The 139,036-nt window shown below is 41.6% G+C and overlaps 1 protein-coding gene across 5 annotated transcripts; it reads left to right on the forward strand.

The window, feature by feature from the left end:
* Window positions 1-36,919: 36,919 nt before the first annotated feature.
* On the forward strand, window positions 36,920-121,685 carry mfhas1 (multifunctional ROCO family signaling regulator 1). 5 transcript variants are annotated; one of them, XR_007266221.1, is made up of 4 exons: window positions 36,922-40,057; window positions 101,955-102,178; window positions 115,741-116,185; window positions 120,693-121,685. XR_007266221.1 is itself a non-coding variant. In XM_048621007.1 (3 exons), the coding sequence occupies exons 1-3, from the start codon at window positions 37,129-37,131 to the stop codon at window positions 115,743-115,745; spliced, it is 3,057 nt and encodes a 1,018-aa protein (XP_048476964.1). In that variant the 5' UTR covers window positions 36,922-37,128; the 3' UTR covers window positions 115,746-121,685. The 5 variants fall into 5 exon arrangements, 2 of the variants coding, with proteins under 2 accessions (XP_048476972.1, XP_048476964.1); XR_007266223.1 differs by lacking the exons at window positions 115,741-116,185; window positions 120,693-121,685 and adding an exon at window positions 41,757-41,899 and having other exon boundaries at window positions 36,920-40,057; window positions 101,955-102,060; XR_007266220.1 differs by having other exon boundaries at window positions 115,741-121,685.
* The last annotated feature ends 17,351 nt before the right edge of the window (window positions 121,686-139,036 follow it).

Consider the following 139,036-nt stretch of genomic DNA (forward strand, 5'->3'; position numbering starts at 1 on the left):
TTCCTCAGACGGAACCGAAACATTAACTCCGTTTTTTCCTTCACGGATGCTGCCAGACCTGCTAGGCTTTTCCAGCAATTTTGTTTTAGTTATAAACCCATTTATCTAGAAAAGAGAATAAAATGGGTATTGCACTGATAATTGGAATGCTGGTGTAATGATAGAGGTGTTATTGTTAATGCCTGTTCGTAATGGTATAAAGATGGGACTGCAGAGTCTTTGAGTGACACTTAATGGTTACTTGCTGCAGTTATGATAGTTCATGATTGTCAATTGCCAGCTCTTTTTCAGTTACATACAAGTGACACAATCAACAGTCTTGCCAGGGTGTTGGTGGGCTTTAGTAACTGCGAACCAATACCCATCTTCTCCAGTGGGGTTCACCTAATTGAGATGAATTCTGGTGGGGGAGGTGATGGCCTGGTGGTACTAGACCTAGATTCAGTGAGTGTTCTGGAGAACTGGTTTCAAATGCTGCCACAGCATTGAATTAAATAAAAATCTGATGAACATTAAACCATCGTCGGTTTCTGAGGAAAATCCATCGTGTTCACCAATGTCCTTTACGGTAGGAAAATTGCTGTTCCACCTGTCTGGCCTACATGTGACTTCTGACCCACAGCAGTGCGATTGAATCTTAACTGCCCTCTGGGTAATTAGGGATGGGCAATAAATGCTGCCTAGCCAGCGACGCCCTCATCCCATGAATGAATAAAAATAAAAAAGCTGCCCTCTGGGCAATTAGAGATGGACAATATAAATTGACTGAGGCAGCAACAGGCACACCTTGTGAATGAACTTAAAAAACATGAATGATTAATCTGGGTGGTTGGATTGTAGTCTACCTTGGCAGCAGGAAACATGGCCTTCCACAGGTCGACTGGGAAAAAATAACTTTCTTGCTGCATGCCCCTGGAGATACAGCTTATTTGCTGTCACTCTGGCTGTAAAATCTTTGTGGCCGAAGCAGCTACATCAACAAGAATACAATGTAATGAAGACTGAAGCAAGAACTGGCCTTTCTCTGCAATCTTTGTCATTCTTAACATAAGGTGGTGTTACCAACTTCTAGCTTAAAAAATGCATAAACGAAAACAGAAATTGTTAAAATAGCTTTGCCTGACTGCATCTGAAGGTCACCTATTCTGTCGACTTTCACATAGGCTCACAGATGGATGGTAGTGGAGGTCTGCCCAATAATGGAGATGTAGTTGCTAAAAGAATCGAGAATCTAAGACAAGGGGAGTGTAAAAATTGGCAGGGTCGAAAACAAAAGCAGAAATCTTGCCTGAGGCGGCTATTTATTCAGAGTTTTTATAGCACCATTCCTTAACGTGCTACTTTATAAGCACATTGAACAAACATTAATTGTGTTAAAGTCACAACTGGTCATTTCTAGCCTTTTTTCCAAAAGTTGAAATCGCATATTTTTAAATAAGCACAAAGAATGAAAAAAATAGTCTGGTAATGGAAACAGAAAATACTGGAAACATTCATAAAGCCATTCTAATTCTCTGCTCCATATCACAGACCTTTTCTTTTTGTCTCTTTACACTGCTCCCTTTTCCTGGCCTTGTATTATTTCTTATATTTCTGATCTTTCCCAGCTCTGATGGCCATCACTATAAGCATTAGTACTGTCCTTCTGAGCGGCTGCCTGACATTATCTGTTTTTGTTTCAGATTCAAAGCATTTGCAGCGTTTTGCTTTTGTGCCAGAAACTGTGAATGTGATTCGGGTCCTATTCTCCTGCTGTTATTTTCCTTGCTGTTTCTTTTATTAAAAATCACCATGTACTGTCGGAACTCTTAAGGCCTGGCAATTCAAAGGCATGGTGTCTGTGTAACAGCTATAAGGTGAATCCTTAAGGGTTCAAAATCTCAGATGGTACATAGAATCCATACAGTATGGAAGCAGGCCATTCAGCCCATTGAGTTTGCACCAACCCTCCAAACAGCATCACACCCAGGCCCACCCCCCTACCCTATAACCCTGCATTTCCCATGGCTAATAGGCCCAGCCTGCACATCCCTGCGGGCATGGCCAATCCACCCAACCTGCATACTATCGGACTGTGCGACAAAACCGGTGCACCTGGAGGAAACCTATGTAAACACAGAGAGAATGTGCAAACTCCACACAGACAGTTGCTGGAGGGTGGAATCAAACTCATGTCTCTGGCGCCTTGAGGCAGCAGTGCTAGCCACTGAGCCACGTGCTGCCCATGAGAGAACCCGTCCTGGCAGACTATGATATCTGCCCATAGCACATGTGGAAAGTTGGGAGATTGGGCTGGCCCAATGATAAACCCACTAGCACTAACAAGAGTCCTGCAGGAGTGCTATTTAACATGCTTATCCATTACAGAGAGGTTTAGTTGCTGCTTTGCCTTCAGCTGCGATAACTTTTTCACTCACATTTTCCCAATGCACGGACTTCTGGAAGCTATGTTATACTGGTGTTGGACTGCCTTTGTCTTAAGGGAAATCATTTGTTGCAATCATAGGTGTTCAGAATTGGTCAATCAGTAAACGACAGAGAAATTGGATAAGGAGGACATTTTCACAATGGCAACCTCTAGCTAGTGGTGTGCTATAATTATTTACAATACATATTAATGAATTTAATGAGGAATGTGAATGTACAATAGCCAAGTTTGCAGATAACACAAAATTAAGTGTGAAGGCAAGTGGTAAAAATGACACAAAAAGTCTACATAGGAATATTGGCAAGTTAAGCACGTGGCAAAAGAAACTTGGCAGATGGAATATAATGTGGGAAAATATGAGGTTATGCACTTTGGCAGGAAGAACAGAGGAGCTGAATATTATTTAAAAGGAGAAAGAGTGCAGAAAGCTATAGCACAGAGGGATTTGGGAGTCAGAGATTCATACAACACAGGCACAGACACAGACCCTTTCGGGCCAACCAGTCCACGCTGAAAATAATCCCAAACTAAACTAGTCCCACCTGCCTGCTCCCAGCCCATATCCTAGGGAAAAGACAACTATTGATGGTGATTGACTTGGAGGGGATCTTTCGAGTGGTGGTTTTACCATGCAGCCACTGCCCTTGTCCTTCGAGATGGAAGTAGTCATGTGTTTGGAAGGTACTGTCTAATGAGTGAATCTCGGCAATGTCGATCAAACACACTGCTGCTACTAAGCATTGGTTATGGGGGCAATAAATGCATAAAGTTATGGTGCCAATCATGTGGGCTGCTTTGTCCTGGACAGTATCAAGCTCTTAAATGCTGTTTTGAACAAGTTTTGAACAAGTTTAGTGGCTTAATGTTTCCCTCATTCTCTCTGGTCCCCTCTGGCAATATCTGTGACACTTTAATATGAATGGGATTGTGGCAAAGCAGTTGGCAGCAGTATCAGACATGCTGAGAATATTCTTCCTATCCATCTGTCTAAATTACTCAGCATCTTGCACATGGATGTTATTTGTAGAAAGTTGATAATTTTTCTTTGAAAAAGGTTTGGAGATAAGTGACAATCAGGAAATGGATGCTTTACGTGAAGACAATAAAGAGGAAATTAACATTTGTCTAAAGGTTGCGTTGACTAATGCAACCTTTAAATGCATTGACTAATTTTTGAATTTAACAGCTGATCAATAGGGGTAGTGTTTATATATCACAGTTCATTAAAACCATGTAACTTCAGTCTATAAATTTATAAGAATTTCACTGGCTGTTTTAAAATGAATTTATTGCTGTTAAGATCGTGTTGCGTGAGTCATTGCATCAGTAACAGTGAACAAGTTATCAGAACACTACAAGCATCAAATCATGGAATACCTCATTTTTTAGTTCACAAATTTATAGAATTATAGGAAATATAAAATTATACTTCATCCCAAAGTTTACAGCCAGATTTGTAGTTTAGTCTTTAATTCTCCTTTTTCTGTTCCTACATCTGTCACTCTGACCTCAATAATTACAGGAAGGGTTCAGGGTTGCAGATTAATGCTTGGGAAATCTGGAGAAATGAATTTCCCTCATTTGGTGCAAAATTTAAGAAGAGTGCAGACAGATCGCTGCGTGGGGGTGGTAGGTGCAGGGGGCAACAAGCAAAGTGAGAGATATCGGGGAGGAGGGGTTATCAATGGTGGAGCCCAAAAAACTGGGGAGGAGAAAAAGACAAAGAGGCCGGAGAGATAAGGGGTTGAAGAATCTCATTGGGTCAAGAAGAAGAGATCAAAAGAGGTGGGGAGATTGATGGTGTGGATAAGTGAATCTGGATAGGAATACCATTGGGAGTTTCCAACAGCTATGAAAACTGAACACAAAGCAAGTGCAATTTCTGAAGAAGGGTCCTGACCCCCAAAACGTCAACTTTCCTGCTCCTCTTATGCTGTCGGACCTGCTGTGTTCCTCCAGTCCACACTGTAATGTCTCTGACTCCAGCATCTGCAGTTCTTGCTATCCCCAAGTGCAAACTGTTAATATTGATTGTCTGTAACAATGTATATCGGCATGGCAGAGCAGCAAATCATCGCTGCCTTCCTGAAGCATGTCCCAGTCTCATGTGATCTGACATCATTATACAGTTCATGTTTAGTAGCTATTGCCTGAATATTGGTGCAGTTTACCCTTTATCCTACAATTAGAAGGTTGAGCAGAAACAGAAGGGGTGAACTACCAAGGAGAGTGAAGAAGGCAGGAGACACAAATGGGGATCTCAAGGTTAGAGGAAGATTAATGGCAGCCGGGGGTCAGGTTGATCACAGAACTGGTTAGCATCTCCACCCATCAATCGTCATCTCCCATAGGCCTCAGCAGGCAGTAGAAACTCAGCCGGCTAGCATTAAGGCTGGACTAGAAAACAAATCCTAGGCACACTGCTACAGTAAAATCTCTCTCTCACTCCTTCTGTAATGTAGAACCTCCTGACCCTTCCCCTGACAAATACCCATTTCCTCTGCCACAAACATCATTATAAAGTCAGGGGCCAGTGTCTCCAGTCTTGTTCTATTGCACTCCACTACCATTAAACACCACATCTCCAGGGCTTTCTTAGTGAAGGGGAAAATGGACCCTCCACATGTAGTTGTTTGATTTCCAGTACCTACCAGTGTAAGATCCTCACCACTGCTCATCATTGTCGAATGCACTATCTGGTACATTTGCTTCCACCATAGGGACGTCATTTGGCAAAACCACTAATCTAATGAGTAGAGGCTCTTGTCTTAAATAGATGTAGTTTATTGTATGATAGCATCAATGTATGAGTTAGAATGATATGCTGGACTTTGTTACAGAGACTACGAGAGGGACCAAGATAGTTGGTCTTCCTCCTTCGAGATCCTAAGCTGTTCCCTCCCTAAATTTGTATGAAATCCATATTGTGGGTGGTGCCCAAGGCACTTTTCAGCATTAACCCATTCAGATCTTTAAACACTTACACAACAACTAGCACAAGAGGCAATCTGTTTCCTCCATCCGCTATCCTTACAGATTGAAATTTCAGACTCTGATAATTTTGCCACATGTCTGTCAGAAAAAAAGTTCTGCAAAGCTGGCATTTACATTTACGAGTTTGTGACAGACTCCTATTGTCTTTGGTTACATATTCACCTGGGCAGGTGAAAACTGATTAGTGGAAATAAAAATCGGGAGAGGGATTCCAACTTGTTAGAAGTATTTCATTTAACACACCATGGGCTGAATTTTGCCAGAAATTGGCTGCGTCGACTTTGGTGAATTTCATAGAGGATTTCTCTCCATGAGACCTAATACGTTTTCTCATATGATCTTCCCCATTACTTATGCACAGTGCCCCTCAAGTGCCCCATTTATCATATTCTTCCACTTCTCGCAGATGCCAATACTGGCCTCTGCCAGATACCCTCCCTGACTCTGATGCCATCTTTAAAGCCCAGCTGGGTACCCAGTTGAACTCTGGCTGCCCGGAGCTGCTCTGCACTGTTCCTAACTATTGCCCCAGACATGTCAGACGAGAGGGAAATTGGCACCTTGCTTTGCCAACAGGCTCCTGGATGTCCTAGTGGATGGGGGAGAAGGGTTGGGGGGTAGGGGGGTGCGGTGTAATGGCTGCATGCCATCATTGCCCAAGAGCATGCTCTAAAACACTGGTGCCTGGTGTTCAAATTGGAGACTAAGAAGCAGGCAGCTAGCAGAAGTTATTCAGTAAAACTGCTCTGCCTGTCATGTCAGCAATTGTCGCTGTCCAGTTACTATCCTGTTGGGTGACAGAATGGAACCTACAGACCAATAAATGAGATGGTCTAATCATGAGGATATTATGCACGCAAATATGCCTCTCATTGCTCACTAATGAGAATGTCACCTCCCCTGTTAAACAGTTGGTGGGAAAATGGGATTTTTCGCAGTATCAGAGTCAAAGAGAGTATGAGGAAGAATAGAAAATACGGTGAAACATGACCTTTTGCCTGCATTGCTAAGTATTTCCCTGACCATGGAGCTTGCACTGATCCAGATAGCAACCTTGGAGTGGGCTGGCAGGGTCTAGAGTCATGATCCCATCTGCCATTCCCTGGGGGAAGAGGAATCCCTCTTCTGTACCACCCATTCATCAGAACCTCCTGGCCAAATAAATCAAACTGTGCATTTGACCTGGCGCACAGCAGCCTTTTAAATATGATACCAGTGCCAGAAAACCCAGGATGTCCAGCAATGTTGTGCACTTCAGCCAATGGCAAGTGGGAGAATGGGATGAGCGCGTGCCACGGAGCATGGTACATAGTTAATTAAGTGAACTGCGGACAATAGCACAAAAGTATGTTTGTCAATGTTGGAAGTTCTTTATAAATGTGAGATTCTTCTTGTTCTTGTTGTTACCATTCACCCTCTGAGAATGTCTGAACTATCCTAAGAAGATTAACAAGAGCTCTGTGTTTGCCCCACCTAGTGGCCAGCTGTAAATAGGCATTTGCAAAGGCCTGGGATGGGATTGGTGCAGAAGACTTAAAAATGGAAGAAATAAAATTCTTTTTCAGAGAATGCAACTGCTGAAGGACAGTATTTGTTTCTTTTTAAGTGTTTGCTGCATATGAAATCAGCTATTTAATTGAAAGTGAGCAATTTTATGAATGACCTCCTAATGTTGAAATAGCGACCAGAACCTGATTCTTGTATTCTAATGAAGCCCTCACCTGCCTGAAGCAAGAATCTCACCTTTTAAAATGAGTGGAGGTGGGCAATGTTGGTGGAATGAAAGGTGTTATTTGAATGGGAACCAATATAGGTCAGTGCACACAGGGGTGAAGGGTTAATAAGACTTGGTGTAAAGTTAGGAGATGAGCAGTAGAGTTTGGATGATCTCAAGTTTACAGAGAGCAGAATGTGGAGGCCAGCAACAGGTCCAAAGGTAACTAAGAGTTTCAGCTGCAGATGAACTGGTGCAGAGTCTGACGATGTTACAGAGGTAGAAATAGGTGGTCTTATCAACTGTGTAAATATGTGGTTGGAAGCTTGTTATGTAATCAAGGGCCACACCAAGGTTGCAAACAGCCTTGTTAATTTGGCGGCAGTTGTTGATGACATAGATGATGTAACAAACTAGGATACAGAGATTGTAGCAAGGACTGAAGAAAATTCACTTCAGTCTTTCCAATACTTAATTGGTGAAAATTTCTGCTCACCTAGTATTGGACCTTGCGTATGCAATAACATAGGAACAGTGGAGGAATGGAGAGAGATGATACTGTGGAAGAGACGGGCATTGTCAGTGTAAATGATTGTAAGAATGCTGTTTTTTGGACAGTGAGAATAGAATAGAATAGAATATCCTTTATTGTCACGGGTACTCCAGTACAGGAGTACAGTGAAAAGTTTTTACAATGGCTGCCTTCTAATGGTGCCATCTTAGGTATAAGCACCTAGGTATAAATCTTGGATACAAAGAATGAAAGGAAAAGTTGTAGCATTACTTACAGTGTCTGGAAAAAAAACGTTAGAAATAAGATAGTTGTAACATAGTTAAAGGATTGTCATTATGGTCCGGTAAATAATTTCAAATCGCAGCTGCTCAGCACATGGTCTGACCACCCATGCCAGACCCCAGTCCAACAACTGAAGCAGGATGGAGCCAATGTTAGATCCTGGCAACACCAGAGGTAACAACATGGGCATGGAAGAGAATCCATTGCAAGTGATACCACGTCTAAATTTACATAGATAAGCAAGGAAGCAAATCCATCGAGCTGGTTTGACAGAGAGGTGGAAGAAAATGCTGTGGTCAACCATGTTAAAAACTGTAAATAAGTCAAGAAGGACAAAGGGAGTTACTTTACCTTGTCCCATGGGATGCATTTGGTGACCGCAACAGGATTGGAACCGAATTGGGAGAATTCAAACATGAAGTTCCAGAAAGATTGGCTCACAGATTTGGAAGGTGACCCACATACAAGGACTGCAAACGTCTGCCACCATCTCAAGTGTGCCCAGCTTCTCCTGAGATATGTTCAGACACAGGAAGGTGGTGTTGCTGTTGCTACGGTTGTGGCTGATCATCCAGGTCCATCTGGCATTTCATATAAGAAGCACCCTCGATGATCTGATACATCAGGTTTCCACACCTGCAAAATATAGATGATCTTCCCAAAGTAACCTCTCGGATACAAGGTCTGTGAGCAGGAAGGACAGAGGAGCTGAATATTATTTAAATGGAGAAAGATTGAAGAAAGGTACAGCACAGAGGGATTTGGGAGTCAGAGATTTATACAACACAGACACAGACCCTTCAGTCCAAACAGTCCATGCCAAAGAATCCCAAACTAAATAGTCCCAGCTACCTGCTCCTGACCCATATCCCTCCAAACCTTTCCTTTTCAGTTGCTTATCCAAGTGTCTTTTAAATGCTGTGATTGTATCCACGTCCACCACTTCCTCAGGAAGTTCGTTCCACATGTGAACCACCTTCTGTGTAAAAAATTTGCCTCTTACTTTTTAAAAAATCTCTCTCCATCACCTTAAAAATGTGCCGCCGAGTCTTGAAATCCCCCATTCTAGGGGAAAGACAACCACCATTAACTCTATCTATACTCCTCATTTTTTTATAAACTTCTATAAGGTCGCTTCCCAACCCCCAATGCTCCAGTGAGAAAAGTCCCAGCCTATCCAGCCTTTCTTTATAACTCAAACCTTCCATACCTGGCAACATCCTGGTAAGTCTCTTCTGAACCCTCTCCAGCTTAATGGTATCCTTCCTATAACTGGGTGACCAGAACTGGACACAGTATTCTAGAAGAGGCCTCACCAAAGTCCTGTACAACCTCAACTTGACTTCCCAACTCCTATACTCAAACCTTGTGCATGAATCACAAAAGAACTAGCTCTCAGCTATAAAAGAAAGACTCACTGGCTCTCACAGAATTCTCTAAGCTCTCAGTAAACCACCATCTTAATTAAAAGTCCAGCGGCAATCCGAGCTAATATTCCTGACACAAGAATTCGACTGAGAAAGGCATTCCTGACTGAGGATCAGCGGAGAGGGTGCGGAGCATTCTGGAAGACTTATCCTGGCTGTAATTTTGAGACACTAAGTTTTAATTTATTTTTCTTATTACTTATTTATATAAATGGGACACATATTTACTGGAGCAGCATACCATTAGAATTTTGTTTATTCGGCAATAGTTAGTAGTTAAGGGGGATTGTTTGATTCATTAGTAGTTCTGTTAATTTGTTTATGCTTAAAATTAAATAAATAAATTGTTACTTGTTGATTATGAAGTGAGTATCAGGGATTTCTTTCATTTAACCTCTGTCTTTGTAACAGATTGGGGGCTCAAGTCCAGGATCTGGCCAGTTCATGTATGGGATCTGAATAGATCTGAACAGATTTGAACAAATTTGGGGTATGAAAGGTCCCAGCAGATTGAAACAGACTTGGGGATTAGTGTCCCAGATCTTCAAAATTAAAACTTATGTAAGAAGTGGAAAATCTGTTTAATTTTGGTTATTTGTAATTGGTTAAATCAAAAGTGAGGGAAATGGCTCTTGACATTGTTGAAGAGGTTCTAGGGTTTGAGGATGCTTCCCAAATTTGTGAAGAAAGTTTGGAAAGACAGAGGAAGGAAATACTTTTAGACGTAGCAAACAGGCTAGATTTGGGTTTAACTACGGATAAGAGGATAGGTGAAATTGTAAAGAAGTTCGTCAAGCATTTGGTTATATCAGAGAAACAGACAAGTGCAGTGGAGTTAGAAAAAATTAAATTCAAAATTAGACAATTGCAGTTAGAAAGGGAAAAAGAGAGAGAAGAAAGGGAGCTGAAATGGTTTGAATTACGGTTACAAACAGAGGAGAGACAAAAAGAAAAAGAGAAGAAAGGGAGAAAGAGAGAGAGTTTGAAATTCAGAAGTTGCAAATTAAACAGGAAAGTTAATTTAAAAGGAAAGAAATGAAGGTCGAAGATAGCCTTTGTGAGGAGGACAATGATGATGAGCAAATCCATCACAGCTAACAGCCTGGTAGAGATATATACTAATCTGTCCAAGCATTACCAAAATTCAATGAAAAAGATGTAGAAACCTTTGTCATTCCTTTGAGAAATTGGCTAGGCAGATAAATTGGCCAGAGACTGTGTGGGTCATGTTAATTCAGACCAAGTTGGTATGCAGAGTGAGTGAGGTGTTTGCAGCGCTGTCAGATGAAGTGTCAAGAGATTATGAAGATGTTAAACAGACTATTTTGAGTGCCTACGAATTGCTACCAGAAGCATATAGACCAAGGTTCAGAAATATAAGGAAGTAACCAGGTCAGGCTTCTGTTGAGTTTGAAAGAATTAAACATAGCAACTTCAATAGATGGGTGAGAGCATTAAAGATAGAAAAGACATACGAGGATCTTAGAGAGATTATTCTGCTGGAGGAGTTTAAAAACTCACTTCCAGAAGTGGTAAGAACTCATATTAAGGAACAGAAAGTTAAAACAGCAAGAACAGCTACAGAGATGGTGAATGAATACGCAATAGTGCGTAAACCAAAATCTAACTTCCGACACCAATTTCATTCCATGAGCGTTAGAAATTGGGGAAAAGGGAGATCCTTCAATGAAAAGCAAAAAGTAGATCACACTGGAAACAGTTTACCACATGTGAAAAAAGAAATCCAAGAGGGTGAAAAGGGGTGAAAGGCCTCAGGTTTTTCCACCATAACAGAAGGGGACACACAAAGTCACAGTGCTGGTGGTCTAAGAGAGGCAGTGGGGAAAAGGAGGTGGTAAAACAGGCTAAACCAGTGGGATTAGTTGAGTTAGAGGGAGGTGAAGGCTTAGTGGTATTATCGCTGGCCTTTTAATTCAGAGACCCAGATAATGTTCTGGGGACCTGGTTTCGAATCCCACCACAGCAGATGGTGGAATACGAATTCAATAAATATCTGAAATTAAGAATCTAATGATGACCGTGAATCCATTGTCAATTGTTGGAAAAACCCATCTGCTTCTCTAATGTCCTTTAGGGCAGGAAACTGCCATCCTTACCTGGTCTGGCGTACATGTGACTCCAGACCCACAGCAATGTGGTTGACTCTGAATTGCCCTCAGGGCAATTAGGGATGGGCAATAAATGCTGCCTGATCAGTGACGCCCTCATCCCAGGAATGAATAAAGAAACAAAAAGAATCAAGAAGGTAGTGAAGGAAATCCCAAGAGAAGTCAAGGAGCTGCAGGAAAGTGCACAGCCTAGTCATGAGCTGGATAGTGAGATGGTGCCCAATCTCTTCAAAGGCTTCACCTCTGTGGGTAAGGTTTATTCAGAAAGAACAGGGGGAGAAGGTAAATAAGTTAAAATATTGATAGATACGGGAGCTGGTCAGTCTCTAATAGTAAGAGATTAAAGTATTTGCACTCATGAAATGTTACTTGAAAGAGTGACAATCTGTTGAATAAATGATGAAAGATTTAGCGTTCCCCTGTGTAAGATAAGGCTGGAAAGTCCGATCAAGACTGGGGAAGTGACAGTGGGAGTGATTGAAAGACTGTCTATTCCAGGGTTACAGTTTGTTCTTGGAAACGATCTAGTCGATCAAAGGTGTGAGTGATGCCCCTTGTAGTGGAGAAGCTGAAAAAAAACCAGGGAACTGAAGAGTTAAAAGAAAAATACGCTGGAATTTTTCTGGACTGTGTGGTGATAAGATCCCACAGTCATAAGCTAAAGCAAGAAGGGATAACCAAAGAGAGAGACGAAGGAGTTGAGGTTCAGTTAGCTGACACCACGCTTAATGAAATGGTAAAGGAAGAACCTGAGCAGGTAGGGGATCAGGCAGAGGTGCCTGGTTCTGAAAGATTAATGGAGTTGTAACAAAAAGATGCGACAATAAAAGATTTATATTATAAAGCCTACTTGGAGAAGGAATCAATGTATTCTAGAATGTTATTACGTTAAGAATAACATCCTAAGGTGGAAATGGAGACCTTGGCAGGTTAGCGCAGAGGAGAAATGGGTTAAAGTTCTCCAAACGATATTGTGGGTAGCGCATGAATTACCTGTAGGTGGTTATCTAGGAGTGAGGGAGACTCAGGCTAAGATATAGAAGCATTCCTATTGGCCTGGATTACATGAAGATGTGGGTGAATTTTGCTGTAGCTGTCATACGTGTTAAATGGTAGGACAGCCATTAATAAAACCTATACCTTTGATGCCAATTCCCAAATTTGAAGAACCTTTCATGCAGGTTATGATTGATTGTATAAGTCCCCTCCCTAAAACCAAAAGCAGGAATCAGTATTTGCTAACCATAATGGACGTGTCTAGCAGATTTATGGAGTCAATTCCATTACGGAATGTCAAGGCAAAAAATGATTGTGGAGGAGTTGCTTGTTTTCTTTACCCATTATGGACTACCCCAGGGAGATTCAGTCAGACCAAGCGTCCAATTTTACAGCCAAATTGTTTAAGGACATCATGGATGGTTTAGGCATCCAACACTTTAAATCAAGTACGTACCATCCTGAATCCCTAAAGACCATGCTGAGAGCTTATTGCCAGCATTACCCAAATGATTTGGATAAAAGTATCCCATTTATATTATTTGCTATTCGAGATGCTCAGTTTACTCCATTTGAATTGATATTCGGACACAAAGTAAGAGGGCCTTTAAACTAAATTAAGGAAAAGTTGGTAGGTCCAAAGTCTAGAGATCTCACAGTTGGATTATGTATCTGAGGTAAGAGGAAGATTAAACAGAGTAGGTGAATTAGTTAGACAACATTTGAAGGTGGCACAACATCTAATGAAACAAGAAGCAGATAAGAAATCTAAAATTCACACGTTTGCCCATGGGGATAAAGTATTGGTGCTGCTACCAGTGATAGGAGACCCCTTCAAAGCAAGGTTTAGTGGCCCCTACCAGACTGAAAAGAAGTGAAGTCAGGTGAATTATCTGTTTGAGATATCAGATAGGAAAAAAATCGGGTATGTCATGTGAACATGCTGAAACCTTACTATGACAGGGAAAGGGAATTGGAGAAACAGGTATTAGCTACTGCCACTCAGAGTGAGGAAACAAGTCCAGATGATGTGGATTTTCATGTGCCTCAGAATAAATTGAATAATGAGGAAGGCCTGAAAGAATGGGACAAGGTAGTAAGCTCTCTGTCTCAGGAACAGAGAACTGAATTGAACGGTTTGTTGCAGCATTATGAGGACATACGTGGAAATAGAATGGGGAGGACTAATACTATAGTACATGAGGTGGATGTAGAGAATGCTGTTACGATAAAACAACCCCCCCCAACAGGCTTAATCCTCTCAAAGCAGTACAGGTACAGAAGGAAGTGGAAGCGATGCTCCAAGTAGATATCATCAAGCCGAGTCAAAGTGAATCGCGTTTGCTGGTCGTGTTGATTCCCAAATCTGATGGTATGCAATGATTCTGTGCAGATTATCAGAAGGTCAACGCTGTGACTAAATCAGACCCATATCCAATTCCAAGGATGTGTAAATTGGACAAGCCACTTACATCACAAAGTTAGACTTACTTCGTGCTTACTGGCAAGTACCTTTGTCAGAGAGAACGAAAGAAGTTTTTACGTTTGCTGCCCCAAATGGGCTTTATCAATTTACAGTAATGCCCTTTGGAATGAAAACGCACCAGCCACATTGAAAAGACTTTGGAACAGACTTGTGGTAGGATTGACTACTTGTGCCGACTATACGGGTGACTCAGTGATCTTTAGCCTCTGGTGGACAGATCACATGGCATATTTGGCAGAGCTATTTGAGACATGATGGAAGGCAAAGTTGGTCATAAATTTGGCAAAGGCAGAAGTCATGAAGGTAGAAGTGGCATTCGTAGGACACAACATCAGACATGGAAGGATAGCACCGAGGAACATGGAGGCCATTGAGAATTTCCAAGACCATCCTCGAAGAAGGAAGTGCTACAATGTTTGGGACTAAGCAGATTCTACAGGAAATTTGTACCAAACTTTAGTAGCGTGGTGGCACCACTGATGGATTTGTTAAAGAAGAACATGAAATTCTGGTGGACAGACCAACACTAGGAGGCATTTGAGAATTTAAAAGCAGCGTTAACCACCGCACCGGTTTTAACCATGCCAAATTTTTAGAAACCCTTTGAAGTTGTAAACAATGTAGTGGTTGGAGTTGTATTGTTACAGGAGGATGATTGTGGAATTGAAAGGTTAATTGGTTATTTTTTAAAGAAACCTGATATCTACCTGAGAAAATATTCAACCATTGAAATGGAATTATTGAGTTTAGTATTGGCCTTACAACATTTTAATATTTATGTTGCAAACAGTACATCAGAGATAGTTGTGTTCGCTGATCACAACCCTTTGACATTTTTGGAAAGATTTAAAGACAAGAACAGCCTATTTCGTTGGAATCTTATGTTACAAGCATTTAATTTACAGATTGTACATGTTCTGGGTCGTGAAAATGTTATTGCGGATGCATTACCGCAAGTTTAAAAGGAAAATGTGTATGGAAGATTGACACAGTAGTGTTCATTGTTTTATAGATACGTATATAGAACTAGAATGAAATGTGTAACTCGAGATTAATGACCTATGTATCTAGTAATAATGGTGTTAAGATTTAGAGTTAAAAATAAAGAAGCCATCTTTTCATAATGATGGTTTGAGAGTCGGTCTTCCTTTTGTCTGTCTGCTTGCTAGCTGACTTCTCACACTCTGATTGAGAAAGGTATTTTCATTTGCAACACCAAAGGTACAGCGGCACTCATAGCTAATATTCCTGACACAAGAATTTGACAGAGAAAGGCGTTCCTGACTGAGGATCAGCGGAGAGAGTGCAGAGCATTCTAGAAGACTTGTCCTGACTGTAATTTTCAGAGATTAAGTTTTAATTTATTTTTCTTATTATTTTGGTTTATATAAGTGGGACTTATATGTTGTTCCACTAAAAACCATTAGAATTTTGTTTATTTGGAAAGAGTTAGTAGTTAAAGGGGGATTGTTTGGTTTGTCAGTAGTTCTGTTAATTTGTTTACTGTTAGAGTTAGATAAATAAATTGCTACTTGTTGACTTTACAGTGAGTATCAGGGATTTCTTTCATTTAAGCTCTCATTTATAACAGGTTGGGGAGGTGATTGGTAGGTTATACCACTTTTAACACTTCCTTTAACAGATTATGAGGCAAGGCGAGCTTCTTTGGGTGTTTTGGTTTTAGTTATCAGAGGGGGGGTTGATATCTCCTTCTTAATAGTGGTGAGCTGCCTTCTTGAACTGCTGCAGTCCACCTGCCGTGGGTTGACCCACTAACCCTTTAAGGAGGGAATTCCAGGATTTTGACCCAGCAAAACTGAAGGAACAGCCATGTATTTCCAAGTCAGGATGGTGAATGGCTTGGAGGGGAACTTGCAGGTAGTGCAGTATTCCCATGTATTTGCTGCCTTTGTCCTTCCAGTTAGAATAAGTCAGGGGTTTGGAAGGTACTTTGTAAGACATTTTGGTCAATTTCTGCAGTGCATCTTGTAGACAGTACACACTGCTGCTACTGAGAATCAGTGGTGGAGGGAGTCGAAGCTTGTGAATGTGGTGCCAATCAAGCGGGCTGCTTTGTCTTGGATGGTGTCAATGTTCTTGAGTGTTGGTGGAGCTGGACTCATCAAGACAAGTAGAGAATATTCCATCTGACTTCTGACTTGTGCCTTGTAGATGGAAGACAGGCTTTAGGGAGTAAGTATCTGAGGTATCATGAACAGTGGTGAATGTTGTTCAATAATTGACAAACATCCCTATTTCTGACATTATGATGGAGGGAAGGTCATTGATGAAGCAGTTCAAGATGGTTGGGCCAAGGGCACTACCGTGAGGAATTATTGCTGAGATGTCCTGGAGCTGAGATGACTGACCTCCAACAACCACTATCATCTTCTTGGAAATGAGTCCTATCAGTGGAGAGTTTACCAGTTGAGCCCCATTGATTCCAGTTTTGCTTGGGCTCCTTGATGCCACACTCAGTAAAATAGGGCCTCACCTTGGGAATTCAGCTCTTTTTCCGTGTTTGAACCAAGGTTGTAATAAGGTTGGGAGCTGAGTGGTCCTAGTGGAACCCAAACTGGGTGTCACCGAGCAGGTTATTTCTGAGCAGGTGTTGATGACACCTTCCATCACTTTACTGATGATCGAGAATAGACTGATGGAGCGGTAACTGACTGGGTGGATTTGTCCTGCTCTTTGTGTATAGGACATACCTGGGCAATTTTCTACACTGTTGGGTAGATGCCATATTGTAACTATACTGGAAGTGCTTGGCTGGCGGAGTTGGGGGGTGGGGGCGGCATGTTCTGAAGTACAAATCTTCAGTACTGTTGCCGTGATGTTGTCAGGGCTCTGTGCCCTTTGTAAGATTCTTGAAATCACACACAATGAATCGAATTGTCTGAAAACTGGCATTTGTAATACTGGGGACCACTGGAGGAGGCGAGATGGATCATCCACTTGGCACTTCTGGCTGAAAATTGCCGTGAATGCTTCAGCCTTATCTTTTGCATTTATATGTTGGGCTCCTCCAACATTGAGGATGGGAATATTTGTGGTGCCTACTCCTCCAGTGAGCTATTTAATTGCCTACTACCCTTTGTGACTGGATGTGGCAGGACTGCAGAGCTTAGATCTGATCCATTGGTTTTGGGATCACTTAGCTCTGTCTGTCACTTCCTGCTAATGCATTTGGTGGTTTCACCAGGTTGACACCTCATTTTCAGGTATGCTTGGTGCTGCTCCTGGCATGCCCTCCTGCACTCTCCATTGAACCAGGGTTGATCCCCTGGCTTAATAAAAACTAAAAGAACTGCGGATGCTGTAAATCAGGAACAAAAACAGAATTTGCTGGAAAAGCTCAGCAGGTCTGGCAGCATCGATGAAGAGAAAATCAGAGTTAACGTTTCGGGTCCAGTGACCCTTCCTCCTTTCAGGTCACTGGAACCGAAACATTAACTCTGATTTTTTTTCTTCACGGATGCTGCTAGACCTGCTGAGCTTTTCCAGGAATTTCTGTTTTTGTTCTTGATCCCCTGGCTTGACGGTAATGGTTGAATGGAGGATATGCTGGGCCATGAGGTTGTAGATTATGCTGGAGTACAATTCTACTGCTGTTGATATCCCACAATGCTTCATGGATGCCCAGTCTTGAGTTGCTAGATCTGTTTGAAGTCTGTCCCATTTAGCACAGTGATAATGCCACACAACACAATGGAGGTTATTCTCAAAGTGAAGGCAGGACTTTGTCTCCACAAGGACTGTACAGTAGCCACTCTCAGCAATATGGCTATGGACAGATGCAACTGCAGCTAGCAGATTAGTAAGGATGAGGTCAAGTATGTTTTTCCCTCTTGTTGGTTCCCTCACCACCTGCCGCAGACCCAGACGAGCAGCTATGTCCTTTAGGACCCAACCAGCTCAATCAGTGTTGCTGCTACCGAGCCACTCTTGGTGATGGACATTGAAATCTCCCACCCAGAGTATATTTTGTGCCCTTGCCACTCTCAGTGCTTCCTCCAACGGTTGTTCAACATGGAGGAGAGTTATTCATCAGCTGAGGGAGGATGGTATGTGGTGACCAGTAGGTTTCCTTGCCCATGTTTGAACCTGAAGCCATGAGACTTCATGGGGTCCACAGTATATGTTGAGGACTCCCAGAGTTACTCCCTCCCAACTGTATACCACTGTGCCACCACCTCTGCTGGGTTAGTCTTGCTAGTGGGACAGGACACATCCAGGGATAACAATGGTGTTGTCTGGGAAATTGTCTGTCCAGTATGATTCCGTGCATATGACTATGTCAGGCTGTTGCTCTCCCAATTTTGGCACTAGCCCCCAGATGTTAGTAAAGCGGACTTTGCAGGGTTGACATGGCTGTTTCTGCCCTTTTCTTTTCTGATGCCTAGGTCGATGACACGTGATCTGTCCAGTTTTATTTCTTTGAAACTTGGAAGCTGTTGATACAACTGAGTGGCTTGCTAGGCCATTTCAGAGGGCAGTTGAGAGTCAACCACATTGCTGTGGGTCTGGAGTCACATGTCAGCCAGGCCAGGTGAGGACAGCAGATTTCCTTCTCTGAAGGAGAGTAGTGAGCCAAATTTTTATTCTTAATTCCAGGTTTTTTTAAAAGTTGAATTCAAATTCCATCATCTGCCATGGCAGAATTCAAACTCAGGTCTCCAGGACATTGCTGAGTTCCTGTATTAATAGTCTATAATAGTACCACCAGGCCATCCCATAACTCCCCTGTGTACTCGTTTTAACTGTGATTTCCAGGAAGACTGGGAAATTCAAATTTGAAATTATAAACCTATGTTAATATTGTCCAAACTGAGTAATTCAATACATGTTGAATGATAAGCCACTTCTCCTGAGCAGGTCACTTGTAGGTAGCCTCGTGTGATACAATGAAATGCAGGTCAGCAGGCTGTATCCAGTTTCTGAAGAGCAATCGGTTTCATCTGTTTAAAACCCCTCCTGCCAAACACCCTCTCCTAACCCCATGTGCTTTCCTGCACTTTAAAATTCAATTCATCCTGTCCGTGGACATCTTTCCTGTGACAGAAGTAATTTCTACATCGGCAGGTAGAAATATGTTGAGAGATAAGAAAAATTGGAAGGGTGTGTAAAACAGGCTGTCAATTTGTCGTTATGTATTTCTCAGCCCTGGTCTGTTAGCAAGTACGTACACCGCTACATCCTGCGTTCAGGCACTTCAGGACAATTATGGGAGAGGTGTTCAATATACAAACTAATGAATGGTATCATCAACAACTAGGATTTATGATTTTACATCAAAGGTTCTTTGTAAATGCAAGGTGTTGTTTTTGCCATTGATCATCCAATAATATCAGACAGAAGCTTATCCAGAACTCTGTGCCTGCCCCATCTCGTAACTGGTTCCAAGTCAGCATTTGGAAAGTTATGATGATGGATTGGAACCCTGGAACACTATGGGTGTTTTTAGCCCTTAGTTCGAAAATGTGTTTTTTTTTGCTACAAGAGACAAAGTAACTGCAGTTATAACAATTACGTGAGAGGAAAGCATGTAACATCTAAAGATGTCAAAGAAACCTCAAACAGACTGGACTGTGATCGCTTGTCACTACAAAGCTAATGAGCAGCTTCTCATGGTCAACAGCATCCAACCCCCTGCAGATTATGTCTCAAACTGCAAAGACAGGGATTAAAAAGCCAGTTTTAACTTTACTAGAGTGTGCTAGTTTAACTGAATGTTCACGTGTGTACAGCATGTATTTGAATATTAGCATGTTGCAAAGGTCACATTCAAAGAACTACTCTCTAATCACTCGTGTTGCAAGTGAAGACAGTCTCTCTCACTCTGAATCGAGAAGTCAGCTAACAAGCAGACAGACAAAAGGAAGACCCACTCTCAATCCAATTGCTGGAAACTTGTACATAAAAGAATCAGGAAAATGGAATTTCAATCAGTTTGCAAAATCAAGAATGATGAAAACAGTTCAACTATTAACATCAAAACAAATGACCAATCCCTACAACAGTCACAATGTTCAACTGTCTGCTCATTATAAACAATTCAGAAATGAATCCGTCCGTCTGATTGTTTAACTGTTATCTTTTGTATTCACCTCTTATTTCTAATTTACATGTGTCTTGTATTATTAATGATTTACAAATTTAGGAATTAATAAACTCACTGCTTTTGGTGATTAAGAAGGACTGGTTAAATTGTCTCCTTTTTAAACACTTAATTGAAAGTGAGCAAATATACCTATGTTGTTCCAGATTCCTCCCTCAATGGAACATTTCACTATCTATGATGTCTAAATTCCTCAATCTTCTAAATTTTTCTATTAAATTTCCTCAAACTTTCTCTTCAGTAAGAGAATTTCTCCAGTCTGTTCACAGAACTGAAGTGCCTTGTTCTTGTTCTTGGAATCGTTCTCATTAATCTTTTCTACACCCTCTGTAATGCTTTCACATCCTTCTTAAAGTGTGGTATTCAGGATTATATTATACCCAGTCCTACCCTTTTTGAGCTGGATCTCTTGTTCCCCTTCCCCCAGACCCATGCCTAAACTATATTTCTGTGCATCAGCAATTCAACAGCCTTTACATTCTGTGCTTTCACACATGCACACTGTAAACCTAATTCAGAACTTACTGCATTCCCTCATTTCTGAATCCACCTAATTCCAAACTATTTCTTATTCTCTAGCTTCTACCCAAAACAGATTAAAACAGGAATTGCCTACAGACAAGCTCTACACATAGACAGAGGCTCCAAAAGCTTGTGTTTTCAAATAAACCTGTTGGACTATAACCTGATGTCATGTTGTAATTTCTGACTTTATTCTTGCGCAGTTTGTCTCTCCCGGTACTTTGTACACCTGTTTTCCTTTCATTTCTAATGTTATATTTTAGTTCCTGTCTCCCAGCCAAGTTATTTTAAATCCCCTCCAACAGCTCTAGCAGACTACCCCGTGAAAACATTGATACGTCCCTAAGTAAAAACCAAAAGAACTGCGGATGATGGAAATTAGAAATAAAAACAGAAATTGCTGGAAAATCTCAGCAGATCTGGCAGCATCTGTGGAGACAAATGAAAGCTAACATTTCAGGCCCAGTGACCTTTCTTCAGAACTTGATATGTCCCTATTGAGTTGCAACCTGGTCAGATCCCATCTCCCCAAAATGGGTTAAATATTCCAGGAATCTAAAGTTCTCCCTCCTAAAGTGCGTCTCCAGTAATATATTCATCTATTCTCTCCTGACTTCTATACCCACTAGTGTTTGACACGAGGAGTTGTCTCCTGAGATTAGAATTTTTGAGCTCTGGCTTGCTTCCTTCTGAGCTCCCAAAAGCTAATTTCAGAGTCTCAATTCTCTCTTTAAGTTGGTACCAAAGCAAACTGCAATCTCCACAGTGATTCCAGCTACTCCTCAAGCTCTGAAACCCAGAGCTTGTGCTGTTAACAACATTTCCCCTATATATGGTTGTTCGAGATATGATGGGAAGTGTTGCATTATGGTGTACAATGTCCAGCACAACAGTCAGATGGATCAGAATGCCTTTTCCTGTTCATCATTTCTCTTGTGTTTGTAATGTAATAAAGGACAAATCAGCATTCTTTCAGGACACAGCTATCTTACCTCAAATGCCAGTCATAATGTTCATCATCGCTCAGTTGCACCTTGTCACATCTCCATTTCTCAGCTGTTAATTTTAATGTTTGGCAAAGGCAGGATATGGTTAATCTAAGCTGCTATTAATGTCCACACTAAACCTGGAATGAACTTTTACTTCTGGGGTGTGGATTCAGACCAGTGAGAAGAGAATCTTCCCTTACCTCCTGTTTTATGGTTCATCTATGAAACGTGTTTGACCCTCACTACAGTTACAATCACAGTTTCAGGCAGCAGAGAGTGTCTTTCCAAGGTTGAGGAGATGGCCCAATTTTTAAAGACAACTTGATTCATATGATAAATAATACCAGGCTTAGAGGATTCAATCATGACCTGATACATCGTCCCTTGAGTAGAGAAGATTGAGGTGTGATTTGAACAGTGTTGTAAGGTAGAGGAATGGAAACAATTTCCTCTGAAAGGGGAGCCAAGGATGAGGGAATTTAACACTCAAGCCAGATCATCTGGAGTGAAATCAGGAGGCACCTTTTCACACTAACAATAGTAGTATTCTGGAATTCTTTTCCCTTAATGGCTCTGGATGCTGGGACAATTAACGTTTCCAAATCCAAGATTGATAGCTTTCTTTGTTGGGTATATCAAGATATCTGGAGTAAAGGTAAATGAAGGTAAAATGAAGATCAAGCATAATCTATTGAATAGAGCAGGCTTGAGAACAAATGTTCCTATGTTCCTGTTTCTATGGTTCTGTAGTTACATTAATACCCTAGGTGGCAGTGTTTACTAACTCATGAAATGTACATTTACAGTATGAAAGACTTGCATGGTAAGAGAAAGGGAAGGACAATTTAAACTGTTTATGAAATACAATACTATTTAGATCACTGCTTGGTCCTGGGTGGTGTAAAATATCACAAGCACTGTTGATCTAAATGGAAGTTTATTCTGCACTGCGTGTTAAGAAAGACTTTCAGAAATAATTCTTAAATTACCTTTTACTAGTTTGTACCTCTTTTTTGATGATAAGGTAAGGCATCATAAATATATAATTATACTTTGTATTTAGAGCACAGAAACAGGACAATTGGCTGATGTGTAATTTTTCTTTCCACCCCTTCTTCACCTAAACTGTCATGATGTGCTTCTCTTTCTTTCACTTACAATGGATTATCTACAATTGTATTAAATGCACCTATACTATGATTGCACAAGGCTTTGGGGAGACCACACCTGGAATACTGTGTGCAGTTTTGGTTTCCATATTTAGGGAAGGATATGTTAGCATTGGAGGTAGAACTGCAAATGTCCAATAGATTTGCCCTTGGGATCTAAAGGTTATGCTATCATGAGACCATGAGTAATTTTTTGATTTATATTCTCTCAAATTTAGAAGTATAAAAGGTAATCTCATTGAAATACATAGGAATCTGAAGGGACTGGACAGGGTAGACACAGAGGATGTTTCCTGTACATGCTGAATCTAAGACACTCTTAGGATAAGGGTATGATCATTTAGAACTGAGATGAAGAGAAATCTCTTTGCTCAAATGTCAATCTTTGGAATTTTCACAGAATTCCTACAGTATGGGCCATTCGACCCAACAAGTCCACACTGACCCTCCAAAAAGCATCCCATCTAGACCCATCCCCGATCTTTTCTCTGTAACCCTGCATTCCAATGCTAACACGCCTAACTTACACATCCCTGAACACTATGGGCAATTTAGCATGGCCAATCCACCTAGTCTGCACATCTTTGGACTCTGGGAGGAAACCGGAGCACCCGGAGGAAACCTACGCAGACATGGGGAGGATGTGCAAACGCCACACAGATGTTTGCCTGAGAGTGGAATCGAACCCGGGTCCCTGGCGCTGGGAGACAGCAGTGCTAACCTCTGAGACTACCCTCGGCATTTGTGGATGCTCCATGTTTGGATATGTTTAAAGCTGAGGTAGATTTTTGGTCTCTCAGGGAATCAAGAGATATGGGAAGCAGGTGAGAAAGTGGAATTGAAGCCCTTGAACAGCCATGTTCATACTGAAATGCAGAGCAGCATCACTGGGCCAGACCATTTACTCCTGTCCCTATCTCTTGTGTATTCACTTCATCTATTCCTTGTGGTTGTGAGTTCCACCCTCTAACAACTCACTAGGATTCTCTTGAATTCTCTGCTGGATTGTTTAATCACAATCTTATGGTTATAGCCCTTAGTTTTCGTCTTGCCTGCAAATGGAAATGACTTCTCTATGTTTGCCTTATCAACCCCATTCATTATCTGGAGAAAAGAACAGTCATTTGTTGAATCCATCCTGGCATGAGTAACCTCTCAGACCTGGTGTCATCATATCCCCACAGTGCAGAAAGATGCCATTTGGTCCATCGAGTCTGTACCGGCCTTCGAAAGAGCAAATTCAGAATTTCGACTCTGCAAAGTGCTCCTTACTAACATCTGGAGTCGAGTGCCAAAATTGGGAGAGCTCCCACACAGATTAGTCAAGCTACATCATGACAAAATCAGATTCATGGGATCATACCTTTCACACAATGTCCAATACAACATCACCACCATGCCTAGGTAAATCCTGTCCCAATTTTTGGCTGGCCCAGCCAGTGATACCCACATCCCAAGACTGAATTTTTTAAAAAATCCATTACCCTCAAAGTTTAAATCCTTCTTCTTAATAGTTTGCAAATATCTCAACATATTTATAGTATAGATCTTATTTTGGATCTATCCACAAATAAAGAAATAGCACTATGAATAGCCCTTTCCAATTTTCCATATGTACTAAACTTCTACACATGATTAATCAGTGTTTGAAATCTAACGCTGAGCTGTCTGGGCTTGACTGCTCAGATGGCAAAGACAGGAGGTGCTATAGATTTCTTGCTCTCAAATTAACACCGTTAGGTACTGAGACAGAAGAATCATCAGATGAACAAAGAGCAAGGTCCATCCAGTTCATTTTTACCTATTCTCTTATTAACTTGTTCAGAGGTGTTATTACACACCTCTGGAGCAGGTGGAGCTTCAATCCATGCCTCCTGGTTCAGAGGTTGGGACACTACTACTACACCACAAGGACCCCTAGTTCACTTTTTATATCCAGAAATGTTATCACACACAATTGAACGATTTCCTTCTCTCACCATCACCAAATCACTGGGTTTTTTTTCCCATCTATTAACCACCACCCGCATTTCCAATTGGATAATTTACACACAAAGTCCGTTTAGGGCCCCTAGTTTGCTTTTTACTATTAGGATTGAAAATGTTTGTTGATTAATCATGATAAGTTATCTCTATCAAATAGACACAAATCAAGAAGACATGAGGTAAGCATGCTTCATTTATTGCATATCATATCTTGACTTACTGATATATTATATCCCAAAGAGGTTATTTTCTGAACGGAATCTCGTTTACTTTGAACATATCGGCCCATCCATTGCCTTCCTCAAGTGGCGATTCCATAGATTGATACTTGCTGTCAGGATAATGGCTGTTACTTTAAACTGAAAAGACAGGACAGGTCTAAAACCTGAATGGTAAAGGACTGGAATTTGCTAATTTTTTTTTCCCCCAACTAAGCCATAGCATTAACATTTCATTTCCAGATTCCTTGACCAGAGAGGATAGATCTATCATAGGAACAATTTCTAATTAAAAGCAATGGAGCTGGGGTCACAAAGGTTCAACCAGACATGAACCTGACACCACAGCAGCCACAGGGATGGAGAGGAAACCTGGGAGTCGTTCCTGGGTCTCACTTTTAACTGGAGACCCTGTTGTGCAAATCCAAAGTACTACAGTGAGGCGATATTTCCTAAGGATAGGAGGAAGCCACCAGCCCGTCCAAACATACCGGCATGGCTGGAAGTGGCCAAACAGAAGAAGGTCATCCCAACCAGGAGTCAGTGCACCAAGAGGATCCAGAACCTTAGGAGAGCAGGAAAAGTGCATGGCATAACAGTTTCAGATGTCAAACCTCGCATTCTGACCTCTTCAGCATTTCCTGCACAGAATTCCATACATCAACACACTTGAAGCTTCACTTAATTCCCTCTCTCCACTGAAAGCTGAGAAGGAATGCTCTGGGCACTAGTCACTCACCTATCCATGGCTGCAGCTCTTCAGTTTCTCTGGTCAAAGGTTTTTGAGCTTGTATTATGAGGAAACACATCCGCTGCACATTCACCTGGTTATCACAGATGAGTTGTGTCTATCTTGGGATTGAGGTCCACTGGAGGTTAAAGCAGGAATGCTGAGCTAAAGAGACATCTAATTGCCTATTTGCATAATCAATTTACCTTTCCAATACCTTCAATCCAGCTCTAGTGAACCCTGAAAGAAAGTGGGATGATGTCAGGACCCTGAGCCAAAATAACTTTTCAGGAATTTCACCCACATGTACTCTAACTTACCAAGCTTTATCTGTGATTCAGCTGAAATTGAACTCCCTTCCAGTGTAGGCCATGTTCTTTGGTTCTGCTGTTCTGGACAAGGTGAAACAGCTTTTCATTATCTGAGTGTTTTATATTCTTAAATACAGTAATCATATCATCTCTTACCTTTCTTTTTTCTAGTGAGAATATGATCAAATTTATTCCTTGCACTTCATAACGCAAACCCTCCATCCTGTTATTCATTCTGGTTATAGAATCATAAAGTCATACTGCTCAGAAACACACCCTTTAGTTCAACTCATTTGCACTAACCAGACATCCCAATCTGATCTAGTCCCATTTGCCAGCATTTGGTCATATCCCTCCAAACCCTTCCTAGTCATATACCCATCCAGATTTCTTTAAATGTTGTAATTGTACCCGCCTCCACCACTTCCTTTGGCAGCTCATTCCATACCACTCTCTGTGTGAAAAAGTTACCCCCTCAGGTCCTTTTTAAATGTTTCCCCTCTCACCTTAAACCTATAGCCTCTAGTTCTGAACTCCCCACACCCTAGGAAGAAGACCTTGGTTATTCACCCTATCCATACCCCTCATGATTTTATAAACCTCTATAAGGTCATCCCTCAGTCTTTGCTCCAGGAAAAAAATATCCCCAGTCTATTGAGCCTCTCCCTATAGCTCACACCCTCCAAGCCCAGCAATATCCTTGTAAATCTTTTCTGCACTCTCTCAAGTTTAACAACATCGTTCCGATAGAAGGCAACCAGAATTATATGCAGTATTCTGAAAGTGGCCTCACCAATGTCCTGTACAGCCGCAACATGACATCCCAACTCTTATACTCATTGTTCTGACAAAGGAAGGCAAGCATTCTTCATCCTGTCAACCTGTGACTCCACTTTCAAGGAACTATGAACCTACACTCCAAGGTCTCTTTGTTCGGCAACACTCCCTAGGACCTTACCGTTAAGTGTATAAGTCCTGCCCTGATTTGCTTTACCAAAATAAAACAGCTCACATTTATCTAAATTGAACTCCATCGGCCACTCCTCAGCCCATTGGCGCAGCTGGTCAAGGTCTTCTTGTACTCTAAGATAATCTTCTTCACTGATCATTATGGCACACCACTGGTCACAGGCCTCCAGTCTGAGAAACATCCATCCACCACCACCCTCTGTCTCCTATCTTCAAGCTAATTTTGTATCCTTTCAATATCTTTTGGTATTGCAATGACAGAATTTAAATGACATTATTTTAATGTCAGCACCAATGTTTTCTGAAGTGTGGAATAATATCACAATTTTGGCTCAATAGTGACTATCCTCTAAGTAGATCCATCTTTTGGCTTTCTTTCTTACAGCTGAAGTTAATTGTAATAGTTTACCACACAAGCTTCAGATTATGACTGAGTCAAACAAGACAAAAAGAGAAACAAGAACGGAAATTACTGGAAAAGCTCAGCAGCTCTGGCAGCATCTGTGGAGAGTAATCAGAGCTAATGTTTTGGGTCCAGTGACCCTTCTACAGAGGAGAGAAAGAGAACCACGTCTCACAATCACATGCTGCCCACAAAAGTTCTTGAAATGGTATTGTCCCAGGTAATTTATTCTGTCGATTTTGGAAATGCTAGGATGAGTGGCACTGTAATATGTGATGTGATTACTTGCTTATCCTATTTGTGGTTCCTAAATCTGAAACATTAATTGAAGACACAAGTTATTCCCATGTAACAACATGGTACAATATAGCCACTGAGGCTTGGCTCTGTGTACATATAATTTGTAGTTCAGGACCAGATCTGTAATCACAAAAGTTTAACTAATCATTTGCTTTTGGTTCAGGGAAATTTGGATTTAACAGCCAAAGACTCGGGATAGGCTTGCAGAATCAGGGGCTCAAAATATGACAAAAGAAAGAAGACGTCCGAGAATACAATTCTGTGAGGTTCTACACCTTTCACAAAAATGTATGACACTCGCCTCATTTTGGATCATTCCAAGATTAAAGTCTGTGTTAGAGAAAACAAAAAATGCTGGAAATACTGAACAGGTCAGGCAGTAACTATGAAGAGAGAAACAGAGTTAACAATTTGGGTTGAACAGGACTGGGAATAGTTAAGACATTTTACAAGTTTCAAGCAAGTGAAGAGGAAATGCGTGGAAGAGAAGAAAAGGGAAGGTCTCTGACAGGATAGAATATGAAGAAGTTTACATAACCAAAGAGTTGGTCGTACAGAGCCAAGGCACTTTTAAAGGGACAAGAAACAAAAGCTGTGACTAGAAGAGGTGTGAGTAGCAGAATGATGAACAGCTGCCATCCAAAAAGCAAAAACAAAAGAAAAACAGAAGAAAAAAAACAAAATAAAAACAAGAGTAAATGAATATATGTTGATAACCTACTCTCAAAATGGAGGCAGAATATTTGAGGAAGTGAAGAGACAGAGATGAACCAAGTGAAGGTTAAAGAAGGATGGGATTTGAAAGCAAAGTTGGTAAGTTGTCCAGTTAAGGGCAAGAGCAGGAAGTGGCACCAACATAGTCATTAAAGTATACTTTTAGACTTGCTGCTATATAAATGCTCTGAACATCACATGTTCCAGACTGCACTTATACCACTGTGCAACATTAAATTATACAGTACAGTTATCAATGGATGTAAAAGCAGAACCCACTTGGTTTCTGAACTAGCTATTAGGCTTTCTACTATTTCCTCAATTGTGCCTTTCCGCTTTTTCATAACACGGTGATAATAATATCAATAATTTTGAAATCTGATGTCAACCATTAAGCTGCTTTATTTCTCTGACTGCAGTGAACTTACAGTACAGTTACAATCAAACCCCACTTATTTCACTCAGCATTTACTTCCCTCGTTGGAACATGAAGAACAGAAATAAAGCACACACCCATTCCAAGTACATTTTCTGGGCTTGCTTTCATGTTTTTGGCATTCTACCCATATTTCACAACAACTAAATAATAAAACTAAACTTATCTTACCTTCCAACTCCAGGCTCAGGCACGCACCTCACAATCTTTTGTTTAAAATTTGACTAACTTTGTGTATTACTGATATAAATCTGATTTAGAAATTTGTTGATGCCAAGTTTAAAAGCTATGTCAGATATTCCATTTGGCAAAGTCAAATAGAAGTCTCATGAGCGAGACCTAAATCCACACCTTTTAACTCAGCAACAAATATGCAATCCACTGGCTATGTCTTAAAGCCTAATGATTCTTTCCTCTTCCATCCATGTAAGTACACACTGCTGTCATTGAGCCAATGGGAGAAGGACTGAATGTATATGTTGATGGATGGAATAGCGTTCTTTGTCCTGGGTGCTTCTTGTATACAGTGTTGTATTCAGGCAGCTGTAGAGTGTTCCATCATACTCCTACTTTATGGTTGGTGGAAGGCTTTAGAGAAGCAGGAGTTGAGTTATTTGTTTTAATGTGGGTTCATCTATTCAAGTAAGCCCAGACCAGGCCTCTTCCATCAAACAGATTTATTAACAATCCTTACTCGATGACTTTGCAGCAGGCATTTCTCCCATGAACAACTCAAATGCTGACTTTGTCTATCACATGATTACTGAAGTCACAGTTAGATCACTGAGGTTCATCTGTATGTTCATTAAACCCTGCCTCTACATCTGTACAGCCTTGGGTTCCATTATTAACTGGAAGTATTTTCCTAACATTATTGACTGGAAACATTTAACTTAAAGCATTTCTAACCCCACCATCTCCTAAAAAGTCAAGTTTACACATTTTCAATCATCTGTGGCGATCTCACAGTTCACCCAAATCCTGTCGTATAAAATGGATGGAAGGGTGACAGTCTGTGGGCTGACTTTGAATCCTCAGAATCTCTGGGCACTCTTACTAAAGTAGATCATCATTATTGTGTTTCAGAACTGCTGAAGGACTTTCCTACATGCTTGGAGTTCATTGCTTTCTGTGGTTTCACACAATCTGCAAGGTCTCATTAGGCTTGAGCTGCCTATTGACAACTGAAAAATCATTGTGATAGTTGAGTGTCCTGTCACTTTCATTGTGTCTTCAGTAACCTCATGACAGTGATTCTTCATCAGCACAGCTCTTCACACAAACTGACATCACTGTCAGGATGGCGGAAGAACACTATTCATCCTGCTGTTGAAGAAAATCAGAGGGACCTTGATGTATTGCAGCAAAGTTTGGAGAAATGGGTACCACAAAACTTTTTTTCTTGAAATGTGGACCCAGGCCTGACAGTGATATCTTCTCTATTTCACCCCCTGGGTGTGTATCATGGCTAGGGGTTTCAAGCAAAATAGGCTGACAGAATTCCTCACAGAATAGAATCTACTTATCAACTTGACATGGAGTGTCTTGTGCCAGCCTTAGAAATTGTCTATAAGCCTGCCAACTCAACAAATATCAATAAGATGCAAATAAGCTCATTAATAACTTTATTACTGTAGTTAATGAGTACAACCTTCAACTAGTAGGGTTCTGCCTCTAAGATCCTGGAAGCTGATTCCTGATAGATGAACTTGCCAAACTGGCCATTTATCAACCTGAAAGTTGGCTGGGCATTGCTGCATATGGACACAAGTCACCTCAGTACTTGGGGAATTGTGGATTGTGCTGAACACTGTGCAGTCATTGGCGAACATTCCCACTTCTCACTTTATGGTGGAGGGTAGGTCACTGATGAAACAGCTGAAGATGGTTGGGCCTAGGATGCTATCCTGAGGAACCCCTGCAGTAATGGCCTGGGACAGAAATGATTGCCCTACACAAACCATAACCATCTTCTTTTGTGCCAGTTATGACTCTAACCAGCAGAGAGACTTTCCCGAATTCCCATTAATTTCAGTTTTGCTAGTACTCATTGATACTACACTTGGTCAAATATTGTCTTCATATCAAGGGCGGTCACTCTCAGCTCATCTGTTTAGTTCAGCTCTTTTGTCCATGTTTGAATCAAGGCTGTAATCAGATCAGAAAATAAATGGCCCTATTGGAAGCCAAACTGAGCATAAGTGAGCAGATTATTTCTTCACAAGTGCTGCTTGAGAGTCAACAGCAACTTCCATCCTTTCACTAATGTTTATGAGTAGACTGATGGGGCGATTATTGGTCAGGATAGAGTTGCCCGGCTTTTTGTGCACAGGGTATATACACACGGGTAATTTTCCACATTTCCAGATAGATACCAGCAGTATAGCTGTACAGAACAGCATGGAAAATTATGTGGTCAGGTCTGAAAACAAGTCTTCAGTACTATTCCAGAGTATTGTCAGTACCCATAGCCTTTGCAGTACCCAGTGTCGTCAGCCATTTCTTGATATCACACAGAGTCAATTTTTACAACTGCATTGTAACATGTTATCAGACAGCCCCTCCCAAACCCACAACTTCTACCACTGACAAAAGCAGCAAACACGTGGGACCACCACCAACTGCAACTTCCTTATTAGCCACACATAAACCTGATTAGAACCGTCGCCATTCCTTCACTGTCACTGATTCAAGATGGCGGAGGCAGAGTTTGGGCTCCTCAGCCCAGGGCTCATCCATTCATCCGCTTTTTTCTTTTTTGTCCTTCATCTTCCTCTCTCTTTTTTCTAAGATTTTAAAGAGTCTCTTTTTGATAAGAAAACTTATTTTGGAGCAGCTGAGAGCCAGACTGGAGCAGGCCGGAGGCTGGAGTGGTGTGGAGCTTTTCTGTATCTAAGATTTGTACCTAGGTACAACCAAGATGATGCAATGAGGGGCGACATTGTAAACTTTTCACTGTACTCCTGTACCTGACTACATGTGACAATAAAACCTAGTTCTAATTCACTGGGTCAAAATCCTTCTCTAACACTGTGAATGCATCTACACCACAAAGACTGCAGCACTTCAGGAACACAGTTCACCACAATCTTCTTAAGGGCAATCACGAATGAGCAATAATTGCTGACATTGCTAGAGATGCCAACATCAGTGAACAAATTAACTAGAAACATCTGTCACATTTGAAAGTGAAATTTCTATTTCTGCTATTAAATCTTTACAATCCAAAGTTATTTTTGGCATTAAGCTGTCATTAGAGGGTAAATTACAACAACGTAAAGCGGAAAATGGTAATAACAAATAGGTAATATATCAAAGGAGTAAAATTGTAACATGGCAAAGGAGTATAAAAACAACACCAATTCATATTTATATAGCACCTTTAATGTAATAAAATGTGCCAAAGTACTTTACATGGATATGATAGAATAAAAGATACTATAATAAGGAGAAATCAGGGCACATGACTAAAGGTCTACCAGGTGGGTTTTAACACCTATCTTACTGGAGGTATGGGACATGTATATTGAAGTGTGGGAATTGCTGTAATATATATAAAGCTTGAAGATGTTCTGTAACCCACTAGAGTGAATTTTAACCTTCAGTGTTGAGACTTACTTCCCATATGTGAGTTTGAAATAAGTGGTTGTGTCCTGTTTTCCTGAAGTCTTCTTATCAATTTATTGATTTGTCCCCAAAACAAGGTCGACAGGATTTTGGTGCGAGTTAAGACATGAGCTCCAGAGTTTTGAATAATCTCAAGTTCATGGAGGGTTGAACATGAAGACTGACCGATGGTGCATTTGAATAGTCAAGCGGAGAGAGACCAAAAACATAGATGAGGGATTCAGCAAAAAGTGAACTGAAACAGTGGTTAATGTGAACAATTTTATGGAAATGAGAATAGAGAGACTTACTGATGCAATGGATACGTGATTAGAAGATTGTCTCAAGGTCCAATACAAAATAGTTTCAGTCTTACCAATATTTAATTGAAGAAAATATTTCTGCTCATTCAATCCTGGATATCGGATGAGCAGAATGAAAGTTTAGAGACTGTTAGTGGGTTGAAAGAGGTGATGGTGAGGCAGAGCTTGGTGTTATTAGTGTGCATGTAGAAACTGACATAAGAATATAAGAAATAGAAGCTGGAGTAGGACATCTGGCCCATCGAGCCTGCTCTGCCATTCACTAAGATTATGGCTGATCTTTTTGTGGACTCAGCTCCACTTACTTGGCTGCTCATCATAATCCTTAATGTTTTAGAATATCACTGTGGGGCAATATATAAACAAGAAATTGGAGGAGTCTAAGGAGAAATCCTTGAGAGCCACCAGAGGAAATATTATGGGAGAGGGAAGAAAAGACAATGTGGGTGATTCTCTCACTGTAATTCAACAGATGAGAATGGAACTAGGTGAGAGCTGTTCCAGCTAGTTGGACATCAGTGGAGAGATGTTGCAGGAAGTTGGTGTAATGTAGCAAAAGCTGCAGACAGGCCGAGATGGAAGATGAAGGATAGTTTGATTTTGTCACAGTCACATTGGATGTCATTTGTGATTTTGATAAGAGCTTCTTCATGATAATGGCAGGATGGAAACTTGATTGGAAAGGTTCAAACATGGAGTCTCAGGTAAGATGTGCATAAAATATTGGGAGGCAACAACACTTTCAATAAATTGGAGGAAGAGTAGGGAAATTGGTGATGGATCAGTAGTTTGCAAAGATGGTAGGATCAAGGGTTTTTTTGAGGGGAGGGTTAATGATGACAATTTTGAACGGAAGAGAGACAAAACCTAAAGCTATAGAACCATTAACAATGTTAGCAAACCACCATTTCCAGGGCTACTAGGAATGAGAAATAAATGTTGACACACAGCCAGTGACCCCAACTTCTACTTAAATAATTAAAAAAACTAACATGGGAGTCAGGAAAGAAAGTTGGGTTATCAGTTGATTAATTTGAATAGGATTGAGGAAGCAGGATGTGCGACTCATCAACAAGATCAGCACAAAGAGGGCATGGGGAGAGACAGGAGAGAAACTAGAGAAAGATATAAAAGTTCAGCCTTGGGCAGCAAGGAGACCAATAGGATATTTGGCCAGTAGGTTCAGGAAAGGGAGGGATGTGTCACAGGTAGGTCATCATATTGTCTCAGTCCTGGTGATTCTTCACCGGTTGGTGCTGGAGATGAGGGAAAGAAGTCAGAGTATATTTTTCCATTCCAACAACATATATTTTTGTAAAAGCCTTTGATATTAAAAGAATTCCAAGATAGTTTACAGGAGCATGATAAAACATAACACCAACAACAATTTATATTTATGTAGTCCCTTCAATGCAGTAAAACATCTGAAGGAGATTCACAGGAGCATCGTAAAATAAACTATGACTCTAAGCCACATAGGAAAATATTAGATGAAATTCTTGGTTAAAGAGGTGTTTTTAAGTAATGTCTTAAATGAGGAAAATGAGGTAGACAGAGGGAGAGATAGAGACAGGGAACTCCAGAGCTTGGGTCTAAGTAGCTGATGGCATGTGATTTAAATCAGAGGGCTCAAGTGGGTAGTGTTGGGTTTGTTCGCTAGAGGAGTTTACAGAGATAGGAAGCAGCAAACCATGGAGGGAGTTCAAAATAAGAATTAGTATTTTAAAATGAAGATGTTGCTTGAATGGGAGCCAATGTAAATCAGCAAGTACAGGGGTGGTAAGGAATGGGACTTGCTGCAAATGATGAGGCAGGTTGCAGAGTCTTAGATGACCTCAAGTTTATGGAGCATAGAATTTGGGAGATTCATCAGGAATCCAATAGAATAATAATGATGGTTTTAGGAGCAGATGAAATGCAACAGAACAAAGTTGAGTGATGCTAAGGTCGTGGTTTCTGTGATGGCATAAATATGCCTACTGGATGTTGCTGGAATAGAGAGGAGTAATATCAGGTGAGGCAGGAGCCTGATAGTCCTAGTACAGACTGTAGCACTATATAGTTCAAAGTAGACCAGTCAGATGTGGTGTTGCATATCTGTTCAAGTCTGCTTAAGGGAGTGGCACGGTAAAGGTTAAGTTTGGAATTGTTTAAATGGGGGAAGATAAAAATGCGTTGGAACAGCAAAGGGATCACATTTTAATATGAAGAAATTGACAGTGAATGATCAGATTTGAATAAAGAGGAATTTGCCACAATGTGATCCTTTCACTCTCCATTCATTGATCTTAAGACAAGGTCTTAAAAGAAAGAAGATAGAATCCCGAAACAGGCCATTCAGCCCAACACATCCATGCCGACTCTTTGAAGAGCATTCCACCCAGACCTACCCTTTCCCATGGCTAGTCCACCTAATTTACACCACCCTGGACACTATGGGCAATTTAGCATGGCCAATCCACTTAACATGCACGTCTTTGGACTTGGCCAACATTGCCTATCTCATACGCTGCAGGTAGGGATGCCCCGAGACATGGTACATTGGCAAAACAATGCAGACGCTACGACAACAGATGAATGGACACTGTGCAACAATCGCCAGAAAGGAATGTTCCCTCCCCGTGAGGGAACACTTCAGTGGTCAAGGCCATTCGGCCTTGTATCTTCGGATAAACATCCTCCAAGGTGGACTTCGGGATACACAACAACGCAGAGTCGCCGAGCAGAGGCTGACGGCCAAGTTCAGTGACCATGAGGATGGCCTCAACCAGGATCTTGGGTTCATGTCACGATACAGGTGACCCCACAGCACTATACACGCTCATGCATGCATACATACATGCACACTCACCCACTCTAACACGCTCACACACATGCACGCACACTATCCCTCTCCAACCCTACCCACCACCCCCCCCCCACACACACACACTCTCTCTCTTCCCCACCTCACTCACACACACACTGTCCTTCCCCCCTCACACACACACTCTCTCTCCCTCCTCACGTGTGAATCTATGGGGTGAATCTGTATTTGCAGATACATTTTATTTTGTTCAAAAAGCACACAATTTATAGACAGTCAGTCAATATGTCGTTTTATAAATTCCTTTCTTTAGAAATAAAACCAGTCTGACTCCAAACTAAAACACAAACACATTCTAAACAAAGTCTCACACCTAACATGCATTGTCTGAACACGGATAATACCTTTAGTTCTCTCACGACTGGGATTTGAAAGGAATTCGGGGATTTACATATGCATGTTAATCAATTAAAACCTTCTATCTGATTAAAGATTTAACAGCATCTTTCGTTTGTTTAGTACATCCTCATCAATGATGTGAACCTTTGATCTTTTACTTATAAATTCTGTGTCTGATATAACCTCTTTCTCACTAATACCGGAAGGAGGAGTGAGGCTCCGAAAGGTTGTGTTTTCAACTAAACCTGTTGGACTGTAACTTGGTGTCGTGTGATTTCTGACCTGGTCCACCAGAGTCCAATCCCGGCACCTCCACATCACATCTTTGGGCTGTGGGAGGAGACCTGAGCACCCGGAGGAAACCCACGCAGACACGGGGAGAATGTGCAAACTCCACACAGGGGGTGGAATCGAACCCAAGTGCCTAGCGCAGTGAGGCAGTCAATGCTAACCACTGAGCCACCGTGCCACCCTAGATGTCAGAAACAGTCTCATAATTTAACAAGAAAGGAGTAGTCAGGAGAGATGGTGGTGAAGTGTCACCAGTGTAAATTTTAAAACTTTCAGATGCTGTCATTAAGGGGCAGAATCGAACCGGGTCCCTGGTGCTGTGATGCAGCAGTGCTGACCACTGAGCCAAAAGGGTGAAAGAGAGGGAACTCAATTTAATAAATCCATGATTCGAAGAAACCCGACAATGATCTGCTAAGCTCACGCTGTTTGACTCTAAGCGGCCTTACATGCTCCAGTTGTAAAAGTGATACTGTAGGGAGTAGCAGGAGAGGAGAGGAGGTAGGGGCGAGAAAGGAAGGAAGGGTCGGAAGGGAGGTGGGCAGAGGGGAGGGGAGAGGAGGGAAGGGAAGGGAGGGGGGGGGGAGGGGGGGGAGGGGGGGGGAGGGGGGGATGGGGTGGGGAGAGAAGAGCGGGGAGGGCGGCGGCAGCAGCTCCTCCTCCCAGGGCAGGCGTGGCGTGCTGCCTCCTGAGAGGCTCAGATTGAGCCTGGAGGTGGAGTAAGAGCGACGGCCTTTCTGTGCCGAGGGGTGTAGGCGGTGGGGCTGCTTGTCCTCTCCCACACCGTCTTCCCCCCCCCCTCACCCGCCGCCGTCAATGAGAGCCGGGGTAAGATGCGGCTGCCGCCAGGGACTGGGAGGCCGCGATGGAGAGGGGGAGGGAGGAAGCGGCTGAAGATGTAGGGGCAGGAGGAGGAGGAGGAGGAGGAGGAGGAGGAGGGAGGCAGCCCGAGTCTCTCAGGATGTCGGAGAGCGGCGGGGGCCTGAAGACGGTGCGGGTCTGGAGGGAGGCGGCTCGCCGCTGCCGCAAACTCCACGGGAACTGGCGCCAGCTGAGCCAGAGCGGCCCGCGGCTCAGCCTGCCTTCGGACATCGGCCGCGTCCAAGTGCTCAACCTGGCCAACAACTCGCTGCTCGAGCTGCCCGACGGCCTCGACTCCTCTCTGTCCGAGCTGCGGGCGCTGATCCTGCGGAGGAACCGCCTGAGGCGCCTGCCGTCCCGGCTCTGCGGTCTGCCGCTGCTCGACGAGCTCGACCTGGCTCACAACTTGCTGTCGGGGCTGCCGGCCGAGCTGGGGGGCCTGGGCCGCCTCCGCCGCCTGTGCCTGAGCCACAACAAGCTGCAGCAGCTGCCGGCCGAGCTCGGCGGCCTGTCCGCCCTCGAGGAGCTCGACGTCAGCTTCAACGAGCTGCGCCAGCTGCCGGCCAGCCTGGGCCTACTGGCCAGGCTCCGCGCCCTGGACGTCGACCACAACCGCCTGAGCCACTTCCCGCTTCAGATCCTGCAGCTGGCCGAGCTGGAGGAGCTGGATTTCTCCGGGAACCAGATCCGGGCCTTGCCCCGGGACATCCCGAGGCTGCGCTCCGTCAAGATCCTGTGGCTGAGCAGCCTCCGCCTGTCGTGCCTGCCCGACACCTTCTGCGGCCTGGCCGCCCTCGAGAGCCTCATGCTGGACAACAACAGCCTGCGGGCGCTGCCCGAGCGCTTCGGCGAGCTCGGCCGCCTCAAGATGATCAACCTGTCGTCGAACCGCTTCGAGGAGTTCCCCGCCGCCCTGCTGCAACTCACCGGCCTGGAGGAGCTCTACCTCAGCCGCAACGAGCTGTCCGTCATCCCGGCCGGCATCGCCGCCATCAGCAACCTGGCCGCCCTGTGGCTCGACAACAACAAGGTGCGCTACCTGCCCGACTCCATCGTGGAGCTCGCCCACCTCGAGGAGCTGGTGCTGCAGGGCAACCAGATCGCCATCCTGCCCGACTCCTTCGGCAGGCTCTCCAAAGTCAGCCTCTGGAAGGTCAAGGACAACCCCTTGATCCAGCCGCCCTACGAGGTCTGCATGAAAGGCATCCCCTACATCGCGGCCTACCAGAAGGAGCTGGCGCTCTCGCAGCCCGCCGTCAAACCCAGGCTCAAGTTGGTGCTGATGGGCTCCAAAGGCGCCGGCAAGACCTCCCTCAGGCAGTGCTTGGTTGGAAACGCACCGGGTACCCCTGCACCTCACGCCAAGGGCATCGAGGTGACCCAGTGGGTGGCGGATGCTGAGAAAAACCTCACCTTTATTGTCTACGATTTGGCTGGGGACCAGAACTACGACCTTATCCAGCCCTTCTTTCTCTCCCCGGGCGCTCTCTACGTGCTGGTGGTCAGCCTGAAAGCCTATGCCCCCCATCGGTTCTACGAACTGGTCGGGTACTTCTTGCACTTGCTCGGTGCCAGGGTCCCTCACGGGGTCGTATGTGTGGTGGGAGCACATGTGGACCAGTGCAATGACAAAGAGGTGGAGGAAAAATGCCTGGACATCCATCATCAGATCGCACTCCAGGAAAAGCGAGATGTTGAGTCCATGCAGGCTGTGGCAGAGAAGGTGGATGGGGCACTGGGGCAAGGGCTTGAGCTGCGAGCTACAAGTCCACATGCACCCTTTTATGGAGTCTCTGATAAAAATTTGAGGAGGAAGAAGGCCCAAGTGCAGTACCTATTGAACAACCGTCTTCAGATCCTGTCCCCAGTTATCACAGTCAGCTGTCAGGGGGACCATGTTGGAATAAATCGCTTGAAGGAGAAACTGCTTTCTGTGGCTGAACATCGAGAGATTTTTCCGAATCTGCACAGAGTCTTACCTAAATCCTGGCAAAGGTTGGAGGAACTGCATTATAAACCTCAAGAACTCTGGCTTTCCTGGTGGGACTCTGCCAGGCTGGGATTACAAGCTGGTCTTACTGAGGACCGACTCCAAAGCGCCCTGTCCTACCTGCACGAAAGTGGCAAGCTGCTGTATTTTGAGGATAGTCTGACTCTCAAAGAGTGTGTCTTTCATAACTTGACCAAGCTGATCGACATCTTGAATGTCTTCTTCCAGCGCGATGCCTCAGTTCTGCTCCAGAAACTCCTGGCAGATGCCAATATTGATGAGCTGAGGGCAACACAACTCCACCATTATGTGGAGGGATTCCTGCTTCATGGACTGCTTCCTCTGCACATTATTCGACTGCTTCTCAAGCCACACATCAAAACTCAACAGGATCTTCATTTGATTCTGGAACTACTGGAGAAGATGGGACTCTGTTACTGCCTCAACAAACCTAAAATTACCCCTATAAATGGTGTACCCATTTGGTTTAAATTCCCCTGTTATGTGAAAAATGAAGTTCCTCATGCAGAAGCCTGGATTAATGGGTCCAACCTTTCTGGACAACAGTTAGCAATTGAACAGCTCCAGGTGGAATACAGTTTCCCTTTTTTGTTCCCACCAGGCCTATTTGCCAGATATAGTGTACAGATCAACACTCACATTGTACACCGGTCAGATGGCAAGTACCAGATCTTTGCTTACAGGGGCAAGGTTCCAGTGGTGATCAGTTACAGACCAACCCAAAGTAGTCTGCAAGCAGACACCTTATCTATTGCTAGTCATGCTTCTTTGCCAAATATTTGGACTGCGTGGCAAGCCATAATTCCTCTGATGGAAGAACTGAATGTACTCCTCCAGGAGTGGCCGGGGTTATACTTCACTGTGCATGTCCTGTGCTCTAAGTGCCTTAAAAGAGGGTCCTCAAATCCTCACACCTTTCCGGGTAAGATATTTTGATAATTAGGAGCAACTGTCTTAACACCTCTTGTACGTGTGATTCATTAAGCTTTCAATGATGTATTTATTTGTGCTGTAGCTTCATTAGATCTTTTCAAGGCTTGGATTTGATAGAACCTTTCAGTTGGTAAGGATTTTGCCTCCCTTGATTGCTCAATGAGTTCATCCACTGAATTGCTGAATTCTGTTGAACAGAGATTTCTGATTCAGTCCTGGCCTGTGATTTCCCTTGACAAGAAGAGTGCTAGAACTAACATTATCCCCTGTAGGGTAAGGTGATTCATCTGAGGTTCCCATTCCTGAAGACTTTTTAAGTTGCTGCACCATTGTTAAAAATGCAAGCTGGGACTCTATAGTTAGCTGTCCTGATTATAATCCTGAATTCTCATTCCTGCATCCAGCAACCTGCTGGTACAGGTGAGGGATTGAGGTAAAATCAACCCCCACTGCCTTTGGGGAAGATGACCGTGAACCCATTTACCATTGTTTCCAGGGTCACCGATAAAGCAAGGATCCATATATGTCAGGGGAGGCAATTCAATGACAGACTTCTGGAGTGGAGATCTTGGAGGGTAGTTAATCTGTGGAATTCTCTTCCCCCGAAAGCAGGGCTGGCAGGGTCATTATCCATGGGCCTCCTGCAGTGCCACAACGATGCCACCCGAAGGTTGCAGGAACAGCCACTCATTCCGCTTGGGAATCCTGCAGCCCAATGGTATCAATGTGGATTTCACAAGCTTCAAAATCTCCCCTCCCCCTATCGCATCCCAAAACCAGCCCAGCTCGTCCCCGCCTCCCTAACCTGTTCCTCCTCCCACCTCAAGCCGCACCCCCATCTCCTACCTACTAACCTCATCCTGCCCCCTTGACCTGTTCGTCCTCCCTGGACTGACCTACCTCCTCCCTACCTCTCCACCTACACTCACCTTTACTGGCTCCATCCCCGCCTCTTTGACCTGTCTGTTTCCTCTCCACCTATCTTCTCTATCCATCTTCTATCTGCCTCCCCCTCTCCCCCTATTTATTTCAGAACCCCCTTCCCCTCCCCCATTTCTGAAGAAGGGTCTAGGCCCGAAACGTCAGCCTTCCTGCTCCTATGATGCTGCTTGGCCTGCTGTGTTCATCCACCTCTACACCTTGTTATTGCTATACTTGAGTATATGTAGCCTTTTCATAGACAAGGGATTCTAGGGGTGTATTGGGCCCAGTCGGAACATGGGGTTAAGACCACGTTCAGATTAACTATATTATTATTTAATGGCAGAGCAGTCACGAAGGCCTGAATGGCCCACCCGTGTTCCTCAGTCCTGCATTCCAATGTTGGAAAATTTGGGGCAAGTTGGGGAGGGAATTCAGGACATTTTGAAATTAATGATTTGAAGAAATATTTCTGGGCTCCTGTTTTGAAGCTTCCTTTATTTTCATCTCTGCTGAATCAGCCTCCTCTGGCTGGTAGAGGAAGGGGACTTTCCAAGTTCGTCACTCCCAATGTGTCTATTCCACGAATTGAGACAACAGCTGAAATGATTAATCTGTTCTGTGATATTTTGTCTATGGAAATACCAGTGTTCTACTTGGGGCTTTCCTTTCCAGCTGAACCTCATTTCGCAACTAACTAATTTGAAGTGCAGCCATACATTAAAATTTTCTTGTGGTGAGTTGAATGACCAGGGAATGTGTTTCAGGTGCTGTTGCTATGGGGAGGAATATTGGCCCAGAGAAACAACAATCTGCAAATACTGCTGGTAGCATCTCTTGAACCCAGCTGAATGTGTGGATGGGACCTTGCTTCAGTGTTGAGCTCAAGACAATACTTACTGCCTGTGTGGTATGTTCGTTCTCAATGCCTCACTGAAGTGTCAGCCTTTGATTGTGTGGAATGGGGCTTGGCAACAATAGTCTTCTGACCAAGGTTAATATGTGACTGAAGCAGGAATGCTGTTGGCCAAGATCTGGAAACTGCAGGGTGCAGATGCATGGCCACAGTGCCTTTTGTATATGAGTTTACATATTCCCTGCTCATTCTATGGGAGATGAACAAAGATAAAAGCTGCGTAGAGGAGAGAAGTGGGGAATCAGATGGAGGATGAATTGAAGGGAGTTTTACTGAATGTGGAGGGAGATGAAATTCATTGAAGTTTCAGGGTGACTTCGTCTGAGTTACAGTCTTCCAAGCCCTGGTAAATGATGCTGCGAACAGCTTTTTGAAGCTGTAGCACATTTGGCGATGGAATGTGAGTGAGGTACAGCACCAGTCCCTACAAACGTTGAAATCCTATGCCACTCAGTACTACCTTACCTAAAAAACTGCCCATTAGTCCTGTACATTTGTTTTCCTCATCCTAGGATCCCTCTCCAAGTCATTCCAGGTCACATTGATCTATTGCTCCTGTTAATCCAAACTCTCAAGTTAACAATAATGTGTGTGTGCACCTTAACCACCTACAAGTTTAGATTGTGTTTGACCTGGTGTGTGATTATTGCACACTTGTGAGAACAGAGTTTGATTAGTTCAGTGTCCCACTGGGGTCAGGTAGAGAGAATGGGCTTGTTCTGGTTACTTTGCCCATAACCTCTGTTTAATGGTTAACTGATCCAGAAAGAATGCATCCTGCAATGGTCGATAGTTTCCCTTTTAAGTCCTACACATTGTTCAGCAGTAGTGAGTTTTGCGGTTACTCAACCAAAATTAAGTCTTGGACCACCAAGTTTTTTTTTCCTTTTTAATGTTTAACCTCCTGTCGTGAATGGGAATGCGCCCGGTGATTTTCTTTTCGCTAGGGGTTTGCCAGTAATGCTCATATGTAACCTGGGTTGTGATTGGCATGCAGCAGTATTTAGCAAGTAGCCTTGTTACAACATTCTGTCTGTGACAAACTTTATTCTGTTATTCCTTTACACTGCCTTGATGCAAGCATACTTTGTTCTTGAGCTGTATGGCCCAGTTTCTATTATTTTCCTCACCCCACTGCACTCTCCCAGCACAGTTTGCTATATTGATCTTTTTGGTGTCTGGCTTTGTTTTCTATTGAGGAATTTATTAGGGAGGTACTGGCCGAGCAGACATTCCTTTGGAAAAATGATCGGGGGCGATCGGCAGAGTTTTCCAACTAACTTAGCCTTGGTTGAAAGCTTTGATCGGAAATTCATTCTTTGTGGTCACTGAGTCAGAACCAGGTGCAGTGTCACAGGCTTTTAAACAGGCTGTAAATTACAATACAGCAACATTCCTGAAGGTCGCGGGCTCAAGCCTACTGTAGAGGCTTGAATGGGTGGCTCCAGGTTTAACTGTAAAGATAATTGCATCTGAAAGAAGCATTGCAAATTGCACAGCAAACTCTAGTAAGGAAGATTACGAATCACCAGAAACTGCTAGCAAATTTCCAAACATTGCCACTGCCTTCATAAGAACACTATTCTGTGCGTAACCTCTCAGTGATTCTCATGAATTTTCTGTTTCAGCTAACTCTGTTCAAAGTTTATTGGACAATTTAAGTTGTGTAATTAACAGGAGGTAACCTTTTAATATATGATTGATTATCAATCCATTTCTCTTGCCTAGAAAGTTAGTGGTTACTTTAAGTACGAAGTCTTATTTCCTTCGAGTTTTGAATTACTTAGGGAATTTTAAAAATGTAATATTTTCGGGGCGTTTCTTACCTTTGATCGTTTGAGCAGAATCTTAGAGTCACTGGGGGGCTAGGGGCTCCCATCATCCACTGGAGGTCTGGTTTACGTACCCAGCAGTTTCAACTAAGACCAATTTAGTTGGAAAACGCTACTGATCGTTAAGTTAAATTAAATTCAGTGAGCCCCCAGGTCATTTTTCTAAAGGAATATCTGCTCGGCCAGTATCTCCTTAATAAGTTCCTCAACAGAAAACAAAGCCAGACACCAAAAATGCCTAAAACATGAATGTGAATATATGAAGGATGCTCATGGTGCATTGCAATCTGCTCCAGCAGAATCAGAGCCAAAGTCTTGCCTGGCATTTTCATTCCATTCTTTCATGGAATCTGTGTGTCATTGGCAAGGCCAGCATTTATTGCTCATTCCTTGCCCTCAAATTAAGGTAGTGAGCCTTCTCCGACCACTGCAACTCATCTGGTGTAGTACATGAACTGTGACTATTCAGAAGTTGATTAGGACAACTGAATGGCTTACTAACTATTTTCAAAGAGTAGCTAAGAAATATTGTGTGGGTCTGGAGTAGCATGTAGACCAGTTTAGGTAAGTATGGAGTTGCCTCCTTAAAGAAAATTGTCGAATTATAGAATGGTTACACCACATCCAGGCCATTCAGCCCTATGATGAAGGAATTCACCTAGTGCTGCTCCCTGTCCTTTTATCTGGGGCCCTGCAGATGTTTTCTTCTCTGCTAGTGATCCAATTTCCTTTTGAAAGCATCATTTTGCAACAGTCGTATAGCTTTACGTTCACAGCGGGGTGTTAAGATGTGGGCAGCAGTGTTTTTGGATGAGTTCACAGTAGTCAAGCAAGCATTCCATTGCCATTAATTGCTCCAATCTACTACTAAACAACTTCGGTATTGTGCTTCAGTTTGCTGCAGAGATCAAAGGAATGAGATCCACATTTAAGTCAAATTTACTTTAGCAATGTAGAAATTGACTGCTCACTTTTTGTTCGTGGTTGAGTCAAGCCTTAAGGGTTTAAAGATGCTCTATGAATGGAACTTGTCATCCAAGACATAAATAGCAATGACAACTAAACTTGCAGTCCCATTCCACTTGTGGCAGCAATGAGAAATGATTTTGTTTTGTGCTGTCAGTACAGTTGTAGTGTATGGCTCTAACCAGCGCTTTAGCTGACACTCAACTGAGAGTCCTGCGTCAAGTGGAATGAGGTTCTAACAGGCTTTATACTGTATAAGGTTAGCATTAGTGGAGACTCCACCTGTTTAAGGAGAGCAGTGTAACTGTTGAGGTATCATTTATACCTTCCACATAGACAGTGTAGTGTTCTGCATTGCATTCTGTGTAAAACTACACACAATGGTGCATTACCTGTTGACACTGCAGTGGAGTGCTTGCGTGCATTTTCAGTACATTGGATGCTAGGCAGCTACTAGCTTCCAGATGTCCTTCCCTCTTGTGCAGCTGTTAACCAGCTGTGGTTTGACAGGTGCAAACAATCAGAACCATGCCTTGGATCAGCATGTGTGTGAATGACCTACCCCGTTGGAACAAGGAGGGTAAGTGGTACTGTCCTTAGTTGTTACTGATGTACAGTTGTGATTGGGAGTGAGGATGCGCAACTGGCCTTTCTGTGATATGGCTGCAGTGGAACATCTGGCCTACACCGATCAATTCAATCCATTGTATAATGTACAGACATTTGGACCTGCTAACAGAAGGATGTTAGCAGATTCTGCCCTTTCAATGAATCCAAAGGCACTGAGGCCAGATGTAGCCTGGTAGAGATTGTGTGACGAGTGTGACTGTATCCTGATTCAGGTGATTTTGAGTGTAATTCTGTTGCACAATACTATTGCCCATCTTTAGGATAAAAGCCATCTCTCTTTTCAGAGAGACATTGTACAGATGAATTTCTATATAGGCTGAGCCCTTTTTTGCATTGGTCCAAATGATTGTGGGCAGCACACCAAGCCTTTTTAGCCAGAACAGGAATTGCTGGGCCAGGAAAAGATCATGTTCCATTTAGTTTTCTTTCTGCCATTCTGGTTGTAACACGATATGATGATTGAGTTGTTGACTAATTATGACAATCCATCTCTTGTCAACTCACTGACAGAAGACCCAGACGTGAGATAAGGAAAATCGGTTTTTGAGACAGCTTTGGGATCCGTCGGTCCAAAGTTGCCTTCAGTGAGCCATATGTCATGTCCCAAATTACTCCTATATTGCATCCCAAAATATAAACTCATCTGCACATGAATAAATCAATGCCAACAGCTTTCAGCATTTCCCTCGGGTGTCTGTCTGTAGTTTGACCACCCATCATTGGAACTAATATTTCTGTATATTTGCTTAGAATTTCCCCTGCTACAAGCACAAAGTTCTATTGTTCAAAACAAACTTACCGGCAATATCTTTGCCCTTTAGTGTCTAGAATCCTAAAACATCAACCATAATCATTCTTCTGCACTCTCCTTTCCAGTAAGAGTATGTTAAATTTACATTGTTCCTCCACAACCTCAATCATTTCTGGTTGCAAACATTAATATCTCTTTAAAGAGGGACGGTATCCTTTGTGTATCATGGTTGTTCGAAGTCATTTACTACACTTATCCTCAGGGTGGAATTCTTTTTGGATATATCCTATTTCAGTTGGTTGGAAATGGCCCTCTTGTGTGTTTAGCATTCATTTAATATTTTCTATTATGAAATTATATGCATGGTTCTTGTAAGTGCAGGGCCTGATCTGCATTTGGAGTAGAAGTACAAAGTTCTGCTTTGGTTTGACGCTGCATGAAATATAAATTCATTTTGATGTTCAACCTGATGTATAAAATTCTCAAACTTGTGGAGGGAATTTACTCCACTTGATTTCCATGTAAAATGTGGGATTTCTCCTAGTAGCTAAATATTTGCACTTCTATGCCATACAGTAACATTAGCTGCCTGAGTATTTTGGCAAAGTAGGTGCGTGTGTGTGTGTGTGTGTGTGTGTGTGTAGGACTAAGGGGTTGTTGGTTGGAAGAGCCCCTTTGCACTCTCTGGGCCCATTGGAACCTGCCAGGAGTCCTACCCCCAGTCTCTGTTCCTGACCTTTCAAATCTGGCCGAAGCTCCCCCTCACTGAGACTCTCAATCCTGGATATAGCTTGGCTCCTCCGTGTGGTGAGATTACCGGTTGTCTTAGCAGTGCCTGGTGCTGCTAGAACTGCTGACTATCCACTTTGCCAGTGGGTTTTCCTCCAGCCGTCAGGATCATGGTGGGGTCCCCATCGGCTTTCTAGCTGGGAGGATGGGGACCAAAGCACCTTTTGAAAATCCAACCTCAATTCTTTTCAAAGCTGAGGTTTATGAAGTTGAATTACATCTGTGAAAATGAAGCCAATATGTGGAAGAACATTGTCGGTCTTGTGGCGCAGTGGTAGACTCCCCACGTCTGAGCCAGAAAGTCTGTGTTCAAGTGCCAGCTGCCCTGGAGGTGTGTCCTTAACATGTCCAAACAGCTTGCTTTAAAATAACTAGGACACGACATTGAATTGAATCAGTGACCGAATCAACAATCAATAAAGAGGGTCCTTGCCCCCAGCAGCCATGCTAATCGTAACTCATGGGTTACTTAATTTCGTTATGGAATGGCTACACTTGCAACAACAACTTACATGCAAGGCACCATATAAATGTAATAACTTCCCAAGGCAATTCACTGGAAAATAATAAAACAAAATATGATGCTGACAAGCTGCGACATTAGGTGAGATGACCAAAGTGATACAGTTTCAGGGCTCTCTTAGAGGAGGAAAGTGGATGCAATTCCAGAACTTAGATCCTAGGTGACAGAAGACCTAGCCACAAATGGTGGTGTAGACAAAATCCGGGATATTCAAGAAACCAAAATTAAGTGTATGCTGATAGTTCAGAGAGTTGTGCGGTTGGAGGAAACGATAGAGACGGGGAATGGGCCATATTGTAGAGGGATTTGCAAGCTGAGTTGAGTATTTTACATGAGGTGATGTTTGACGGTGGACCGCCATAGGTTAGTAAGCACAGAATGACAGGGTGACAGAGGTTTGGGTGAACGACACAGGCAGCAAAGTTTTGGATAAACCCAACCTCATGAAGGGTAGAATGTTGGAGAATAGCCAAGAATACGTTTGAACAGTCAAGCCTGGAGGTAATAAGACCTGTAGCGAGTATTCAGCAGCAGATGAAATGAGATACCATAAAGTCATGTGATAGTGCTGAGATAGAAATAGGAAAATTTAATGATGGAACAAATATGTGGTTAGAAGCTCATCTAGGGGTTAAATATAACATCAAAGTTTCAGCAGATCTGTTCCCTGTGCTGTACTGGTGTGTGTTCTATTTGAATGATTGATGGATAGAGAGATGGTGTTGGTTTCTAAGTAACAGTGTTTAGATAGGGGCCATAAATGGTGCTATAATATTTAATGGAGGAAATTTATACTCAACAGTAGAATACAGTGTGGAAACAGGCCCTTCGGCCTAACAAGTCCACACCTACCCTCAGAGCATCCCACCATAACCCACCTGATTTACACATCCCTAAACACTGTGGTCAATTTAGCATGGCCAAACCACCGAGCCTGCACATCTTTGGACTGTGGGAGGAAACCCACACAGACATGGGGAGAATGTGCAAACTCCACACAGACAGTCGCCAGAGGGTGGGATTGAACCCAAGTCCATGGCGCTGTGAGGCAACAGTGCTAACCACTGAGCCACCGTGCCGTCCCATTACTAGATGTCAGAAACAGTCTCTTAATTTAACAAGAATCGAGTATTCGGGAGAGATGGTGGTGACATGTCACTCGTGTAAATTTTAAAACTTTCAGATGCTGTCATCAAGGGGCAGCTTCTAGATGAGAAATAGCAAGACAACAAAGATAGACTGTTGGTGCACCAGAGCTAATGCTGATTGCAAATGACACTGTGCTGCTAATTACAATGAAAAATGCAACAGGGTGAATGTGGTCCCTCGTTGCCAGGCACACAGTGGGTGTGGGGTTACTGCTGAGGTCAATTATCTCCAAAGCTGAGAAGGGTAAATAGGAATATTTCACTATTATTACAATTGCTTAGCTCAATTGTGATTTGGGTGCTGTAGCAGAGGAGTAAATCTGATTGGGGGGATTCAAACATTAAGTTTTGGGAATGGTGGGCATGAATTTTTGAAAGATGATGTTCCAGGGAATTTCTAGAGGAAAGGGAAATTGTTAGTTTGCAAGGTGTGAGTTCAAGCATTAGCTTTTTTGAGGAAGCTGTATGATGTATGAGGAACAGCACCTGGAAAGAGAGAACTATCGGCAACGTGGGGACCATTTCGGGAAGTTGAGTCATTAACAGGTTTGTGTAAATAGGGTTGAGAGCTGGAAGTGATTCTTATGGACACGATATGTCGGAGAAGGTTTGAGGGGAGATAGGAGAGAAGGTAGAGAAAGATACATATTTAGGACTAGGGCATAAGGGAACTCTTGAAGTTTTGGCCATGGGCTGATGACGGGGAAAGGGAAGTGGCAGAGGCAGCTGATTGGATTGTCCTAATCTTAGAGGCAATCGTCACACTCGCAATAAAATTCATAATTTCACTGGTACTCAGGCTTTCATTAATATTCACGCTTACATTTAAACAACGAATAATCTCCCATGTGTTAACACTTGGATTGATATCCAGACTCTCATGCTGATATACTCCCTTGTGCTCGTTGTGATACAATTGTACACTATCAAATATGTAGCCTCACAAAATGTTCTCACTAATACACACCTATATGTCCGCTGATACATAGTCATACATATTCTGAAGTACCAGAAAATATGCAACTTTGAAATGTGAATGTTAATATCTCCTTGAAGTTTGTATCCGTCAAAAAATAATCTTGGTGTCTGCTACTCGCTTTCCTGGAGACCGTGGTTCTATCCATCATGTTAATAATTCAGCGATGATAAAGCAGCTTTCACATAAACCTTATTTAGTTTATAAATAAGAGATGAACTCTTGCCCTTGCTATGTTACTGGTGGTGATGCTGATTATCAGTTGGCTCAAGTTGTGCGTGAAGCTCGTTAGTCTCCCGGAATACAGGAGCCAGCTGTACTCCTTGTCTTGAGCATGACTCCTTTCCTCGCTTGGAGAAAATCGGACCCTGCAATTACAGCTTCGGCCGCTTGGCCTATCATTGGAAGTGAATACAGACCACCAGAGAATGAATCTGTTTGAACGAGAATGCGCTGCCATTGGATGGTAGAAGCCTATCAAATAGTGTTTATCAAAATGAATTAGATAGATATGTGCAAACAAACACATTGAAAGGGGAAGTGGAGCTAATTAGCTGTTTAAACAGCTGACAGATACAATGGGCCCAAAGGACCTTCTGCATTCTCAGATTCTATCATTCTAGTCTGTATATTTGAAATGTTTGTCTTTTGCATTAATTATCCAAGTTTTTTCCACTGGGTACGTGTTGTAGGATCAGTGCACAGAGACAAGTAGTCATTTTTCTTGTGAAATTCGTTGCATGCATTCTGTTAAGCTGTAAATTTAAAAAAAATCTTTTAAATGTCTAAGGATCATACCACTATCTTCAAGAATGATAAATCCATGAATCTTCAAAGTAACATGTTACTTCATGATCTTTCTTGTTGAAAACATGCCAACTTTTTGTTCTGTTCAATGTTTCTTCCCACTGTTTGGCATTCCAAGGTTGAAGCATTTGCAGAATTGCTGCTTGTCACGCTGCCCTCTTGAAGATATTTAACTATTTTGTTCTCTCTGACAGTGATAATCCCGATCTTTATTAACCTTTAATGGGCAAGGAGTTGTTATTGTACCTGAGGTAAAAGGATGATTTCATGATTGACTTTTGAAGATGTACTTTGTTTCTATATATATTGCCTGATAATTTATTAAAATATGCAATGTTGCACACTGCTATTGCTTTGCCAATTACTACACTGTTTAAAAAAAATGAATAAAGACAAACATTGATGGTGCCTTTTATGACTTCAAAACATTGTACAACTCTTCATAGGTAATGAACTACATCGCAACCACTGTAGGGAACATAGTGGCCAATTTGTGCAAAGCAAGATCCACAAACAGCATTGAGGTAAATGACCAGACGGTCTGTGCTAGTGGTATGTGTTGCGTTATACATATTGGTCAGGGCACTTGGAGAATGGCCTTGCTCTTTGCAATCATACTGCAGGATATTTTACATCCACTTGGGAGGGTAGATAATACCTTTATTTAACACATCATGCAAAAGAATAGTACCTTTGAGTGCAACAGTAATGTTGAAGAATTAACCTGAATTATGTGCCCATATCTGGAGTGGAGCTTCAACCAACAACCTTTTGATTCTTAACCTTTTGTTACCTTTCCATCTGCAATATTTCACATTTGTGTTATCAAACCATGTTCCCTTATCTCCGGTGCCATTGTTCAGGCTGCACACACACTGCATTACTTGCTGTTGGACTCTCCTATAGGGCGTCATTTCTCTGAGTCAACTGATAGCTGAATACCATAATTGTAGTGAGTCTGTTCCAAAAATCAAGAGCACCGTCCAGTTTCACTGTGAACGTTAAATTTGCTGATTGTTTTTGACATCTTCAGAATTTCTCTTGTTCTGAAAGAAAAAAAAACCTGCTTTTTATGAAGAACCTTCATAATCTCAATGTTTCCAAAGCGCTTTACCACCATCAAGATTTTGTGAAGTGTAATCACTGTTGTAGTTTAGAAATTATCGACACTTAGGTTTTTAATTGCATTTGTGTGACTATTGCCTATTAATTTCTTGGGGAAGGGGTTTGGACGTTCCCTTTGTTTTGTAGCACAAGATTGAACTCTGCAACACCCTAGGTTTCAATTTACCTTTTATTTGAGTACTGACTTGAGAATTGCCTGCTAAAATCTGTAAAAAGTTGTAACAGTATTAATTTTTCCTCAAGTCTATGCATGTCCTGTTGAATCAGCAAGTGGAAGAAATTGAGACCAATGGCACAAAAGCTAATCTGAAGTTAAGGAAATCTTGTGCAAATTAAAACCAGATTTTTGGCATGTGTCCGAGGCAGTGGTGTGACAGTGATATTTTGGGGAAGCTATAAACCAAGACTTGCTCTTGCAGCTCTTTTCAGATGAATTTCCTGACTTGATTGTTTCTTTGGCTTCAAAAAAAGGAAAAACTTTCATCTATTTAGTGTTTATTTGGCAACCTCCGGATATCCTGCAGTGTTTAAAGCCATTGAAATACCTTTTGAAGTGTAGTCACTGTAATGTTTTTATTCTTTTGTTGGATGTGGGCATTGCTGGCTGGCCAAGATATATCGCCTGCCACTAGATGCTCTTGAGAAGATGGTGGCTCTGCAGTCCACTTGTTGTACGTACACCCTCAATATCTTTAAGGGGAGTGTTCCTGGATTTTCACCTAGCAACACTGGAGGAACAGCGACATATTTCCAAATCAGGATGGTGAGTGGCTTGTGGGGGAACTTGCAGACAATGGTGTTCTTCATGGTAGTGGTTGTGAGTTTGAAAGGTATTGACTTGAGGAGCCTTGATCAGTTTCTGCTATGCATCTTGTCGATGGTACACAGTACTGCTACTGAGCATCGGAAGTGGATATTTGATGTGCCAGTCAAGTGGCTGCCTTGTCACAGTGTCAAGCTTCTTGAGTGTTGTTGAAGCTGCACTCATCCAGGCAAATGAGTATTTCATCACTGTCCTGACTTGTTTCATGGTGGACATGCTTTGAGTCAGGAGGTGAGTTACTTACTGAAGGAATCCCAAGCCTCTGACCTGCTCATGTAGCCACAGTACTTAGATGAGTAGTCCAAGTCAATTTCTGCTCAATGGTAACCTCCCCCCTCTCCTGCTTCTCTTCTTCTCCCCCCCCCCCCACAACCCCCCCAACTCAATTACAACCATCTTCTTTGTGCTACATATGACTCCTACTAGTGGAGAGTTTTTCCTGTAATTCACATTGACTTTAATATTGCTAGATCTAGTTCTGCTGCATTACAACATTTTTAAAGTGCTTTAGACATCCTGAGGTGGCAGATTGCAGGTCTATCTCCTTTTTTAGACTTAAAAGAAATAACTAACCACTGTGTGGTGAATCTGACATTTTTCTATGGGTTGTGACCCCTGTTCTGTTTGCATGTGGTTGATTTCACTTGTGGGAGAGTGTAGGACTAGAGGGCATAATCTTAGAATTAAGGGTTGCACATTTAAAACAGAAATGAGAATTTCTTCCCTTTGGGTTGGGTTTCAGATCAGTAGAAATGAAAGGGTGTTGAATGCATTGGTCCTATAGGAACTAAAATCCAGTTACAAATTGTTGGTACACACTGATGCTAATTGTCAATCAAAATGGGTGGAACAGAAATCAATGCAGAAAACAGAATGCAATGTGATCATGAGATTAACTGGCAAAATGGATACAGAACTGGCTTAGTCATAGGAGACGGAGGGTAGTGGCAGAAGGATGCTTTTCGGAATGGAGGGTTGTGACCAGTGGTGTTCCACAGGGATCAGTGCTGGGAGCTCTGCTGTTCGTGATCTACATAAATGATTTGGAGGAAAATGTAGCTGGTCTAATTAGCAAGTTTGTGGACGATATAAAGATTGATGGCGTTGCAGATAGTGAGGAGGATTGTCAGAGGATACAGCAGGGTATAGATTAGTTGGTGGCATGGGCAGAAAAGTGGCAGATGGAGTTTAATTTGGACAGACAAATATGAGGTGATGCATTTTGGAAGGTCAAGTACAGGTGGAAATTATACAATGAATGGCAGAACCGTTAGGAGGATTGATGTGCAGATCCACAGCTCACTGAAGGTGGCAGTGCAGGTAGATAAGGTAGTAAAAAAAGGCTTGCCTTTATTGGAAGGCACATTGAGGATAGACAAGTTATGCTGCAGCTTTATAGAACTTTAGACCACACTTGGAATATTGCGTACATTTCTGGTTACCACACTACCAGAAGGATGTGGTTGCTTTGCTGAGGGTACAGAAAAAATCCCCCATACCAGGATGTTGCCTGGTATGGGGGATCTTAGCTATAAAGAAAGGTTGGATAGACTAGTTTTGCGTTCACCGGAACGCAGAAGGTTGAAGGGTGACCTAATGGAAGTTTATACGATTGTGAATGGGATGGATAGAGTGGAAAGTATAAGGCCTTTTTTGACGGTGGAGGGGTCAGTTACTAGGAGTCTAGGTCAATTGGTAGGGGTTCAAGGTGTGAGGTGGGGTGGGGGTTAGTTTAAAAGAGATATGCAAGGCACATTTTTCACACAAAGGGTGAGTGCCTAGAACGCGTCGTCAGAGGAGGCAGTGGAAGCAGACACATAGCGGCATTCAAGAAGCACTTGGACGAATACATGAATAGGAAAGGAATAGAGGGATATGGATCCTGTAAGTGAAGTCAGTTTTAGTAGGGAAGAGCAAAATGTGTCGGCACAGGCTTGGAGGGCTGAAGTGCCTGTTCCTGCACTGTCGTATTCATTGTTCTTTATTCTATTTACGTACAATTTGAGTGCACTAGCAAGAATTGATTAATGAGCTCAAATCTTGATACCGAAAGTTAGTAATCTTCTGATTCTGTGGTACTGCTGTCCTTCCAAGTGAGTGTGTGGGAGCATATCATCATATGCTCAGTTAAACATTGTTAAACATTGGAAGAGCATCAACTGGGGAAACATGAGTTTGAATCTGAATATTGTCTGTAATCAGGGCCTGTCTACTGCTAAGAGATGTGTTTATTCCGTTTAGTGGGGTCACGCTCCTCCCAGGTTTCATTTCTGCTACTAGTTTGTGCTTTTCCCAGCTTAAAGTCAAAATCTGATGAGTAGTAGAGTCGTAGAGTCATACAGCACTTCGGCCCAACCATTCCATGCCAACCGCAATCCCAAACTAAACTAGCCCCACCTACCTGCTCTTGGCCCATATCCCTCCAATCATTTCTTATTCATGTACTTACCTAAATGTCTTTTTAAACATTATAACTGCACCGACATGCACCACTTCCTCTGGAAGTTCATTCTACACACGAAGCACCCTCTGTAAACAAAAAAAAAGTTTCCTGTTTTTTTTTAAATCTTTCTCCTCTCACATTAAACATATGCCCCCTAGACTTTGAAACCTCTCTCCCTAAGGAAAAGACACCTGCCATTCACTTTATCTATACCCTTCATGATTTTATAAACCTCTTATAAGGCCACCCCTCAACCTCCTACACTCGAATGAAAAATGTCCAAGCCTATCTGGCATGGTGGCTTAGTGGTTAACACTGATGCCTCACAGAGCTAGGGACCTGGGTTCGATTCCAGTCTCGGGCGACTGTCTGTATGGTTTGTACGTTCTCCCTGTGTCTGGGTGGGTTTCCTCTGGGTGCTCCGGTTTTCTCCCACAGTCAAAAGATGTGTAGGTTAGGTGGATTGGCCATGCTAAGTTGCCCGTAGTGTCCAGGGAAGTGCAGACTAACTGGATTAGCTATGGTAAGTGCAGGATTACAGGGATAGGATCGAGAAGCGTCTGGGTGGGATGCTGTTCGGAGGGTCAGTATGGATTTGACAGACTGAATGGCCTGCATCCACACTAGGGATTCTCTGAAATTGCCTGCCTCCAGTTATAGATTCTCTGACCATTGAAAATATCCTGTCAGCATTTTGTCTGTCCAGCACCATTAGAAATTTGTGTTTGAATCAGGTCCCCTTTTCAGGGTTATAAATACTGGTAAATATAGACCAGTTGACCACTCTTGCCTCACGGGTACTCCTGCCATCCCAGAATCAGCCAAGTGAATGTTCACTGCACTGGAGACCTCCTTATCTCTGTTCTAAAGGGTCATTCGTTCACGTTGAAGCTGTGCCGTCGGGTCCTAGACTCTCCTACTAGTGGGAACATCCACTCTATCCAGGCCTGTCAGTATTCTGTAAGTTTCAATGAGATCCCACCCCCCAAATCTTTCTAAACTCCTTCGGGTACAGACCCAGAGTCCTCAAAAGCTCCTCATGTGACAAGCCCTTCCTTCCTAGGACCGTACTTGTAAGCCATTTGCCTTTCTAATTACTTGCTGTATCTGGCTGTCTACGTTGATTAACTGGTGTAGAAGGAAACCCTCATCCTTTGTACGTCCACAGTATCTAAATTTAAATATTATTCTTCCTTCTGTTTTCCATACCAAAGTGTATAACTTCATATTTAGCCACATTAAACAGTGTCTACCACATGTTTGCCCATGCACTTAATTTGTCAAAATTATTTTGAAGCCTTGTTGTGGATGGTGTTCTTAGAAATGAACAAATGGCAACACAGTGTAATTGGAACATTGGTATACTTGATTTGCTTTTTTCTCTCAAAAGTAGGAAAAAGGAATAGACCATTGAGACCCTCAAATCTGTTTCTCATTCAATTAGATCTTGATTGATGTTATACTTTTAATTGACAAAAATTTAATTTTAGTACAGTTGAGAAGTTGAAAATATCAGTACACTGTTTTGCAGGAGAAATCTTCAGATTTCCACACTCCTCTGAATGACCAAGTGCTTTCTAATTTCAGTTCCAAATAGCCTAGCTCAAATTTTAAGATTGCGTCCCTTTGTTTTAGATTCTTGCAGTAGGGCAGATGTTTTGTCTCTACGTATCTGATTGAAATCCTTTTTATCATTTGAAGACCTTGATTAGATTTCCTTCTTGTCTACAGATGCGAATTTTTGATTAACAGTAGTGTTTCACATCCTACTTTATTGACGATAAGGAGCTGTGTTTATCCTTCATTCCAAGTGAGAAATACTTGCACTTTCAATGTAATTCTTCAAGTCTTGCTTTGACAAGCGATCTAGGCTCTTGTATGGAGTCTTACTAAATTTGGTTGCGTTGCAGCCCATGTTTTCATCAGTGATAGTCGATGCCCGCATGTGGAAGTGAGAGTCTCATTTTGTTAATGCGGAGTGATAATGATAATATTGGCATGTTATGCTAGGAATTGTGTTCTAACCATTTTTGGTAGCTGTCTGGCATGTTCTGGCTGCTTTACAGGCACAGTCTGTACTGGAGTCCTGAGGTCTAGTTATTCATCTCTGAACATTTGCTCAGATAAGTTTCAGCTTGTAGCCAGTGATCAATAAATATATTGTCACTGCGGTAGTCTGTGCCCATTTTCTACTCCAAGCAAGTTAATTTAAGGCTTATTGCAACCATAAGTTATTGGAGCAGAATTAGGCTGTTCAGCCCAAAAAGTCTGATTACAGAAAATCGCTTCCATACACCTCTTTCAGTTTAAATATCCCGTGTAAACTGCTGGTTGAATATAGTATTGCAGTGCCATAGCCGCCTCATCCAGAGAACAGAGTGCAATCTCATTACACCAAGCTAGACGATAGAATTCTGTCAAACTCTTTCTCTATGGGCTGTCACCAGTGGAAAGTTATCATAAGAATTGTTGGATTGTCATTAAAAATCAAACCAATTCAACAGTGTTCTTTAGGGCAGTTAGCCCATGTGGCTGAGGACTCTTGTGTCCACTTGACCAACTGAACTGCAATAAGTACACCCTAAGAACAAAAGTTTTTATAAAATCTGCAGCAATAACAGCTGAACATGTTAATCCATTTGTGAAGAGAGAATGGAATAACCTGGGGTGGGGAGCTGTTTTTTTTTTCATTTATGTTCTTGAGCAATTCTAAGTGAGTTTAACCTCCAGATGAAAAGAGTTGCTTTGTTGAATTTGATCATGCCCAGCCACTGCCTGAACCATGGCTTACGACCCCTTGTCCAAGGAACTGATTCTTGGAGTCTCACCAATGGCATGTGCTTCATCTGGACAGTGTTTTACAAAGATTTATATGGTGGCTTGTGGGAAGTGCAAAAGGAGGAAAATATATAAACAGACCAGTTGAATATTTCCAAAAGTTTGTTAAGAGAAACAGTTAACAATTCAGATCTGATGAAAATGTATGAAGATTATGGAGGTGAATGTTAAACTGTTTCCCTCGCCACAGATTCTGCCTAATCTGCAGAGTTCTAACAATTTTTATTTTTATTTCGGGTGTTCAACATTTTGCCATAGTTTTGCTTTGCAGGACGGAGGGTGAATATTTTTTATAATCATCTTCATTGTTGAGACAAGTAAAAGTTTGTAAAAAGGAAGAATGAATAAGCTATTTGTATCTTAAGCAAATATTACAGAAATGCCATGGAAAATAAAGGAAGAGAAATATTGAATGCAAATTATTAAGAAATAGAGACTGAGTATTCTTCTTTGTCTCTCTGCCTTTGTGAAGCATCTTTTTTTTTTCTATATCAGAGATACAATGTCATTGCAGTTAGGCTCTTAAGCAACTTTTGCTGAGATGACAAGGCAATGCAGTGTAATTAGTAGCTACTCTGTGAGACTAGGTAGCTATATCAAGAAACTAATGGTAATAAGGGACCATTTTTGTAATTACCTTTAAACTTTGTTTGAGGATATAAGAAAGAGAGTGCTGCCAGCAGCAGGTCTTAGTAAATCTGCTGCTCCAGATGCTCCATTTCCAGCCGACTGCCATGATAATTATTTCATCCTTGACAGGGCAGACCTATAGCAGTTTTGAGAAAGCTGCAGTCATCGGATTGTAAGAAATGAGAGTGAGAGATTGGGAAGAACAGGTTACCGTCTTTACAGGGTGAACATTGATATTGAACATGGGAGTGAAACTTGAGAGAGAAAGGAATTATTCGAGACAAATGGGTTTGGGCATGAATTTGAACGAGAAAAATACTGCAGCATGGGTGTCTGAGGTCGTATTAATAACGTTTGAAAGCAACTGCTGCTAATTGCAATACGGGTGGCCAGAAAACAATTGAATGTTTTTCAATTGCTCTATGGTGCCTCTTTGAATTAGATGTGTTTCTGTCTTGGGGGCTTGGCATACTGTTGCAATGCAGTTATTGGCCACGTTTAACAGCTCTGTGATATGTTGCAGACTAAGTTATTTCTTCCTTTTATAGGAAGTTCCAGAGCTCTTTTCTATTAACCCCTGCAAACTGCTGAGTCTTGCTGCTTCTAAGCATTAGCAAAATTGGGATGCTAAAAATAATATCTAGGCTGGCTATCATTAGTGCAACAAGATCTTTTATTAAATGTGGTTTTGAATGGGTGCCGATGTTTCAAATCAGTATATATTATTTACAATACAATAGCCTAATTTTGTACATAGCACTGCGATATATGTTAAAAATCTGACACAAATTGCACTTCCTGCCAACAGTCCCCCTGTAAATTCCTGTCTCCATTAATTGTAAAAACTGCCTTTGTGATACCCTCCTACCAGGAGTTGTATTACAGTGTCACTAACTGACAGGAGTGTATTGTTACAGCATGACCAAATTAAGTAGACAGTTTGTGTTAGCAATGGAGAAATTATAAGACTTGTAAATGGAAATATAAGAAGGGCAGATATAAGACATTAAGATCGAGACTGTATTCAGTTTGAGCAATCTAGATCAATCACCCAAACACTCCCCACTTTTCCCTTTTGAATCCATTTCACCTATGGATTTGACTTGGGTGTGGACTCCTTATCTACATTACAAGAGACTTTGAGGGATATGATTTAATACCAAAACTGAATTCAAAACCGTTTAAAAGCATCACATCAGCCAACATTTGAAAGGTCAATATTTTGAGTGCCATGATGTTTGGAGTTCTCACTGTTGTCTCTTAAGTCAGAAATAAATTGTTCACAAGTTGCTTGTCCCCTGGAAATCTCATTATGATATTGTATAGTAAAAGGAGATGCACAGCAGTAGCACTCTTCTTGAAGAAGTTTGAGAGTTCATGTTTCATGCTTGGACTTGAGCACGTAATGACGCCAGCTCAGGGGAGATGCTAGGGTGGTCATGTTGACATGTAAGAGTATGCATTTATAAACAAGTTTGTTTTGTTAACTAACACGTGTCCAGAAAAGTTAAATATTAACTTATTTGTGAAAAGGATTCAGTGATCCAAGAAACATCTATGATGATGCAATCTATCCTGTCCTCCCCCTTAACCAGCATCCTGTGCTCAGATCCCAGGTTCTGCAGCCTCTGCCTTTCGCTGCAGGCTCTTGGTTTTGAAGAAAATCTCTCTTCTGTCAGGTCATAGAACATTACAGCGCAGTACAGGCCCTTCGGCCCTCAATGTTGCGCCGACCTGTGAAACCAATCTGCAGCCCATCTAACCTAAACTATTCCATTATCATCCATATGTTTATCCAAAGATCATTTAAATGCCCTTAAAGTTGGCGAGTCTACTACTGTTGCAGGCAGGGCATTCCACGTGATTATATCTAAAGAAGAGGAGAGGATTGTTGCTTGTCTAGAATTTTCTGGTGCAATAATGTAGTTTTTGTAAATATCTCTGGTCAATTAGGAATTAAATAGGCTGCCATTGAGACCTATAAATCATCTATTAATCCATGTTAAATTGTATTCAAGGAGAAAAGAACAACTGATAACCGTCCAATGTTTAATATAGAAATCATGAGGTGGTGAGGCAGACCTAACAGAGCACATAACCTGGCAAGTAAAACCCTCCATCGCGCTTTTCAAAGAGATGCAGGGGATTCCTTCCTATTATCAGCACAAGATTACGATTCTGCTAATGCGGCTAAAACAGACTAATTAGTCATTTATGCTGTTGCGCACACAGATTGGCTGTTCAGTTACCCTACGCTACAGTAGTAATTAGTGACCAAAAACACTCAACTGGCTGTGACTGTAAATTTATTCACTACACGTTGATCAATATTTATATTCTGTTGCCTTTACACAAAAAAACACTCAAACCCTGTTGTATCTTTTGCAGAACAAACCATTACCAGTAAATGGATATGATCTAATGCTGCTACCAATCTTCCTTTCTACCGTTTCAAATAACTTTAGTTATTTAATGCTTTAGTTAGCCCCCTTTTTTTTATTCACTCATGGGAGTGGACAGTGTTGGCTGGACCAGCATTTATTGCCTGTCCCTAGTTGGTGGTGTGAGCTGCCTTATTGAATGGCTGCAGTCTATGTGCTGGGGTTGACCCACAATGCTGTTAGGGAGGGAATTCCACGATTTTGACCCAGCGACAGTGAAGATTCGGCGATATATTTCCCAGTCAGGATGATGAATGGCTTGAAGGAGATCTTTCAGGTGGTGGTGTGCCCATGTATCTCATAGAATCATAGAATCCCTACAGTATGGAAACAGGCCATTCGGCCCAACAAGTCCACACTGCCCCTCCGAAGAGCATCCCACCCAGACTCATTCCCCTACCCCTGTATTTCCCATGTCTAACCCCCCTAACCTAAACATCCCTGGGCACTATGGGCAATTTAGCATAGCCAATCCATCTACCCTGCATATCTTTGGACTGTGGGAGGGAACCGGAGCACCCGGAGGAAACCCACACGGACACGGGGAGAATGTGCAAACTCCACATAGATAGTCACCCGAGGTTGGAATCGAACCCGGGTCCCTGGTGCTGTGAGGCAGCAGTGCTAACTACTGAGCCACCGTGCAATACCTGCTGCCCCTATTCTTCTAGATGGAAGTGGTTGTGGGTTTAAACGGTGTTGTCTGAGGATTTTTGGTGAATTTCTGCAGTGTGTCTTGTAGATAGTACACACTGCTGCTACTGAGTGTTGTTGGTGGACGGAATGGATGCTTGTGGATCCCTGATGGGGAATCTTCCTTACCGTGCTGGGGTCCAAGGGTCATTTGGATAACAATGGCAGAGGATGAACCATGAATAATTTTAAACAAGAGGCACTTGTCTTATTAATAACATTTGATATTAATAACATTTGAATTTGAATGATTTATTGTCCCTTCCATTTTACAATGAATAGTACAGCAAAATACAATCTGGTGCCATTTTGAATAGTTTAAGAATAAAAAGAGTAAAAAGATATCACTGAAAGAGAGCCTATCTTCATTTCGCTGCCTCCACCACGAGTCCTGAGTCAGCTCACCAGTGATACCTGTGCTGCCACCCCTCCTCCATGGCCTTGCTGCCACCTACACCAGACACACCATCGTAGGAGTCGCTACACTTTAGGCACTATCTCTTCGCCACTGGACCCACCTCGCCATCGCTGAGTCCCGTGCTGACCCCACACTTGCCCCACAACCAGGAGTGTTCGGCTCTGCTGCTGCCACTACCTCACTGGTTACCAGGAGTCCCGCTCCAAGCCTACCGAGACCGCAACTGGGAGTCCCTGCTCGTGGCAAACTATGTGTAGTTTATTGCATAATAACGAATAAGTATAAGTTACGTTGGCTAGTTAAACATAACAAATACTATCAGGAGCCATGGATAACAAATCTGATCCCATCAGTATCTTGAGCTGGAATCCTAATCCTCCACCCAAGACTGAGTGGCATAGTCCGAATGAGTGGTGATTAAATGCAGTTTTCAACATCAACCCTTTCAGAACCATTACCTTCATACACCACCTCCAACTCCTGCTGTCCAAAATGTTGACAGATTTTCAGGGCTCCATTACTCACATTTGAAATAAGGTACTTGGATCCTTGAGGGTGACTGATGAGGACTAACTGACTTTCATTAGAGGGAAAATACACAACAATTGCAATTAATCTGAACATTAACAATAGCCATTATTGACAGAGAATGTACTGTCTACCACATTAACCTTGACCTGTTATCAGTATGAAAGCTGGGTCATACAAGCTTTCAGAATGAGGTTATTCAGTTTCCTCGCGGGGGAGCATTGAGTTACTCACCAACATTTCTCCTAGTTATTTTCAGAGCCACTGAGTTGTACAGTAAGGAAACAACCCTTCAGTCCAGCTCGTCCATGCTGAACAGCTATTCTAAATGAATCTAGTCCCATTTTTTCAGCCATTTGACCTGTATCCCTCTTAAACCCTTCCTATTCTTGTACCCATCCAGATGCCTTTTAATTGTACCAGCATACATCACTTCTTCTGGCAGCTCGTTCCATACACCCTCTGCACCCCTCGGATCCCTTTTAAATTTTTTCCCTCTCACTTTAAATCTATGCTGTCTAGTTTTGGACTCCCTTACCCAGGTAAAAAGAGCTTGACTATTCACCCTATTCACGTTCCTCATGATTTTATAAACCTCGAAGGTCACCTCTGACGCTACAGGGAAAATAGCCCCAGTCTATTCAGCTTTAACCAGAAGTCAAATTGACATTAACTTTTTGTAACATCCATTTATTAATCAGAATTCTTTTAATATTAATAAAATGCCTTTGGCAGAATTTCCTCTTTTTAATTGTCAGTCAGTCCTTAACAGAACGTCTCTATTATCATTTTGTAGAACAGTGTGAGATTGCTGGGAGCGTTGGTGCCCCAGAGCTGCCTTCTCATTGGATGCCCTGAATAAACTTAATACACTGTCAACAAATCATAGCAACTCGACCATTTCAAGGCATTTTATTATAATGTCCTCGTCCTAAGGAAATCTGACACAGGAAATTGCTGTCCATTTGTCCTTGGTACTAGGAGCCAGCCTCTGATTGACAGAGTGTCCAATTTCTCATTTAAGCTAATGGGTTTCTTCCCCAAATGGCTTTTGGAACCCAGTATCAATGAAGGTCATTTTCTTGGGAGTTCCTCTGCTTGGGTATCACTCACCGAATCTAAAACCTCTTGCTCAGGGTTAATCCAACAGGCTGTATTTTCCTGTCGAACTTTGTTGACAGAGCAGTCTTTGTAATGAACGCAGTATAAGGAACATTTGAGAGCAATTTGTTTTTCATTGATTTCTTTGTAATTCTATGGATTCTTTTGATACAGTGCACTTCCGATGAGAAACTTCCATGTTCCAAGCAATGGAACAACGAGGATAATCCATTAATAGATAATGCAGTTTGGCTCCTGGAGAACTTGTTCTGAGAGGATCTTTTATATTATCTGGCACATTGTCAAATTTTGACATCTGCTCACAAAAGAATGCCTTCATATTGAATCTGGTTAGATATGTACCTGGATGCTTAATCATATGAGCTCCTACTTCCAACAGCCCCACCAGTTAAATTATTTTGTTTTAACTGCGGCCTGTCTGGTTTTTATAGCTAATAATTGGTGATAGTCAAAAAAAAAGTGACTGTATGCCAATGTTTTATCAGTGCATCAATGATTTTTCTCCAGGGCTCTTCACAGTAGGGTCCAAGAGATTAATTCTTAGAAATGGTGGGGGCTGTCCAGAGGGTTTGTTCATTTAATCATGTTTCCCCTCCTTTTAAAACAGTAAAAAGTTACTCTGGAAATTTAAGAAAAATTTATAACCAAGATTCTTGCTACTAATGGAGTTTTTTTTTTTCCCCTTTGATACCTTCCCTTGGAGAATAGAGTGGAAAAATTTATAGACTGATATGATGGATCACAACATGAATGCCCTTTCTATACCTGTATAACCTCTTAGTATCTGATAGGGGAAGAGAGTTGTCAGGAGGGCTGGCAAGAGGGGTAATGGGCCCATGTAGTCCACACAATGGCCATTCTTCACGTGCAAGCATCATGCAAAATATCAACCAAGAATTCAGACCTGGAACTCTGGTCTCCATTGCGAGGACTGTCTGGAGTGAGATTCAAATCCTGTGTCGTCTTAGTCAGGTATGAATACTATCACTAAATCAAAGGATTAACTACCTCAGTGGGCTAGTTGGATAAAACTAGAAGGAGCCTGTGGATAAATTAAATTCTTCTTTTCAAACATTCTGAGGGGAGCTCTTTTTTTTAATGATGCCGAAGACTGGATTTGAGTAAGAGTGATATATTTTGCAGTAAATCTGATTATTTTGTAATTTGCAAATTCTGAAATCATGCAGATCCCAGTTGTGAGGTTAATTTTGTGCCTTTTTATATATTTCTCGGATATGGGTGGCACTGGCTAGGTTATATTGTTACCTGTTGCTAGTTGTCCTGAGAGCATTAAGTCGAATGCGATGTCATAGAATTGTAAAGATCTACAGCACAGAAAAAAAACCCTTCAGCCCATTTAGTCTGCACTAGTCAATAACAACCACCTCATTATTCTAATCCCATTTTTCCTGTACTTGGCTCATTTTCACAGAGATGTGCAAAATGGAAACAACTTGTCCATGCTGACCAGATTTTCTAAATAAATCTAGCCTCATTTGCCAGCATTTGATCCATATCTCTTTAAACTCTTCATGTTCATATACTCATCCAGATGCCTTTTAAATGTTGTAATTGTGCTAGCCTCCACCACTTCCTCTGGCAGCTCATTCCATACACACACCACCCTCTGTGTGGAAGAAGTTGCCCCTTAGGTCCCCTTATAATCTTTCCACTTTCACCGTAAACTTCTGCCCTCTAGTTTTGTACTCACCCCAACCTGTGGAAAAGACCATATCCACCCCTTCATGATTTAATAAACTTCTATAAGGTCACCCCCTCAGCCTTTGACACTGCAGGGAAAATAGCCCCAGCCTATTTCGCCTCTTCTCTGTTGTCTTTATGCCTCGTCATCAAAAGTGTACAGTTAATTATTTCTTAAACATTGTGAGGGTTTCTGTCTCACCTTTGCAGGTGTTGAGTTCCAGATTACCACCTTCCTGAGTGAAATTGCTTTTCCTCACATCTTCTGTAAACCTTCTGCCCCTTAACTAGATTTATATATCCACTTGTCATTGATCCCTCCATCAAGGGGACATAGTTTTAAAGTGAGTGAAGGTAGATATAGGGGAGACGTCAGAGGTAGGTTCTTTACTCAGTGGTCGGGACGTGGAATGCATTGTCGGAGCAGGTGGTGGAGTCGGTCTCATTAGGGACATTTAAGCGGCTATTAGATAGGCATATGGATGATAGTATAAGGTAGGGGTGGAGGTTAGATAGACCTTAGGATTAGGGTAAAATTTTGGCACAACATTGTGGGCCAAAGGGCCTGTACTGTGCTGTACTATTCTATGTTCTAAGTCTATCTGTCTATGTACTTCATAATTTTATACATCTCAATCGCGTCTCCTCTTGATCTCCCCTGTTCTAAGGAAAACAACCCCAGTCTATCAAATCTCTCTTCATAGTGAAAACTCTCCAACATCTGGGCAACATCCTGCTTAATCTCCTCTGCATCCTCTCTAGTGCTGTCACGTCCCTCCTATAATATGGATTTAAACTTTGTGCCTCCACTAATAAATGCAAGTATACCAAGTGCCTTCTTTACCACGTTATCTACCTGTCCCAATACCTTGTGGGACCAGTGGACGTGCACACCGAATCTTTCTGATCCTTGCTGCTTCCTGGGGTCCTACCATTCGTTGTATTCCCTTGATGTATTTGTGCTGCCCAAGTGCGTAATCTCACATTTATCCAGATTGAATTTCATTTGCCTCTGATCGGCCCATCAGACCAGATCGCTAATATCCTCCGATAATCCAAGGCTACCTTCCTTACTGTTTACCAACCCTGCAATTTTTGATGTGTAGGGATGGGCAGATGCGAAGCTCAAGGCTGGAAGTGGGTGTCGTTTCCCTTTTATGAAAGATAAAAATTAAGCAATTGATTTTTAAACAATGGTCTGGTCAATTTTATGGGAAAGAAGTTGAGAGAAAGGAGTGCGAGACGGAAAGAAAGAGACTGTTTCAACTTTTAAGTTACTATTATGAAAATCACAATTCACAGTATTGTCATTATTATATTATATTATTCATGTCCAGTGGATGCACACACAGGCTGCTGTCTGATTGTATTTCCTGAAGAATGATAATGATCCAACAACGTTTTGGTAACAATCCAATATTTTTACTACAATTTTTACTCTGGTGACAGCCAGAAATTACTTGGTTAGCTTCATTGCTTGCCCAAAGTGGGATTTGAGCTCAAGCCTTCTGGTTACTAGAGTGATACCATAACTACAACATCCTATTTTAAATGCGATTATCATTTCTAAATAAAGATCCTTTATTGCTGTTCACTGTATTTATTTGCCTTTAAAAGGACACAAGAAACTTCTTTACTCAAACATTAACTTATCTAACAGCCTATGACACTGAGCATCTGTCATAGTCTCTTGGCTCATTTCATACATATTCTCTCTTGAGGGAACATCAGCAATGAAAATTTCTGCAATTCTTTGTCCAATTAAATCAAAACTTGGCAACAGGGCCAATTTCCTTAATGCATTCGCTGGCTCCTTGCAAGTCATATGAAATTGATGCGACTTTTTACCTACACTCTCGGTTAATGGGGCACTATTTACACTATTAGTTGTCTGTTTGGAATTTCTAGATGCTGATGTCATGGCATTCTGGATGAGATTTAAACTTAACCGTGTTGTTTCCTACAGTTACTAAAATGGCATGTTTATGTGTATTTGAAGTTTTGTCTTCATATTCTGATGTAATTTGCATTTATATAGTGCCTTTCGTGACTGCAGGATGTCCTCAAGTGCATTTATGATTTTTTATCACAATTTTAATGTTGGAAACACAGCAGCCAATTTAGGAGTAGCAGTCTTTACATATGAAGTAAAGATTAATAATTTCCAGGATCCTCCAGACAGGAGCCTGAAAGGAAAGCTTAGCACTTTCGTTTTCTTTAAAAGCTTTTCGTCATACCCTTAAATATTGAAGGTGATGTTGGGGGTGGGAATTGACCTCTACTATTTGAACAAAAACGGAGAGTCATCCAATCTGGCCTCTTCCCATTCCCATTGTATCATCCATATGGGAAGGTTGGGTTTTCTTATTCCTTCATGGGAAGTACATTGTCACTGGCTGGGCCAGGATTTACTGTCCATCTTTAAACACCCTGGAGAAGGTGGTGATGAGCTGCCTTTGTGAACTACTGCCCTCACTTTTGTGTAGGTAGACTCTCAATACCGTCAGGAAGGGTATTCCAGGATTTTCAGTCAACAATATTGCTTTTCCTTCAATATAGTTCCAAGTCAGGATAGTGGGTAGCTTGGAGGGGAGTTTGCAGGTAGTGGTGTTCCCATATCTGCTGCCCTTGTCGTTCTAGATGTTAGTAGAGGTTCCAGGTTTGGAAGGTGCTGATGAAGGAACCTTGGTGAGTTGCCACATTGGTATCTTGCAGATAGTACACACTGCTACACTGTGTCGGTAGTGAATATTGAGAGTGGTGGATGTGCCAGTCAATTGGGCTACTTCTGCCTGAATGATCTTAAGCTTCTTGACTGTTGGAGCTGCAGTTGTTATGGACCAGACCAGACCAGACCCCCCCCCCCGCCCTCAAAATATTTTAAGAAGATAGTCCAGACCCTAAACTCTTTCTTATTTTAAAGGTAGATGTGAAGTGTGTGTCCAGATGCGATGCAACTGGTCAAACTACTTGACGTTAAGCAAAACACAGTTTATTTAAGCACAATAGTTAAAATACAAACAAAAGAAAGAGGAATTTAGAGTAACTTAACTATTGGAAAACTTAACCGAATAATAGATATAGTATCTATTACTAATTAACTATTCCAATAAAGTAACATCCCATAAACCCACCCCTTGGCAAAAAGACGAATTCAGACACATTCTCACATGCAGTTCTCCAGTCCAGGAGGAAACAATATCAAGAGAAATTTCAGAGAAAGTATCTACTAGGAATCAGTTACTGAAGCTTCCAACTCTTCTGAGACCCAAACAGCTCTTGACTGCTAAAGCTAAATAAGAAACTAGAAAGCTTGGTCTGAGAGCTGCCCACTCCCATTCAAACTGCATCCATTGTTCCAACTTTTTAAAAAAGAACCTAAAGGCTTCCCAGGTTGTTTACTTAAGCTGCCTTCAGTAGCTAGTCTGTTTCCTCTACCATTGCAACCTCTTTTCAAAAAAAAAAACCACGACAAAATGATCTTTTTAAAGTGACAATATCGTCCACACACACTCAACTAAGCAAGTATTCCATCATGATATTGACTTGGGCCTTGGAGATGGTGGACAGGCTTTGGAGACATGAGGTGATTTATTCGCCACAGAATGTCCTAGCCTCTGATATGCTGTTGTGATTACTGTATTTACACAGGGTGCTGCAAGGACACCAAGGATGTATCAAGTGCCAAATTGTGAGAATGTGGAGCAGAGATATTAGAGATAGGGAGGTCACATGATGAAACCTTCAGAGATAGTCTAAGCGCAGTTCACATTCCTACTGTCAAACAATAGAAACCCCGGTATTGTTCCCCAAATCTGTTTCTGTCGAGACCAATAGGCCTATTGTTGCCGTGTCTCCTCCTCATTCTCTTTTGTGCATGTACTTTTTAAATTTGTTGTCTGTGTTCAATCCCTTGTTTTGTGATCATAGCAGTGAAGTGTCTTTGTGACTCTTCTCAGACTGTGAACCATTTTGGATTTATTTTCTAGACAGTTTACAAGATTTCCTCCCAAGTTACATTTTGCCCTAAATCAGTAATTGCCAGAAAATTTGCTGATAGGTGCTATTTCTGCCAATTGTCAATTAAACATGACCTTTGCCCTCAAAGGAACATGCTTTCGAAATTCTGGACTGATCAGTTCAGAAGGAAGGTAAAGATAGTTGCTGCTGAGCACTTTGGCAGCTATTTGAGCTATTTTCAGACTTCGTTAATATCGCAGGACTAGTAATCCAGAATCTTAGACTAATGTTTTGAGGACATGGATTCAAATCTAATCATAGGACACAATGAAATTTGAATGCATTCAAAAACTGAAATTAAATGTTGGTCTAATAGTGACCATATAACCACTGTTGATTATCATAAGAAAAGCCTATCTGGTTCACTTTAAGGAAGGAAATATACCACTTTTACATGGTCTGGCCTACATGTAACTTCAGACGCATAGCAATGTGGTTGATGGTTAACTCTGGGCAGTTTGGGATGGGCAATAAATGTTGGCCTAGTCAGCTATACCAAAATCCAATGAGCAACTAAAAAGGTTATCATATACCATTGTTATCTACCTACAAAAATGTACTAAATCACATTTATGGTTGTTGAGCTTCATTTCCCAATTATTTGCAAGTTTATTTATGTCCTCCTGTAACTAGTTGCAGTCCTCCTCAATGTTGACTGTTTTCCTCCGCAAACAGTGTTAATCACTGTCCTGTTGCATTAGTGTCATTTTCAATATTGCCAGTTATAGCATATTAAGTGAGATAACAAGGTGTAGAGCTGGATGAACACGGCAGGCCGAGCAGGAAAGCTGACGTTTCGGGTCTGGACCCTTCTTCAGACCCTTTTTTCCTGAAGAAGGGTCCAGACCCGAAACATCAGCTTTCCTGCTCCTCTGATGCTGCTTGGCCTGCTGTGTTCATCCAGCTCTACACCTTGTTATCTCAGATTCTCCAGTATCAGCAATTCCCACTATCTCTGATAGCATATTAAGTGTTCCATTTAGTTTTGATTTACTCGTTATTTTACAACTTGTCAAGGTGCACTGAATGTTTAAAAAAGATCATGTAATTGGCATTGTCAAAACTAAAGCAATACCTCAAGATCTTGAATGTACACTGAACTTCCTGGAACAGTGGAGGAGACCAGAGCTCAGAGTGGATTTAAAATAGAGAAGTAAAATGACAGGCAACTGAAAGCTCAGAGTCATGCTTGGGGACTGAATGGAGGAACTCCCTGGAAAGCGATTGCTAAATCCATGCTTGGTCTCTCCGGTGTAGAGGAGGCTGTATCATATGCAGTGATTATCATATAGTAAATTGAAATAAGAACAAGTAAACTTCTGTTTTGTTTGGAGCCTTGAACAGTGAGAAGGAAGAAGACAAAAGGGCAGGTGTTGCGTCCTCTGTACTTGAATGGGGAACTGCCACATAAAGGCAAGGGGACCTTGGGAGTGATTGAGGAGTAAATCAGGATGTTGTGCAGGGAATGGCCACTTTGGAATCCTGAGAGGGGGAGGAGGGGCGGAGAAGATGTGTTTGATGTTGGCATCTTTGTCAGTTTTCCAGTATCAGCAATATTTGGCTAATTAGGGAGGTGATGGCCTAGTGATATTATTGCTGGATTATTAATCTAGGGACCTAGGTTTGAAACCCAGCATGACAGATAGTAGAATTTGAATTCAATAAGCAAGTCTGGAATTAAGAGCTAATGGTGACCATGAATCCTTTGTCAATTGTCAAAAAACCCATCTGGTTCACTAATATCCTTCAGGAAAGGCTATCTGCCATCCTCTCCTAGTCTGGCCCACATGTGACTCCAGACCCACAGCAATGTGTTGACTCTTAACTGCCCTCTGGGCAATTAGAGATGGGCAGTAAATGCTGGCCTAGCTAGCAATATCCTCATCCCATGAACAAATGGGGGGAAAAAAGTTGCTGATCCAGGCAATAATTTGGACAGTAGACTGGTAGTAGCCAGTGTCACCAAATTTGATCAAATTAGAACATGAGCGTTAGTTAATTAATATTCTGTCTACTCCTATGGTCAGTATTAAAGCAATGGTGCTATGTAAATAGGGAAAATAATTGGCATGACTGTTCAGAAAATGTATGAATTACAGAGCCTCCAAAGTCCAACTATGCAAGATCAAAAATTAATATGGTGTAAGATTGAGATGTGTCACATGACTGCACAGTAATGAAACTGAAGTTCAATTCAATTTTACTTTTTAGTCAGACCAATCCTCCTACAGAAAACTTTTGTATTATTTTGATTTTTCCCAATGCGATTGGACAATATTTAATGTGGCATTTTAATGCCTGCCATAAAGTCTGCAAACATTGTACCAGCCGTCATGGTTAACAGGCAAATCGCATTTACACTAACATACCCTTTGTAAGAGGCAGAGGCAGTATACACAGGTAATATTTTGTACACCAGGTAAATGTAGTGTAATCCATGCATGTCATATGTTGTGCATGTGACTCCTTGTATGCAGCATAACCTTAAGGGTTTTGTAAGTATGCTCCCATTTTGGTAAAGTGTGTGCAACTTTCCAAATGCAGAGTTTGGACATTTTTTAAAATTTGTTCATGGGATATGGGCATTGCTGACTAGGCCAGCATTCATTGCCCATCCTTAATTGCCCAGAATTCAGAGGCAACCACACTCCTTTAGGTCTGGAATCACTTGGAGGCCAGATATGGGAAGGATAGCAGATTTCCTTTCCTTAAGAACATTAAGTGAAAAACCAGATGGATTTTTATGGCAATTGACACCAGTGACCATGGTCAGCATTATAGCAGCATTTTTTTTAAATTCTATACTTTTATTGAATTCAAATGTCGCAATCTATCACAATGAGATTTCAACCCATGTCCCCAGATCATTAGCTTGGCGTTCGGGATTACTAGTCCTGTGACAACACTACCACCTCGCCATTTTTATACAACCATTGCAAGCAGGAATATGTTATGTATTCGTGTATATGTGGACAACTGTTGCATTACATAGGGGTCCCCTAGGTCAGGGGTTCAGATAGTTGTGCAGTCTTTCAAACCTCCTTGTTGTTTGAATTTTGTTAAACATAACCCAGCATATGATGACTTACATACCTGTTGGAAATGAAAACACATGCAACAACTAACAGTCTAGCAATAAATATTTCTTTATAAAAAGATTTTATTGGAGCAAACCCAATGTTATACATTGGTTTTATACTAATGGTATATATTTACAGGAGGCTACAGTGACCGTTTGTGTGACAATTTAACATGGTTCCGATGGCAATGAACTGTGATCATTGCTACTCCTTAAGGGAATTAATTTTGGTCAAGATACATTTTTGTAGAGCAGAGAACTCCTCCTCTGTCATCTCAATCTATCATTGATCTCCCAAAGGAGGGTCATATTGGATTTGAACATCAACTAGTTCTCTAGCGATGGAGGCAGACCTGCTGAGATTTTCTAACAGCATCTTCTCTTTTTTTTTTTGTTAAACATCTTGGTTCTTTTGTAACAAGGTGGTTTGTGAAAGCCTGTGTGTTTGCACATGTGCTAAGCGCTGATGTCTTCCAGGATATTCGCCATTGCTATAAGACATTTCCTCTGTAGTGATGCTTATGCTGCATCTCGCTTTAGGGCTTTGTGTTCTTCTACTGCATGATGGTAGGTCAGAATGCAGAGCAGAGCACTGCATTTGTCAGATTGACAGGTTAATTAGGAATTGGCAGAGGCTGTGGAATAGATCTGTGGGAGAGGGAACTGACGAAGCACAGGGAATTTGAATATTATTTTACAACTATAGAGAGCCCAGTTACAGTAGGTACAAAAGTGTAAGTTATCCGAAGTGTATGAATCAGTGTTAACAGTTTTAAACTTTGCTACATTTACAGTTAGCTTGAAGTTGTATCAGTATGTTTGTCTATTTTAACTTGGTCTCTAGTTTGTAATTTTGGGGAAAATATATCTTATTGCACAGAGATAAATTGTAAGAACCTTGTCTTTTTATTTTTGTGTCTTTAAAAACTGCAGACTGCAATGAGAAATAATTCTGTTTAAAAGCAGGTATGCACAAAATTTCACAGTAAGGAATTTGATATTTATTTGTGAATTTTGTTTTTTTGAGTCTGAGTTCCTGCAGACAATCGAGTGAATTAGCCGGTTACAAGTAAAGCTAATGGAGCAGGCTGGAACTGGAAACAAGTCAGAGACCCAGACAGAAAGAAAAGGCAGAAGGGCGTGTTGTTGTTTTCCTGAGATACCTGGTCTTTGCACTGAAAAAAAACTCAATTTCACCTCAGTTATCTTACCTGCAACAGATGTGTGTGAGATGTGACTTTAGAATTGACCTGTCAATTCTAAAGTGAATCACTTTACTCTGTACTATTTACAAACAAGAAGACTCTTACAGAGAAAGATATCTGATCACCAAGGACCTGATTAGCCAAAGTAGGATCATCTCCACATTAGAATCGGGCAGCAAAGATGACTGAACTGACTTTTCTATTTTTCTCTACTTCCACTAATAATCTGTTTTTCCCTGTCTGTTTTTGTGTGTATGTGTGGGTGTGTAAATATAAGGGGATTAGAATTTTATTTAGTAGCCCTGTAACCAAGTGCTTTGTATTTATTTACTTGGAGTTCAGAAGAATGAGGGGGCATCTGATTGAGGTGTATAAAATGCTAAAAGAGATTGATATGGTGAACATTGAATAGATGTTCCCCCATGTGGGACAGTCTCAAACAAGAGGTAATAGATACAGAGTGAGAGGAGGTAGGTTCAAAACTGAGATGAGGAGAAACTACTTCTCTCAGGGTTGTCCATCTGTGGAACTTGCTGTCCCAAAGTGAAGTGGAGTGGAATTAATCAATAGAAAGAAATACATACTTTTCTGATGAAAAGTGAGATTAAGGGATATGGGGTGCAGGCAGGAAAGTAGTGTTGAGATTAGGATAAGATCAGCCATGATCATGTTAAATGACGGAGTGGGCTTGAAAGGCTGAATTGTGTATTCCTGCTCCTAATTCCTATGTTCCGATTTGGTACAACTCTGGGAATAGCAGTGGTCAATTTAGACTGCACAACCCTGGTGGATCAAAGCAAAGTTGAAGAGATATGGAAAGATTGCAGTCATCATAGTAAATCAGCAAGGACTATAAGTGACTCAGATTTGTCAATTTTCTGTGGTAAATTTGTAGTAAATTCTGTGGCCAATTTTCACACGAACAAACGGTGCCAAACATAGAGCAAGGTGAATGAGAGGGGCTTATTGGACCAGGTGTGAGATGGTGCTTGCAGTCCATTTTAAAGCTGCCCCAACTTATATCAAATATTTTTAATTATCACTCTGAGGATTACCTTGTGACAATTTAAGAAGCAGAGAAGTGGTAGTTGGTTGGAGCTGTGGTGTATCTCTATGAGCTTTGTGATGCTAATGTGAGAGGTGGAGTGAGTGGAACTGTTGATAACTGTCAGTGCTAGTGTGCTTTTTTTTACTTGTTTTACTTGTTGCTGAGCTAGCAATTCAGAGAGGTCTGGACTAATAATCCAGTGAGCAAGACATGCAGTCCTACTACAGCAGTTTAAAGACAAGAATTCAGTTATTAAAAATCAGGAAACAAAAAGTTAGCAAATTGGTATGTGACACTGATAGCTTGTTTGCAAGCCGTATCACTTTAAAGGAGGAAATCAGTTCCTTGTATCCCATCAGGTATGTGAATTTCGTTCCACTTAAACATGGTTTACTGTAAACTGCCCTATCAAGTAACCTGGTAAACCATTGTGTTCTATCAAATTTCAAAAGAAAGCGGCCCAACTTCGCATTTTTGAGAAGGATTAACGATAGGTGGTAAATGCTAACCTTGTCAAGACACCCACATAACAAACTTACCCAGCAATTCTCTGTTATTTCTAACTGTGACTCAAAATTAGGTGTTGCATAGCTAAGCAAGATTTACTACTTTTAATAAACACATCAACCTAAAGTTGTTCACCCTTTTCACTTTTATTTGTATCCATTTAATGGCTATGAAAGGGTTTATCCCACTCCAACTGATCAAATGAGCCAAGTTCTGGTAACCTGGTTGTGTACATTTACAGTAAAAGCTCAAAGACCTTCCAGAAGATTATTGCATATTCTGAATTTTCTGGCTGAGTTTCCAGGCAGAGCAGGATGTCGGAGTAGCTCATGGTTACAAAAGTGGAATCCAGCACAGTCTTGAATCTGGCATCTGGAATGGAGCATTCCAGTCAGCTGTAAGAACAAGTTCACTGTAATTCAAGCAATATGTGCTTCTTTCCTTTCCTTTCCAAGTTTTGGATCACCACTCCTAACTGTTCCCTCTTGCTCCCTCTGCCTGTGGATTTGGATTAAGGAAGAATCTTCTGGAAGTTCTCAGACCTTTTTGTGTATTTGAATTTGACAGTTTGCCATGAATTTTGGGACATGTGATTTGTGGTTCGTCTCACTAAAACTCCCTTGAATTGTAGCTTTTCCCTCCAAGGCATCTGAAAAAGTTTTTGTGTGAAGTCATTATATAAAGGTGAACTGTTACGACTGCATTGTTAGTTTTAGCAGCAGATGGATATTAAATGAGGTAATGAGTTCACTTTGCCCCAGCTCAGTTTTCTGGCCCTTGTGGCCATCTCTGTTCTTTGATAAGAACATAAGAAAGTTGAGCAGAGGTCAGCCATACGGCTGCTCAGGCTGCCTTTGGCATTCAGTAAGATTCTTTCTGATCTTGGACCTCAATTCTGCTTTCTTGCCCATTGATCATTGCATTCCCCTAGAGCATTGCTTCCCGTTTGTTCCCATTACAGATTGAAAATTGATGTGATTCCTGAGAGCAAGGAGAACTATGAGTGGGGATGGTGAACTGTTCAAACTGCAAGGTTTTAAAGAACATAGGTGCATCTTTGCTGGGTATTTCGGAATGGGAATCAGGTGTCAAAAGCTGCACCTCCTATTTAAAAACTCTGTCCCACCCAGCTTTGTTTTGTCAGCAAAATTAGACACTTTACCCCAGGTCTCTTCATCAAAATCTCTAATATAAATAGTAAATCACTGAGGCACCATCACTGCTGCTGTGGCACCCCACCAACTATCACTGACCAACTTGAAAATGCCCATATGTTCCTACTCTCTGCTTTCTGTCCATTTGCCAATCCCTTATGCCTTATGAGTTCTGTTCAGTCTGTGAATCTTGTATATGGCACCTTGTTCAATAGCTATTGGCAATCTACTGCATCCTCTTTATTTAAACTATTAATTGCATTCCCAAAAAAGTGTAAAAAATTTGTCAAACACTTTTTTTTGATAAACCATGTTAACTTTGCCTAAATATGTTAAGGTTTTCTTGTTGGTAATAGTGACTGGTCAACCTGTCCATCCTGAAATTCACTGCTTTGTCCCTCCCTGCTTTATTAAATGGTTATGTGACATTAGCTACTTTCTGATCGACTGAGAACACCCAACCCCACTCCCAATCAAAAGCTTATGTTGCTTCATCGCCCAGTGACCAAGTCTGCTCTGACACGGACGCAGTCTTTTCTGGCATTCCTGAGACCCAAAACCTGGAGATTGATGACAAAGAGCAATTCTGTATCCAGAGCAGAGATCTGAACCACTGAAGCCACAGGAGTTGTGAAACTACCAGGAAAAAGAGCAGAGATTTGTATACCACAGCAGCGTCAATCTTGTAATCAAGTTTCTGAAGTGAGCTTTGAACCACAACTTTTTCATTGTATATGGGTCGGTTGCGCACTGTGAGAATGTGAAGTTTCTGTCTAACTTATTGTACTACATGTTATTTATTTATGCTACTTACCTGATTTGCCATCTTTTGGCTGCTGCTTAGCCTGAGGCATTTTCATTTTGGATGAATATCTGGATGAACATGAAGACTAAGCAATGGAGCTAGGTGTTTGGAATTCAAGAAGACTGCTAGACAGTCAGCTCCTTTTGTGAGCTCTTCACTGTGCACATCTCCCCTTCACCATTCGCTGCCTCCTTTGACCTTTCTCATCCAGTCTCCTCTCCCACTGTTTATCTTCCCCTGACTCAATAGTGGGTGCATCTTAGCCAAAATCAAAGTTACATGTTGCTTTAAATAGTCTCTGCCTGCTAGTTTCAAAACCTGTTCTCTGACCATGCCTGTTAATTGCACATTAATTGTGTTTAATTACATCCAAGTGGCGGGCACTAACTGGGGTTTCATTTTAGTACATAAAAGAAACAATCATAGAAGCAGTGGTGTGATAGAGTTTAGAGGAGTCTGCTTGTAGGCTTTCACTTCGTCAATGTAAGAACTTTGCAATAAAATGGGCATCCCAAACTTAAGTGTGTGCTGCTGCTGCTAAAGCATCAGCTGCAACATGTTCAGAAGAAAATGAAGATTACTGTGTGCCTTGTTCCTTCTGATTGCCCAGCATAGCAATCCGAGCTGTTCTGGAGACGCTGGTTCTTGTGTCCTGAAGAGCGTCTAGATCTCTCCACAACCTGATGGCTTTCTCAGTAATGTCTAGTTATCGTCTGGCTTTCAGCCTTATCACTCGAGGGTCTTACAGGTTGGATTCCTCGTCAGTCATAGTTTCAGTGAGTATTTTTGGTTTCCCAACAGCCAGCTGTAAGTTTAGAAGTATGTGAACTCGGAAAGGAACAGGAATACGCTATTTGGCCCTTTGAGCCTGCTCTGCCATTCACCATGATCATGGCTTACTATCCAACTCAGTGTCCTGTTCCTCTTTCTCCCCATATTCTTTGAGCCTGTTAGCCCTAAGAATGTTATCTATCACTTGTTCAAAACATTGAATGTTTTGGCCTCAACCACTTCCTGTGGCAGAGAATTCCACAGGCTCGCCACTCTCTGGGTGAAGAAATTTCACATCATCTCAGTCCTAAATGGTCAGCCTTAGACTGTGACTCCATGGTTTTAAACTCTCTAGTCATCAAAAACGTCCTTTGTGTTTACCTAGTCTAGTGCTCCTAGAATTTTATAGATTTCTGAGATTTCCCTTCAGTGTATATTAGACCTGACCGATCCAGTTTCTAGTCATATGTCAGTCTTGATATCCCAGGAATCAGTCTGGTTAAACCTTTGCTGCACACCCTCCATAGCCAGAATGTCTTTCTTTGGATAAGGAAACCAAAACCGTGCACATTCTCCAGGTGTGGTCTCCTCCAAAGCCCTGTACCGTTACAGCAGGACATGCCTGCTATTTTTCTCAAATCCTTTTGCTATAAAGTTTTTTGCCTTGTTCACTGCGTTCTGCACCTACATGCTTACCTTCAGCGACTGATGTACAAGGGCACCCAGGTCTCATTGCACCTCTCCCTTCTCTATCATCGTTCAGGTCATGATCTGCCTTCCTGTTTTTGCATTAATCTCACATTCATCCACATTATACTTCTCCAGACTAGGTTTGCTTCAAGGTGTGGGCAGACCAGGGAAGATAGACCGATGCAGAATGGAAGCATCGTGGTGACTGTCTGGGGAACTTGCACATCCTTGCAATAACATCTCTAATCTCTCCTGTCTTCCACTCGACATAGACCACCCCTTTTGTTCTTTTCCAGCATATCTTTTTTTCCCTAATCAACCTGTTCAGAGATGTTATTGCGCACCTCTGGAGCAGCTGGCACTTGAACCTAGGCCTCCTGGCTCAGAGGTAGGGATGCTACCACTGTGCCACAAGAGCCCTTCTCACATTCCACTGTTACTGTGCTTGTTTAAAACCTGTTACCTCTTTCCAGTTCTGTTAAAAGATCACAAACCTGAAATGTTAACTATTTTTCTGTCCATGGACCCTACTAGACTGGTTGAGTATTTCCGGAATATTTGGTCTTTGTTTCAGATTTCCGCAGCATTTTACTGTTGAATGAACATCTTTCTGTGGCTGCATGCCAGCTGTATCATGAAGTGGAAATGCTTGAGGTTAATGAATACTCCTGGGTAATCTGGGGTATGCGTTATTTACTCCACTCGTGCAGATGGTGACTGCTGGTACCTGTGGCAAGCCGTGTAAATCCCTGAGCACCAGCTCATTCTGACTGGCAAAGCATACAGAACAGCTTGCCCTGTGAAAGTTGTCATCAGTTATCCTGTCTTTTGAATTTGTGTGCCTGTGTCCCTGATAGAGCACTGGAAGGAGCCAGATATGCGAAAGCTGAGGACAAAGGTGACTTTAGCAGTTCCTGTTGAAGCCTGGTCACCAGGTACATCTCTCAGCATGCTGCAAATGTCTCCCACCATCTGGCATTAGACCTTGAGCCTCATGAAACACTATCCTGACACGACCAGGAAATGAGGCTTCTGTCTGTTCAGCCTTTGTGAAGTGCATTTGCATGCTTTGCTTTCTCCTGTAGAAAGACAGGAAGTGGCTGCTCCTGCTGCTGTGACAATGGTCGCGTTGATTTGATTTGATTTATTTATTGTCATGTGTACCTAAGTACAGTGAAAAGCTTTGTTTACAAGCAGTACAGGCAGGTCATAGTAAGCAAGGGCATTACAGATCATCGGGTGAAAAAAAAATACTTTAGAGGCATACAGGTTACATTGCACAGGGTATATGCTAGGCAAGATCAACATTATTTGAAGTTAGAGAGTCACTAAGGCCCAGCCTGATACCCCTGATGCTTTGATAGATTGCAGCTCAGAATGAAATTCAGATGTACAATGCTCCCATGTAGTGAAAGTGCCTCTTGTAATGTGAGCGAAAGCCTTTCGCATAGTGAGGAATCAGCAAAACAGAAATTGCTAGAGAAGGGTCACTGCACTTGAAACATTAACTCTGCTTTCTGTCCACAAATGCTGCCGGACCTGCTGAGTTTCTTCAGCAATTTCTCTTTTTGTTTCAGATTTTCAGCATCTGCAGTGCTTTATTTTATTATAAGGAAATGGAGGAGCTGTGAGCTGTCAGTACGTTGTGGAATATTTTCCTGTTGACTCAATATCCTTAATGTCACCTTGTTTTCCCTGGCGCCTTCCAGTACTTATAGAAGGGCAGGCCAGGAACAGCACTGGGCAGAGCTAAGCAATCTCCAAGCTAAAGGATCAGATCAGTTCCACAATCTTACCATACCTAGTTATGAATGATAGTGGACAATCAAACAACTCATTGGAGGAGGAGATTCCACATGCATCACCACGATCAATGATTGATGAGCCAGCACATCAGTGCAAAAGACAGGACTGAAACATTTGCAGTTGTCTTCAGCCAGATGTGTGAAGAGGATTATCCATCTCCCAGTCATCCTGAGGTTCCCAGCCTCAGATGCCAATCTTCAACCAAGTCAGTTCAGTCCATGTGATATTGAGAAATGGTTGTAGGCACTGGATACTCCAAAGGCTATGGGCCTGACAGCTTTCCAGCTACAGTACTGATGGATTGTGCTTCAGAACTTGCTGTGCCTCTAGCCAATTTGTGCAAGTACAGCTATAACAGTGACATTTAAGTGACAATTGTGCAGGTATCCTCTGTCCACAAGAAGTAGGATAAATCCAACACGGCCAACTACCACCCCATCAGGCTACTCGCAATCATCTGCAATGTGGTGGAAAGTGCTATCAAATGGCGTGTATTGAACAATAACAAATTAAGCATCTTGCTTTAGGAAAGCTATCAAGGTCATAGAGAGTGTGCTGAAGGTAATACTAGGATTGAGAATCTTTAGTTATAAGGACAGGCAGCAGAAACTTCATGTTGTTAGAGCAAAAGGTCACGAAATCTGACTGTTCATAATATGAGGGGTTTTGATGAGATAAAGTGGTGAAATTGCTTTCCAGTGATTGAGGATTTGGGAGCTAGATATATAAACTAAATTTTACTCATTTGGCGATTTTAGGACGTTTACTTGGTTACTTAGCAAGGGTTGTTAAGTCACAAAATATCTGACGAGTGGTGAAAGCAGAATCTGTTAGATTTCAAAGGGAATATGAATCAATATTTGTCTAGAAAAACTGGAGGTTATGGGTAAGTGTAGGAATCTGGGGCTTAAGCATATATCTCATTGACAGAGTCAAAGTGATTGTAATGGGCCTTCTCTGTGTTGTATATATTTACAGATCCTTTCCTTACAATTATGAGACTAGAGGTCACACCCTGTTCATGGGTCAAAATGTAAAACAAATGACTGCTGTAAGTTTGAGAGAAATTCACACTAGCAGGAAATATGGTTGTAATGAAAATTTCTTGTAAGGTCAATCAAGAAACATTTTAATTGTTAATAGCACTAGACAAAGCATACTTACTAGCTGAAGAAAAATGACAAAAAGTCTGGACATTTTACAGAACTATGAAAGGATTGAAAAGGAATGTTCCTCTTGGCCCCAAGAAAAATAAGATACTCATAACCAACAAATGGAGAATAATTTAGGAACCTTGGAGAGACATCCCTGCCTCCATCTTTAGCCCCTTAGGTTACAGAGATCCCAATCTGAAAACATGGAATATATGTTTTGAAAGATGTCGAGCTGTGTTAGTGCTATGTTTGGACTAATAGTAGGAAACAATGTATGAAGGAACAAGTTAGATATAATTTTCACCACAGCTCAATGAGGAACTAACTTCTTTATAGAACTGACAGATACTTTTATTTGTTCGAGAAAGGTGATAATGAACTGTCTCCTTGAGCTCCTTCAGGGAAAGGAATTCTGGGATTTTAATCCAGCAACTGCAGTGAAATGGCAATATATTACCAATTCAGGATAGTGAGTGTCTTGGAAGGGGACATGCAGGTAATAGTGTGTCCAAGTCCTTCTGGGTGGTAGAGATTGTGGGCTTTGCACGTGCTGTTAGAATCCCTACAGTGTGGAAGCAGGCCATTCAGCCCATTGAGTCCACTCTGACCCTATGAAGATTATCCTACCCAGACCCAACTCCCTTCTGACCACTCTAACCCTGTATTTCCCATGGCCAATCCACCCAACCTGCATATCTTTGTACTATGGGAAGAAACCAGAGCACCTGGAGGAAACCCATGCAGACACGGGGAGGATATGCAAACTCCATACAGACAGTCTTCTGAAGATGCAATTGAACCCAGGTCCCCGACACTGAGGCAACAGTGCTAACCACTGAGCCACTGTGCTTCCCCTGTTGGAGGAGCCATGGTGAGTTTCTGTAGTTGGTACGTGCTGCTGCTACACTGCAGAGAATGAATGTTGAAGGTGGGGTGTCAATCAAGCAGGCTACTTTTTCCGGGATGCTGCTTCAGTATAGTTGGAACTGAAGTCATTCAGACAAGTATTCCAGCACTCTCCTGAAGTTAAAGCATATCTTAGCTATTCAACTGTTACTTGCACGAAGTTAACTTTAATTTTGTTCTTGTCTGATGCCAGTATCCTGTAGCCACAATGTTTAAATGGCTGGTCCAACAACCACAGCCATCTTCCTTTTTTTGCTTGATATGCTTTCAACCTGTGAAAAGTTTTCCCCTTGACTGCCATATACTGCATTTTGCTAGGGCTTCTTGATGCCATGCTCAATCAAATGCTACCTTTGATGTCAAGGGCAGTCACTTGCACCATGCTGCTAGAGGTTTTGCCTGTGTTTGGACTTGGGCTGTAATGATGTCAGGAGAAAGTGAAACTCAAGCTGAGTGTATTGAGCAAGTTATTCATTTGCAATTGTCACTTGTCATTTCATTGGTTTTATCCTGCCAATGGGGTGAAGGTGATTGCCTAGTGGTATTATAATTGGGTTGTTAATCCAGAGACCCAGACAACGTTCCAGGGATGCTGGTTCAAATCCTTCCATGGCAGATGGTGGAATTTGAAATCAATAAATATCTGGAATTAAGAGTCTAATGATGGCTGTGAATCTATTGTTGATTGTTGGAAAAACCCACCTGGTTCACTAATGTCCTTTAGGGAAGGAAACTGCGATCCTTACCTGGTCTGGCCTACATGTGACTCCAGACCCACAGCAATGTGGTTGACTCTGAACGGCCCTCTGGGCAATTAGGGATGGGCAATAAATGCTGCCTGGTCAGCGACGCCCTCATCCCATGAATGAATAAATTTTTTTTTAGCAAATGCCCAGCGATTGGTGATATTGGCATCAGATTATGACTGTTAGGCTGTTGCTTGACGAGTCTGTACACCTGTTCCAGTTTTGGCACAAGCCCCCACATGTTGGTAAGGTTTTTGCAGGGTCGACAAAGCTGTGTTTGCCTGTGCTTAGGTTGATGCTGGGTAATCTGTCCAGTTCCATTTTTTGTTTGGATCTCAGTGGTATGATATAATTGAGTGGCTCGCTACGGCACTTCAGAGGTAACCATATTGCTGTCGGTTTGGACTCGTGTGTAGGGCAGACCAGGTAATGTTGGCAGATTTCCTCTCGTAAAGGGCATTATGACATTGGTTACATCGTAGCCATTAGGCTAGATTTGTAATTAAGATTTAATTCATGGTGTGTTTCGAGACCACGTGCCCAGAAAATGAACCTGGGTCTCTGGATTACTAAACCAGTGACCCCTTGGAACACAGCAAAGGGTAATCCCTTGCATGAAGAGACACAAAGGCTGAGAGTTTCCTTGAAGGATGCCAGTTTTTCATTAGCTGGATCACGATATAAAGTTTGGCAGAGACCTGCTCTTTGAGACCCTGACATTTCTTTTGCATCTTATCAGCTCACTTTTATTGGATAAAGTTGTCTGAAATAGATCAAGTGGTAATGATGGAGAGACATCATGCTTCAGTTTTTACATAGCAACGTGGAAGCTAATAATGGCAGCATGTTATTAGAGTGCAGCAATGCATAGAGCAGCAGAGACCTATGTTTTTGTGAAATGCAACAAATCCCAGCTCACCAATTTGCATTACCTTAAAAGCATTTAAGAGCAGTTCAAGCAGCAGCATTTATCTGATCAAAATGAAGGAGGCCTTTGTTGTTATTGGTCTTATCTTGTCCCCTACTTCTGCCTCAACACCATTCCACACGTATGGCCCCCCCCCCCCCCCCCCGGTTCCTTTTCCAATCTTTAAGCCTAAGGGGAAAACCTCAGAGTCGATGACCCAATTATTGGAGCCAACAAAGCTTGCACGATCATAGCTGGGACAGTGATTTAACCAGGACAGTGAGTCAAGAGGTTGACTAGTGTATTATGTCGTAGCAACATTTGCAGCTGTAATAACTGCAGTACAAACAGGACAGGCCCATTCTCTTGCTGCTGCAGGATGTGGGAAATGTGGTTTGTTTATCCTAATTTTAGTCCACAATGTGTGGAAATGCAATGGGCTGAGTCGCTTTATTTTTCACTCTGATAACTCTTTTCAAAAAGATAAATATGGTGTCTGTGAATGAAACAGTGTCTCTCACAGTCTTGAGCTTTGTAGCACAAGTGATTACTGGAGGCCAAGTGCACTTTGGTTTTTTTAAAAACAAGGAACCGGCTGAGTCTTGTCTCTGAGTTGGCAATTTTATTTTGTGTTGATTTATCTAATGATTTGTAGAAATGTTTTGATTCACTTCAAAAGGCCATGTTTGATTTCTTGTAACAGCAATATTTGTTTGTCATCATGTGAGCTTGTACTTTGATATATTTTTGTTCCCCAAGTGCACAGATGTAGAGTGTTCCTTTAAGATATGGACCATTGCAGTTTTGACGTAGAAGATATTTAATTATCGGGAGTATTGGGTTTGTTCCGGTTACAAAGAGCAGTCACTGCGCATCACTTGTGTTTGAGAAGTTATCAAACAGAGGCCTTTGAGTTCATAAAAGGTTTTGATTAAATAAACCATAAATGCTGTTTTTACCATTCACTGAAATGGTAATGAAAAGGAATACATCATAATGTAATCGGAGAGCAAGATTAAAGGGAAGGTTTGAAAATATTTTCTGTATATACATATATAGAATGGCTAGACTGGAATCCTCTGCCTCAAAAAATTGTTGAAATAGTCAATAATTAATTCCATTTAAAAAGAAATAGAGTGGTTTGAAAAAAGTATAATATTAAACAGTACAGGAATGAGCAGGATACTGGACTCCAACTGGGTAGAATATTAAATGGTGTGGGTTTAATCACTAAAGTATGAATAAACTGGGAGGAATATTAAGGAGTGAGGAAGGGAGTGGAATTAGAGTAAGCAGGATATTAAGAGATAAGTGAAGAATAAGTATTTTAATCAACTTGTTTAGATAGGTTATGACACATCTGTGGAGTTATCACTGCCACAAGACCCTTAAGAGTGAGGATTAAAGTGTGATTAATCTAAGTCAAGCATCATGGAGCTAAATTGAAAAGCAACGTTAGCAAATAATTTCAGGACAGTTGAGTCATGATCAAATTGGTGAAGGGACAAATGAGTTAGGAAAGCCAACATCTGGCAACAGGTGGTGTAAGGAGGAGGTGTTCTAGATTGTGGGATGCTGGCACCAGTATTAGGACAGAAAGGAATTCAATGGTTGGGGTGGGATGCATTTCAATGGGCTGGGACTAAGATCGTAGTAGATATCTACAACTGTGATAAAGCATTGATTGTTGTGTAGGAGGGAACTGCTAAAAATGACAAAACTAACTGTTAAAGAGAGCAAAGGACAAACTAAGAGGATAAAGATAATTCTAATGGCTAGAGATCAGATTAAGCCAGAGTATGAAAGAGCTACTCACATAGGGATGAAAGAAATGTACAGAAGTGTTCATAGTATTCAAAGCAAAATGCATAAACTATAGAAAGGTCTGGATATAGTTGGAATGACTGGAATTTGGCTACAAAGAAAACAGATCGGCTACTAAATATTGCCAGTTATAGAACATTTAACAAGGAGTGTGGAATAACTACTAGTTAAATATAACTTTATGGTGGTAGAGAAAACGATCTATCTGTCACTAAATAGATGCAGAATCTATATGGATTAAGTTACTTTGGGTCAAATAATAAGAAGCGAAAGGAAGAGATTGACAAAATTACAAGGTGAATAGCAGGCATAGAATAATAATCATGGGAGATACCACATCCCTCCAAGCAAATTAGCTGAAGTTTGTTAGGAAAAGGGAAACAGTATATAAAAAGGCCCACAAAACAAGAATCACTGCTTCATCATCTATTGGGTAATGGATCAGAACAGGTAATATTAAGAGCAGGAGGGTATGTTGGTGGTAGTGACCCTGCCATGTAAGGTTCAAGATTACGATCAAGAATGACACTGATAGGACAAGCTTAATTTTTTTTTCTAATTTATTGTTATGAGGAAAAAGGCTAAAATTAAAGATAAACTGGGGAAATATTTGAGAGGTAGAGAAAGAGTGGAAATCATTAAAAGAGCAATCAATAAAGTTTGGGAGAAACCAATCTCAGAATTGTTATAGCATTGAAGGAGGCTGAGTCTGTGCAGGCTGTCTAAAGCAGCAATGCGCCTAGGATGAATTTTAAAAATTTGAATGCAGTTGTGATAGAAAATAACTTCTCAAATTAGCAGATGCAAAATATAATTAAGAATAACTTGTCAGGATTTTAAAAGGTTGGCTCATGTGTAACTGACCTAATAGAATTATTTGAAAAGATGACGACAAAGAACAGACAAGATTAAATGCAGCAGATGTCACCTTCCCAGATTTGTAAAAATGTTATTTGATAGGCCAATTATAAAGTTAGAGTTGGAGAATGTGAACAAATAACTGAATGGGTAGAAAATTGGCTTAAAAATAGAAAGTCGGGAGAAGAGGTAAAGTGTAGTTAAATAGATTGAAGAAAAGTAGAAAATGGTACTCCCCAAGAATCAGTGTTTGTGTAATTTAGATGAATAATCTGGATTTGGGAACAAATGACGTGATAAGGGCCTTCTAGAAATCCAACAGATAAGCCAATGTTGTTCCTTTGTTTAAGAGTGGCAGGGATAATCCAACTAATTATAGGCCGGTGAGCCTTATGTCAGTGGTAGGGAAACTATTGGAGAGGATTCTTCGAGACAGGATTTACTCCCACCTGGAAATCAATGGGTGTATTAGCGGGAGGCAACATGGTTTTGTGAAGGGAGGTCATATCTCACTAACTTGGTTCAGATTTTTGAGGAAGTGACGAAGATGATCGATGAGGGGAGGGCAGTGAATGTTATCTACATGAACTTCAGTAAGGCCTTTGACAAGGTCCTTCATGGCAGGCTGATACAGAAGGTAAAGTCGCACGGGGTCAGAGGTGAGCTTGCAAGATAAAAATCTGGTTCGGTCATAGAAGACAGGGTAGAAGTGGAAGGGTGCGTTTCTGAGTAGAGGACTATGACTCGTGGCGTTCCTCAGGGATCGGTGTTGGGACCTTTTGCTATTTGTAATTATACATAAATGATTTGGAGGAGAATGTAACTGGTCTGATTAGTAAGCTTGTGATGACACAAAGGCTGGTGGAATTGCCGATAGCAATGAGGACTGTCAGAGATACAGCTGGATGTAGACCATTTGGTGACTTGGGCAGAGAGATGGCAGATGGAGTTTAATTTGGGAAAATGTGAGGTAATGCTTTTTGGAGGGTCTAATCCAGATGGAAAATATACAGTAAATGGCAGAACCCTTAAGAGTCCTGATAGGCAGAGGGATCTGGGTGTACAGGTACACAGGTCACTGAAAGTGGCAACGCAGGTGGAAAAGGTAGTCAACACGGCATGCTTGCCTTCATCGGCCAGGGCATTGAGTTTAAAAGTTGGCAGGTACTGTTGCAGCTTTATAGAACCTTAGTTAGGCCGCAGTTGGAATATTGTGTTCGATTCTGGTCGCCGCATTACCAGAAGGATGTCCTGGCTTTGGAGAGGGCACAGAAAAGATTTACCAGGATATTGCCTGATATGGAGGGCATTAGCTATGAGGAGAGGTTGGAGAAACTTGGATTGTTCTCACTGGAACGATGGAGATTGAGGGGCGACCTGACAGAGGTCTACAAGATTATGAAGGGCATGGACAGAGTGGACAGTCAGAAGCTTTTTACCAGGGGCCATGGGTTTAAGGTGCAAGGGACAAGGTTTAAAAGTGATGTACGAGGCAAGTTTTTTTTTAAACACGGAGGGTGGTGGTGCCTGGAACTCGCTGCCGGAGGAGGAAGTGGAAGCAGATACAATAGTGATTTTTAAAGGGTGTCTTGACAAATACATGAATAGGATGGGAATAGAGGGATACGGTCCCCGGAAGGGTAGGGGGTTTTAGTTGTGATGGGCAGCATGTCAGTGCAGGCTTGGAGGGCTGAAGGTCCTGGTCTTGTACTGTAATTTTCTTTGTTCCTTTTCTTTTTATATCAAGATGGGCAGAAGGTATCAAGTTAGGAGGCATATTAACACTGAGGAAAGATGTAACATAAGTAGATATTAGAAATTTACAGAATTTACAGGAATTTAAATGGTAAGTGAACTTTAATGTAGATAAATGTGGAATTATGTAGTTTGATAAAGAGCGAGATATACTTTACTGACAGGTACCTTGGAAAGGAAGAAAGTGAATAGAGTAAAAGGATCCAGGGTTTCATGTGAACAAATCATTGAAAACAGCTTTTCATGTCTGCACAAGCATTAAAAATACAAGTCTGAGACTTATTTCTCAAGTGATAAGATTTAAACATACTGTAGTTATGTTAAACTTCTGTAGGCCACTGGTCAGGCCACACTTTGAAACACGATTTTGGTCCCTGTACCAGAAGAAGCACGTGGAAGTACTAGAGAAAATACTAAAACAGACTTGGAAACAATACCAGAACCGGGACATTCCAGCTATTGAGAACAGTTGAACTGATGGAAGATTTCTATAGAAAAGAGTAGACTTAGAAATGATCTGATGAAGGTCTTTTTAAAATTGCGAATGGGTTGACATTGTGGGGAGTAGGAGACTGTAAAGTTAAGGGCTAATGTAAAAGATTACCAATAAATCTGATGGGGAAATGAGAAATGTCTTCACACTGAATGTGATTAGAATGTGGAACTTAGTACCATAGGAAACGCATGAGTCAGATGGCATAGATGTCTTAAAACAAAACTATACACATAGATGGGAGAGGGTGGAATAGCCAGATTTGCCGAAAGACTTTATTGGGGGAGATGGAATGGAAGAAGTTCAGTAAGAGGTCATTGGGTCAAATGGCTTGTTTCTCTGCTGCAGTCTCTTTGTAACAAAGGCAAGTATCTAGGTATTGGAATGAGGAGGAAAGTGGAATTAGACTGGAAGCCTTTTGCTGCAAACAACAATTTCGAACATAATGAGCTGATTAGCCTGTGCTGTCCTGAAGCATGTTGTAATTCTATTCCCTGTGATTTAGAGAACATCCAAAAGTGTAGCGTAATAACATCTTAATGGCTGAAATAAGGAGTTTAAACGTTTATAAAGTTGTATTCAGACTTCAGTTGCTTGGTTCACATGTGAGATCTTGTATCAAGCAGTGTTTGATGATAAATGAAGATTCAAGCAGAAATGGATTGGGGCAGATGAGTTTTTCTGTTCTGTTTACTAGATGCTGACTGCATTGCCTATCTGAACACTGGAGAGGAACAAAATTACCTGGAAAGGAAGAGATGGTAGGAACTGCTGATGCTGGAGAATCTGAGATAACAAGGTGTAGAGCTGGATGAACACAGCAGGCCAAGCAGCAGAGGAGCAGGAAAGTTGACATTTGGGTCTGGACCCTTCTTCCCGAAACATCAGTTTTCCTGCTCTGTTCATCCAGCTCTACACCTTGTTACCTGGAAAGGAAGTTTTGGTTGTCCAGTTACTTTTTTTTTAAAAATCAATTATCCACTTAAGAGCTTACCTTCCAAAGTATTTTACAATCCGGTAAATACTTAGAAATGCAGTCATTTGTAATGTAAGGAAACATGGCAGAGTGAGGCCCTACAAACAGCAATAAAATATTGACCTTGACATTGACATTTGTTGAGAGATGAACATCACCTGGAAGCAAATGCCCTTGCTCTTCAAAATAGCACCAGTGGACCTTTTTATGTTCATCAGAGACAGCAGGCTGGTTTCTGACCTCATGTAAAATATGACCCTTCTGAGAATGCAGCATTCCCTCAGTACAGCACTGAAATGTCAATCTTGATTATATGCCCTGCTTTCTGAAGTGGGAATTGAGTCCACAACCCTCTGAATCTGAAGCAAGCATTCCACAATGAGCTGAGTTAATTTGATAGACTGTCATCTGACTGACCTTAGGATGAAGGCTGTGTATGGCCAGGCAGTGCAAGAGGTGTGTTCAAGTACAATAGGATTATCGATTTGATAATGCTGCTTGATGTAAGCAATGACTTGATTTTGGTAAAAGTAGATTATAAACAGGGGTGGAGCTCTCCCTGATTGTTGAATAACTTCATCTGTCAGTGGTTGAGATTCAAATTGTGATAGCTCAGTGTTTTTAGCCGAGGCTCGTAGGCCAGGAAATCAAATAGTTTGATGAACACAAGGACTTTATTGGAGTGAAGCTTAAGGTATCTCCTAACATGGTGTGAGCCTCATGGTAGAGATCACTCGGCCACAGCAGACTAAGACAAATATGCATTTCCCTGCAAGGTGAGCTGATATCGGTGCAACTCAGGCTGATCCGAAATGCTGGCCCATTCCTGATTGCGGGGTCTGGATGCGGCTTGTAGGGGCATCCAAAGGAGCAGGAAATTGTACATGAGAGTCCCCATGGTACTTCAGAAAACAGTTGAGTGTTCTTTTGCAAGTAAATTCTGCAAGAACACCAAAAAACTGCCCCCTCTGCACTACCTTGTCTAAAATTTGTCATTGTCATTATAGTTCGATTGAATTGTATCTTCATGAACTGTGATCCTCTAGAATCGTAACTCCCTTTACACAGCTGTCCTGATCATAAAGGTGCAGTGTTACATTTGCAAAATTCAAGAAAGCTGGAATGACACCGGAAGTAGGGATTTAAAAAAAAAAAAAAAAAAAATTCAGCTGGTTTGTGCATGTTTGGACCAAGGCTGTAAATAAGTCAAGCATCAAGTGGTCCTGTCAGAACCAAAACAGCATTGGTGAGCAGGTTAATGCTGAGCAAGTGCTGCTAGATAGCACTGTTGTCAACCCCTTCAGTTTCGAGAATGCAACCCAACACTTTGAACACAAGGACTTTATTAAAGTGAAGCTCAAGGTAAATCCCTACATGGTGTGCGTCTCATGGTAGAGATCTCTAGACTACAGCAGACTAGGACAAACATTTGTACATGATTGCATTTCAATCTAAACATGTTCCATCATTTTACTGACAACTGAACGTAGACAAATGGGGTGCCGATTGGTGAGTTTGGATTTGACCTGTTATTTTTTGTGAATGCCTTGCCTGGCTTGGGGTGCAGCCAGTTCTGGCTCACACGTCTTCAGTACTATTGTCAGGGCTTGTATCCATTGTTGTATCTGGTAACACTCATCTGTTTCTCTATCATGTGGATTGAATGAAAGTGTCTAAAGATTGGTGGACATCGCTGAAGGTGGTTTCAGATGCTTCAATCTTTCATATTGTTGTGCTATGCTTCCTCCATCATTGAGGATGGAGAGATTTGTGGTGCTTTCTCCTTCACTGAGTTGTTTAATTGTTCACCACCATTCAAGACTGGCTGTGGTTGGGCTTTGTCATTTTGGCAAGCAAGTACTCCTGAATTTCAGTTTCATCGGATTGACACCTCCTGTTTAGTTATCGTTGGTATTGTTGCTCAGAGATACAGATGCTGTTCTTTTTCAGTTTCTTAAATGAGCCGTGGAAATAACTACCAAAGATCATTGTATGTTGCAGGACAAGTAAAAGGCTGTTGTACCTGTGCCAGCTCCTTGAAAGTGTTTGTTCAGAGAGGGAGATGGGATTTACATTGCGGGTATACTAGCAGAAAGAAAACTTGCATTTGTACAGTGCCTTTCATCCAAGTGTTCGGAAGTGCTTCACAGCCAATTATGTTCATCTACTTCCTGTTGTAATAGAAAAATGGGGTAATCAACTTGCAAGAACCCACAAAGAACAATGAGATAAATGAGCAATGGTGTTGGTTGAATGATAAATATTGGTTAGGATATCCGTTATTACCACGGGATCTTCCATGCCCCCTCGAAACAGCAAACGAGCCTTGCACATTCATACAGTATGAAGGTAGGAGGAATCTCTTGATTCTCACAAAGTACCATCCACCCATTCCCCCTATGCTCACTGACATAGACTGACTCCCAGTCTAGTGACACGTTCAATTTGAAACCCAGCATTCAAACCTCTCTTCGGCCTCACCCCTCCCTTTTTTGCAATGTCTCAGCCCTTCAACTTTCCAAGATTTTAACATTCCACCTATTCCAGCTTTCCATTGCCTTACATTTGGCAACAGTGCTTTCAGCTGCCTATACAGTAAGCTCTGGAGTTGCTGCCACTGATAACCTGGTAGGTTTGTAGCGGAACCAAAGTTCAGATATACTGGGGCATTCGTTTATGGTGTTCGATTAACCAGTATTGTGACAATTTTATTAGATTGGATTTAGCAACAAGAAGTATGAAGAACTGCAACAGATCACTGCAGTTAAACAAATCATTCACATTGAATTTAGACTGAGCGAGTCTCAGCTTGTTTGAATCATGCTTCATTCCAGCTAACGTACTGGCAGCTTGTTAATAAATAGAAGATCAAAAAAAGCTTTTTGCCTGGCTCTTGGGTTTTCTGGAGTCTAAAGTGTAGATTGAAATTTGTAACCAAGAATCTAGCAAGCTCCTGAAGTCTCTAGGGCATTGATGAGCAGACTATCGACAGTGCAGTGTCTACTCGATAATGCACGAAGGTTTCAGTCAAAGATTACATTTTCAAGTCTCCTGAGAGGAAGGTTTGAAACACAGCTGTGTGCCTCACATACTGCTGTAATTGAACAGTGGCCCACCCCGAGTTCTGTGACTGAGTAAAGCTTTTTTCTGTTTGAATCCTTATGTTGAAGGAGGAATGGACAGCCAGAACAATGGTGTTTTGCACATTTTCTGCACTGTTGTGTAATGTGGTAATGCCTATTGTTGTAGAATCATAGAATCCTGATAGTGTGGAAAGAGCTCATTCGGCCCATTGAGTCTGCATTGACCCTTTAGTCACGGAACCCCATTTTTAGTGAAATCATTTGGAAGTCAGTAATGCGTAGAAGCAAAAGTAGACCATTTAGCTGATTGAGTCTGTTCTGTCTTGCAATGAGATCATGGCTAATCTGATAATCCTCAACTTCACTTTCCTGCCTTTTCCCCATGACCCTTGATTCCCTTACCAGTTAAAATCTATCTCAAATTAAAGTCTAGCTCAGCTTTGAAAATATTTAATTCCCCAACTTTGACAGTCCTTTGCTGTAAAGGATTCCACAGATTCACTAACCCCTGAGAAGAAATTCCTCCTAATCACTGTGCTGACAGGGTGGCAGTTTACCCTGAGATTATACCCTCTGATCCTAGACTGTGTCACAAAGGCAAACAACCTCTCTATATTTAATGTGTCAACTCCCCTAAGAATCATGTTGATTTTATTAAGGTCATGCCTCATTCTTCCAAATACCAGTCGGTATAGGTCCAGCCTATTCAAACTCTCCTCATAAGAAAGTCTCTCCCTAGCTGATATCAACCTAGCGAGCCTTCTCTGGACTGCCTCCAATGTCAGTACATCTTTCCTTAGATAAGAGGACACAAACTGTGTTCAATGTATTCTAGATATAGTCTAACTAGTGCCATGTGTGATTTAAGAAATTCTTCCTTATTTTTATATTCCATTCCCTTTGGAATGATGGCCACCATTCCATTTGGCTTTCCTATTTCCTATTGGACTTGTATGCCAGCTTTTTCTGTGATTTATGCATTAGGACTCTAATTCCTCTATGCCTTAGCTTTGTGCAGTCTTTCTTTGAATAACATTCAGATCCACTATTCTTGCTGGCAAAGTGCATAACATTACATTTTTCTATGTTATAGAGTTGGCTGCCTCCATTTTTCAAGACAAGGGTCAGGAGTGTGTAAAGTTCCTCTTACGGCAAGGCTTTTACTCACACCTGATTGGGTGTGGTCCCCTGCTGTAGTTTGTGTAGAGCTTTTCCAGTAGGTGTTCTGTCACCTAGCGTTGTGAATATTTCACCAAAATGAGATGATTATGGAGATAGTAGTGTTAGAAGGATGCATCCTGCTGGAGAAATTCTGCCAGCTGGGGACACCAGTGGAGATGCTATTAAACTGTAGAGTTCAGGTTGCCGGTTCTGGTTGAGCGTATTCCCGGAGATTTTGTCGTATAATCTCCCACTTAAAACTACCCAAGCCCCACACTCCAGTTATTCGAGATGTTAATTCATTTAGGCAGCAGTTGTTAAATATATATGCAGGTCCCTTTTACACAGGAAAGAGGCTCCATGTCCTTGCAATCAGGAGTTTGAAGTCAACTTCCTGCTCTGAGTTTGTGATTCACTCTTGATTATTTGCTGCCCTAAAAACACTCTTTGGTCTTCTCTCTGGGGATTTAGGAGCTCTGACTGTGGGGATTCAGTTCAGCATGCTACTTGAAAGGCCAGCTGCATTGTTTTCTATCATTAGTTTGGGTAGCTACCGGCTTCTGGAGCTCTGAAAAAAACTGTCCCTAGTGTTTATGCATTTTTGGCTTCTTTAAGTAAACTCACCAATGTCACACACACATTGGTAAACTGTGACTAAATCCAATTTATTTGAAGCTTGCTACTAACATAATGCTTATGTATTACATGTTAGTCCATCAGATAGATCTACTCTAGGGACCCAGCAACCACATACTTGCAGTAGCAACTACAACTAAAACTGCATAACTGACTGACTGGTCACATGCTGCTTTACATTTGGGGTCCTTGATGATGTGTACCTCATTGGCATATTTTCTTAAAGTGATATAGCACCAGTGCTGATCAACTCAGAATTAAATTACAATAAAATGCTTTTGTTAATGGGGTTGCATTTTAGGAAAATGCACAGTCAGTGACTTTTTGCGAGCCATGGAAATGGCCAATAGCACAAGTGCAGTGCAACATGTATACACAGTAAACTCTGCATGAGCAAACACTGGAGTCGCAGTGGGTGAAAAGGTACATTTAGTATTGTGTGGATATGTGAATTCAGAGCCAATTGATAGTTGCCAAGGCGTCACTTGAGAGAACTCTTTTTTTTAATGCCGATGGTTGGGTTGTACTTTTGAGCTGTAATAGTCTCAATTTGCCAATCTTGTTCATATACTGTAGCATTTAAATAGCTTTTAGGATAAGCTTGTAGCTCACCTTAGTTCCAGAAATGAGGTACCAGATGTTTGAGCTCTGTTGCTTACGTCTAGAAGTGATAGTAACTCCCTTGAACTCAATAATACTAGCTTTATAAGCTTTGAACAGTATTCAAAAGGAAGAAATTAATGGGACTACTAAATAAAAGTTCGGTCTTTCGGGCTGCTGTATTTTGGATAGATAGACGTGATAGACCCCATTGACAGACCCCGGCAACCCCACACCTCTCGCCTGCGTTCAAGAGCTCCAGCGACATGCACCATCTATAGTACCAGCAATGGCCACTGCTGGTGGCACTACCAGTACTTCACAGCTGCTGGTCTCTGGCTCACAGCTCTTGGAGGCAGAGCATTTGCTTCATGTCAGCAAGTGCAGTGACAAATTTCTTCTTGATGAACTGGGAGCTCTGAAAGCAGCCAGCTTTGATGACGCTCCTGAAAATGGCCACAGCCTGCTGTTCTCCACTGCTACTGTTAAACTCTGCCAGATGTAAAGCACGCTGGCCCTGTAACTAAAACAACATTGCAGTGTTTATGCTCATGACCAGTATGAAAGTATTGCACAAGAATTAATCAGCCTCAAATGTCCACATTTAGCACTTTGGCCGTTGAAGCAGATTTGCTCGATATTTACTTAATGAAACCTTGTTGATATAACAACAGTCTTGGCACTTTTTCACAATCCACGAATTGTTTCGGTCTTGCTTCATTATGTACATCAGAAGCAAAGTCTTTCTCATAACTCTAGTCATGTAATAACTGTGTATTGGTAAATGTGGGTGGAAGGCTGAGGCAACAGGGTTCAGCTGTAAGCCTAGTGGTAGCTTCTCACTTGAGTCAGAAGTTTGTGGGTTCCAGCTCCAGTCCTGAGACATGAGCACATTGTCTCGGTAGACCTCAGTTGAAGGGAACTATTGCAAGAGAAATTCCCTGCTCTTCTTTGAATAGTGCTATGAAAAAGCTAACATTCACCTTAGTGGGCAGATAGATTCTCAGTTCAATGACCCATCAGAAAAGCTGGCCCCTTTGACAATCTGGCATTTCCTCAGTACTGCACTCTAATATCAACCTGAATAATGTACTCCAGTTTCTGGCAGACCTGATATCAATGTTATATGATTGCCAATTCCAGGTTTACTGACTGTTTGATTATTTGGATGTTGGTTCCTCTAACAAATTACATTGTAGCTACCTTGTGGATTTGGAAAACTATCAGATCACAACCAGTCAGAACTTGTCCAGTCTGTGTGTAAAGAAGCATTTTTGTTGACCAAATCAATGTTGATAAATCGGATGTGTTTAAAGCTTTCATGCACTGAATCCCATAGGTTCTAGCTCTCTGTGTTTGTAGATGTGGGAATAATATATGTTGTCTGGAACACACCCATTATTAAAGAGAAATTTACTTTAAAATCTGTCACCACTGTGGAATGAGTGATGGTTTGTCATGTGCCTTGTCTTATGGGAAAAGAACATGGGGATAAAGGAAGTATTTGCTATTGCTTCCTCGAGATAATTGTCCTGACAACATCTTTGAAACAGCCATTTGAAGAAATTCCACATTGAGTAATTGCATACAGCCTGATCCAGAGCATTCTATTACTCCATAGGTAGGTATTTCAGTGATTGCATCTTAGCTTGGTGCAGGGATCAGTCTTCTACTCCTTCATCCTAAACCAGGTCATCATTGCAGTTTCCAGTGCAAACCAGGAGCCCAGTGAACGATATTTAGGGATTTAATCCTAGCTAACTTTTTAACCTTCTTGTATTAGAATTGCACTTTCTTCATTCCCAGTCACTGACTGTGACACTTGCTTTTTTAATTGGAAGACTGAGAGTTCAAGTCCCACTATCTAGATATGGACAGTTAACCATGGCAGGGTTAAGGCATTGGCTTCATAAAAATTGGGAAAACACTGGCATAAATTGGAATTATGTTCTTTGCACAGAAGGAGGGATAGATATTGGTTTTTGCTGCATTGAGAAATCACTGCACAACCACAAGTGCTTTTTTTCAGCTGTGACATTAAATCAAGGCCCGTTCTGTGCTATCAAGTCCCAGGATAGTATTTGAAGTTTTCCCTGGTATCCCAACCAAGATCTAACCTTCCTTATCATCAGTAAAATGGATGATTATTTTGTCAGGATCTTACAGTGGAAAATTTAGTTGCTGGATTCCTGCACAGTTGCTACATTTTAAAACCTATTACACGGGCCACAAAATGCTTTGGACTGCCTGCGATTGAAAGCTTCTGTGTAAATGCAAGTTCTTTCTTTCAAACAGTGAAAGCAGCATTTTGAGAAACCTTCCCCCAGATTAAAAAGTAGTCACCTTCTCTGGCAGGGCTACCTGATAGAATAGGCATCATGCTTTTAAGTGTTCTACAAAGAATTTTTTTTAAAAAGGCACGTTGATGTTCCAATGTTTTGACTAAGAAAGCCTACTACCCTTACCTAACGAGGCTATATTGGACTCCAGCTCCACACCAATGTGGTTGGCTGGTCACTTTAATATGTCACTAGTAGAAGTTTAAATTAAAATTGTTCTTTTTTCTCACCACAGTTTGTACCTACCTAATGAGAAATAACCAGTGTAATTTTGCAATCAAGATAATTGTTCAGGCTGTCTGTGAGAAATCAGGCAAGACTAGCATGTATGGGCAGAGAGGCTGACTGGAGACAAGTTGGAAAATATTTCACAAAATACTGGAATTCAGCATAGACTCAAATGGCCAATTGCCTGCCTGCCTTTACTGTATTTATTTGACTGCGAGATAAGTGGATGTCATGCATTCATCTGGTGTCCTGAACTACTTCTAGAGGCTGTTGTTATCTTGATTGGGAGTGAGCTCTTGTTGCTGAGTCTTTTTGGTTTTATTATTCCTTGTGTACGAAATTCCCTATTAACCTTCAGGTAACTTAAGTCGTGTCACTCAATGATGTATCAATTTTTCTATAATCTGTTTGCCCTACTGCACTTCAGATTTCACTTGCTTATGAGCCTATCAAGGAATCCTTTTACTGAAGATTGAAGATGCCCACTTAACTGTCTCAGCTGCCAAGTGTTGGCCTGCTTTCTTGTTCTAATTTATGCAGTTGCTTTAAACACTGGAGTTTACACACATGCTGTTGTTTTAATGAAAGATCAGGACTTTATTAAGCTAGGTCTGTTATCATAGTTCACATATAGGTGTTTGAGTACCTCATATTGTGCAGTTTCAGTTTGAGAGCAAAATATAGTGTTACTTTCACTTAGACCAGTACTATTTTCAGCTTCTGTATTTCGTACTACCAATAGAGTCATACATCACAGAAACAGACCCTTCAGTCCAACCGGTCCATGCCAAACATAATCCCAAACTAAACTAGTCCCACCTGCTTGCTCCTGGCCCATATCCCTCCAAACCTTTCTTATTCATGTACTTATCTAAGTGTCTTTTAAATGTTGCAACTGTGTACACATCCACTTCCTCAGGAAGTTCATTTCACACTCAAACCACTTCCATGTCTTTTTTTTTTAAAATCTCTCTCCTTTCACCTTGTATCAAAATGCATAAAATTTACAACAAAATAATAGCATACAATGTGCCAGTGTGCTTAGTCCTCCTGTTGTTTTATTGCCATGGTTATATTGATCTCCCAACATTTTATTACCATAAACATGAGCAACTGAACTGACATATTTCATATAGTTCTGAACAATCATTATAGCTGGCTGGAACCGTTAGCTTTTTTCTGTCCACAGATGCTGCCAGACCTGTTGAGTTTCTCCAGCACTTCCTGTTCATATTTCAGATTTCCAGCATATACAGAACTTTAGTTTTATGTTAACGTAGTCCACAGATCTGGCTGTATGACTTTTAAACATTCACCTTTCCCTTTTCTGAGAAAATATCCTCACCTTAAGTCCATTTGCACAATGTGCCCCAAGCTCAGAAGAAAATAGATTTTACTCATCGCATGTTGATCCCATAGACCACTGTGGTACGCAGTGTGAACTCTCAACTCCATACTGAGCAGGCCTGCATTAATAAGCTCATTCGTGTCTTCCGTCTCATATTCACAGCCATCAGAGAGTTATCACCTTCTCAGTTAGCCCCAGAGAGGGTTTATTCTTGATGCCCAAGATCGTCGTCGTTTCATGAAGACCTTAGATTCAGTGAAATCTAAGAAAGGTGCCAATATCTTTGTGGTACTTTTAAAAAAGATTTTGGGCGCTTGTTTATTTTCTCTCCATAGACATGTCTTCCTGGAATATTTATGTAAATTTTAGAATATGCTGTATGTAAACAGCTAATTATGGGGAATTGCACATGTAAACAGTCTGTCACAGTATACCATATTATCATCGGTCAAGCCCAGTATTGTTTATCGTGATCAATAGTTTGGTTCTCGGCTCTTTAGTATTGAACTGTTACAGTTGGTCCTTGGTATCTTTAAACAAACATAGCATTGAGGGTTATGGGACCATTTATAGTACATTATGATTGAATCAGACTCTCAGTAATTAGGTTATTGCTGTTCAGTTGTCCTTCCATCTGTATCATTAAACTGGTTTCTTTGGAAAAACATTTGGCTCCAACCATTGTAATTCGTGCAGAAGATGCCTCTGAAGCTGAAGTGCTAAGACTTTGTTAGGCAAGATTACACTGAAATTTGATTGCAAAGATCTGCAATCTGGAGACTGTTCTTCTTAATAAGTTAAACTATTAAAAACACTTTATAAAATGAGCAAATGTACAAATACTTGGGTAGGTATCTCTGAAAACAAACAAACAAACAACCAAATGGACGAGATAATAAGAACTGCCGATGCTGGAGTCAGAGATAACACAGTATGGAGCTGGAGGAACACAGCAGGCCCTGTCAGCATTAGAGGAGCAGGAAAGCAGGACCCACCCGAAATGGCAACTTACCTGTTCCTCTGATGCTATCTGGCCTACTGTGTTCCTCTAGCTCCACACTTTAAACAAACAAGTGGAACAATTTTACTTCTACAGTTCCATGTGTTATTGGATTGGCCTTATCAGCATGCTCAAATGGCCTGCTCAAGCCATTTATTTATTGTGTAAGTTTGGTACTGATATAGAGAGCGTCAGAGCCATCCTGCAGGATAATAGCTCTCCTGATCGGATCACTTCTCACCATAGAACATGCAAACTCATGAACGTCTCTAAGGCCGTCGCCTGTAGTCCTGAAAGTGCCAAGTCTACCTCGGATAATGCTGGAAAGAGGAGGTATTTCAAATGTTTTGAGCAACCATGAAGCTAGCTATTTCATGTTACTACAGTGCAGTAGCAACACAAGTAGTGTTCATCACTAACCGGGGTCTGTTAAAAGGACATGCTGCTTGTCTCACAAATGAGAAATTTATAAGAATTTCAGTGCCATCTGTCTCGGAGGATGCCTGGTGGGTGGTATGATTGAGCCTACCCCTTTGGCTGTTCGCACTAGGTAAGGTAATGAATGGACCCAACCAGCCTGCACTTGCAAAACTCAAAATACAGTGTCCAACGTGAAATGTGATTCTGCAATTGGGCAACCTTTGCTAAATAATCCTGATTGTAAAGAGATATGCTGAAAACTGTTCAGAATTGTCATTGGGGCCCCAAATGTGGCATACTTGTACTGACTGGAAATTATGTACATTAATACATTGGGCCCTGTTCTTTGAAGATGAAAGAGCATATGGACACAATGCACTTGTTTAAACTCGAACATAGCTGACAGCCATTCACTGGTTCATTTCTAATTGAAGAAATAGCAATAATTTAATTCAAGATGTCCTCGTCCGTAGTTACTCCGTAAGGCAGCCACTTTTCTGCATCTATGCATCAACGATTACTTGTTTCAGTGGAGACATTTGTAACATTCAGCAATGGTGGGACGTAAGTAAGACATGTTCCTTTGAAATAGTAGGATGAATAGCCAAGGTGTTTTCCCCAGGGGCTGGGGAAGTGGGGGGTGGGGGTGTGAGTTCAAAATTAGAGGGCATAGGATAAAGGTGAGAGGGGAAAGATTTAAAAGGGACCTAAAGGGCAACTTTTTCACGCAGAGGGTGGTGTGTGTATGGGATGAGGTGGCGGAGGCTGGTTCAATTACAACATTTAAAAGGCATCTGGATGGGTATATGAATAGCAAGGATTTAGAGGGTATGGGCCAAATGCTGGCAAATGGGACTAGTTCAGTTTGGGATACCTGGTCTACATGGACAAATTAGTCCGAAGGGTCTGTTTCCGTGCTGTATAGCTCTATGACTCTATAACAGAAAGAAAAATTTGAATAGGATGTATAATGGTCAACCAGTCAAGTATTACTTACTTTATGCTGTAACCCAAAATAAGATTTACTCTCAATATAGGAATCACAGTCCCAATTCAGAAGCAGTTAGTTAATTTCTCATGGTTTTACAGAGTAATTGACAGTTTCCTTTCCGAAGTTGACAATGAGGGGAGTTTGGGTATTTCGGATATGGACACAATGCTGTCAATCTATAGGTGCTTTATGTACTGTTTCTGCCCATCTTGCTGTTGGACTGGGGATGATTTATTAATTCTGCAAGTGAATAGTCTGCTAAATGTGAATCTGATTGCAGTCTAAAATGAATTTTAACTACTTCGAGCCATTGAACCCTTTTTTTTCTCTCTTTCTTTCTTCCTTTTACCAACAGGGGAATTACTGACCCAGCCCAGACCAGAAGGAGTAACTGAGATCGTCTGTCCCAAAAATGGGAGCGAGCGAGTGGATGTGGCTTTGGTTTATCCTCCGACCCCCACTGTGATCAGTCCCTGCTGTAAGTGAGCAGTGGGCCATCCTGCTAGTCTTCATCAGAAACAAAACCTTTAAAATTCTGTTCAATTATTTGGCAGGCAACAAGGTTTTGGAAAGAATAAGGTAGGGTCTGTATGCTTAAAATGATAGTTTTGTACAGTGCTCTCCAATCACCCACAAAGGTGCAGTGTAACAGCCCCTTCTATCTAGAGACTAAACCAGAAACAAAATGGAGTTGTGTTTTTGTTTGAGTAGATATTTCAGTCAAAACACAATCCAATGATTTGATTGTTCAGGTAACAGCTACCAAATGAATTTGAAAACAAAAAGAACAACAAATAAAAGCTGATCTGGTAAAGCTACCCTACAATGCAAGCACCACCAAAACCCTCTTGCCATGTACAAAAATAAGCATTGGCGTTTATTTTTCACTTCAAAGAATTCATCTCTACTTGGAGCTGTCAGTTAAAGTGTGGAATGGCAGGCATTCCACTGTACTAATGGAAGATTGTGAAATCAGTCATGCGACACTAATCCAGTAACTGCAACTCTTCCCTGTGTCAACAGAAGGAGTGAAGTAGCAAGCGATTTTTTAAAATATGATCCAGGCATTTTTTCAAATATTTAAAAGGAGAAGCTTTATATATCTTGATACTTTTGACAGGTTCTATTGGTAGGTCTATTGACAGTTCCAATGACCATAATGCATTTTTGCACTTTGTGCACATATTCCATATCTAATTTTAACAAATGCTTAGGGCACCTTACCTCTCCCAAAGGTATTCAAGGACCATATCCAAAGGGATACCTACCTCTCCAAAAGGGTGCCTTGACTATTCAAAAGAATCTACAAAGATCAGACCTGATCCTGTCAGGTACAAATCACACAGATCACATTTCTCACACCAGGATCACTAAAATCAGATGTAAAGTGAGACAGTTGCTGATTTTATATATACAGCTGCCTCCACAAAATGTGCATATGGCCAGCACGAGGGGACATAGCTTTAAATTGAGGGGTGATAGATATAGGACAGATGATAGAGGTAGGTTCTTTACTCAGAGAGTAGTAAGGGCGTGGAATGCCCTGCCTGCAAAAATAGTAGACTCGCCCACTTTAAGGGCATTTAAATGGTCATTGGATAAACATATGGATGATAATGGAATAGTTTAGGTTAGATGGGCTTCAGACCGGTTTCACAGGTCGGCGCAACATCGAGGGCCGAAGGGCCTATACTGCGCTGTTATGTTCTATGTTCTATGTATGAAGCACAACCTAACTCGCTTCCTGACCTCATGTAATGGTAGATGCCTTTTCTGGGATGGACCTTCTAATTAAGCTTCATTCCCTATTTTTTTGTAAAACCAATCCTTTAAGAATGAGTGTAGATAGTTTAAGTACAAACATTTGGCAGATCAAATATAATGTGGGGAAATGTGAAATGCACAACTTTGGCAAGAGTAGAAATGCAGAATATTATTTAAATGGAGAGAGATTGGAGAATTGAGTACAAATAGATCTTTTTTGACCTTGTACTTGATTCACAAAATATTAGCATGCAGGTCCAGCAAGTGATCAGGAAGGCGAAGGAACTGTTGGCCTCTATTGTAAGGTGAATGGGATACAAATATAGGGAAGTCTTGCCACAGCAGTGAGACCATACCTTGGGTACAGTTTCAGTCTCCTTACAAAAAGAGGGATATACTTTCATTGGAGATAGTTCAGAGAATGTATCAAGGCTGATTTCTAGGTTGAAGGGTTTGCCTTATAAGGAAAAGTAGAGACATTTAGTCAGTACTTATTGGGAGTGTAAAAGAATGAGAGGTGATCTTATTCAGCATGCAAGATCTTGAGGTTTGAGAGCACAGATGCTCAGAGGATATACTCATGGATAGAGGTTTACAGCACAGAACGAGACCATTTGGTCCATCATGTCTGCATCTGTCAACGAAGATCTGACTACACCGATACAATGTTCAAGCTTTTGTCCAAAATCTAGGGGGCTATAGAAATGCAAATGAATATCTAAATACTACAAAAATGTTATATGTTTCTGACTCAACCGCCATTTTTAAGGCAATGACTTCTGCACTCCTACCACCTTCGGAGCGAAAACATTTCTTTTGAACACTCTTATTAGCATTCTACTTCTAATCTTAAATCCATGCCCACTGATTATTGCTCCCTTACTAATCAAAAAAGTGCCTTCTTATCTATCTAATCTATGCTGCTCATAATCTTTACGTACTTATCAGGATCCCTCTCAACCTTTGCTGCTCCAAGGAAAATGTCCCAGCCTATCCTCAGAGCTCAGATCCTCCAGCCCAGGAGCATGCTGATAAATCTCCTCTACACTCTCTGCAGTGCAAACACACCCTTCCTACAATGTGGTGACCAGAACTGCGTGCAGTACTCCAGTTTTGGCCTAAGTGATGTTTTATACAGTTCCAACACAACCTCCCTGCTCTTATTACATGGCACCTTTTTGAATAGAAACATAGAAAATAGGTGCAGGGGTAGGCTATTTGGCCCTTTTGAGCCTGCACCACCATTCAATATGATCATGCAATCTCAGTATCTCATTCCCGCTTTCTCTTCATCCCCCTTAATCCCATTAGCCACAAGGGCCACGTCCAGCTCCTTACCCAAAAACTTCCTGTGGGAGACAGTTCCACAGGTTCACAATTTTCTGAGTGAAGAAATTCTTCTCAGTCCTCAATGGCTTACCCCTTACTCTTAGACTGTGACCCATAGTTCAGGGCTTCCCCAGCATCAGGAACATTCTCCCTGCATCTCGCCTGTCCAGTCCCATCAGGATTTTGTATGTTTCTAGGAGGTCCCACCTAATTCTTCTAAATTGCAGCGAGTATAGGCCCAGCTGACCCAGTCTTTGCTCATAAGTCAGTCTGACATGTCAGAATGCCTTTTGGAAATCCAAATACACTACATCTACCAGTCCCCCTTTATCAACTCTATTTATTATATCCTCAAAGAACTCTAGCAAGTTTGTCAAACATGATTTCCCTTTCACAAAATCATGTTGACTCTGTTTGGTTACATTTTGAAAAGTGTCCTGAAATTTCTTCCTTCATAACGGACTTTAGCATTTTCCCGATGACAGTTGTAAGTCTAACTGGATAGTAATATCCTGTTTTCTGTCTGTCTCCTTTCTTGAACATGCATATCACATGATCAGTTTTCTGATCCACTAGAACCCTCCTGGAATCCAGCACCTTCTGAGATATTTTGATTGTCTCATTATTGGTGCAGTCACTTCCCTTAAATTCTTTGGATACAGGCCATCACGTCCTAGCGCTGTCTGCCGTCAGTCCCTCTAGTTTATCAAATACTTATCCCTCATGATAGAGACTTTACAAGATCTTTCTTCTCGTTATCTCCTTGCTTATCTATTATCTTTTTGATGCTTATAGTGTGCTCCACCATGAAGACTGTTGTAAAATATTGGTTTAAATTATTTGCCACTTCCCTGTACCCAGTTATCAATTGCCAAGTCACATTCTTCAAGGACCCTACATTTATCTCAGCCGCTCTGTCTCTTTTTACTTTCATTTAAATTTTATCCCTTTTCTTATCTATTAGATTAAAATAAAAGACCATACCTTGTCCCACCTTTTAATGTTGCTTGTGCTCCTCAGACAAGCCCAACACACCAAAGCCCGCACTTTGACCTCACAGCTGAGGCTAAGCCACAGTCACATTTTCTAACATCGCTCTCTCGCTCTGTTGTAGTTCGAGGAGGAGGGAGGGAAACACTACAGTGATGTGATGTTCAGGGCTTCACTGTTCTTTAACACTTGGTCCCTCACTGATTCCATTTTCATTTGTGATGAGCCACCGTCTAGTGAAAAAAACATTGTAGAAGCCTTTATAGATTAATGGCATTAGACAGACTTTAAGAATGATTAAAGAATGATAAAAAGAAATAGTAAAGAGGCAGCAAGCAGCTAAGCAGTTACACAAAAACAGATAAGAAAAATTCTACAATAATTTGGATAAATGTGAGATTTTGCATTTTGGTAAAACAAACTAGGACAGGACTTGTATAATTAAAGTAGGGCCTTGGGTAGTGTTGTAGAACAGAAGGACCTTGGGGTTCAGGTACATAATTCTTTGAAATTTACATCACACGTAGACAGGATGGTTAAGAAAGCATTTAGCACGCTTGCCTTCATTACTCAGATCTTTAAGAATAGGAGTTGGGAAATCATATTGAGGTTGTACAGGACATTGGTGAGGCCTCTTCTGGCGTACTGTGTCTGGTTCTGGTTGCCCTGTTATAGGAAGGATGTTAATAGATTGGAGAGGGTTCAGAAGAGAATTACTGGGATGTTGCCTGGAATGGAGAGTTTGAGTAATAAGGAGAGGCTGGATAGGCTGGGATTTTTTTCACTAGAGTGTAAGAGGCTGAGGGATGACCTTTAGAGAGGTTTATAAATTATGAGGGGTATAAATAAAGTGAATGGCACACGTCTTTTCCCTAGTCTGGGGGATTTCAAGACTAGGGGTCTTATTTTTAAGGCGAGAGAAGAAAGATTTAAAAAAAAAACATGGGGGCAGTCTGTTTTACACAATGGTTCATGTGTGGAATGAACTTCCAGAGGAAGTAGTGGTTGCAGGTACAGTTAGAACATTTAAAAGACATTTAGATAACTACATGAATAAGAAATGTTTGGAGGGATTTGAGCCACGCACAGGCATGTGGGGCTAGTTTAATTTGGGATTATGGTTGACATGGACTGGTTGGACCAAAGGGTCTGTTTCTGTGCTGTATGACTCTATAACAGGCAATGTGTAGGTAAAATTGGTATTGGCCCTCTGGAGGGTGAGGGTGAGTCTGAGGAATTGAGAATGGAAAGCAAGGAAGAAGTAGAGGCTTTGAATGAGTACTTTGGGATGAACTTCATGGGAAAACTTCCCAAAAGGTATTTGGAAACAAGAAGTGACAATGGCCTATACCCTAGGCAGTATGGATTGTTGATGCATTTTGTTACATCTTCCAAAATTTCTTAGATGCTGGAAGGATTGCAGCAGATTGGAAATCAGCTAATGTAACACATTTATTCAAGAATGGAGGGAGGCAGAAGCAGGAAACTGTAGGCCAGTTGCCTAACATCTATAATAGGGAAATCTGGAATTTATAGTTAAGCAGGTTATAGCAGTATACTTAGAAAATCACCATGTTGGCTCTATCTGATCACTTGCTTTGTGAAAGGGAAATTGTGTTTAATGAATCAATTACAGTTTTTAACAAAGTAATATTCATTGTGGATAAAGGGGAATCAATAGATGTGGTATACTTCAGTTCCCAAACCATATTTGCCAAAGATTGGTGCGCAAGAGCACCTGGCATAGGGGATAACATATTAGCCCTCAAAAAGGGGGAAGGGTTAGCTAATACAAAACAGAGTACGGATAAATGGGTAATTTTTGGGCTGGCATGCTGCAACTAGCAGTGTGCTGCTGGCATCAGTTCAGAGTTCTCAATTACTTACTGTCTTGGATGAGGAGTCTAATGTATGGTTGTAAAATTTGCTAGTACAGCAACTGGTTAGGAAGGTAAATGGAGTATTGTTTACTGCAAGGGAAATGGATTATAACCATAAGGGAGTTTTACTGCAGCTTCACAGTATGTTGGTGAGAGAACTTCCGGAGTATTTTGTACAGTACTGTTTCAGTCAGCTTATTCCTGGGATGAAATGATTATCTTACAAAGAAAACTTGAATTGGTTAGGCCTATTTCCATTGGTGTTTAGAAAAATGAATCAGTGGTGATTTATTGAAACACAAATTCCTGAGAGAGCTGCGTAGGGTGGATAACAGGAGGATACTTTTTTTTCTTGAGGGAGAGAATAGGGACATAGGTTAAGAATTAGTGATCTCCCTTTTGAGACAGTGATAAAGTTTTTTTTTTTTCCCCCAGAGGTTTGTTGGTATTAGGAATTCTCTTTTCCCCAGAAGGTAATCATAGCCAGAGATCCACAACACAGAAAAAGCCCTTTTGGCCCATTGCATCCACGTTGGAGGCTGGGACTTTGAATGTATTCATTGATGCGTTGAACAGATTTCTGATTGATAAGGGTGTTGAGGATTATGGAATGCAGGTAGGAAAGTGGGGTTGAGACCACTATCAGATCAGCCATGATCATTGATTGAATGGTGGAACAGGCTAAAAGGGCCCAATGGCCTATTTCCTCCGTCTTTAGGACTGCAGTTAGCTGCTTCTGACATACTTCTCCATTTGAAATTAAGGAACCAGGTACATATACCAAGAATCCTCCAAGTTGTACAGTATGAATCAGTAATCTCCATAACATGGCCCCTACTTCTCTCAGCTAGTTTTAGGTTTGCCAGGCCCCTATTGCATTGTAAATGTTGAGGTTCTATAGAGAGCTATCATAAATATACATTACTACAGGGATGATGAGGCTGATCCTCTACATGCACTGTCATCATGGGCACTGTAGGTTGTTTCATTGGAGAATGCCATGAGCTTTCTGGAATGTAGAAATGTTATTTTGTTTTTTTTTAAACTGTTAGATCTTTAATTTGATTAGATGTCATATTGTGATAGAAGACTCCACTCTGAGTTGGAGGCATGGCCAGCTCCGTTCGATTGCATCATGTTGTCATTTATTTCTTAGATTGGTAGTTCTGTCCTAGAGTATTTCAGGAGACACCTTAAGAATCTCTGTGTTACTGTGAGGCACATTATCACCATAGATATACGCATAGATAATTATTTTGTTTTGCATGTGACTTTCTTTAGGATCTGTTCATTTATTCAGTAAACATACTTATCGCCCTTGTGACTGATTCAATTACTTGGATATTACATCTGTGTACATACTGGGAGTGTCTGTGGATGTAAAGTTTGTATTTAGTCTGCCAACTGTGCCTTTGACTCATAATACATCCAAACTAATGAAATTCCCTATGGTGACAGTGTACACTCCACTATGTACAAGCTGGCAAATATATCATCATAAACTCTGAGCAGCAGTGGCAGGGTATGGAAGTTTCATGTCTGATGCTGCATAGGTTTATTTTCAATGCAAAATTCAGCAAAACATATGAAAACCTAAAAATAAAGTTCTTGTTGCACCAGTTGGGTTTTTGAAGCTAGAACATTTTCAGGATCCCTTAATTACAAGGATCTTTGCTCAACTTAGATGGGATAGGTATTAATATACAGGCATGGATTAATTAGCTAACGGGCAGAAAACAGGAAGAATAAATGAGCCATTCTCACATTGGCAGCGGTCACTATTGGGGCACCGCAAGGATCAGTACTCGGACTCCGGTTGTTCACAATATATAACAATAATTTGGATATGGAACCAAATAAAATAATAATAACCAAATAAAACCAAACATTGGTGAGGCCACTTTTGGAGCACTGTGTACTCTTCTGGTCTCCCTGCTATAGGAAGGACATTATTAAATTGGAGAGGGTTCAGAAAACATTTACCAGGGTGTTGCCAGGACTAGAGGGTTTGAGTTTTAAGGAGAAGCTGGATAGACTGGGAGTTTTTTCACTGCAGCGTAGAAGGTTCAGGATGACCTTATAGAGGATTATAAAATCATGAGGGGCATAGATAAGATGAATAGGGAGGTCATTTCATTTAACCATCCCCTCTGTAACAGATTGAGAGCTCGAATCTAGGATCTAGCTGGTTCGTCAATGGGATCTGAACAGATTTTGACAGATTTGAAAAGATTTGGGGTACAAAAGGTCCGCGCAGATATAAACAGACTGGGAATTCATGTCCTAGACTTTAAAATAAAACTTAGGTGAGGAGTGGAAAATCTGTTTAATTTTGGTTACTTGTGGTTGATTAAATCAGAAGTGAGGTAATGGCTGTTTCAGTCACTAAGAGTTTTTTGGGGGTGGAAGAAGTGCCTTTGGGGGTTTTACGAAAGGTGAGCAAGGAAAAGCTGCTGGAATTGGCAGACAAGCTGGAGCTGGGGTTGCCTTTGCCTGTGAGAAAAGAAGAGGTATTTACAGCAATAGCTCGACATTTAAATTTGCTGGAAAGGCCATCAGAATCTTTGGATTTGGCTAGAATTCAATTGCAGTTGAAGCAGATTGAACAGGAAAGGGAATTGTTTGCATTACAGTTACAAGCAATGACAACAAGAAAAAGATAGAGAAGAAAGAGAAAGTTTGAACTTCAGAAATTGCAAATTAAACAGGATAGCCAACTTAACATGAAGGTAGAAGATAAGCTCAGTGAGGAGGAGAGTGATGATGAGCATACCCGTTGTAGCCAAAAACTTGATAGGGAAAAATATAAATATGTCAACGCATTACCAAAATTTGATGAAGATGATGTAGAAACCTTTCTCATTTCCTTTGAGAAATTGGCTAAACAGATGAATTGGCCAGAGGATATGTGAGTAACGTTAATTCAGACCAAGTTGGTAGGCAAGGCTAGTGAAGTGTTTGCAGCGGTGTCAGAAGGCTATGAAGAAGTAAAACAAGCTATTTTCAGTGCCATAACAAGGTGTAGAGCTGGATGAACACAGCAGTTTAAGCAGCATCATAGGAGCAGGAAGGCTGACGTTTCGGGCCTAGACCCTTCATCAGAAATGGGGGAGGGGAAGGGGGTTCTGAAATAAATAGGGAGAGAGGGGGAGGCGGGGAGAAGATAGGTGGAGAGGAAACAGACCGGTCAAAGAGGCGGGGATGGAGCCAGTAAAGGTGAGTGTAGGTGGGGAGTTAGGGCGGAGATAGGTCAGTCCAGGGAGGACGGACAGGTCAAGGGGGCGGGATGAGGTTAGTAGGTAGAAGATTGGGGTGGGGGTAGGTGGGAGGAAGAACAGGTTAGGGAGGCAGGGACGAGCTGGGCTGGTTTCGGGATGCGGTAGGGGGAGGGGAGATTTTGAAGCTTGTGAAATCCACATTGATACCATTGGGCTGCAGGGTTCCCAAGTGGAATATGAGTTGCTGTTCCTGCAACCTTCAGGTGGCATCGTTGTGGCACTGCAGGAGGCCCAGGATGGACATGTTGTCTGAGGAATGGGAGGGGGAGTTGAAATGGTTCGTGACTGGGAGGTGCAGTTGTTTATTGCGAACCAAGCGTAGGTGTTCTGCAAAGAGGTCCCCAAGCCTCCGCTTGGTTTCCCCGATGTAGAGGAGGCCACAACAGGTACAGCAGATGCAGTATACCACATCAGCAGGTGTGCAGGTGAACATCTGCTTGATGTGGAAAGTCTTCTTGGGGCCTGGGATGGGGGTGAGGGAGGAGGTGTGGGGGCGGACAAGGGAGTCACTGAGAGAGTGGTCCCTCCGGAAAGCAGGTAAGGGTGGGGAGGGAAAAATGTCTTTGGTGGTGGGGTCGGATTGCAGATGGCGGAAGTGTCAGAGGATGATGCGTTGGATCCGGAGGTTGGTGGAGTGGTACGTGAGGACGAGGGGGATTCTTTTTTGGTTGTTATTGCGGGGACGGGGTGTGAGGGATGAGTTGCGGGAAATGCGGGAGACACAGTCGAGGGTGTTCTCGACCACTGAGGGGGGAAGTTGCGGTCCTTGAAAAACGAGGACATCTGAGATATACGGGAGTGGAATGCCCATTGTAGTGGAGAAGCCAAAAGAAAACCAGGGAAGTGAAGTGTTAAAAGAAAAATACCCTGGAATTTTTCCAGACACTGGTGACGAGATCCCATAAGTTAAAGCAAGAAGGGAAAACAAAACAGAAAGACAAAGGAGTTGAGGTCCAGTTAGCTGACACCCCATTTGATGAAATGGTAAAGGAAGAACCTGAGCAGGTAGGGGATCAGGCAGAGGTGTTTAGTTCTGAAAGATGAACGCAGTTACAACGAAAAGATGAGACAATAAAAGATTTGTATCATTAAGCCTACTCTGAAAAAGAATCAATGTATTCCACAATGTTATTACCTTAAAAATCCTAAGGCATAAATGGAGACCGTAGCAGGTTAGTGCAGAGGAGAAATGGGTGGAAATTCACCAGATTGTGTTGCCGGTAGCATACGGAAAGGAAGGATTGTGGGCAGCACACAAATTACCTGTAGCAGGTCATCTAGGAGTAAGGACTGCTCGGGCTAAGATACAGAAGCATTTCTATTGGCCTGGATTACATAAAGCTGTGATTGAATCTTGCCGTGCCTATCATATGTGTCAGATGGTAGGAAAGTCAGCATCTTTGATGACAATTCCCGCATTTGAAGACGTTTTGTGTGGATTATGATTGTGTAGGTCGCCTTCCTAAAACCAAAAGTGGGAACCAGTATTTGCTAACCATAATGGATGTGTCTACCAGATTTCCAGAGGCAATTCCATTAAGAATGTCAAGGCTAAAAAGATTGTAATAGAATTAGTAGGAAATGAGTAACTCTAGATTAATGCATTATGGAGTTAGTAATAATTCAGAAAAAAAAATGAAGCCATCTTTTCACAATGGTTTTTTTATCCTATTCATTTGTGGGATGTGGGCGTCGCTGGCTGGCCAGCATTTCTTGTCCATCCCTAGTTGCCCTTGAGAAGGTGGTGGTGAGCTGCCTTCTTGAACCACTGCAGTCTACCACAATCCCATTAGGGAGGGAATTCCAGGATTTGGACCCAGCAGCAGTGAAGGAACGGGTGATACTTTTCCAAGTCAGGACGGTGAGTGGCTTGCAGGGGAATTTGAAGGTGGTGGTGTTCCCATATGTCTGCTGCTCTTGTCCTTCAAGATAGAAATGGTCATGGATTTGGAAAGTGCTGTATTAAGGATCTTTGGTGAATTTCTGTAGTGCGTCTTGTCGATAGCAACAGTGTTGTACTACTGAGTGTCAGTGGTGGAGGGAATGGATGCTTGTGGATGTAGTGCCAATCAAGCGGGCTGCTTTGTCCTGGATGGTGTCAAGCTTCTTGAGTGATGTTGGGGCTGCACTCATCCACGCAAGTGGGGAATATTCCATCACGCTCCTGATTTGAGCCTTGTAGATGATGGACAGGCTTTGAGGAGTTGGCAGGTGAGTTGAGGATGTTGACAGTGGGCTATTCAGTGATGGTAACACCACTGAATGTCAAGGGGTGGTGGTTAGATTGTCTCTTATTGGTGATGGTCATAGCCTGGCATTTGTGTGGCGCGAATGTCACTTGTCACTTATCAGCCCAAGCCTGGATATTGTCCAGATCTTGTAGCATTTGAACATGTGACTCCTAAGATACTGAAGCAGTCAAAACGGTGCTGAACGTTGTGCAATCATCAGCGAACATCCCCACTTCTGACCTTATGATGGAGGGAAGGTCGTTGATGAAGCAATTGAAGATGGTTGGGCTGAGGACATTACCCTGAGGAGCTCCTGCAGAGATGTCCTGGAGCTGAGATGACTGACAACCACAACCATCTTCCTATATGACAGGTATGACTCCAACCAGCGGAGAGTTTACCCCCTGATACTTATTGATTGCAATTTTACTAGGGCTCCTTGATGCCACACTCGGTTGAATTCTGCCTTGATATCAAGGGCTGTCATTCTCACCTCACTTCTGGAATTCAGCTCTTTTGCCCATGTTTGAACTAAGGCTGTCATGAGGTCAGGAGCTGAGTGGCCATGGCGGAAACCAAACTGGGCATCGCTGAGCAGGTGCTGCTTGATAGCACTGTTGATGACACCTTCCATCACTTAACCGATGATTGAGAGTAGACTGGTCGGGCAGTAATTGGCCGGATTGGATTTATCCTGCTTTTTGTGTACAGGACATATTTGGGCAATTTTCCACATTGTTGGCTAGGTGCCAGTGTTGTAACTGTACTGGACCAGCTTGACCTGGGGAGCAGCACGTTCTGGAGCACAAATCTTCAATACTACCGCCAGAATGTTGTCAGGGCCCGTAGCCTTTGTAGTATCTAGTGTCTCCATCCATTTCTTGAAATCACGTGGAGTGAATCAAATTGGCTAAAGACTTGTATCTGTGATGCCGGGGACCACTGGAGGAGGCCGAGATGGATCATCCATTCGGCACTTCTGGCCAAAGATTGCTGCTAATGCTTCAACTTTATCTTTTATTTTGGTGTACTGGGATCCCCCATCATTGAGGATAAGGATATTTGTGGATCCTCCTCCTGTAGAGAGTTATTTAATCGTCCGTCACCATGCACGACTGGATGTGGCAGGACTGCAGAACTTAGATCAGATTCATTAGTTATGGCATCGCTTAGCCCTGTCTATCACTTGCTGCTTTTGCTGTTTGGCGTGCAAGTAGTCCTTGTTTGGTGACTTCACCAGCTTGACCCCTCCTCTTCAGGTATGCCTGGTGCAGCTGCTGGCATACCCTCCTGCACTCTCCATTGAACCAGGGTTGATCCCCTGGCTTAATGGTAACGGTTGAGTGGGGAATATGCTGGGCCTTGAAATTACAGATTGTGCTGGAGGACAGTTTTGCTGTTGATGGCCCACAGTGTCTCATGGATGCCCAGCCTTGAGTTGCTAGATCTGTGCAAAGTCTGTCCCATTTAGCATGGTGATAGTGCCACACAACACGATGGAAGTGATTCTCAATGTGAAGGTAGGACTTTGCCTCCACAAGGACTGTACAGTGGTCACTCTTATTGATACTGTCATGGACAGATGCAACTGCAGGTGGCAGATTGGTAAGGATGATATCAAGTATACTTTTCCCTCTTGGTTTTCTTCAGGGGGGAGGTGTTGCAAAGTTGGGTAGAGTACTTTAAGGCAGGATGTTAGAATTTGTTTGTAAAAATGGTAGGAGGGGAGAGTGCGTGGTCCCTTTTAAGAGGTGATGTGGTTTTCTAAGCTTGGTGATAAGAAATGTCTGCAAGCAGTTTCAGATGGACAGACAGTTCTGAAATTGAAACCTAGGACCAATCCTATTATGAGAAATTTGACAGGTCATCAAGGGGTATATTAGAAAAAGATTTTTGAAAATCAGTGAGAGAGCGAACTGCCATCAGAAGAATAAAACTCTGGCTATCACAGAAATCTTTAAGCTCTCTGATTAAGCACATCTAAAAGGTACAACAGCAGTCTTAGCTAGTATTCCTGACACAAGGATTGGACGAAGGAAGAATAGTGGAAAAGGCACAACATTCCAGAAGACATGTCCTGACTTTAGTTTTGAGCGTCTGAGTTTTAATTTATTTTTGTCCTATTACTTTGGTTTATATAATTGGAACTTGTATTTATTGGAACATCATACCATTAGAATTTTGTTTTATTCAGGAATAGTTAGTAGTTAGGGGGGAATTGCTCAGTTTGTTAGTGGTTCTGGTGATTTGATCACTGCTACAGTTACATGAATAAATTGTTTCTTTTTAATCAAAGTGAGTATCAGGGAGTTCATTTCATTTAACCATCCCCTCCATAACACCATGGCTACTTCATTAAATTCTGTTCACTGAACCAGTGGGGGTGATGGGCAAGTTTGTAGGTTGGGTAGAGAAGAGGTGGGTGGATCGGATCTCTGGGTAGAGTAGTGAAGGCAAAAACTCTGAATTTCTTTGAAAACTGGATACAATCAAGGAGGTGACTTTAGGATCTTTGTGCATAGATGAATAAAGATGGCCTCTTCATAATTATCTGGTATTTTCAGGTTGAAAATTACTTTATACCAATGCTGTGTTTGTGGTATAAGTACAACCCAAGGACTGTTTGCTGATGTTAAGATCTTTTAATTTTCTTTTTGTTCCTTTCGCAGGTTGATATTGAGCTGAAGTGTTTGTGACCGGTCGTGGAATGTTTATTTGGATATGCGGAAGAAAAGGGCTAACCTGCAGATGCTCTTCGACAGTGGATTCGTAGCAGTTCCATGATGGCACAGGACATTGAAGATATTGTACATGAATGAATGAATGAATGAATAATTGTCCGCACACAGCGCAGAGGGAGGCTCTCCCGTCCGCTCAAAGTTGTCCTTCCTTGGATTTTCATCATTTGGAAGCAAACTGACCGATACACCCATTCTTCCAACAAATAGTGCAGACACGGTGTTCCACGACTTATTTTTTTGGAATAGGTGGCTCTTCAGGGATTTTCTTTTGCAGTGTTTTACTAAAGCCATACTTTCAGTGTTGTCAATCGGAATAAAATGCCAAATGCAGCTGTTCTGCCCTCGAGTCTGAGGCACAGATGATCTGGAGTCTGTAAGCATATCAGCACTATTTTTGATTTTTAAACCCAATGAACGATTTAATTTTAAAGCTTTTGAGGAATCGGTTGTGCAATACTCAGTGTGATAAAGCAGTTGTACTCACATTGTGTTATAGGCATCATCCTCCTTGTTAATAGTTGGGCAAGGCCCCAGTTGTTCCTGATCTGATTCATCACGTTTCCCAATATGCAGGGGAATGGGTTAAAGCTGCAAGGTCCCATTGTTTCCAATTATTCGTTCAGGATTATTCGTTAAAGTGGAATCCTAGTAAACAAGTGACATTTGGAGGATGCATTTTCTTGACAAAATATGTCTTAAATGACACAACATCTGCATTATTCTTTCTTCCTATCTGTACTGTATCGAAGTATGTTTTCCCTTCTCTGTGGGAACTCCCTCATCCTTGGGTTAGTACATTGTGAATTCAAATCCTACTCTAGACCTTAAGCTAGTAATCCAGGCTGACACTTCAGTATAGCACCAAGGGAGTATCATACTGTTAACATTTTTGTCTTTCGGGTGAGATGTTAAAATACAAACCCCATCTGCCCTCTTATTGAGGAAAAATCCAAAAACATTGGAGAAATGCAAGGGAGTTCTCCTGTTCTGGACAGCATTCGTCCCGTAACGAACATCACCAAAGAAACATTAACCTGTTATTCTTCCAATTGCTGTTTGTTGGGTCTTGCTGTATGAGAACTGTTGACTGTTTTTGTACATAACAGTGACTACATTTCAAAAAGTATTCAATGGAATATGAACCATTGGGGGCATTCTAAGAGCATGATAAGGCAGTTTATTAGGACAAGTACTTTCTGCTGCAAAGGGCTTTTCAAAGTTGTGCACCGCCTACAAAACATTTTTGTTAAATTAACACATCTGAAGAAAAGAAGTAAAATCAGTGCAGCTTACAAATATTTTTATTTCTTATGTATTGCTAATAAAATGTCCATTGCAATGGGACTGAAACATTTGCACATCAAGTCACCTTGGAGAAATGACACTTATTAAAAAAAATCAATGGAAACTTTTCTGCTTCAATTTTATGATTGCTGCTAGACAGGCCCAGAATGATGTACAAGGATTGAATGAAGTTCATAAGTTTGCCTGTGCTGTAGAAAGTTGTTTTGGTAAACATTGTTTTAAATATTTATTCCAGGGTATAATGAGACTGTCAAAGCTATATTTGTTACCCATCCCTCGTTACCTTAAAGTATCACTTTTACAACTAAGGTGTATGTAAGACCACGTAACAGATCATTGTAGCTGATCTTGTATAGACAGATGGAGTAACATCAGTGAACCAGTTCGTTGTTTTTTTTTTAAAACAATACAACAGGAGGTAATTTCTTTTATCCTCCAATCCCACCCTTTGAATCCTCGATGCATTAAATTGAATTTCCCCCTCCTCCCCCTTTTTAATGAATGATCAGTCAAAGGATTATGCTGTGGCATATTCTCCTCTGAAGGTTTCACTTGGGAGTTTTGATATCAAGTTGGAGTCCTGGGAGAAGCTTGTGCACGATAGCTGCACCTGGTGCAACCAAATAGAAGTGCAATGGCCTCCTTTGAAAAGTGCATATCAGATTGACAGGGAAAACACAAGGAGGGTAAATTCCAGTCAGCTGTGGTATGCTGTGCTATTTGAAATAGAACCTTCCAGACACATTGGCCTAAGCAGTAACCCATGAACCCAGTAGCTCCCCACCAGTTTTGGGCAGTGAACATGAACATGGTCATCTTCGCCTCAAAGGAGAAACAGGAAACTAAATTCAAGTATCTGTCTTAACTTAGCCTTAACTGTATGCTGAGCATCACTATCTCTCTGTGGTAGAGATTTCTGAAAGTTCATAACCCTTTATGTATTGGAATTTCTCCTTTCATCTCCGTCTTAGACGGCCTTTCCCTTAATCGGAGACTGAGCCATAATGTTAAACTCCCCAGGAGAATCACTGTTGAACCTTAATGCAGTCTTTCTAAGGAAAATACGTCCTTCTTCTGGTAAGGAACCCAAAATTGTACACAGTATTCCAAATGTGGCTGTAGCAAGGCTCCAAAATAGTGAACCAGAACTTTTTTACTTGTACTCCCAATTTGTTTGTAGTAAGGATTAGCATACCATTTGTTCTTAGTTTTCTGTGTTTAACCTGCATATGAATGTATGTGATTTATGTATGAGAACACCCAGGTCCTTGTGAATGCCAATATTTCCCTGACACTCTCCACTTAAAATGTTCTGCTTTTCTATATTTTCTGCCAGTGTGGATGCCTTCACATTATGCTGTATTGGCCAAGTTCTTCCACACTCCCTTATCTAAATCGCTTTACTGTCTCTCTGTATCCTTTGCACAGCTTATTTTCCTATTGCCATATATCTTCAAACTTGGATATGTTATACTCTCCCACCTTATTTATATCATTGTTAGAAATTGAACATTGCTGAAGCCTAAGCACTGAGCCTTGCAGTAAACCACCACCACCTAGATGCAATCACAAACTGACCTGCTGTTTGGACAGTTATGTGTTTAAACTACTCCTCTATCTCTCAAAGTTTGTTTTTATGTAATAGCCCTTGTGTGGCATCTTACTGAATTTTTTTTTTGAGAATCCAAAACCCTTGGTTCGCACCTCCCCTATCCATCCTACTGGTTGCATCATAAACTCTTAACAGAGCTGTGAAACCCTATTCCCCTTTCAGCAATTAGTACTGACTGTATCTAATCAGGGCATGGTTTTCTAAGTGCCCTTATAACAGATTCTAGCAATTTCCCTGTTACTGAGGTCAAGCTAAGTAGCTTTTAATTTCCTGTGTTTTCTCTCTTTCTTGAACAGCTAGGTTACCTTCTAAACTCTAAGACATAGGGAATTCTGGAAGATCAAAACCAATGCATCCACTAGCTCTGTAGCCACTTCTTTTAAAATTCCGCAGTGTTGTTTATCAGGTCCAAAGAATTTGTTTGCTTAACTTCTCCTGTACTGTTTCTTCACCAATGTGTTCTTCACTTGCTTTAGAGTCTTGGATTCCCTTACCTCTTGGATGCTTTTTGTGCTGTATATCATATTAGGGGAGAATGAAGGGAGTTTTGTATATTTTTAGTCTCCTTACTTGATATTGCAGTTGCTTTCATAGAATGTTAACAGCCTGGAAAAAGGCACCAGTCATCAAGCATCTAATTATTCAAATCCAATTTTCAAGCACTTTACCTGTAGCCTTATATGCTGTGGCGTTCTGAGTGCTCATTCAAATATCTTGAGGGTTTCTGTCTCTACCACCTTTTTAGGCAATACGTTCCAGATACCCACAACCTTCTGTATAAAAAAAAAGCTTTTCCTCAAATCTTCTCTAAATCTCTTACTCCTCACTTTAAACTGTGCCCCCCTGGTTATTGAACATTTCTACTAATAGAAATAGTTTCTTTGTTACTCCCTGTCCACCCTATCTATGCTCCTCATGACTTTGTACAATTCAATCAGGTTCCATTCTCTGCTCTAAGGAAAACAACCCCAGTCTTACCTGGTCTCTCCTAGCTGAATCTCTTTGACCCAGGCAACATCCTGGTGAATCTCCTCTGCACCCTGTCTAGTGTAATCACATCCTTGCAATAGAGTCATTTAGTTGATCGTTTGTCATATGAGATGGTTGACTCTTCATGAAGTGGTCGGCAGTATCAGCAAATCTTCATGAATGCGCATGGCTGTGTCTTCCCAACAAGCAGCTGATTCCATCCCCTTTGAGTGGTAGCTCTACATAGAGCTTGCCTGTCTATAACTCGATCAAGGCTGGCAATAAACTGTTTCATGAGCAATTGTTTTCATTTTCACTTTGTGGGACTTTTTAATTCAACTTCAGGATGAGAAGATCATTGGCAAGGCCAACAATTATTGTCCTTTTCAGGAATTGCCCTCCGAAGGTGATGGTGGCTGCCTCTTTGAATCCCTAGCAGAGACTTGATACAACTGAGCTGTTGGCTGAACCGGCCACTTCCAAGAACTGTTAAGAGGTTGTCAAATTGGTGAAGGACTGTGATAGAGTTAGGAGCCACGTGTAAACCAGACCAGCGAAGGGCAGCGAGTTTCTTGTACAAAAGGACGTCAGTGAGTCAGTTAAGCTCTGATTTATTCACCACTAGTTACTTAATCCAGGCCTTAACATTTATTAGTCCAAGTTCGTGGCAAAGGTGCATTCCTGTATTGAAGTTGAAATCTCCCCCACCTTATGATGCTCCATTTCTTTCAGCAATGGACCTTTTTGCCACTTCTCCACCAGACATGTTCACCATGGTTCTAGATTTAAACATATAGTTGGAGACAACCCTTCTACTGTGCGACAATTGGAAACAATTTCTTGTTCCAGATATTTCCTGTTTTTTGACACTGACCATTCAGTCCCATTTATCTTTAATGGGTTCTGGACCTTTATCTCCTTATAGATGCTGCCTGACCTGACAAAGATTTTCTGTTTTTATCTTAATGGTTTCTGATTTTTTTTTTTCTTCCAGCTAATACAAACAGCCATTAACCAAATCAGAGAATCTTACAACGCAGAAAGAAGCGGTTCAGCCCATCATCCCTCTGCCAGCTGTTTGAAAGAGCTATCCAGTTAATCCCACCCCTGCTCTGTGGTCCTGTAAATGTTTACTTTTCAAGTTGCTTCTTAATTATTGCACCTACACTGTTATAATAAATTAATTAATGTTGGTGAACTTAGCACTCGCTTTTGCCTGTACCTACTTGAACTTTAGTACCACCAACTTCTTGACCCTGCACTAGCATGCTTTTGACTCTGAAGTAAGTACTTCTCCTTAATTTTCTAAAGTATAACTCTAATGTGGGGGAAGGAAAAATACATTTTGATAAGGTCCTGCTACTAGAGCTGCAGCTGGGGCAACCCTGCTTCACGGAAGCATATTCCAATTAAGAATCGTGGCCCGACCCTGGAGTTGCCAGCCCAGTCAAAGCTTGGACTCCCTCAGCAGCGCCATCAGAAGCAGTGGCCAGTGCTGATACTGCAGCTGCAGTAGAGGGTGCCTCAGTGGCTTGCGCCCTCTAAAAGGAGTAAGTAGTGTTGGAATGACACTGAGCAAAATACCTGCCCTGTTGTGACATAGGCTTTAATTGGCCACTTAATTACTTCAGTTGGGTTCCTGCTGGCCAGGTGATCTGCTGACTGTTGTACTGTTGGGAAAATAACACAGCAGTGGGAAGATATTGATTGTTTCCCCAACCTCCACAACACCTACCTGTACCATTAGTCCAGCCTTCCTACCTGCCAATAATGTTGGGTAAGGTAGTTGTTCTGAAGGAGTTAATTTGCATTAGCCATCCAATCTGATCACGTCACAATCTTCAGGTGGAGACAGGGAGTTCCACCTTAACTTTTGTCAGGAATAAATGTTTTCTGTACAGCTGCCTGTGAGTCCTTCATAATTATGCCTGACTAGTAATGTAGTTGTATTAATTGTTATCATGCAATAAACTCTTGTTAACTAAAACAAGTGTCTGTGTAAAGACTTGAAAGTGGTGTCTCCTGTACCTTTGATCATCATACAAGCCCTGGATGGTGTGTAGATGAAGGAGAGTTGATGACATTGAACTACCTCAGAAACCCTCTGTGCCACATACTGGCTAAATTAACAGGTAGCATGAGGTTCTGGCAGTGACAATCAGAGCCGATTTCACAAGGATTGGTAAAATTCTGGCCAGTGGAAATAGAAACTGTTTAAAGTGAACAGAATCAGTAATTTGAGGAAGTCCAAACAAATAATGAGCGTGAGGAAAAACCTCAAATTTGTTTGATGGGAAGATATTCCGTGGGTTAGGACCACTCACGTTGGTGTTAACACCAATGTCAAAGAACTTGTCATTTGTTACATCACACTTGTCTTTGAAAAGGGAGCATTGTTGAATAGCAGTAGAACATTCTGTTAAAATGTGCATGTTGTATTGTTAATGATTATGTTACTTCTGAACTCCTGAAGTTAAACTTTAGTTAAAAGTTGAATTTAACTTAAATATGCCTTGAAACAAAGCAGAGAATTCCAGAGAAACTCAGCAAGTCTGGCAGAATCTATGGAGAGAGAAACAGTTAATGTTTCGTGTCCAATATCACTTCTTCAGTTCCAAAGAAGTGTCATTGGCCTTGAAACTTTTAACTCTGTTTCTTTCTCCACCGATGCTGCCAGACCTGCTTACTTCCTGTTTTCACTTCAGATCTCCAACATAGTCACTGTTTTGATTTGATTTGATTTCTCGGAGTTGCTTTTATTCTTCTTGATGTGGGAAAAACTAGTTCCAAAACTGGCAGATTGCACAAGGGAGTTTCTACACTTGGTACGAAAGTCAATTTCTTGTTTGTGGGATTTTGAGATTCGTGAAATGAAGGGCATTGCCAAAGACTGGTATTGAATGCTTATGATCAATCTCAGCTGAGGTATTTGTATTCTTTTGATCTTGTTGGCTTGTATGTGTGAGACCATGATGTCACACCAGCAACCAATGTTTACAAACAGACAAAATGATGGAGTATTGCGCTGCAGTGAAGGAACAACAATATATTTCTATGTCATGATGGTGTGTGGCATGGAGAGGCATTTGCAACTGGTGGTGTTCCCAGTTTGTCCGCTGCCTTTGTTCCTCCAGGTGGTGGAGATTGTGAGCTTGGACTACAAACAAAGGGAAAATTTAAAGACAGAAACATAACTTAAACAAAATTGGGAAAGAAATGTGTGAGTAAAGCAATAGGACAGAAGCTCAGGTTAGGGTCAACTGAACATTTTTCATACAAAAGCATTGTTTAAAAGGAACTAATTAAATGAACTGTAGATGTAAATTCAATTTGGAAGATGTGAAGCCATTATTGAGACATGGCTGTCAAGAGAAGGAATTAAATATACCAGATTAAAGGTCCCTTTATTCATTCACAGGATGAGGGCATCACTGGCTAGGCAGCATTTATTGCCCATCCCTAATTGCCTAGAGGGCAGTTAAGAGTCAATCACATTGCTGTAGGTCTGGAGTCACATATACGCCAGACCAGGTAAGGATGGCAGTTTCCTTCCCTAAGGACATTAGTGAACCAGATGGGTTTTTCCTACAATTGACAATGGATTCACAGTCATCATTAGACCATTAATTCCAGATATTTATTGAATTCAAATTCCACTATCTGCTGTGGCAGGATTCGAACCTGGGACCCCAGAACATTATCTGGGTCTCTGGATTAACAGTCCATCGATAATACCACTAGGCCATTGCTTCCCCTTGTCTACAGGAGTATTAGGAAAAATTGCAGAGGGCAACTATGATCTTAATGATTAAAGATGGAACCACGTCAATGATAAAAGAAGATACGACAATATGTAAGCAGGCACGAGAATTTTTTTTAAAATCCACTCATGGGATGTGGTAGCTGTCTTTGGCAGAGCAAGAATTCATTGTTCATCTCTAATTACCCTTGAAACGGTGGAGATAGCAGCCCTGAAACCATTACAGAGCTCATGCTGTCAGTGCACCCACTGTGCTGTTGAAGAGACTATCCCAGAATTTTCACTCGGCAACAGTGAGGGAACAGCAAAATATTTCTGTCATGATGCTGTGTGGCGTGGAGAGGCATTTGCAACTAATGGTGGTGTTCCCAGTTTGTCAGCTACCCGTGTTACTCCAGCCGATAGAGATTGTGAACTTGGAATGTACTGTCAAAGGACACGGTGAATTGTTGCAGTGCAACAGGAGGAGTCAATACTAAGGGGGTGCCATCATCCTCATCAAGCTGTTGCAGTACACCTATGACGCAAGCACCTACTCACAGAAGTGAAAAACTGCTTTGCTATGTCTTACACAAAAATCCAACTCGGCTTCCTCCAAATAATAAGTGAAGTATTGGAATAGCAAAAGAACTGGCAACTGTAGAGCACTTCTCATGACCATGAGGACAGGCACAGTGGCTCAGTGGTTCGCACTGCTACCTCACAGCAGCAGGGACCCGGTTCAATTCCACCCTGGGGTGACTGACTGTGTGGAGTTTGCACATTCTCCCCATGGGTTTCCTCTGGGTTCTCTGGTTTCCTCCCACAATCCGAAGATCTGCAGGCTAGGTGGATTAGCCATGTTAAATTGCCTGTAGTGTTCAGGGGTGTGCAGACTAGGTAGGTTATGAGGGATGGGTCTGGGTGGGATGCTGTGAGGGGCGGTGTGGACTTGTTGGGCCGAAGAGCCTGTTTCCACACTGTAGGGATTCTACGAACTCTTAAGTTCTATGAATGAATTCATAAGGTACTTCACAGCCAAATGTAGTATATTTTTAAATGTTAGATGCTGTTCTGAAATACAACAGCAAATTTCTGCATATCTAGGTCCCCTGAATAGTAGTGAGAAGATAACTAAACAACCTATAGTGGTATTAGTAGAGGGAGTATGGTTGGCCAGGGCACTGAGCAAATCTCCCCTGTTCCTCTGTGGATGGTGCACTGGGAGTGTTATATACACCTGAGAATAGACATAGCCCTGGTTTAATGTCGTCTCAAAAAGACAGCCCTCCCTTTAGTACTGCACTGCAAATGTCTCTCTGGAATATGAACTCAAGTTGTTAGCACCAGGTTCTGGAGTTTGACTTTCCGTCTCAGGTGTCAGACAGATACCACGGAACCAAATGCTGACGTGAAGTCATTAAAACAAACAAGCTACAACAGCTGATTGATGCTCAGCTTCAGAATCTGCAGGTTCCACTTGGCCCATCGCAGCCTCAGTACAACATGGATGCAAGAGGTTAGCTAGGAATCATTGTCCTTAAAGTCAAGAGTGATTTTTAACTAAGTACGGCACCAAGTGAGCGCTGTCAAATCTGAGATCAATGGGAAAGGCTGTAATTACACTTAATACCAGACACAAAGCAAAACGCTGAAGGTTGTCCTTGACTGTGCTGTCTCACTGTATCCAAAACAGTAGCTGCCCATTGCCATTTGCCCCACCCTCACTGCATTGTTTTCTTCCACTCACTTTCTGTGCAAGCCATTCTTCCATTTCCCCACCACTGGTGGCAAAAATCCACCAGTAGCATTTTTTTTGGATTAAATATTGGCGATTCCTCCTGAATCTCACACCTTTATGAACACAGCCTCGCTCTTCTTTTGTCAATTTATCTTCCCTGCTCTAGAAGATCACTTGGAATTCCATCTTCCAATTCTGTCACATTCCGTCTTCAATGCACCTTTATAAGCAACAACCATACCCAACCTGTGGGCCGTATCCAACATGCACGCCATAAGCCAGTCCATGCCAGGGAGGCTAGCATTCAAAGTCGGAGAGTTGCATTCTGTTGGTGCCTAAATTTTATCATCAGTCACTGGTTAACCTTTGTAAATGATACAGGTTTGGAAAGGATTGGTTGCTTCATTGACAGATAAATCGCAAATTAGCAGGGACCTGTTAGCATGGGACAACTTTGAGATTTCTGTGATAAAAGTCAAAACAGGGGTTTAAACTGACTATGGAACAGCAACTTATCACGCAGCCATGTGGCATCTTTAGTTGGATATATTCTGGGCACTGATTTACCATAGTCAGTGACCATTTATTTCCAGGCTATTGAGGACTGTTTATCAAAAGAAACGACTTGTGTATTGAGTTTGTTTTTATTGTTTGCTCATCAGTAATTTCCAACAAAAGATATGGCTGTTGAAACAAGTGCGATTGGATGAATGGCCTCCATCCATGCTGTAAAGATGGAAAAGGTGAGTGCTCAGCATTCAACAAAAATCTGACATCTGAACTGTCAATCTCAGGCCTATGGAGGAGAGAGAGGCCCCGAATCCAGAGTGGGGAAGAAGGTAAATTTGTGGCTATAGAGACTGAATCTTACTTTGGTGAACCTCTCCAGTGATGCAGTGGGCAAACTGACAAAGGATTTAATCTGAAATTCAGGAGGGCTCCAGAACTACCAGAGAGTTTATAAAGCTCTCAATTGAGGCTTTGCACTGAATCAATTAAATTAAATTCAAGAGGGTCCGTATGAAATGGTGTGCTTTCTTTTCATCTGTGCAATGATGATACTGCTTGAAAGCTGCACATTATCAAACACACCAACCCTGAGTTTTTCTAATGTGTCTTCCTCCCATTGTCCCTCTCCACTCTGACCCTTATAAATGTCAACAGAATATACCTAACACATGCCATAGTCTATAAAATTTAAAAAATCATCTCAGTCGTAACTGATAAAGCAAACCTTAATTGAATGAACATTTGTGGAAACGTGCAAGGTGTGAATGAATGAATGCCTGGCTGGAGTTGACTGGTCAATGTTTGAGATCCCCTGCAGTAGGTGAGTGGTTGACAACCTTGTTGCCGCGGAGATTGTAACAAAGCAGGGAAAGCCTGGGTCCGTTCTGTTAGTGCCACACTCTGGGATTGACTGCACCATCTGGACGGTCGCTCTGTTAGACCCAGAGGTTGCATTTGCAACTTAAACTGGAGCCTTTCCTACAGGGCGCGAGAGTGTGTGTACATCCACCAGGCCGTTTGAAATGGAGACTGCCCTGTCAGACAAGCATCAATTTTAATCATCCTGAGATGCCGATCTCTTCAGGAGCAGAAGGGCACATTGGCGTGGGTGTTGACACTTCTTTAAAATGGTTGCCTGGTTCAGCTGAGGCCCTGGATCACTTTCCCGGAAGGAGGAACACTTCCTACCTGCAGAGGTAAGGAATGAAAATCAGATTTGTTCTGTGCCCATTTACAAAACAACAACTTGTCTTTATACAGCACTTCTCCCAGAATAAAACGCCTCAAGGTAGTTTACTTAGCATTATAGACCATAAGACTATAATATATAGGCGCAGAATTAGGCCATTCAGCCCGTCGAGGCTGCTGCACCATTCCATCATGATCTGGTTCACTCCTCCTCCACTCCCAACGCCTCCTCACAGCACCTTCCCCTACAATCGCAGTCAGTGTAACATTGCCATTTATGTCCTCCCTCGTCACTATCCAAGGCCCCAAATACACCTTTCAGGTGAAGCAGTGACTTTTCTGCACTTCGCTCAATCTATTCCACTGCATTCGCTGCTCAGAATGTGGTCTCCACTACACTGGGGGAGACAAAACACAGACTGGGTGCCCACCATCCAGAACACCTACGTTCTGTCTGTAAAAATGACCCTGAACATCCAGCTGCCTGCCATTTCAACACCACCGTGTTCCCGTGCCAACGTTTCAGTCTCAGGCCTGCTGTAGTGTTCCAGTCAGCCTCAGCACAAAGCTTGAAGAACAACATCTCATTTTCCACTTGGGGACCCTGCAGTCTCTAGGACTCAGCACCAAGTTCAATAACTTCAGAGCCTGATTCTATCCTACCTTTTGTTTTAAACCACCCACACCTGGTCCTGTTATAACATGAATTACTTTTAGCACAGTCGCCCATTCTCTCCTATTCTTAGCTCTTATGATTTTTCTATTCGGCTTGTCTTCTCTCCTGGCCTGCTATCCATAATCTCCTTGTTTATCTGCTCCTTTCATCTCTTTCTCTCTGGGCTCCATCTCTACCTATTCGCTTACCTCTTACCTTCCCTGTCCTCACTTCCCTAACCAGCTCTTCAGCATAAATACCACTGTTTCCCTGTGACAATCAGTTCTGATGAAAAGTCGCTCGAAACCTTAACTCTGCTTTCTTCCCACAGATGCTGTCAGACCTGCTAAGTTTCGCCAATAATTTCTGTTTTTGTTCCTTTAATCCCTCCTCCCCAAAAGACACTTGCCTCCCTGCCATTTCTGGGAAGTTGCTTACGTCTTCTTCGGTGAACACAAAGCTGAACTAGTCATTTAATTGTTTTGCCATTTAATTGTTTTGCCATTTCTCTTTTCCATCATTAGACTGGATCTGTTTGCAATGTGCCAGCTTCACCCTTTAGTAAAGGGCTCCACCTGGTGGTTTGGTTAAATACTCACAGCGTGACTTCAAGTAATCTAGCTCCATCCACTTGCAGCAACTTAACAGATAACTCAGATAGCAAAGTTCGACAAAGAAGGAACCTAATCCGAGCCCAATCTTCCCTCTCCTCCTACATCCATAATGATTGTCATTAACTAAGCCAACGAATGACTGATGAGTTTTATGTATTTTATTTAACTATGAAGGATTACTTCACTACAAAGTGGAGTCATTGTCTGTTGATATAAGCATTGCAAGGTTAAATTTTATTGATACCTAGTCATCATCAATCACTCAATTGGTGACAATAATAGGGAGTGGACAGATAGTTCTGGTAATTCAATAGCCCAGACTATATTGTCCCTCACATTGAGAGCATTCCAGTCTTTTTGCCTCTTTGGACTAAATCATAAATGCTGCTTTCAGGACTGTGTCTGCTGTTTGTATTGATCCATGATTAAGTCCTGAACTGTTGATCTCACTCTTTGAGCACCTTCTCGGCAGCCATAACATTGTAATCCTCGCTCTGTTCTATTACCCCAATGCACTTTGTATGGTAGGATCTGCCTGTACTTCACGCAAAACAAAACTTTTCACTGTCTAGTTACATGTGACAATAATAAATAAAATTAATTTACATATATTGGGACAAAATTAATACTCAACCAGAAAGCAAGGGCCTATGAATGATAATCTGGTTTAATGAAAAGTAAGTGATGTCAGACAAATTTAATTGAGAGAATATAATGTACTGATAAAAGACAACATCATAGAATCATAGAACAATATAACATAGGAGGCTATTGAGCCTATTATGCCTGTGCTACATAGTCATAGAGTCATATAATCATACAGCAGTGAAACAGACCCTTCATCTCAACCAGTCCATGCCAAACATAATTCCAAACTAAACTAGTCCCACCTGCCTGCTTCTGGCCAATATCCCTCTAAACCTTTCCTATTCATGTACTCATCCAAATGTCTTTTGAACACTGTAATTGTACACACATCCTCCACTTGCTCAGGAAGTTCATTCCACACGTGAACCACCTCTGTGTGAAATATTTGCCTCTCGTGTCTTTTTTAAATCTCTCTCCTCTCACCTTAAAAATGTGCCTCCTAGACTTAAAATCCCTCTCATTATTTTATAAACTTCTTTCAGGTTGCCTCTCAACCTCCTATGCTCCAGTGAAAAAAGTCCCAGCTTATCCAGTCTTTATAACTCAAACCTTCCATACCCAGCAACCTCCTCTGAACCCTCTCCAGCTTAATAATATCCTTCCTGTCACTGGACACAGTATTCCAGAAGAGGCCTCACTAATGTCCTGTACAATCTCAACATGACATCCCAACTCCTCTACTCAAAGGGCTAAGCAATGAAGTCAAGCGTGCCAAATGCCTTTTTATTTGTGACACAAACTTCAAAGAATTATACCTGCACCCCTAGGTCTCTCTTTTTGACAACATTACCCAAGGCCCTACCATTAATTGTATAATTGTTTGTTGTACCAAAATGCAATACCTCACATTTATCCAGATTGAACTCCATCTGCCATTTTTCAGCCCATTGACCCATTTGATCAAGATCCCTTTGTAATCTTAAACTTTCTTCACTGTCTACAATGCCACCAATTTTGGTGTTATCCGCAAGCTTACTAACCATGCCTTCTACGTTCTCATCCTGAATCATTTGTATAAATGACAAACAAAGAGGACCCAGAACTGATCCCTGTGGAACACCGCTGATGACAGGCCTCTAGTCTGTAAAGCTACCCCCCACCGCCACTCTCTGTTTCCGGCTGTTAAGCCAATTATGGATCCGATCGGCAAGCCCGCATTGAATCCCACGTGACCTAACTTTACAAATTAGTCTGCCATGCGGAACCTTATCGAAGACTTTACTAAAATCTAAATAAACACCGTTTATTGCTCTGGCCTCATCAATCTTTTTCGTAACTTCCTCAAAAAAACACAATCAAGTTTGCGAGGTATGATTTTCCTCGCACATATTTGACAAAATTGCCCAATTAGACCCTACACTTGCCCCAAATTGGTCCTTCTCAAGTATTTATGTAATTAATAAACTTACAATTGAATCTGCTTTCACCATCGCTGATACACAATACATCTTTGATATACGGTACATTGCTGACACACAATACATCACCGACATACAGTACAACGCTAATACGCAAGGCATCGCTGATACGCAAGATATCACTGATACGCAATACATTGTTGATATGCAATACATTGCTGATATACCGTACATCACTGTTACACCATACATCCTTGATATGTGGTACATTGCTGATACACAATACATCCTTGATATATGGTACATTGCTGATACACCATACATCCTTGATATATGGTACATTGCTGATACACCATACATCCTTGATATATGGTACATTGCTGATACACAATACATCACCGATATACTGTACACCGCTGATACACAATACATCTTTGATATACGGAACATCGCTGATACACAGTACATTGCTGATATACAGTACATTGTTGATTCACCATACATCGTTGATTTGCGATACATTGCTGATATACCATACGTTGCTGATGTACAATACATTGGCTGTGGAATCATTAGTAGCCAAGTCCCAAGAAAAATATCTTTTGGATTGTCACTGGTTGCAGTTTTCAGATGTCCTTCTATGTTATATGACAGCTGTAAAATATAGCTGTGTTTGTGGCCAATGCCACAATGCACGGAGCACCACATCTCCATAAAATCGAGCAACAGTTGGTGAGGTGCCAGTAAATCAGAAAACTGTTTATTAGTATCCAGAAGTTGGTGATCCAACAGACCGCAAAAATTCTTGGGGTTGGTTACGTTGCAAAAATCTTGATTAGCTTCACATTGAAGCCAAATTGCTATCTCTTTGAGTGTTGTTACAGTATACAGTTCGCATTACACAGTGAAGCCAAAATTGCTTCAGAACAATGTAAAATATGCAACAGATGTCATGATGTCTGCATTCTCTCTTTGCTGCTTTACCAGACCTCAGTTAAAAAGCAGTTCTTTTTGGCTCCCTTTAATGACTGGCATGACATCAGGGCTGAACCTGCAGATAGATCAGGGCAGCTATTTTCAATGGTGGTGCCCCTCTCCTGCACTGGAAACACCCAGTCCATGAAAATATACATTAATCTTCAATGGAAAAGCTAATTGCTCACTCAGCAGCGTCTTTGTTTTCTTGTCAGATATTTAGACACCCATCTGTTTACAAGAAGGAAATATGGCAATGAAGTGGTAAGTGATTTTCTAGCTGTTATCACTGGTGGAACTGACCCTTCTTTCAAAATTATTTTTAAAAATTTATTTGTCTATCTTATTCTGAAATAACATGCACTTACTCATAATATTCTCCCCTGCCCAGGAAGGCATCCTGGCCTTAAGATGCTAAGAAAGGGACTTTCAACATGACTCGCCAACCCATCATAATCACTGAAGACTGGCACTAGAACATGAGAAAAGTTAAATTCCTTATTGCAACTACTGTCCAACTGTTGTAAACTAATCAATCTTGTGGCAATTTTGTCAATAAGCATTTAATTATATTCCACTTGAGTCATTTGACACACAGAATTTATCACACTGAAACTACATGTACTTCCTCCCACACTATGAGTAAGGACAAATAGTGTGTTTCTGATATTTGCTTTGCTACTTTTGTGCCAGTTATAGAGAAGTAATATTCACCTCAGTCTTGACCTTTTTTTTATCCTCCCTGACTGGAATTGCCCCTTAAATGATTTGGCTGAGATTGGGAGCTCTTCAAGCGATGTTACTGCTCCCTTCCCTCAAATATGCAAGTACTCTGTTGTTCTCTGGTCAGTGCTTTCTTCACATGAGGGATCACAGATTTCTGAAGTGAGATTTACTAATCTACCTCATTATATTATTCGTTACATAGGGCTCTATTTAGCCCCTCCACTCCCAACATCACTCCATTCTTACATCTGCCCATAATCATGACAGTCATACAGCACAGAAACAGAACCTCCATCCAATCAGTCCATGCCAACCATGATCCCAAACTAAACTAGTCCGACCTGCCTGCGCTTGGCCCATATGCCTCCAAATATTTCTAATTCATGAACCTGTCTAAATGTCTTTTAAACATTGTAACTGTACCTGCATCTGCTACTTCCTCTGGAACTTCATTCCACACATGAACGACTGTCTGTGTAAAGAAATTGCCCCTCATGTCTTTTTTAGATCTTTCCCCTCTCACCTTAAAAAATGTGCCCCCTAGTCTTGAAATTCCCCACCATAAGGAAGAGACACCTGCCATTCACCTTATCTATGCCCCTCGTGATTTTATAAACTTCTATAAGGTCACTCCTCAACCTCCTACACTCTAGTGACAAAAGTCCCAGCCTATCCACCCTCTCTTTATAACTCAAACCGTCCAGTCCTGACAACATCCTGGTAAATCTCTTCTGAACCCTCTCCATCTGAATAATATCTTTTCTACAGCAGGGCGATCAGAACTGGACACAGTACTCCAGAACAGGCCTTGCCAATGTCTTGTACAATCTTAACGTAATGTCCCAACTCTTATACTCAAAGGTCTGGGCAATGAAGGCAAGCGTGCTAAACACCTTCTTAACCACCCTGTCTACATCTGGCACAAACATCGCAGAATTATTTACCTGAAGCCCTAGATCTTTCTACAACACTACCCAAGGCCCTACTTTTAAGTGTATAAGTCCTACCTTTGTTTGTTTTACCAAAATGCTATACCTTACATTTATCCAAATTAAATTCTATCTGCCACTCCTGAGCCCATTGACCATAGCCTTTTGCTTATTCCTTCTGATTCCTTCCAACTGGTTGAGAGAGTTTTGTGTATGTTAATTAATACAATGCAATATATAAAATAGAATCTGTCTGCTCATAACCGGTCCCACTCATTCATACTTGCTTGCATAGGATTTAGAATTGTTGCTTTTAGAACTGAGTTTTCTTGCTTATTTCTGGTTCAGAAAAAAACAGCAGAGAAACATTCAACACGATCCACCGGCCTCCCAGCAGCAGCTTTTAAAGCAAAGGAGACCAGAAACAGTAGTGAAGAAAAGATAAATGAAGGTGTGAGGTGGATCATAATTGTTAAACATCAATACATGGAAGCTGTACATTGCTCATTGGTTTATCACAGTCTGCAGTTTACTGTGCACTGCTCAGTTTCATTGTGACTGTTATTTAAGAACTTAATCACAAAACAGTCTTGCATTTGGGGTTGAAGAGAATATCAAGGGGCTGCAGCAACCCCTAGAGATTTTTTACTTCCTGATTTTCAGAAATGGACTTTCTTTTAAGTGCAGTTCTATTGCATCTTCTTGCCTCAAGAGTGTCTCAAAGTGTTTTGGTCTGTTTGTTCATCCTCCCTATAGCCCCCAATCTCATCTACATAAGGAGCAAGAATCTCAAACCTGTTAGACAAGGGCTGAGGCTGCTTCAGCACTACCTCGTATCCCTCTACCTGTCTCACTCATAGTCACATCCTCTTGTCCCAGACCACTGACTGAATTTGAGGTAGTTAATCTCAGGGGTGTGACAGCCTCCTGAAACACAGCGCCCAGGTAACTCTTCCCCCTCCCTGATGTGTCACAACGTTCCAAGCTCAGACTCCAGCTCATCAACTCCAAGCCGAAGCTCCTCAGGTAATGAACACTTGCTATGGATGTGGTCACTATGAACCATAATGAGGTCCATCAGCTCCCACATCATGCAGGTACAACGCATCGTTAACTCTGTTTTCTCCTCCACAGATGCTGCCAGACCTGCTGAGCTTTTCCAGCAACTTTGTTTTTGTTCCTGATTTACAGCATCCGCAGTTCTTTTGGTTTTTATTTAGGTACAACGCATCGCCTGGCATCTCTATTTCAATTACTTAGCTCTTAATTTGAGTTTTAAAACATTCATACTGGTCTTTTAGTTTGTAGCCTGTGAATAACTCCCCTATTTACCTTCAATCTAAAAATAATCTATAATAGATGGTCAAATTAGTAACTATACCAATCAATGAACATACTGTTTACTTGTGATGTCACTCTTTTGTGCTGGGCCCCTGATCCTGGGCCTCAATTTATCCTGTTTAAAACAACTTTATAAATATGAGCCAAAAAAAAATGCTCCTCTTGCCCTTTGCACTGAATTTCCACACTGCCTCCAAATTCCCTGAACTACATACTCCCTCGGGCTGTCTCTCACTCTGGATGTGATCTCTTGTCCCCGACCGTGCAAAGCTCATTCTGTGGTTCCTTTCAAGCGGTAAGGGATCTTTTCTGTCCATGTCATAGGGCAGGCAAGGTCTTAACATCTCCCCTGGAATACTGCACCTCCCACAGTGTAGCACTCCCTCAGTATTGCAGGGGAGTGAATATGGTATCAAATTTCTTCAGAAAGAAACCTAGTCACAAAACATGCCAATTCGGAAGTGAGAACAATAACACTGACACGCTCAAAGATGAATCGATTCTCAGGCTGGATATGATCCCTGGGTGCTGAGGAGACAAAAGAAGAGATTTTCATGAGGCACAGACCACAATCATGACTCACTGGATGAGTCCCAAAGTTAAGCTGAGTTAGCTTTATTGTCACATGTACTCACATGAGTACAGTGAAAAGTTTACAAATCGCCACTTACAGCGCCATCTTAGGTACCTAGGTACAGAATCTTAAGTGCAAATTCTTAAGGAAGAAAAGTTAGGAAAATAAAGAAATAGAAAGTCCAGCACTACAGACCTTAAGAAGTATAAAATCATAGTAATAGATTAGAAAAATAAATAGAAACAGAATAGCAGTCCTTCCAACATAATCTAATAAGAAAAAGAATAAAATAGAATTTAAGACAAAGTCCACTTAATCCGTTTCGCAGTGAGACTAATCTCAAATACCACATGAAATGATGAAAAGCATTCAAAGGTTTTCTCAAAGAGTAAAAATCCTATTTTGTGGAGGTTACAAAAGGCAGATTTAGTGAGACTATGCTCCTGGAAATGTTTTAAACTAGATAGAAATAAAAGAATCACTATGTATTAATCTGCAAATATTAAAATGAAATGAACCTGATACATTGCTGCAAAAATGCTACACTGCCATTTTAAGGTTTTGTCAGTTTCTGGGTTAGCCCAACAAAACAAAAATGTGCGAGGTCACTGCTGTCTCCCATAAACAGATCTATCAAAGCAGGAATCATTACATTGACTGTAGTTTCAGTGACAGCTGATAATGATGATCTTGTGTTGACTGAATGGGTGAAACAAGGATTTAATATTAACTTTTGTGTTTGCTTTTGTTAATGGAGAATTGATCTTTTGTTTTATTTTGCTTAGGTGACAATACCAATTGCCTTGAAGTCCAGAATAAAACGGAGTCGGTCAGCCACCTCCCTGCAACAAACAAGGGCAAATCCCTAAACAGACTTGAACATTCATCTCTCTGTACAGTCCTGTAGCATTTTGGAGCCTCTCTCGGGTTAAGAGCCATGATTTTCATTTCATGTCACTCCAAACTTAAATAGATTCAATTGTGTGAAATAGGAACTAGTGGCATGTATATCTAAGAATTAGGGTTAAGGTTAGGGTTACAGCTAGAATTAGAATTAGAGGCAACAGGACTAAGGATTGAGTTATGGTTAGAATTAGAATTAGAAGTCACAAGGTTGAAGATGGGCTTGAAAATATAATTCAGGTTAAGCAACAAACCCACTGAGCAACCAAGGATTGCAGTGGGGGTTTCAAGAAAAAAATACTTGTCTGTAGAGAGGAAGAATGTGATTACTTATTTATAAACTACTGAGTAAAACATCTTCAGTTTAAACCCTTCAAGATATAAACCTACGTCTACAATTAAGAATGCAATGGAATGCAGACCCTATAGTTGAACGTAATTTATTGAGATGATTGTAATAGCAGGTGGTGTGGTAAAAACATTCAAATAGCAAAGGGATTTGCAATGATTCCATTTTTAGTCATCTGATGTCATTAATACTGCATGCTTTTCATGATAAACTCAGTAAGGAGAGAAGGGAGAAAAAACTTGCATTTATTTAAAGTCAATCCTGACTTCAGAACCTTTATGCTGAATGATGTAGTCAATGCAGTACAGTAGCTGGAGGTCAGTTAGCTCAGTTAGCTGGATGGTTGGTTGATAATATAGATTGATTACCAACAGTGTGGTTTCAATTCCTGCATCAACTGAGGTTACCAGGAAGGTCTCACCTTCTCACACACACCCCTTGCCTGAGGTGTTGAGACCTTCCAGGTAAATAACCACCAGATGCCTCTCTGTAGTGAAAGAGCAGCCCTACGGTCCTCTGGGACTAAGGTGACTTTACTCATATAGTCACTATTGGAAGGTGTAGTCATACAGCAGACAAGCTCCCATGAAGAGCAGTGAAATAAATAACCAAATAATGTATCTCTTGCTTTTGGGAGAAAATTAATCAGGGCACTTCTTTTGCTTTTCTTCAAATATCCATCAGAGTAGACAGTTCAGTTTAGCTTCACTTCTGAAAGATGGCACCTCAGTAACTTCCAGTTGTACATAAAGGTCCAAGGTTTGCAATAGGAAATAAATGCATGACTAATAGAAACTCCAAAGCAAATGTGAACAATGTTCTTTGCAAGCTGTAATTTCTATAATACCTACCCGCTATTGTGTTAGAAATAAAGTTACAGCTGGTGCACTCAGATGTAAGTAAGTTTTTGCTAACATGACAACTGTTTATTCTTCTGACCTGAACATTTCATATTACAATTATGGAATTCCATTCTTTCAGTATTTAATTACTGAGCAGGCTTTTTAAAAAAAATCACATTTTTGTCTTTTCTTTCAGGCTCTGTTATCTTTCTCTATTAATCACATTTTTCAGTATTGCTCTTTACTTTGTTTCTGTACATGACTTTAAATATTCTAATTTATACTTGCTAGTTTAGTCTCTGCAGGTTCAGCCTCAAAAGAGCAGACCCACATGCAGCAGGAAGGCTGATAGTGGCTCGGAACCCATCTGTTTCCTCAGCAGACTTTGCTGTTGCTCTAAACTGAACTCCTGCTTTAGTATCCTGCTAACAGGTCTCTAGACCATTCAGTGTGGGCAGCATAACATACTTAATGTAGTTCCTTGGGTCAACCATCACTGACAGTATGATATGGTCTGAGTTCCTCCCAAGATGTTAGCTCTTGTAGTGTTTACTACAAAGGCTGGGTTCATGTTGAGACAGATGTCTTGAAGTTTATTTAGAACACTAATTGTTTACACTGTTATAAGTTCTCAGACTTATGCATAGTCTGGCTTCTTTGTTTATTGATTTTACAATTACATTACATGACTGTAACGTGTAAAACAGCTGACTGATTACATAGTGTACTGAGTCCATTGTACTGTATGTACCAAAGGTAAAGTGGGGACATTTATACTAGAAGATTACATATCATGATGACATCTATCTTTCTTAAATATCCACTGCCTTTCTGGGCTCTCTCCAATTATACAACATCGCCTTTCTTTTGTTTAAAGAATAGGAATTTTTTTTCCAATATACATCTGCAAGGATTATATATAAAATCTTTCCATAACAAGAAATGCTTTGGCAGATGTATGACATGAACAGATCCTTTCTCTATGCAGTGATCACAACTTGGCTTTGTGGATTCACTCCAGGAATCCATTATTTGCCGTTTGCTCTCTTACTGCTCACACACACAGCACCTATCCACATACTCTCAGCATTCTCACTCTGCCTTGCTGTGCCAGGCCTGTTAGCGTATTAATTCTCCAGCCAGACCCTAAACACGCTCAGTATAGCCATATTGACATGTTTTGTTATTGCACAGATACACTGGCAGGCTGCTTGTCTCAGGGCTCTGTCTGGGGTGAGGTGATGGTTGAGGGTTTATAGCACACCAAGAGTTCAATCTAATGCCTTAAGCAAATGCCAGCTGCCTGCATGTTTATTCATCCAAATGGCCAGGTTGGAGAGTGGGCAGGGGGTAGCTGAGTCAGTATGTGGGGGACATTGTCAGTCAGGGGGGTCCCAGTTCTGTCAGTCATCAGCACAGTCCAAACACATTCCAAGCGTGGCCATAGTCAATTGCCTCTTCGAACTGCTCAGAAGATATGTCCGACTACAGTCTGGGATTGGGTAATGGTCAGTCCTGTAGGGCCAGCAGCCAAGTATGGTGAAGGGGTGGTGGGCAGTGGTGTGTGTGTGTCTCTGTGCATGTGTGCGTGTGTCTGAGTGTGTATGTCTGTGTGTGGATGTATGCATGTGTCCATGTGTGTGTGTGCCATTAAGTTGCTGGTGAAAGGCAAGGTTAGATTGTCGGTGCTTGTCTGGGTGTGCAACAACCTTTCTGAGATAGTGTGGGTGCCAAAGATGGCTGTCTCTCTGTAGATCTTCACTGAGTGGTGTTGTTCTGGGAACAGCGTGTAGGAAGATGGGGTTAGAATTAACAGAGGGGGAATCCTTTAGTGGCGGGATAGGTAATTAATGAAGTGAATTTGTTAAGATATGGCAAGAGCTTTAACTAGCCCTCATGACAAAATACTCTCCAAAAAATTTTGACACACTGTCACATAGCCCAAATAAAACTAAGATTCTGCCCTAAGTTTATGTAGAGTGAGAGTTTGTTTCTGAATGGCCAGAAAGAATGCACTAGCTCAGGGAGCTGTTGAATGTGTCCAGGCAACTCCAATGATGATGAGATAGTAGGAACTGCCGATGTTGGAGTCTGAAATAACAAGGTGTAGAGCTGGATGAACACAGCAGGCCAGGCAGCATCAGAGGAGCAGGAAAGCTGACGTTTCGGGTCTAGACCTTTCTTCAGAGAAAAAAAAAATTCTGAAGAAGGGTCCAGACCCGAAACGTCAGCTTTCCTGCTCCTCT

The sequence above is a fragment of the Rhincodon typus genome, chromosome 3, assembly GCF_021869965.1.
Source record: "Rhincodon typus isolate 14 chromosome 3, sRhiTyp1.1, whole genome shotgun sequence".
Taxonomy (NCBI): Eukaryota; Metazoa; Chordata; class Chondrichthyes; order Orectolobiformes; family Rhincodontidae; genus Rhincodon; species Rhincodon typus.

Bases quoted from the DNA above. Each gene is read 5' to 3' on its own strand.
- mfhas1 (XM_048621007.1), top strand. From the start codon at position 37,129: ATGGAGAGGGGGAGGGAGGAAGCGGCTGAAGATGTAGGGGCAGGAGGA. The intron at 40,058-101,954 runs GTAAGATATTTT...TTTTACCAACAG, and splicing joins AAATCCTCACACCTTTCCGG to GGGAATTACTGACCCAGCCC.